Consider the following 143,255-nt stretch of genomic DNA (forward strand, 5'->3'; position numbering starts at 1 on the left):
AGTCTAACAAAAAACCCAGTTTTTTCTGTTAACCAAATACAAAATCACCAAAATCATATTAAAAATTGACCATAGAGGATACTATTATGATTTGAAAAAAACGACAAATTTCCACAACCCCAACCGAAAGTGACTGTACCACCCTTACGTATTCATTCCTCTTTGTATTTTGCGTATAATAACGACTAACTGTTTACAAAATAAATATCTACGCATGCGTTTTAACTTTGTTTTGAAAATGAAACAATTTTTAAACGAACCGATGGCTGCGATGGAGATGTACTATTTTACAATTATCAGAACTTTTAACGCAATCCCAAGGCTTGGGAGATCTAGCCATGCTACAAACAGGATCAGGAATTCCATCACCGTCGCAATCTAGATACATGAACTTTGATGAACTTGCTTGGTTGCAGAAATTTTTCGGTCGTGGACAGGCTAAACCCTTCTTCGTTTGACATTTTCCGTTTGGGGTCCGGATGGGTTTGCAACCATTTTTACTGGAAATGATGCTGAGTACGCCTTGATGATCGGTACAAATCGGGTCTGGGATACCATCACCATCACAATCAAACAAATCATAAGTGACACCCCAGTAACTACAAAAACCAGAGGGTCTCTTACAAGCATTCCCTTTGGCTGTTTTACACTTAGCCTGTGGCCAAGTATTCTTGCAGCCATTCGAGCTGCTAATGATCCCCATGCTTCCCCACTTGTCAGAACAGACCGGATCTGGAATTCCATCCCCATCACAATCTTGAAATAAAAACGTTGCTGAATTGTGCGTACACCAATAACTTGGCCTCTTGCATGACATCTTATTATTACCAAGATTACAGGAACTAAAATCTTTTTTCATGCATTCAAATGAAGTAAACCGAATAATCATTGAGAAACGACCCCAATTATCAAGACATACATTATCTTTGATCCCATCAGCATTACAATCCATGAAGAAATACGAGGCACCGTGATAGCTGCAGAAGCTTGGAGTTCGTGGACAATATGCAAATTGATTAAAGCTCCAAAATAGCCCATTTGATGTGTTGACCAAAGCCAAGAGAAGGAATATACATTGAAGGATCATTGCTAAAATGAAAATTTAGTAGGTTGTACAAGGTGTCGGACAAATTTTAATATAAAGAATCTAAAAGAATAAAAAAAATCCTCGAAACTCATCACCTAAACTGGGCCTTAGAATAATTGAAATAAGATTAAAATTCTCTGTTCAATCAATAGAAATTCGAATCCTAGAATGATTATTGAATAGTTTTTTGAGATTGAGATATTAAGTATACTAGTCTAGTCATTAAATTTCATTAAATTTCGCAGAAATTGAGGATTTTACTTTAGATAAATATTTGTCCACTTTATTGGGACACACTGTAAAAATGGGAGACGAACATAGTGAAACTCACGCATAAAAATATAACTCATAAACTTTCCCTTCGACAGAAATATAATCTGGGAGGATAGCCTAACAATATTTCGTCTAAAATAAATTTATTAATTAATCTAAAAATCTAACCTTTTAGAAAATCAGCGTAGCACTATGTGATCTCTCTTCAACAGTTCAATACCAAATGGCGTTCCTACCATCAAGGTACAGCATAAATCTGTATTTCCAACAATGTAGAATAATACCAAATTTGAAATATATTCAAATCTTTGTTACGAGAAAGCCTGAAAGAAAAGAACATTTTCAATAACTTCTATATCCTCTATTGTTGGATAATTCTAAAAAAAATAATTAACCATCACTGGTAGAATTTCCATCTTCATGTTTCGACTAATTATAGTCGAGACTACGGCAGTTCATTTGTAAATATTAAAAACATTTCGGTATTCGAATGGCTTGATAAAAACTGTTTGGTACACAAACTTGCCGTTTGATCAGTCCCGGTGGTCCTGACTATTGAAAATTGGAAAATTTACCATTTGAAATTTTATCTTTGCCAAATATTAAAAATATTAGGCCTTTTGAATTGGAATACCTTATCGGCCAAAACTTAGTCGGCCTTAATTATTAGTCGGCCCTTATTTTAGTCACCTCGTCAAAATTTAGTCACTTAGGGCCGATACTAAGTTTTGGCCGATAAGGTAGTTTAATTTTGTTCCAAAATACAAGACAGTGAAAATTTTTGATAGATATATTTTCAAATATCTTAGTTTAAAAAGATCTTGTTTCTCCACATTCAAGATGTTTCAGAGAGAATGCGAACGAATACTGCAACGACGGGTGCATGTAAAACTGGTAAACTTGATACGCGCATCATCGACATGTTTACGTGAGGGTGGGTAGGCGTAATGTAAAGCAGGCGTAAATTTGGTGTGTGCGCATCGAGATATTCACGAGAGGGCGGGATTGTGGTGTAAAACAGGTTTGAATTTAGTTCGTGCACCATTGAGCTGTTCACGAGAGGGCGGGAGAGTGGCTCACAATAGGTTTGAATTTGGTGCTTGTGCCATCGAGATGTTAATGAGAGGGTGGATTGTAGTATTAAACGGGTGTTCATTTGGTGCTTGGGCCATCGAAGTGTCCATGAGAGGGCGGGAGGGTGGTATTAAAAGGTGTGAATTTGATACGTGTGCCATCGAAATTTTTACAGTGCGAGCAAATACTACGATATGAGTGATATAAGACGGGTGGTTTGAATTGGGTTCACGAGAGAGCGTGAGTAGATACTGCGAAAATTGGTGAAAATTTAGTTTTGATTTGGTGCGTCCGCCTACTAGATGTTCACGAGAGGGTGGGAGGGTGTGAACTTGTTGGGTTCCATTGAGATGTTCACGAAAGGGTGGGAGAGGATACTGCAGATGTGAATTTTACTTCATATCATGCAGCGGCGTTTGGTCATGTGTTCAAATCTTCCAACAAAAACAGCATTATTACCCCCTGAAATATTTATGAATGCCAGTAATGACTACATAACCTCAATTACTTTAACGATTTCATTAAATTCCAACATTTTCTATGTTTTAATCGATTTTTTGAATATTTTAAAGCTTGTAATTTGTTAAAGAGGGTCATAGCAGGCCAAAAAATAAACAAAAATGTCTAATTTTACCCGTTTTTCTCAAGGCGAACCCCCTGAAATATGTTTTCGAATTTTTTTTTCTGAAAATTGTATTATTACTACTTATCCTAGTATATTTGCTAAGTTTCAAGACATTTCCTTGGCTAGATCCAAAGATATGGACTGACGTTACTGACATGAAAACGGCTTCTCGATAGTAATTCCTTACCCGAGCTCTTTAGGATCCCCTAGTTCAAAAGCCCCCTTGAATTGCCATTCATCTTGTCAATAAAGTAGAATCAATTGAAGATGCACTTATAATCCAGGAGGACATCGATCGACTACAGCAATGGTCAGATACGTGGCTTTTAAAATTTCATCACGACAAATGTCATGTACTAACGTTAGGTAAGCCGAATATAATTAAACATGTACATCAATACACACTCGGAGGAAATTTACTGAAACATGTACAATTCGAAAAGGATCTCGGAGTTATCTTTGACCAAAATCTCTCATTCGACCAACATATATCAAACCAAGTAAAAAAGGCAAACTCAATGGCTGGTCTAATTAGAAGAACCTTCACGTATCTCACTCCTGAATTATTCCGTAAACTTTACATAACATTTGTCAGGCCCCACCTAGAATATGCACAAGTCATTTGGTCACCAAAACTGAAAAGACACAAAAAAACTTATAGAAGGTGTTCAGCGGCGCGCTACAAAAACGGTTGAAACATGTGGACGACTATGTTATGAAAGCAGACTACAAAGAATTGGAATCCCAAGTCTAAAATATAGGCGTGCGGTAAGTGATATGGTTGAGATCTTTAAACATTTAAATCACTATGAAAAATCGTGTGTTCCTAAGAAATTTAACCAACGAATAAGACCAATGAGAACACATAATTCTGAACTGGTAAGAATTTTCGGGAACGATGGTGTCCGTGGACCCCAGAGCAACTCCCTTTACTATCGGGGCATTCAACAGTGGAATAGCCTACCTGAAAAAGTAGTTAAATCATCTACAATACAAGAGTTTAAAGAAAACCTCGGTCTAGCTTGGAAAGAGAAAATGTTTGAATGATTGAAATTGTCACTATTGTCGCATATCTGTTTGAAGTCAAACCAATGTATGAGTGATTTATAGAGGCCCATGTGCTTGCACGGTGGCCTGGAAATCTGTAAAACATTATTATTTATCTCTTATCATTCTATAAACTGTTGAGGAGCACGAAACTCGTATAGAAAATTACTAACCCTCTAGGTTGACGCTACCCGGCCGGCAGGAGCTGGTCTAAAAATACATGTATGTTGACCCAGGAGTATCATTGTAGAAAAGAAAAACCAAAATGAAAATAAGAATTACTTTTTTTATAATATATTCTTATATAGTTTGCTCTTATAAAAACGTGTACCATCATTAAATTATTAGAAAATACTTTTTCAGACACTCGAAAGTTCCTCAATAAAGGACACCCTGTGTCGCAGCCCCGATGGAACTTTTTCCCACAACCAAAGATAAAAAATTTCTACTGAAATTCCAATCGGGATGAAAATTCAATTGTGCCAAGGTTAAAAAATCCAGCGGGGTGTTTTTGGAGTGCAATATCTAAACAAGAGCGTGTAGGTTCGCTCTCGCACTATCAACTTAAAAAGTAAGCATAAAAAAACTGATGATATACACAGTAGGTTGAATCAGAACCTGCTAGTCTCGACTTTGATAATTATTTTTTCGGCTTTTCGGTTGACATGAGTTACAAAATAAAAATATCAGATTAAAAATGAAGTCACACCCAGAACCTGCTAGTCTCGACTTTAATAATTTTTGCATCAAAGGATTTTGTTCAAATAATTATTTTTTCGGCTTTTCGGTTGACATGAGTTACAAAATGAAAATATCAGATTAAAAATTAAGTCACACCCAGAACCTGCTAGTCTCGACTTTTAAACAATTTTTGCATCAAAGGATTTTGTTCAAATAATTATTTTATTGGCTTTTCGGTTGAAATGAGTTATAAAAGAAAACTATATTGAAAAGCATGTTAGTTAAGTAAACCTTTGCTGAGGGTGGAGTAAACTTACGAAATCGCTAAAATTTAGGTTGAGATTTTCAATATTTTCACTTTTTTCAAATTTTAACAAGATTGAAATGAATTGAAAAACACATCATTTTTTACACATTCTGACACAAAAAAGTTTTACCTAACTTCACTTAAAAATTATTTATGTTTAGTACATTCAACTCCAGAAATGTTAAAGATATTTCTTTGAAAAATCGAACAGTTGGAAAATCTTTCCTTACTCAACTGTGATTTTGATTGTCATTTTAAATAAATAAAGCAAAGGTTACTTCTCATAATAGGTCGGGAAAATTTTCACATCTAGAAGGTGTAGTTACGGGATTTCGCCAGACCGCGTCAAGGATTTCCCAGCGGTAGTCCTATGGATCCCAGCCCTCATTTTCGGGGATTGGCGAGTCCAACTGAATTTTTTTCAGCCTTACACGCGAGAGTAATTGAATCCGACTCGGGATGCGATTGGCCCCGCTCCCTTTTGAGTTTTAGCGTCTAATTCGGATTATCAGATAAATATCAGGATGGAAAACACCCCCTTGCGATAAAACGAAATCTAAAAAAGCCAAATGGTAAAAATGCTGAGCTAGGTTATTTTAAGGGCTACCTACTGGATCACTCAAAAAGTGAAAAATAAGGGAACTTTAAATAATTTATTCAGCACTCATTTTAATATTTTGAAAAGATTTTTGACTTCCTCTTGTGTAAAAAAAACAACATGAAAACCAATTCGGTCATAAAGATAAGAATCAGTTGATTTTAGGCATCAATCAACTTAAGCCGGCATGGTTCTGAGATGCAAGGTTTTCGTATTTTTGCAACGGTCGTAGCATTAATTCCAGCGCCATCTTGCAATCATGCGGTTTAATTTTATTGGGCATACTCAAATTTCACCAAACGGGCATGACACTAAAATTATACTTGATGTAGACATCGCCTACACATTATCACTAAAAAAGGGAATAATTCAGGAGGTGGGATTAATTTGAAAACGGAGTTTTAGTTTGGGGTGGAGTAAACCGTGGCGGAGGTGTTTACACATCGTTTGTTTCAAACTCTGCCACCACTTTGTTCCCGTAAATCGCCCTGACGCCCTGACTCTGTATATATATTTTCCCGCGTTTACCCTCTATCGTCTATACTTGATGATATATCGATTATGCTCAGCATTGGCGAAGCTATTATTAGACTATGCTATAGTCTAAGACGAGTTTCATCTAAGAGGAACAAACGTGAAGACGGGAATTTTTTACGGGAGTAGCTGTTGTCTTAAACACAGACTCTATCCGCCGCGAAACATATTACGTTTTATAATATACAAATTATGTTATATCATAATAATATATTATACGGACGATAGCATCGTCTAAGCTATTATAAGTGTTAAAAACGAGTTAAAAACCCGAGTCAAAAATCACGAGTTAACTTTTTGTGACGTCATAATCTAAGGATAAATCGGATTTTTATGGTGCACCTAAATTTTTCGAGTCAAAGTTAACTCGATTTTCTTAAGGTTACCTTACCTTAAACTGTCGAGTTTAACTGTTAATTAACTCGGATCTTGAAGGTAAGGTGCACCTAAAATTTTCGAGTTAATTAACTCGGATTTTTAAGGTGCACCTAAATTTTCTGAGTTAACTTAACTCGAATTTTTAAGGTACGCCTGAATTTTTCGAGCTAATTAACTCGACTTTTTAAGAGGTGCACCTAAATTTTTCGAGTTAACTTAACTCGAATTTTTAGGGTGAAAAAAAGAATCAGTCGGTTTCAGCTGAAAAACACTCTAACTCTAATATTATATGTGTAAAAAATGATAGTATCGACTTTATACTTATCCCCACAGTAAAAGTTGATGGTAAAATATAAATATGATTTTCAAGAAATCTATTGTACGTTCTAGATGGACCCGACATTCACCCTTGCTCCACAACACTCTTCAATCTCAGGTCACCGTCAAAAAAAAATTCAAAAGAAAAATTGAACTTGCGCTTGCTAGCGGGAGAGAGTTATATCGGATCACCCAAAGTTACCTTCATTTTTTTATTTTTCATTTTTTTATTTTTTTATCCACGGATCGCTGATAGTCACCTTTCCGGGGGTTTTGTTGTTTGGAATTGATTAACTAACAGTTAGGTAGGGTCAGGGTTGCTAGTAACGGCTTGTCACTGTGCCGGGTGCATACTCGGCGCCTTGGGCCCCGCAGGGTTGCTAGTAACGGCTCGAATTTCAGTCAGGTTTAAAAAAGGGGTACTTTTACCCATATTATAATAACATTACCCCCGTCTTTTGCTAGTTTGGTATAATAGGTTATGAATTGAGTGGGTTTGCTGTGCGTCGATGGCTCAGTGGATAGAGCGCTGGCTTCCGAATCTGAAGGTCTTTCTTTGGTGGTGGTTCGAATCCCACTCGGTGCGAAAATTAGGTTGGTCGAAATTGATGGATAAATGATTGACAGGTATGAAAACTCAGTCAGAAATGAGAAACTAAGTCTCAGAAACTCAGAAACTCAGACAGTCAGAAAAGAGAGAGACAGGATCAGAGATAAGAAAATAAAAAAAAAAACATGAGGGTACTTTGGGTGATCCGATGTAACTCTTTCCGGCAATTGCTAGCGCTTGCTTCTTGCTTGCTTGTAGAATATCTATCACATATCATTGATCATGCCATGCTAAAGCCACGCTGCACAAGTCTTTTTAGAACTCTCACTGCAAATTCAGCTCATTATCTAGTCGTAAGTAACTATAAATACTTCAGCTTTTATTTTTTTCTCTCTGCTAGCCATAGTAAGACATGCAAAGTTCTAAAACTAGTCATAGCTTTCACTAAATGCCCCCACAGAAAGGTCATGTCATGCACTTATAAAGCTTTTAATGCTTTAAAAATTAAAGCATAAAAAATAATCAGGAATAATTGATTGATTTAATTATTTATTGATTGATTGGAAAAAAAAATCATATTCCATTAACAAAATACTTGAAGAATTCATGCAGCTTGACAATTTAATAAAATTCAAGGAAAAACTGGAAAAGCTTCTCAAAAACATATTTCGAAAATCATGGTATCATTATCTTACTGACTTTCACATCTCCTTGTTTGTTTGTTTTTTCTTACAACAATATATGTCATGATCATTCACTAAATAGACCTTTTCCGATAATGCTGCAGACATCTTAGATTGTAGGCAAAATATATAGCGGTGAATAAATCAACAAGGTAACCATCAATCAGAAATAGCTTGTTTATTTTTCATTGGCTGCTATATATTTCAACAATAGACCTTTTTTCAAAGAGGCCACCCTGTTGAATAATTATGTAGTCCAGCAGAAAAACAATGATAAAACCATGCATAATTATTACAATATGCATGATACAGTAATTATGTATGGCTCTATCATTGTTTTTATGGCTGGACTACATAATTATTCAACAGGACGTCCTCTTTGAAAAAAGCTCTATTCTCTATTGCTACTTTACCTAATAAACAATAGTAAGATGATAAGGTGCCTTGGTATAGTGGTAGTCAACCTTGGCTTCTGTGCAGGAGGCCAGGGTTCGATTCCCACTCATGGCAGTTCACTTGGCAAGTGAACGTTCCTTCGCCCGGGTCAACCCATGCCATGTGAGGGGAATTGGGTAGTCAGTTCAAGGTGCTGACGGGACGCTCATTAGTAAGCGTCTATAGTTGCGAGAATAGGCCTCTAAACAGCTTGGTAAAACCCGTGTGTTTTCATCATGAGAAATATCTCGCAAGTCATCAATGACGTAAACAATTAACAAAAGAAAAAAAAGAAAGATCAAAGAGATTTTTTTTAACTAAGATTTAAGATACCTTCGCCAATCTTGGGAATCTCCATTTTTCGATATTTTATTAGCGCTTTTCGTGACGATTACTCTCATATAAATCTTATCACCACCAGGATTGGCGAAGTTTGTAAAGTTGAAGCACACGAAGAATTGACTTTTTCAATCATCTGCGGTGGATCTCAAGTTATCTGAAATTGGAATCGTCTAAAACACGATGTGTAATGAATTGTAACGAACGATGATTGTTGATTTTAAAGTCGTTAAAATGCGAAGTAATTATCTTGGGAATAAACGAACTGAAAATCAATTAAAACAATGTAACGTTACAGAATTATGTCAATTATGAACGACAGGTGAGACTTTTATTTATGGCTTTTATTCGCCAATACGATGACATGGTTTTTGGCTAATTTTACGAAAAGAAACACACCCCTGTCTCACATTTCCCGCATGTCTGTTAAAGAGTTTTTATGAATACGGGCGAAGAGTGGGGAAACGGTACATCATATTATCTCAGTGACGCTTATTACCACTGGGACAAGGGGTGAAACTTTCCACCTCTTAGCGAGTTTAGTTCGATTTTCCTTTGAGTTCAAGCTGCAAAAATATCTTGTTTCGATGTTTTTCCATTCGATGTAATTTTTACTTAAAAAGGACGTGAGAATTTCGGTACGGTTTTCCTTTTAACTCCCTTAAATTTCCATTTGATGAGATAGGGATATGAAGGCCAAGTAGAAATAAAGAGCATTGAGAAATGGGAACTTTCATCGGGTAAAATTTTGACAGGCTCGGAGATGCTTCGGTCGAGGTCTTGAAAAGGCTGATAGATGCTTATAACGATACTAACGGTGTATTTTACCTTTTTCATAGTCCACCTGGATTTCAAAACTTCACCGAGACAGGGGTGTATAAATCTTACATTTTACTTTAAGGAGACGGGGGTGTATAAATGTTAATTTTTATTTCCAGTTTTACAGATGTTTTTTTCTGTCTATAAACTTTCGCGAATGGCCCTTTTAAAAGAATTTTCAAAAAATGCTGTGGCAAAGGAATTTGTCCGCGCGGTCATACTTTCGATTTTTGGATGCGGAACATACGAAATTTAGAATACGGGCATTGTGAGATAACGATGTTTCAGAACCCTGATCTTGCCACTCCATGCTCATTACTAGGTCTCCAGTGGTCTACATTGGATGAATCACAACAATTTTTCTCTTGTGCTATTTTCTTTTTTTCTTTTTCATTTCAGTCATTTTCAATTTTTATGGGAACACAATTGCAATATCATTTATCCAGCTGACACGTGTATTTTCCACATTTCCACTGTCGTAATATCATAATGATACACATTCATTGGCGAAGGCAAGAATCTGGAAACCTTCCGGAGAATACCTGTGTCAGAGATCCGGTGGAGCCCTGCAAAACCATCCCCATTGTAAACTTCGAGCTGGAATATAGATTTTCTATCCCAATCGGGACAATACGATTAGATAGAAATTTTCATCCACACTGAATAAGCAAAAAGCTCCACCGGGGCGGCATTGAGACAGTGGTGCGTGTGGTGAGAGAATGAAAAGAACGCCCAGAGATAAAAGAAAGACCAACGAAGTTACAGTCTATATTCTATTATAACTTGATTGTAATGATCAGTGACCTCATTTTTAATTTTTTCGTTTAGTGAGAGCAGTCTGCAATGATTGTGATATTGACAAAACGTCTCGCTTCATTTGATCCGTTTTTCCTGAATAAAAAGAAAGTAAAAACATCATTTGAACTTGAACTTTCAAAGTATTGAAATCAACGGATCATCAGTCGCTTTTGTTAGCAGTGAAGTAAGTAAGTCTATAATCTTTAGGAAGAGAATACGGATATTAATTTGATGCAGGGGTGTATTTAGGATTGTTAGGCATCGCTGAATAGTATTCTATATGATATAAAAAAGATTGAATGGGTGGAAATTTTTTCAATGGGCACAATACCTTATTAAATTTAAAGAATGAATCTTGTAAAGAAAAAATGAAAGCCCCGTTCATCTTCATTTTCCCCCGTTTTCACTTTAAAGTTGAAATTAGCGTATTTGCCTGACGCGTTCTAGCTCATTTGCACAGGGTAGGGAAAAACCCAGGGGGTACTTAGGCAAATGGAAGTACTGTATGTGCCACCCTTAAGAGTACCTTTTTTGGATAAAGTCCCGGTAAGGGTCGGAAAATTCACAAAATTTTCCTTTATTTTCTCCTTTTTAGTCTCGTTAAGGGTCCGAGGGTCGAATGTCGGGCGGCACCCCCCTCGTCAGATCGCAACCCTAGGATCCTCCCCCCGGGGGAAAACCCGTTGCAAATGCACACCCCGTGCAAATGCCCAAGGATTTGTCTGACTGCCAAATAAAGTCCATCTAAAATCGATGCAAATTTATGCCAAATTCATTCCATAAATCATTTATGACATTAAGTTTTTCGAATATAGTCGCCTGGTATTCAACTTTTATAGCTTAAAAAGTCACTCACGCATTAAATGCAATGTGCCGTTTTTAATTCTCCTTTGGGAAAACGAAAGCTGTTATGCTAGTTACGATTGATTCGTTTTTTTATACTACTTAATTGACAAGGAATTTACGATGTTCTCTACCGTTTTGACTTTCTCGACGTCACAACTATGTGTAAGTACTTTCGTTTACATAATGAAAACACACGGGTTTTACCAAGCTGCTAAAGCCTCCTGCAACTGAACCAAATAGAAAAAAAAAAGATGATACTGCGTATAAAATTTATCAAAAAGTTCTGCGCCATCTGAAATAGACCAATCCTAGTTAAGGCCCGGGCTCCACTTGCGTATGCTGTGATTGCAGTCAAAAGAAAAATAAAGGAATGTCATTTTGGTCAATTCAGACGTACAGTCGAAAAGTTGAAATGTGCCTAAATTTTTTTCAAGTGCATAGTGCCTTCAGGAAACTAGACTTTTTGAGTTTTTAGCTATATACTCTCACTTTATGGTGTTCCTGTATGACTGTCTGTGTGCCTAGTCTAACCACCGTTAAATGCCTTAACTTGGAAAGCTAGAATTGGAGCTATTTCACCAAACCCCTGGAGCGTAAGTTTTTTAGGCTATCACAACTGCATGAAAAAGTTGAACGTGCGCATGCAAAGTTAAACGAATGTAAACAAACTTTTTTCAGGTTTTTAAAATAGATTTACCGCACTGAAAAAACAGTGAAAACACTCTAAGTGAGGTAAATCTCTTTTGAAGACCAAATAAAAAAACATTGAAATTCAATTAAACACATTCAACCACTTTTGGATTCAACTTTACATATGCATACATTCAACTTTTTTGTACTTTGCTGGTATCTTGTTTTACCAAGTTAAGGAGGACTTTCTCGAGTTACGACCATATGATGGTATTTAAAGCTCAAGAAGCTCTATAAACAATAAAGCTAGTTATTAATATAATGAAATAACAGACAAAGATAAATTACAGTTTGAACAAAAATATCAAATACATTTAAAAACTTGAGCAAACTTCTTTAAAGATTCCAGAAAAAGAATTGAAATCATTGCTGTAATGAACTTCTGACTAAGTTACAGTATTTAGTATTCTGTTTCTAAGACAAGAAACAAAATTTGACATACAAAACACTTTTTCCAGTCAATGAATCCGTTGTTACTAAAAGTGGTAACGGTAGGTAACGATAGGTAACGATAGGTAACGACAAGTAACGGTAGGTAACGACAGGTAACGATGAAGTAACGGTCGGTAACGATGAAGTAACGCAAGTAACGAGGGGTAACGAAAAAGTAACGAAGTAACGATGGGGAAAAAGCTGAAAATGGTGGCCCTGAGGTGTCGAACTATCAAAATTTGTAGATTTCTGCGGCAGAGCTAATGGTGAATGGTGATTTTGAGAGAACCTAACGACTTTGGTTAATCTATTCAAGAATTTTGGAAATCTAATGATTGTACAGCAGGATCCAATCGTTCTGGTGAATATGACTGTGGAGATGATAAATCCAATCGTTTTTATTGTAAATTAGTGTTTGTGAATAAACTGAAAGATTTGACGGCTTTGGTGAATCAATGGTGTTGATCAACGCAATGGTGAGATAAATGGTGCTGGTCAATGCAGTGATGGAATCAATGGTGTTGGTCAATGCAGTGATGGAATCAATGGTGTTGGTCAATACAATGCTGGAATCAATGGTGCTGGTCAATGCAATGATGGAATCAATGGTGTTGGTCAATGCAATGATGGAATCAATGGTGCTGGTCAATGCAATGATGGAATCAATGGTGCTGATCAATGCAATGATGAAATCATTGGTGCTGGTCAATGCAATGATGGAATCAAAGGTGCTGGTCAATACAATGATAGAATCAATGGTGTTAGTCAATGCAGTGATGGAATCAATGGTGTTGGTCAATACAATGCTAGAATCAATGGTGCTGGTCAATGAAATGATGGAATCAATGGTGCTGGTCAATACAATGATGGAATCAATGGTGTTGGTCAATGCAATGATGGAATCAATGGTGCTGGTCAATGCAATGATGGAAACAATGGTGCTGGTCAATGCAATGATTGAATCAATGGTGCTGGTAAATGAAATGATGGAATCAATGGTGCTGGCCAATGCAATGATGGAATCAATGGTGAAAGTCAATACAATGATGGAATCAAAGGTGCTGGTCAATACAACGATAGAATCGATGGTGTTGGTCAATGCAGTGATGGAATCAATGGTGTTGGTCAATACAATGCTAGAATCAATGGTGCTGGTCAATGCAATGATGGAATCAATGGTGCTGGTCAATACAATGATGGAATCAATGGTGTTGGTCAATGCAATGATGGAATCAATGGTGTTGGTCAATGCAATAATGGAATCAATGGTGCTGGTCAATGAAATGATAGAATCAATGGTGCTGGTCAATGCAATGATGGAATCAATGGTGCTGGTCAATGCAATGATGGAATCAATGGTGCTGGTCAATGCAATGATGGAATCAATGATTCTGGTGAATTCAATTGTGGAATCGATGGTGGTGTACTGGTGGATGCAACGCTGCACTGACCAATGGTACTGTTGTGCAGGTGAATGCAAGTTAGGGATTGTGCATTTTTTGTAAGCCTCTCATCTTTATAAGAAATCTATCGATAATTTTCGATTCAAGGGGTATTGACTTTCGGCGATGGGTTCTTTTAGAGCAAGTTGAGGATTGTGCAAAATGTGAGCAAATTTATTTTTCTTATAAGTATCATCTTTATAAGAATACAATCCATAACTTTTAATTTAAGGGGTATTGACTTTCGGCGATTGGTTCATTCAAAGCAAGATGTGAGCATATTTATTTTTCTTATAAGCATCATCTTTATAAGAATACAATCCATAACTTTTAATTTAAGGGGTATTGACTTTCGGCGATTGGTTCATTCAAAGCTAGTTGAGGATTGTGCAAAATGTGGGCATATTCATTTTTCTTATAAACATCATCTTTATAAGAATACAATTTTGTATCACATTCTACCTTTTTTTCTCAGTACGCTTTCATTCAAGCATTCATAAGACAAAAGACATCAACTTTCTCCTCCGTTTGACAAATTTTGCTTTATTTGGAGTGTATTTACAAACTTACACAAATCTCTTTCTTTGATACTCAATACGATGTAAAATAAAAAGATACAGCTGCTACCTCGTGTTAAAAGGTGTGAAAGTACGTTTCTTTGGGAAAACATTTTACATAAACATGAGATTTTCCTTTCTAAATAGGATTGTTTACAACTTGTAAGCATATTTTGTATCATACTGCACGTGGAGCTCTACAATCGTGTATATTACAATAGTCAAGAAAGTTACATAACACTAAGGGTAGACTTCTTCTTTTGACCTAGCCTATTATTATTACTGCATGCTTTTTCCCATGAATCATGATTTTCTCACGGGGGTCGCGAACACCAAAATACCGACGCATTTTTCTTGAATCATCATCACTTTTTTATATAAGAACCAGTAAATTTTCGTGATTTCGCCACATGATTTTCAGGCTCGAATGTTTTTAAATCTCAAAATGTCCTTAATTTGGTTAGTTTATTCACTTATTTTCTTAAAAGTTAAAAGAGCTGTTTTTGAAATCTGACATTTTTAATTAAAAAAACATTTTTTAACTCGAAGGAAAGGGCAAAAACTGGCATTTTTTGGTTGACTTTCAATGAATTTATGAACATTTTCGAGTCTAATTATGACTTGACCTCCTTTTCACAAAGTACTTTACATTTTAAAACGTATCTTATCCTCAATGTAATATTGTTTTGTTAACTTGATTTGCAGAATGGAATGCTGAAATTTTGCTACAATGTCAATTGCACCAGAATCAATTAAGAAACGAGCAATCAGTGAATGGCGATCGAATTGTTAAGAGCTTAGTCATATTTCAATTTGGAATAAAACGAAACCGAAAAAAATTAAAATTAAATGCTATTCTTATGTGAAATCGTTGACTTTCTTTGAATCAACCAATCACCAAAATTCAAAACCTTCAAAGGTTATGGATTGTAATCTTATGAAGATGATGCTTATAAGAAAAATAAATATACTCACATTTTGCACAATCCCTAACTTGCTTTGAATGAACCAATCGCCGAAAATCAATACCCCTTGAATTAAATGTTATGGATTGTATTCTTATAAAGATGATGCTTATGAGAAAAATACATATGCTCACATTTTGCACAATCCCTAACTTGCTTTGCATGAACCAATCGTCAAAGTCAATACCCCTTGAATCATAAGTTATTGATTGTATTCTCATAAAGATGATGCTTATAAGAAAAATAAATATGCTCACATTTTGCACAAACCCCAAGTTGCTTTAAATGAAGCAATCGCCGAAAGTCAATACCCCTTGAATCAAAAGTTATTGATTGTATTCTCATAAAGATGATGCTTATAAGAAAAATAAATATAGTCACATTTTGCACAAACCCCAAGTTGCTTTAAATGAACCAATCGCCGAAAGTCAATACCCCTTGAATCAAAAGTTATTGATTATATTCTTATAAAGATGATGCTTATAAGAAAAATAAATATGCTCTCATTTTGCACAAACCTTAAGTTGCTTTAAATGAACCAATCGCCGAAAGTCAATACCCCTTGAATCAAAAGTTATTGATTGTATTCTTATAAAGATGATGCTTATAAGAAAAATAAATATGCTCACATTTTGCGCAATCCCTAACTTGCTTTGAATGAACTAACGGCCGAAAGTCAATACCCCTTGAATTAAAAGTTACAGATTGTATTCTTATAAAGATGATGCTTATTAGAAAAATAAATATGCTCACATTTTGCACAAACCCCAAGTTGCTTTGAAAGAACCAATCGCCAAAAGTCAATACCCCTTGAATCAAAAGTTATTGATTGTATTCTTATAAAGATGATGCTTATAAGAAAAATAATATGCTCACATTTTGCACAAACCCCAAGTTGCTTTGAAAGAACCAATCGCCAAAAGTCAATACCCCTTGAATCAAAAGTTATTGATTGTATTCTTATAAAGATGATGCTTATAAGAAAAATAAATATGCTCACATTTTGCACAAACCCCAAGTTGCTTTGAATGAACTAACGGCCGAAAGTCAATACCCCTTGAATCAAAAGTTTTTAATTATATTCTTATAAAGATGATGCTTATAAGAAAAATAAATATGCTCACATTTTGCGCAATCCCTAAGTTGCTTTGAATGAACTAACGGCCGAAAGTCAATACCCCTTGAATTAAAAGTTACGGATTGTATTCTTATAAAGATGATGCTTATAAGAAAAATAAAAATGCTCACATTTTGCACAATCCCTAACTTGCTTTGAAAGAAGCCATCGTAGAAAGTCAATACCCCTTGAATCGAAAATTATCGATGGATTTCTTATAAAGATGAAGCTTACAAAAAATGCACAATCCCTAACTTGCATCCACCTGCACAACAGTACCATTGGTGAGTTATATTGACCAGCACCATTGATTCCATCATTGCATTGACCAGCACCATTGATTCCATCATTGCATTGACCAGCACCATTGATTCCATCATTATATTGACCAGCACCATTGATTCCATCATTGCATTGACCAGCACCATTGATTCCATCATTGTATTGACCAGCACCATTGATTCCATCATTGCATTGACCAGCGCCCTTTATTCCATATCATTGTATTGACCAGCACCATTGATTCTATTATTGGATTGACCAGCACCATTGATTCCATCATTGTATTGACCAGCATCATTGATTCGAGCATTGTGGTGACCAGCACCATTGATTCCATCATTGTATTTACCAGCACCATTGATTCCATCATTGTATTTACCAGCACCATTGATTCCATCATTGCATTGACCAACACCATTGATTCCATCATTGCATTGACCAGCACCATTGATTCCATCATTGTATCGACCAGCACCATTGATTCCATCATTGCATTGACCAGCACCGTTGATTCCATCATTCCATTGACCAGCACCATTGATTCCATCATTGCATTGACCAGCACCATTGATTCCATCATTGTATTGACCATTGATTCACCAAGCCGTCAAATCTTCCAGTTTATTCACAAATATCAATTTACAATAAAAACGATTGGATTTATTATCTCCACAGTCATATTCACCAGAACGATCAGATCCTGCTGTACAATCATCTTGAATAGATTAACCAAAGTCGTTATGTTCTCCCAAAATCACCGGGTTCGACACCTCAGGGCCACCATTTTCAGCTTTTTCCCCATCGTTACTTCGTTACTTTTTCGTTACCCCTCGTTACTTGCGTTACTTCATCGTTACCTGTCGTTACCTACCGTTACTTGTCGTTACCTATCGTTACCTATCGTTACCTACCGTTACCACTTTTAGTAACAACGAATGAATCAGCTCATCATCATAACTAGCCTGGGAATCCAAGCTCATAATCTTAGAAAAAACAAAAAATACCTCACCTCACAAAGTTCTAAAATTACACAGGAAAAAAATTTTGATTCCCTAGGCTATGGAATGCATATTTCCAGATCTGGAAATCTAGATTTTTCCCTAACCAATCCCTAACTAGGGAAGGTGCAACAGCTCCCTAGTTATGGAAATGAAATTTCCCGATCTTATGACTACCTAGGGATGTTAAATTTCCCTATTATTGAAAAGTGCTTTTCTTGAGCGAAACCCAATACAACCCCATAGGGTTACCCATATTCACGAATTAAATCCTGATTTATAGAAAGCTGGTAAAAATAATTAAATGTATTCGATCATTCTGTGAGCATTGGTTCGATAGCTCTCATTCGTTCTGACATGTACTTGCGCTACTTTGAGAATCCCGGCACTTTTGTCACAACAGTGGAGCTGCACTAGAGAGCCAACTTAATGACCTCAAACCCGTCTCACCGATCCACCGAGCCCTTGCGACGCAAGTCCATTGCGAACGAATGAGGCCGCCCTGGCGGGACGCCTCACCTTTAGCGTTGTGTTACACACTGATCGAATACACCCTTATAATGGTTTGCTTTACATACGACTCGAACACTTTTGAGTGAAAAATCACTTGTGGTTTTTTCTCACGCATGCGTAATACAAGTTAGGGAAATCAATTTTCCCTAACCTAAAAAAATATTTCCCGAACTTAGGCTCTAATTTGTGACAGTTTAAAATTTTTGATTGAATTGTCTTATTTGAAGGTTTGAAAAATAAGTTCTGATTTAATTAATTGTTTAAAGGATTCACTCAAATTAAAGAGTTTGGGAAATCGAATTTCTCAATCTGGGACATTTTATTTCCCTAATTCAAGAAATCACATTTCCCGATCCAGAGAAAGAATAGAATAAAGCAAGCAAGGTCACAATTCGTGATATTTCCTTTCCCTAGCTTGTAGAAAGTGATCATTTCCAAAACTCGTGATCTCTCTTTTCCCGACTCATCCATAATCAGTTTAGAAAAAAGAAAGTTAAAAATATTAGTTTTCCACATGTGGAAATCCGTTTTCACTAACACATTGGTAATACACTTCCAGCATGGGAAAATAGGTTTCCCTAGTTTCCTTACTTTCCCGAACTTAAAATTCTAGACTACTGTGATCCAATAAATAACCACATCTGAAAATGAACAATCCCTAGGCTAGGGAATCAATAATTTTTTCCTGTGTTATAGAGCTTGTTGCAGGTAGATTAGTCTGACACAGAATGTTATAAACAGTCTGTGTGTGAACCCTTGTTGACAGACTTGCTGAACATTGGAAACCCAGGCAAACACACATAATCAACTTACCATAAAAACAATTTCACAAGCTCTAAAGACTTTCAAAACTACTAAAAACCACATCAAAACATCAGCCACATGTATTTAGACTTCCAGTCAACAGCCATTTTGTTTCTAAATGAATCTATGTTTTCACTTTCATTTGTTTTCCTTTTTTCTGCAAAGTCAGCTTTTTCCATAAATTATGCGCGCGCATCGAAATTATCAAAATGCGCGCGAAAGTACTGCTAAGTAATACGCCGAAAGCTGGCCAATCAGGCCGAACCTGCATTGCAGGGAAAAATGTCCCTGCAGGCGAGTTACCTGCACCAAGCGTTAAACCAGCAGCAAAAATATCATAAACTAGACTGTGAAAAAAGTTTAACGCTTGGATTCCCAGGCTACATCATAACCAGTCTGCCATTTTGTTTGTTTTGATTTGCACAAGTAATATTGTAATTCGTGTTATGGTGTAATCACTATACTTTTTCTATAATTTGCATTTATAACACTCGCTTCAGCTTTTCAATGCTAAATCAAAACTAATAAAATGTAATACGCAATAATGGTAATAGCATATAACGTAATATGAAAATATGTATAACATTTACCGCTGTATAATTTACCGCCATATTTTTGCGGAACACTTAATTGGCCGGAAAGCCGATTACGACGCACAAACAATTCGCAAAAAATCGAGATTCCAGTCCAATATCTATGCGTGAAGCTATGAGTGTCTCCTCGTCGCTGCGCTCCTGCGGGGGTAATTATAGAGTCTGGTTTACCCTAGAACAGTCTGATACAGTTTGTTTGACATTTGATAATGTCCTTTTTACCTTGTTTATTGACAGATCAAAAGCTCTAAAATTTGATAATTCGCAAAAAGTTGCTTTGCCTGGTTCACACCTGGTTCTAGCAACTCTTCAAGTCATTGACTATAGCATGGTGCTGCTTTTACTGAGCTTGCTTAAGCTGGGAGCAAACCGTCAAACATTGTTCTTCAAACATCTTGACGTTTCATGTTTGAAATCGATGTTTGACGGTTTGCGGAGTCAAAAATCGTAACTTTTCAACAAAAAGATCCAAAAATATGTTTGAAGCAATGTTTGAACAAGTTCATAATTTTTTCAAACATTCAACTCGGGGTTTCCCTAGAAGGAAGACATTGCATTGCTAATCAAACATTGAATATGACTTCGAATGCGTGATTTGAAAAGTAAACAAAAGAAAGAAGCCGCTGTAATGCAACAAAATAAATGTTTGAAACAATGTTGGAAAATGCCGCGCAAACCATTCAACAAGAAAGTTCAAATGTTTGAAGAACCATGTTTGATGGTTTGCTCCCAGCTTTACAATAATTCGACTAACTGACCAAGAGGTAGTTTTTGAATTCTTTGTATTGCAGATCTACATGCACGCTTAGAAGTGATTAGGTTTCTTGCATGCTTAGCATATTTGCCCACTCGCTGGACATTTCATTTGTTCCCTCTTTAGTCTTTTACATTTGCTGCTGCCCCCATCTGCCATCGAGTGCATTCTTTAGAAGAGGGTATGCAAGATTTCAGCTTTTTGTTTTCCATCTTTAATCTCCTGACTTCTTCGGTTACTTTGTCTGTTGGACTGTGTTCTCCAGCAGCTTGTTCCAGGAGGGCTGCTCCTTTTTTGTAGGTTGTTCTTTGGAGATACCCAGTCAGGGTCACCTCTTTGGTCTTTTTTAAAACCAAACCTTCTGTCTTGCGTTTACTCTTTCCTTACCAACAACTTTCCTTTTCATTGGATAAATACCACTAAAATGACTAAAATATACAAGATAAGTAAACATAAATTTATCGCCCGCAAGCACGGCTTAGCTAAGCGCACCTCTCTTATTCATTATCTAAGAATTGAAGCGGGCAAATAGCGGACTGATAGCAGACAAAGGTTTTTTGAAGATATTTTCAGTTATAATCCAAGGTAGAACAAACTCAACATAGAAAGGGGGTATTTTTGAGTGCTCATACGATGATCTGTATTTTTTTTGAATTCTATGTTTAGATTTTTCTACCCAGCCCCGTTTAGACGGGAACCCGTCTGCGTATTTTTTTAAAATCTGATGAATACTTGACGGGTCAGAGCTGTGAGTCCGATTTTGGACTCAAAAGAATTACAGTGGGAAATTCGAATTTAGCGCTGTCCTCACTTACTAAAATAAAAACCAAATTTCAAAAGTTGCGCTTTCTTTAAGAAAGTGTGACCAGTGAAACAATAACAGGATTTGATTGGCTGTGTTTTCAACCGTTATTAGGATATGGGAAATTCAAACTGTCAGCCCATACCATGCTATATATTTCGCCATCAGTATATAGAATAAGAAATCATAGCATGGATCTCCAGGCTAAGCCCCGTTGCTATGTACGCGCGCCCTGTTGCTAAGACCTTTGCTTGAAATCGAAAGCGAAACCAAAATAATTTAGCGCACACTGCTGTTTGCGTAATATCGATAAAGTGAAATGAGGTCCTGACTTGAGATACCCAACTTCAGTATTTCATCTTTAATCTCCTAACTTCTTCGGTTACTTTGTCTGTAGATAGGGAGGTCAGTCGAAATTTCAAACTCATTTTCAAAATGCCAAACCAAGTTTAATGAAAAGCCCTTATCCTCAGAAAAAAATGAGGGGTCACTTATCTTTTAACCTTTAGTAGTTTTTCAGATTTTCCATTTTTTTGAAGAATTATGTTAAAAAACCTCTTGCCATCTTGTAACATTTCCATGGCACTGAAATCCAAAGTGTTTTACAAAAAAAATTTGCGCAGGAAGTTTGGGGCGAGAGTGTTTTTCCGTAGTACGAGCCATAGAGACGGGGGTCACTATACCATTTACTTTCCCTTACAATGGAGCAGATATAGATACACTAAAGATAATTGCACAGTATGAAAGAGGAAGGTCTAAGCTTTTTGCTGTTACCTTACACCACATAAAAAGTCAACAGATTACTTGAAAATTTTTGGATTTACTTCTTTGATTCAAATTTGCTCAAGGACAATGCGGGAACCCCCTATTCGCAAGATTTCATAAGAAAGGTTGATCTACCATCTTTCAAGCTGCAAAAACCGTTTGTTACGAGACCAATTTGCTGCATTTAATCTTAACAAAAGTAACCATGGTTTTTCAAAATTTGGGTGTCGTGATCTTGTTCACAACAATCAGGGCTACCCTAGCTCTGAAAATCGAAGATTGCAAATGAACAAAGATCGTTAAAAACTTCTGGTTTTTAGCAATGCAAAGGTGAATAAATTCTTTTCTACTAAGAAGAAAAAAACATGTAGATATGTTACTTTATCATTTAGATATTAAATTCTGAATTTTATTTTTATACATTTTTCCTTGCCACGTCTTTTGTACCACGGGAAAATATGCGACTTCCAACCGCCCTACTGTAGGGGCGCTGTGGTATAGTGGTATAGTGGACCTTGGTTGTTACACAGACGACTGAGGTTCGATTCCTACTCGCAGCGGTTCACTTGGCAAGTGAATGAACCTTAGCCCGGGTCCACCAATACAAGGAGAATTGGGTAGTCAGTCCAAGGTGCTGACGGGGCGCTCATTGAAAGCGTCTATAGTTGCGAAAATAGGCCACAAGTAATATAGCTCGTGCTGTTCAAATTCAAGATGGCCGTTGAAGCGGGAAGCTGTTTTCATCAAGCTTGAGTACTTGTTTTTGATTTTGGGTATAATAGTTTATTTACGGTGAAAGAAATTTTGTTTAAATACAATTACAAGTTTTAGAGTATATATATATGTGAAGAAATTCAAAGAATTTCTGTCCAACTATCTTCTTTCAGGAGATTTGGGTGGCAGTGCAGCATATGCATTTCGTCCTTATTAGGACTCGTCAGCACTGCATACTGCACTGCTACTGCAGTACTATATATATATAAATTTTACCAAAATACTATGACTAGTACTATAGGGGTGGGAAAGCATCGAGAAATCCAGATCAGCTGATCTGGATTGCAAGATACTTCCCACCGATCATCATATCAGCAAGAACAACTTGAAAAAATATATTAGAAAATCATTTTCTGAACATAGCACTGTTGCAGAGACCATCTGTTGTAAGGGAGTTTTGATAAGTTACTTGATCTAGCAGAGTTTTAAATGGTCTTCCACGTTTCATGTACTTATCATCGTTGAACATCAACAGTTTAATGGAACGCTTGTGGGTCATACGAATAACATGTTTAGCATATTCCAGCTGCTGTTTTCCAATGAAATTGGACAAATCTGATGTACCACATATCTCATGGAGTCTTTTGTTGGTTATCTGATAACGGAAATCGTTGTTAGACTCATTTACAAAACGAAAACCACCTCCAATCATTCGACGTAGGAATATGATATGTGACGTTTAGTCGCTCAAGTTGGCTTGAATATAAATTCCAATTTTGGCATGAGTAGATTAAGCGACTACGTACATAACTATTTAAGAAGATGATACGAGTTTTCAAATGGACATTGAAATTTTGAAGAAGGTTGGTCATTTCTGCGAATTCGTTAGTCGGCTGTTGAATACGGTAATTAATCTCAATGTCACCGGTATTCGGTTCCTCACAAAGTGAATGGAAGCTCCGAGATATTTGAACGTTTTGACGTTTTTGATATCAATGTTCCTCAATTTGATGATAGATTTTGGGTAATCCTGTTCGGTACAGTTAAGTATCATAGATTCGGTTTTCAAAGCGTTTATTGATAGTCCAAATCAAGTAAACGTTTGATCTAGAAAGTTGATAGAGCTTTGCAAATCTAATTGACTGATATATGATATGTATACTGTCAAGAAAGTAATTACCGTCTAGAACATTTTATTATCAAGCTTAAAATGTGGATTTTTGATTTGTTTTGGTTGAAATTTTGTTTGTTTATAGAATGTAGAAAAGATACAGTAACAGGCCTTATATATGGTTATTTCAGAAGCTCATGATAGAGAAAGATTGCTTTAGTAAGTATCTAATGTTATTTTGTGGCTTTACCTCTTTCCAGAGAGCCTTCTTCCCTTAAAGTTGTTTGAAAAAGTGCTTTCCAGAAAAAACGAAAAAACATTGGAGAATAAAAAAAATATTTGAAAAAAGCATGCCTGTGCCCTGTGGCAAAAATGGAATCCGTCTGACACTAGAATGTCTTCATTTTTTTTTTATCTTTAAAATCGCATTCAAGTTACCAAAACTTAGCAACTCGCCAAAAAGGAACAATCAGCCACCACTCAACATAGCTTTGCAGTCTTTGGCGTCCAGACTTTTGAAACTTTCAATTTCCATTAAATTATTCTTGTTGGTGGCCTTCCAGATTGGCTGCTGATTGTCACCAGTAATATTTGTTGGGTTAATTGATACAGATAATCCTCTTTAGCTCTAGAAAGATATAAAATGAAAGTAAGCAATTATCCAGCAAATAGAAAAATAATGTTGTATTTTACTTTTCTCTGTTTATTATGCCATCATTTGCCTCAAGCACCTGAACTTTAGTTGAATTATTGAATTTTGTTTTAGTTTTAGATTGAAAAATGCAGAAAATAAATGCAAGTAAGATAATCAATAAATGGTCAACACACAATTCAGGAAATGTAAACGCAATAGAATTTGAATCAGCACCAGCGCTAGATGAAATAGGAACAGAATTTTCAAGAATTAACAGAAGACGCAACATTGCTTCACACAGAGGACAAAAAAGAGACAAAAATGTTTGTTTTACATTTGTTTTTCTGATATGAAAATGTATGACTATGAAAAAAAAAATCACTTTTAAATGGGTTTCAAAGGACGTTATAAGATACAATTCTTTACGATTGAATATTATGAATGCACATTTTTATCCAAAGAAAATTAAAGGAAAAAAGATGAAAAATTGACAATCAAACTGAATATTTTTTTTGTTTTCAGGCATTATTGGTTGAAGAAGCTGTGCAAAAGTCAAAGAAGTTTTCCTTGGTGTTGCCAGTTTTGAAGAATCCATCAAAAGAGTATACTATTTATTCTTGCAAGAGTTGTTCGGTAAGAATAATCGTAGTTGTCCTTGTAGTTTTATGCATTCCACCTTCCTAAAGTTCTAAATAATAAATCTAAGTCTCTCTTTTAATTTGTATTCCACCTTCTAAATGGTTCTGTTCAACACTAATGAGTGCTTAATGATTTGAATTTGCTAAAAAGCCCAAAAACAGTTTGGAATAGCTTTCATACTTTCAAATGTTTGGATATGTTTCAATCCCGCCCTCATTTTTTAATTTGTGAAGTATCATCAACTGCATCCTTTTTTTCCTTTTTCGGCCAAAATTTTTTACTTTTACTCTTAACCTTGTACATTTTATTAATCCAATTTAGGCACCCATGAGTATCTTTCTAACTTGATTCAATTCAGATTTTTTGTAATATATGTTCTTACAGAATTTGCTGGAGTTTACAGATGCCCCTGTCACTCAGTCAAGCACCAAAACAATCAACTTGCTTGATCATATCACAAGAAAAACCAGGTATTAGGAAAACAAAACTTTGCAAAGAATATTTTGAATCAGATCAGTTCATTTTGTTGTACAAAAAATAATAAAATAACTTTTCATTGAATGGATCTGATGATTTTCATCAGGATTAAGCCAAATTGCAACACTTTTTCTTAGTGGACTAGTAACCTTACAAACTATTAAACTTGTGTTTTGATTCAACCTCTATGTTCTTATCTCAGGAAGTCTTATCTACATTGGATAGCACCCACTCTTGTCTTTATGTCAAAAGAAAAACAAAGATTCAATGGAAGAGGTGAAAAATATTTAACTATTCTTACAAATTATGATAATTTGGATTTATTTTTAATGTACAGTATTCTCATTATCTATTTTTATTTTAGATTATTTAGCTGTGAAAGTGTACATAACACTAATACCACTAATTTTTGTGTCAATCTCTTTACTGACTTTTAAAATCAACAAATGCCTTTGCAAAACCTTCAAAATCACTAATTTTCTACATGATAAAGTTCTGAAAGAAGACAAAAAATTTGTGAAACTGAGTTTATTGTACTTTTTGTTAGTCCAATAAATTTTTATTTGTTTTTAGATGAAGTCTCAAAACCATCTTTTATACATTGGTAAATTTGTTTGTTATTTTGTCTATCTTACTCAAATTATCTGGTTTGTCTGTGCCTACATGAAAGGAGGTTACACATAACAGGGGGGGGTTGTACTTTTACGGTGTGACGGGATTGACCCTTTTTTAGTACGGTATTACGAGATTTGACAAAAAAAGAGACGGGAAAACGGTATTTTAAAATCAGACGGTGACGGTATTTAGGTACATTTTTGCCCTGTACAAGCCGGTGTGACGGTGTCATTATTTTTCCAATTTTCAGGATTCCGGGATTCAGCAAAAATTTTGACGGGAAAACGGTATTTCGAACCCCTACCAACCCTCCCATAACATTGTTCGGTTTTTACTGTAAGGTATATATCTGATTAACATGACACTCCTACTTTAAACCTTGTTTTAGCTGACGTTACTGTATAAAAAACAACATTTTGTGTACTGTTCTATTAAGCTTCTTCACTTGGCATACCATGAAGAATTTGGCAAGTTATTTCAATGCAATATGCGTTCAACGATCAGATCAACTGTCATTGAGAGCAGCTAGAAAGGTACAATTAAGGGGTAGAGGTTACCTCTAAGAAATGTTCAACTAAAAAGAAAAGAACTGATTTTCACTAGAACTAATGATTTCCCTCACTTTGTTTCCGTTTCTAGGTGTCTACTACAGAACAAATAAGATCTGCAACATGCATTTTCAAACTTTTACTTTCCACTCTAATACTGCGAGGCTGGCATTTTTTTAATCGTAGATTTTAATTTAGAATTGATTTGAGGAGTTGTAACTCGAGTTATAAATCTTTGATTTTAGAAAGAGCATCCAGTTGTGTTTGTTCATTCAGAGGAAAGCTTTTTTGGGTCAGTTCTCCTGCATATCTACTTAGCATGTGTTGATACTCAGGTATGTTAATCCTCTCAGCTTGCTATATTGAATCGGTTTCTGTTGACTTCTTAAATGTTTATATCTTATAGTGCTTACATCTAATATTTCATTAGATTCTTCTAAAGTTGTTATCTAGTTTATTGCATTGTGATCAGGATTGCAGTCTAAATTTGTAGTTAAAAAATACAATTTTTTACATTAGCTTTTTATTTCGATCATTTTTAATTCAACTCATTCCTTTTCTTTACCAGATCCCAACAACAGTTTTGAAAGGTATCGATGTTTTATTTTTCACTATTAGTATAATGCTTTTTGATTGCATGGGCTTTTCTCTCAACTGCTATATAACCATTCTTAAAGGTCTTATTTTTACATAAGTGTTCCCGTTTCATACCAGACACATATTTCATATCAGCACAGTGTCTGTCTATTGTTATATTATGCTGATAAGCAATAAATGTTGTTTTTTCCTCTTTCTGATCAGTCTTGCTCCACATCTGTGTCAATCCAATGTGAAAAGCTTTAAATTAAAATTGATGAATAAGCAAACGATATCACTCTTATTTAAAATATTTTTTGCTTTCTAGGTGATTGTGTCAAGTCTTCTTTGGTAAGGTGTGTATACTTAATATTATGTTGTTGTTTTTTCCATTTGAAATTCCTTCGCACGCCTTAGGTAAGTTTTCTTTCAGTCTCTGCCTTCATTTGAATTTGATAATCGTTTACTCCATGATTGGATTTAAGTAAATTGCTCTTACTTGAATCTACAAAATTTCTGTTTCAGATACTTTATGCGAAAAATGGGTTTCCTCTTTATGGGAAATGAGAAAGAAAGTGAATCCAGCATAAAAGATGTTGTAGAGGTATGTGAGCAAAATGTTAATGAATTCTCAGATGTTACTACTACTACTAGTCAATGTGGGATTTCATGAATTCATTTTATTTTGTTTTGAAATTGCCACTACTTGAACATACAGCGAGATACAGTCATTTAAAGCACAAAATCCTGTTATTTAATGATTGATATCAATTTTTATCTTAAAAACTGCACTAGATCAGACATAATTTCGAGCTTTAAGTGGCTGTACCATCCCGCATGTTCAAGTAAGAGACTCTCTATAATACACTTTTCGCTTAAAATTTCTTTATTAGTTCATATTTTTACGCACTTTTTTCCCTTTTTTTGCTTGGAACGTCATTCTTTTGGTCAAAATTTTTTTTGATCCTAATTTGTTTACCCCTTTTAAAAAAGTCTCCAAATAGAAATCTTCTTTCAAATGAGCAAGAAAATCCAATCCTGAAAATGTTTTCACAGGTCCTAAGGAATAGCTCTTTACTTTTTGGCTTGTTTAACCCTTTGAGTGCCAAGGTCCTTTTTTCTAAGTTTTTTTTTAAAAATCGCTAGTTCAAACTTTAAGGGCTTATATCTCCTGATCTAGAAGGAATTAGAAGCTCGTATATAGCTCGTTGGATAGCTTAGAGTCTCTTCTTTCTTTTGGGCGCCTTCGGCGCCGCCCGATTTAGGAAGGGCGTGGTGGGCGGCGGCCAAGGGGGGGGGGTAGGTTAGGGAATTAAAGCAGTCAGGCCCGCTGCGCGGACCTGACTGAACTGATGAAAAGGTGCCCAGTGGTAAAATTTCAAATCAATTCACTAGAAGACAGAATAAAGTAAAACAGGGCCAAATTTGGAGGTTCTTGGATCACTCGTTGACCAAAAATAGTCAAAAAACGGTCAGAATCTCAAAAAAGTGAATTTTTGTCAATTTTTTGCATTTTTTTGACTTTTTTGCTTAAAATTTCGCTGGAAAGACTCACTTTTGAATTTTTTTTTGCTTGACCATAAAGGACAATCTAATTCCTACGAGTTCGACCAAAAATAACGATTTCTAACTCAAACTGGGCATTACCGGAGGGCTTCGCCCTCCTATATAGCCCATGTCGTATATATACGACATCGGCACTTAAAGGGTTAACAACAATCTCATGCTTTTAATCAAAAGATTCTCTTGGATGCATTGAAAAAGGGGCACAGTATCCTGATACCTACCCGGCCTTATCAATATGATACTGAACCACAACCAAACATCATGGATTATTGTCTCAAAGCTCAAAGAAATAATGGTATGCCTTTTAACTGTAGTTTAGACGGCCCACTTTTTGTCCAGCCTATTCTAATTATGAATTGTGAAGTGGGCAGAAAGTTGACAGTCTAAAGTCAATGCATTTTCCTCCTTTAAACGTTTCAATCTGTTCCAAGCAAAGGTTTTAACTGCAAAAATTTTGCCAACTTGTTGCCCACTTGTTGTCAACTTTTTTCCTACTCTAACAATTAGGAATAGACGTCGGCCGTCTAACATAGAGCTTTGACACTGAAGTCTTTTAGAATAAAGTTTGAAATTTTCATTTTCCCCTTGTAGCCATTCAAAGTTTAAAGCAAAAGAAATAACCGTTTAAAAGATCTGATCTAAAGATACTAAGCTTATAATATAAAAAGGTGCTTGTGATTAAAAGGATGGTAGAGGAAATGCTTTGATGGTATCTTTTTTCTCTTAATCAGATAGTCGTTTGGGCAGAGCTTTGGTGAGCTGTATCACTTTATCAAAAGAAAGAGTAAGATTCTTGATGAATTTGTTGAAGAACTGTAAGTCCCGAAGAAAGGTTGGACAAAAGAAGCGAACATTTCTAACAAAAAACTGACGCAAATTCCATTTTGTGCCAAGTTTTAAGTGATTATGTTTAGACCCAGGGGGGGGGGGTACTTTCGACCCTCAGACCTTTACCGGGACTAAAATGAAGAAAACAAAGGAAAATTTTGTGAATTTTACGACCCTTACCGGGACAAATTTGACCAAATTTCGATCTTTCCGGGGGTAAAAAGTTGAAATTTTCCTATTTTTCCAACCATTTGTGGGACTGAAATTTGATTTTCAGATTTTTCTGACCCTTAACGGAACTTTGGAAATCCAAAAAAGGTACCCTTAAGGGCGGCACATACCGTACCTTCCATTTGCCTAAGTACCCCCCCCCCGGGTGTTTAGAACAAACTTTGATAGAAATGTCTTCCAAGGAAGCTTCTCACTCATCAAGCAATACTTCTGACTCATACATTTGAAAGTTTCACATGTTTGAGGCTATTGTATGGCGTCATGAAACTATTTTATTTTCAGACACAATCAGCCTGATTATCTATTACTAGGTATTTTCATCTGAGGATGGATCTTTTACACTGAAGACTCTTATCTTTTCGTTGTGGAGAAGCGTTTCCAATTTTGGTCTACTGCATATAAACGTTTCAAGATGTGTCAAATTGAAGGTAAAATTTTTTCTATCTTTTTGTACAATCGGAATTTTTATAACCCAGGTATCAAAAAAACTGCGTACGTTTGATGGTCAAGATCAGGCCTTGCTTTGAGCCCAATGTTAATTTTATTATAAAGTTGTCAGTCTCACTTAAATTTTTCTGAATGATTTTTTTTTAAATTTGATCAAGTTGAGCTTTCAAGTCATACGCCTTTAATTTAAAATTCAAATTTCAGAATGTGTAAAAATGCACCAAAATAAGGGGTCTTATATTTCATTTTTTTTCGCTTGGTATGTTTTTTTTGGTTAAATCCAACTCGTAGTTGCAATTTAGACCATCCGATAAGAAAGCAAGGTGTAAAATATAGGATTAGGAAAATAGAAGAAAAGTTGATTGTTTCTTGCATAAAACTTTTTAAAAAGAAAATTTAAGTGGAGTATATCGTTTTCTTCTGGTTGATTTTTCAGTCGTTGGTAAGAGCTGCAAAAGATTTGAACCAACAAGAAGAAGTTCATGAAGAAAACAATCTCATCTCAAGACATCTCAACTTTGGTAAGCTTAAGAACTTTAAAAATCAGCCAAATTAAATTTTTCCTAAAATGTAGATTACTATAGGTTTGAGTTTATCGACCCAGTGATATTCATATTTGAAGTTTATCGTGGCTTGGATCATGAGATTTACGTTTGGCTATCGTAAAATCGTAAAAACGTAAATCTCGTCATCCAAGCTACGATAAACTTCAAATATGAAGATTACTATCGTTAGTTTGTTTAATGTTTTTTTTTCTGTTCCACCTTCAGACATGTTGGAAACACAAAACATCTTACCTGTACACATTGTATCATGTTTGTTGTGTACCAAGTACCGTCTCACAAAAGGGGTCTCGTTAGAAGATTTGTCGAAGGATGTTGAAGCATGGACGGAAAAACTGAAAGAAATGTCTAAGTATGTTCATACATCTATCCGCAGACACGTGTTTCGTCCTTCCCAGGACTCATTAGTGCGGCTCGTGTAAGTGAGCATAGACTGTTGTTTTCACCAGAGTGCTCAAAACACTAAGTGTTGAGCTTTGCATAATCGCTTGTTCGTCTGTTACCAACTTTTCTCAGGATTGAATCATAGGAATCTTTTGATTTTTGGTACAAAGGTGCAAAATGGTGGTGGCCAAAATGTGACGGAGCCCGATTTCCAAAAAAAAAATTTTTTGGGCAAATTTGGGCCAAAAAACGGCTAAAAAACGGGTTTTTTGGACTTTGTGAAAAATTGGATCATTAATTTTTTTTGATTTTTTGCATGAAAGTAGGGTACCATCATAGGTAAAAGATGGCTTAAGCAGAATTTTGCAAAAAAATTTTTTTGGCTCAAAAAACGCATGTTTATCTATAAGAATTACTATTAATAAGCATACATCAATGTTCTTAGTCAAATACTCAATTTTTATATGAGATAGATGTTTTTTTGCTCACGAGGGCTTACTTTTGAAGAATATGTGTGTTTTTAGTTGCTTGGCGTGCTCTTATAGAAAAACTGGCCAAATTCGATATTTTTTATAAGCACATTATCAATTACTTAGGTATTAGCTTTTCTTCTCGAGATTGGCTTTTTCATTCTTTATGATATTTTGCACAAAGATGCATAACTATAAACCTTCGAATGTGACGGAGTCTGATTTTGAAATAAAAATGTTATTGGGCAAATTTGGGCCAAAAAACGGCTAAAAAACGGGTTTTTGGGCTTCGTGAAAAATTGGATCATTGATTTTTTGCATGAAAGTAGGTAAAAGATGGCTCAGGCAGATTTTTGTAAAAAAAGAATTTTTCGGCTCAAAAAACACTCAAGAATCACTATTAATAAGCATACATCAATGTTCTTAGCCGAATTACTCAATTTTTTGATGAGATAGATGTTTTTTTTTGCTCACAAAGTCTTGAATATGAAAGAATATTTCAAGAGTATGACATTTTGGTTTCTAAACGTTTTTTTTATAAGAAACAAACGACTAATTTAAATAGATCGTCACTATTTGTGTTCTGAATGATTGTTTAATGGTCAGGTCACGTAGATATCAATTATAAATGTGTTAAATGCATAACCAGGTAGGTCCATAAAAGTATCACTTGTTTATTGTTAGAATTCTTTAGTAAGCCCCTTTTTTACGGTAAGAGTGTTTCAGGCACTACAATAGATCTTATCGGAGTTTTGATTTTTCCAAAAAAAACACGATGCATTGTGGGATTCTTTCGGGGGTATTACAATAGAAATCTCTTAGGAATTCCTTGAGGGAATTCTATTGTAATACCCCCGAAACAATCCCACAATGCATCGCTGTTTTAGAAAAATCAAAAACTCTGATAAGGTCTATTACTTTGAACATTGATCCGGGGTTTAGATCAGATCATTGGCCGTCGTATATCGAAAGGAATATCCAACCTGTCAAAAAAACTCTTTGCAGGGAAGAGAAACTTCCTTATCCGCCTCGCAAGGCTAGTAGATAAAAAGTTTTCTTACATAATTTCTTGTTTATGCTAACTGCGGTTCTCAAACTATCCTTACTTACTTTAAACTGTTTCTAGGAACATTGGTTTCTGCGGTGAACCTATCGACATAACATCGCACGCTATACAACTTCTTCACCAGCAAGATTTGATCACGGTTCATGAAGTCGACAATAAGATCAAACCAAAATTATCAACCATCAAGCAAGCATCCTTATTTTATCAACACTCTCTGAAAGTAAGGATTTCCTTGTTCGTTTAGAATGAAGCAAATCAACTTTTTTGAATGCCTGTATGGTTTACTCATGTTACGGTGATCGGAGTCATTAGATCAAATGAAATTCTTAACCCATTAAGTGCCATCACTCTATTGCTACGTACACACCCCGAGCGGGATCAAAAACAGGGCGGCATTGGTTGCGACGCTCCTAAGACCTACAGACCTTACGATTCGTAAATCTTTCGTCAGTCAATTTTCTTTAGTTCATGGTCATACGAAACCTCTTTTTGAAGACTTTTTTAATTTAGCTTCTCCTCTTTTCCTCTTCAGATGGTGCATACATTCATGACAAGGGCAGTTCTAGGTAAAGTTCTTTGCTTACGTATAAAATTTCTTTTCCTGAAGATTTATAGAACAAATTTCTTTACTAATGAGCCAAATTTTCATTACTCCTTCTGGCTCCTTCATTCTTCATATGTCTTAAGGTTTTAACGTTATAAATTTTTCTAGACTTTTGGTGCAATTTTTTTATTATATTCGGTTTATGTTTGCCTCGATATTCTTGTTATTGTAAGACTGAAAGGCATAGTGCTGTGACAAACGTCCTATTCTTTTTTTGCGACGTAATTATTTTTATACGTTGACTTTTTTTACAGCTTGTACGATCATTTCTGAATGTGGTGGTGAAAAAATCTTGAGATTTCCAAGTACACATCAAATAACCTTTATTGGAAGCAAGGTATAGAATGACTTGTAGCGAATGATTTTTTACAGCTTTTTCATGGTTAAGAGGCTGATATCATTTGAGTGTATTTCAGTTTGAGCGTTTTCACTGAGTGTTTATCGATTCGGCGAATTGGATCATTCTCAGGCTTTTTGACCCTGTATTTCATATAAAACCTTTTATTACTTTAGATACTGACTGATTGTTTCTGTTTTTGTCTTATTCAGATTTTGGAGAAAGCAGAATTTTTGAGTGAAATGGTTTCTTTCCTACTTGATTACCATTGTGTGAGTACATAAATCTATTTTGTTAATTTTCCAACGTCATATAAATTTTCGATTAGGTATTAAGTAACGTGTCACTATAAGAATGCTCTACGCTAAGTAAGAGAAGCGAGGACAAATTAGGACAATTTTTTCAACCTATAACGTTACGACTGTGGTGTTACAAAAATGTATTTTGTTCATCTGAAGACCAAGAATTTTTTTTGCCTCTGAAAGAGGCTATACAATCTACAAACTATATAATGATACTTTCATTAGCTCCTAAGCTAAGTTTTATTGGCTTAACTTCAGTTGAGTATCATCATAGTGGGCACCCCCCCCCCCAGGTTTCTGGGGGGGGGGTTGACGATTTTCAAATTTGGTGGGGGTTGAGTTGATGAAAAAATTCAGGTGGGGGTGGAAATTTTCAGGGGGGGGGGGGGGGTTGTGTAGTTTTGAGTGTATCTTTCAGTTGAACAAAAAAAGAAAAACTTTGAAAAAACCTAAAAGAAAAACATCCCAATTTGTAGTATAATGTATACAAATTTAATATAACACTGGTGAGGGTGTTTCAATCAAATCTATTAATAAAAACTTTTAAAATTTGAGAAACAGATGAAATTGGATTTTTCGGGTGGGGGTTGGAAGATTTTTTTAAATCAGGTGGGGGTTGCCCAAGAAGGTGGGGGTGACTTTTTTTAGGTGGGGGTTGGAGGGGTGTTGCCCACTATGATCATTTACTGAGTATTTGTTTTTGGACGGACAATATGCTATGAATTTCTCAAAAAGACTTTGCTTTTGTTTTCATTTGAGTACTCTTTATTTTTCATAAGCCATTCAATCAAATTTCGGACTCCTTGACGTCGACAATGGATCATTTTGTTGCTATGGGCTACATCAAAATGCAAGAGGTGAGTAAATACGAAATGTAATTCGACGGTATCGGGAACGCTGTTAGCCTTACTAGCTAGCATTAACTTGTTATTATCCCTTGCATCTTTCATTGAGCTTTTTATTCCACATTTAGGGGTTGCTATGAAAAATCTTTATTCATTCATGTTTTGAGAAAGTATATTTGATTGAAATCGATCGAAATAGAAGATTGTTTTCCATTTGAAAAAATTCATGGTACTTTCTTTTTATGTGAACGGTTCCACTCTTTCTTGTTCGATTCTGCACCATTTTAACCAGAGTGTATCCGAACTTGACGTTAAACTAATAGTCTTACTCGAGGCTTTCTGTAATTTGAATCCTCTAAAGAACTTTCTTGGTCCCTTCAAGATCGAACTAAAGAGTATCAACTTTACATTTTGTCTTCTAGACAGGTTTTATGGACAACTATCATCAACGGTTAGCTCGTTGTGCACAAATCAACAGTGCCCTTGGTGAAGAAGATTTTGATGGGCGGAACAATGAAATCATCTATGAGGTAAATGTGATGTTCTTTCTTTCGTGTTTGTATCGTTTTCATTTACGGTAAATTATTTTATGTCAAAGCTATTCCATCTTTTTGGACCTACCCCGGTGGAGGTCCTATAAATTAACCTTTGTCCGTTCGTCTGTTCGTTCGTTCGTTCGTTCGTTTGTTATTAGCTTTCCTCATGATTGGCTCTTTCATTCTTTACGATTTTTTGAACAAAGATGCATAACTATAAACCCTCGAATGTGACGGAGCCCGATTTTCAAAAAAGATTTTGGGCAAATTTGGGCCAAAAAGCGGCTAAAAAATGGGTTTTTTGGACTTTGTGAAAAATTGGATCATTAATTTTTTCAGATTTTTTGCAGGAATGTAAGGTATCATAGGTAAAATACGGTTCAAGCAGATTTTTGTAAAAAAATTGTAGTTGGCTCAAAAAACGCATGTTTATCTATAAGAATCACTATTAATAAGCATACATCAATGTTCTTAGTCAAATTACTCAATTTTTTTTATGAGATAGATGTTTTTTTTGCTCACGAGGGCTTACTTTTAAAGAATATTTGTGTTTAGACATGTTTTTATAGAAAAGCTGGCCAAATTCGATATTTTTTTATAAGCACACTATCAATTACTTAGGTATTAGCTTTTCTCGAGATTGGCTCTTTTATTCTTTATGATTTTTTTGCACAAAGATGCATAACTATAAACCCTCGAATGTGACGGAGCTCGATTCTTGGAAAAAAAATTTGGGGTAAATTTCAGCTAAAAAGAGATGTTTTTTTGCTCTCGAAGTCTTGAATATGAAAGAATATTTCAAGAGCATGAAATTTTGGTTTCTAAACGTGTTTTTTTATAAGAAACAAACGACTAATTTTAATAGATCGTCACTATTTGTGTTCTGAATGATTGTTTAATGGTCACGCTTATGTAGATATCAATTATATATGTGTTAAATGCATAACCAGGTAGGTCCATAAAAGTCACTTGTATCATAACCAATTTCATTGTTAAGGAGACAAAAATCCGCTTCAAAAGTATGATCGTGAGTTCGAGCATTCTTAGCTTCTATCACTCCAGAATGGTTATGTATTGTTTATTTACAACTGCAGTGGCTTCTACTTTGTGTTTAAACCTTTTCTAATCAATAACTATACAATCTCTGAATTTTTTCACCTTCTATAGTTGGTGATGCATGAAGATTTGCTGACGTATCATCAATTTCTTCAACCTTTCGTGCAATTATCTTTCACAGTGCTTGCCCTCATCAAAGAGCAATTTTCAGGTGAAAGTAGTCCACTTTAAAGATTCGTAATCTTCACACTTGATTCGAGCATTTTATATATTGCAATTCTCAAAGTTCTTTCATCTCAAAGGGATTTCTGTATCAAAATTCATCACGAAAAGAAGTGTCTTGGTGAGCTTTGCTGAGTAGAATCGACGTTGCGTCTAAAATGGAAATTCTACTTTTTCTACGTTGAGAAAATATTTGAAGCCGCTATCCGTTAAGGATGAACTATGAAACTATTCATGAAAAGGAGGGGAACTTCGGCGCTTACGACTTATAACACCCGGCATTGCAATTTGTCTGTATGCGTATTCTCGAAGTTTCGGATATCCATGTTAATCAAAGCTCCAAATTTCATTCCAGATGAATTGTTTCAAGTGAGTGGTATCTATACAAAAGTGGAAGAAAGATACAACACTGGTTTCTTTAAGTACGGTAAGACTGGTGTTTGTTTGTTTGTTTTCACCAGGAGCTTTACTTCATTGTGGTTTGTAATTAAGATCTGAAGAGTGAGGTTGGAATACGATTAGGTTATCTACGTATAGTTGGATAAAGAAGAATGATATACGAGTGATAAGGCATGTCATTGTCGATGCATTGATTGTGTAGACTCAATTTTGTTTAAGTTAGTCTTGGGTTAACAGGTATTTCAAACTCTCTCATCTTTTAAAAAGTTCACTCAATTTAAATTAAAACATTTCCGCTGGAAATAAAAATTTCCGAAAAGTTTGAGAGACGAAACAAACTGTCCGCTCAAAAAGGCCCTGTAAAAAATCGCTGATCATGCGCCAACTTGTTTTTGCTCTATTTCAAAAAGGCGGTACCTAAAAGCACTATCCAGACTCTAGTCGTTTTGGCGCGTTTGATCGTCAAGCAAACTATTGGAAAAATAGCTTTAAGTACTGAAATTTCACGGATATCGATAATCTGTAAAAAAAATCTTTTCCCGATCTTGTTTGCGTACAGGGGAAATGGTGCACATGGAGTTTGTGTCTCGTTTCTGTGATTACCTTTTCGAAATGGAGGTTGTAGACGATGAAAAAGATTGGTACAAATTGTCCCAGGATTATCGAACCAATGACGAACTTCTACTGTACTTGCAGAGAATCGCAAAATTTCGTGCTTAAAGACATGTTTTATTGTTGGCAGACTGTAAGTGAGAAATTGTTGTTTTTACACATATTTAACTCAAGTGTAGGTTTTTTATATTAAACTGATCAAAAACGAAAATTTAGCAAAATCTAAAGGGACCTATTCAAAAGTTGTTTTTATATGTGGAGATGTTTTTATAAATATTTTTTATGAGAAATATTATCTTTTTGAAAATTGAACTTTCATTTTGTGAGTTTTTCTTGACCTTTTTGTTCCGCCGGAAATTTCACAAGCTCCTCATCTACAATAGTTACAAAAATTCATTGCCCAGCTAAATTCAGCGATGAGAGATTGGTTTATAGGAAAATTTATTTAGATATCCTAAACATGACAGTAGATGGTCTAGTTTTAGTCATTTTCTTACCAGAATTTCTTAAACTTATCACTGTAAGATTAATCAAGAAAAGACAGAAGTGATTGGATTTTAGAACTCTTAGACACACCTGTCTCACAGCCCTTGGAAAAGGTCTCCCCCTGTTGGTGATGAAAATTTTTGAATTTTTGTTTGAAATTCTAATGGGGGTATATTCTTGTTGTTCCCAGCTAAAAAATCCAGTGGGGATGGTTTTGGAGTGCATGAAATCAAAGTCACTTTTTAAAACGGGGACTAAATTTTAGCCAAATCTTCCTGGGCGGGGGACCGATCAGGCCTGTGATACAGGGGTGTCCTTAGAGCCTGAGTTGTCTTTTGTTTAAAAAGCTATTGACCAGTCACAGTATAGAAACTTCAAAGTATGTTCTTGTTCCTTTTTGTAGTCTTTCTTTAGATTTTAGGTTTTTTACATTTTCCGTGTTTACATGGTACAACAGACCTCTGGTGAACAGGTGGGTTATTCCAGACTTTGAGATCTACACGTTTCACTTGGTTCTTAGGCAAGATGTTGACGATATCTTCTGATGGACTAGGATGAATAATCATGTCTAACGTGTCGATGATATCGGATATTTTCACGTCTTTTTTACGGCGTCGGTATTGAGGTAAAATGTCGGTCAAAATTGTATTCATTGATGCGTCAGTCATCGTCGGAACGACTTCGATTTTGTTTGCTTTCGACAGTGTGGGCTTGATATTCTCCTTTTTATTGGTTTCAGGTTTTGGTTTTTGAAGAGATTTTTTGTTGGAGTTTTCCACCTTTAGAATATCATCATCAGATTTGATAGGCGTGAGCAGTGCTTTACGCTCTTTCGTTACTGATGCTTTTTTGGCAATCACGGCTTTCTTTTTTGGCTCACGGCCCTTTTTGGCCGTATCTGAGGACAGAGGTCCAACTCCATGACGTGGTTTTGTCGGACTAACAGCAATCCTTCTGACGTTTGGTTGAAAGGAATCAGATTTGATGACTTGAACTGCCGAGGGTTGTTGGCGTATTGCGGCGTTCGGTGGGTCACACCGACAACTGTGAATGGGTAAAATTCTTCCACGTCTAGCAGTCAATTTACTACCTCTGAAAGCGTTCTGCATCAGACGTTCTTTGTGTGAAGCTAATGAGATGTGGAAAGGAGATGCTCCATCGATGACACCGTGTATCGGTACTGCAGCTATGTTCTCCAAGTTATGCTGAAGGTCGTGCGAACTGTTATTTGCACTGAAAGGATAAAATAGAAGTTACTTTAAAAACTAAACTCTAAAAAATAACAAATTCTCTAAAAATCGAACTTAAGAATAGTGAAGAATATACTCAAATGATAGTTCTATTTAATATGCACTTTTCGATATATATTAAGTTAAGGTTGATTATTTGCAATGGTTACTCCTCCAGACCCATCCCAAAAGCTGCTTTATTTATCCAGTGAAAACTTGTGCTTTTATTACGGATTTCTGGACTTAAAGAATACCTAAAGAACAAAATTTAGTTTGACATCATAAGATCATTATATTCCAATAGCAATTTTCGTACACGTTTTTTTATAAGAACAAACTATATAAAATGTTAAGAACATTTTTGGGCTTAAAAGTCAAAAAGTTAAGAGCATCCGAAGGATTCAATAAATGTTTTCTTATAAAAAACGTGTATGCCTCAACAATCACAAACAGAATGAGATGAATGTAGATTTAATACCTGGGCGAAGGTGTAGATCTGGGAGCTGAAGGATTTCGATTGGGTGGTTTGATTGGTTGTGGGAGGGAGGGGTGAACGAAGATGATTTTTAACTTTTGACCATATATAGACGAATCCATGGCACACCACAACAACAAGACATTATACCATCGATTAAAAAGTTCAAATAATTCTTTTTTTATTTTGAACAGTGAAATAATATTTAACGTCACTTTTTGGCGTCAAATTTTGACGTCAATTTTTCTATGACATTTTTTGTATGAATGAGTTGGCAGGGAGGGCATTACAGGTTAATGTTTACAACTTTAGACATAATCATATGGCTGATTACATTTAGCTTAGAAATAAAAGGGAGTACGGGGTGATTATACATAATAGCCCTGCTTTAATCACCCCGCGAAAAGGGAAAAAAGAAATCTTCGAAGAAAAGCCCTGCGACTTTTTTCAAAAACTAATCGATTTCATAGTTGTGCAATTCGAATATTTTGATTGGTTAGATGTCATTCAAACTTCTATTAGGTGACAAAAATAAAATTTGAAAAGGAACTTTTGACATTTCCATCAAGTTGTATGACTTTAAATGATTGTAAAGAATTCGCAAAGGTTCGGTAGCATTTCTTCGTAAGGAGGAGCACACAAAAGTTAGAAATTTTCTGTAAGACTTGTCACTTTTCACGGCAACATCTATTTTGTACTCGATAACAAAAATACTGATGGATCAAATTCTATTCGAAAGTTACGTGACAGGCTATTTCCTTTCCATATTATCAAGGAAGTGTAAAAAAGTTCACCTTTTTCTCGGTAAAGGTCTCGACTTTTCTGCAAACGTCAACTCGTTTTCTGTCAGTTTGTATAATTACTGTGGTCTGGCCACAGATCTCATAAACAACGCCTAGAACGGATATTCATTCAACCATTGTACACAAAAAGTTAATAGTACAGATTTCATGTACACACAAGATAGGTCAAATTTCTCCTCACCAGGCGAGTTTTAAGGAATTTTTAAGGAAAATGGACATAAATGCTCACAAAATGGTGAAAGTTAAGAAGGACATCCGAAGTTTTCAAAAATATTGGATGTTCTTATAAAAAATGTGTATGCTTCAAAAGGAAGAATTTACATCGGAATATTGAGTCAATAAGTTAGTTTGTTTGACAGGCATCCAAGCTATTGCAAACATGTGTGTTTTGTCCCAAAGCTTACGTAATGGCGCGGTATAGTGCACACGGCAATAGCAAACTCTATTATATATTTTCAGTTCAGTGGGCTGGAGTTGATGAGAAAAATGCAATATAATTGAAATTGCTTTATTCAACAAAATACTAATGACTTTTTTAATGAGCTTTTTCATTAATTAGATCGAATGACGGAAAGTAGGAAAGGAAAAAAAGTATTTCACATACTCATCAACACCATTCGTCTGTCAAACTCGTTTTTTGTACAAAGTGGGATGGTGTATTAAGATTGAGACAAAATTCTAAATCGAACATGTGGAATTTTGTAGTTTTATGTTTATTGGTGCAGCAAGTGGCTTCGTATCGATTATGCCCTCGCCAATGTCATTGCGATGACCTAGAAGAATTTGTCGATTGCAGTCATGCCAACCTGACCTCAGTTCCAAAAGACATTCCAAAAAGTGTTAAAGTATTGCATTTGGACGGTAACCAGATTAAGAAAATCTACCGAACAGATTTCGATCAATTTCAATTATTGGAAGATTTGTATCTTCACGATAATCCAATTGAAGTTTACGAAACGTACCCGTTCTCCTTAACGCGTAATCTGAGGCATTTATCCATCTATATCTCTACAGCTGTCAATCACCATACTTTCTGGGGCATGAATAACCTTGAATATCTAGAAATCTTTGGAAATAAGTCAGTCAAAGCCATTACTGAGGATCTACATTTAATCAAAGCACCTTTGCAATATTTCGCGATCCATGGCACAAGTATAAGCAGTCTGAAGCAACTCAACTTTAATAATTTTTCACAACTAAAGGAACTCAATTTAACCGGGAATGCGATTACGTCACTCGAGATGAAGGCATTTGCACGTACCAACCTACAATTACTTGACATCAGTCATAACCAATTCACAACCCTCGACCTAAGCCACCTTCCACGTTTAACTGAATTATATGCTACTGGAAATGAACTAACCAACATTACTTTTACCGATCTTCCAAGTTTATCAGAAGTCCATCTATCCCATAATAACCTTACAGAGTCACCAAATTTCATTGATAGTAACATTGAATATTTAGACCTAAGCCATAACCAATTGACAGAATTCATCGTTGACGATTGCCGAAAGCTAAAATCTCTTGATCTCAGTTTTAACCCTTTGACTAAATTCCAAGCTTCATCCGATTCCTCATGTCTTCTCAACTTTCTAACCCTTCGTAATACCAATCTCAAAGAACTAGATCTCACCACAATGGATGCTCGATCATTAGATCTTTCCCACAATTGTGATCTCAAAGTCATGAATTTCAGTGCACGTTTCGAAGAACTTGCCATGCGAGAAATCACTATGAGCCATAGCTGTTTGGTTAACGTTCCAGCCGCCTTCTTAAAAGGGAACCATATCGACTCCCTTATTCTGAATAACAACAAAATCTCAAGTACACTCAATATCAGCGTCACCGCTTCATATTTAGATTTATCCAACAACAATATTGCAGTCGTTAATTTTCTGATCCCTTCTTCAAATTATGATCATATCGACCTTAGCAACAACCAATTAAGTTCCTTGGTAACTACATATGCAATTACCATCCGAGAACTTAATCTATCCAGCAATCAACTACAAGAACAATCAAAGTTGCATTTCCAAAGAATTGATGTCACCAATCTTGACTTATCACATAATAAACTTTCAAAAGCCAATATTGAAGGTTTACTGGACTCTCATTTCTTGTTCGATATGCAAAGTTTGATTTTGAGTCACAACCAAATTGAGTCGTTGGAGAAAGTTAATCTAAAAAAATTGACCCATCTGTCAGTCGTGGATTTAAGTTATAACCAAATCAGCTCTATTGAACCCGATACTTTCAGATATTTAAACTCATTGTCGAAACTTCTCTTACACAATAACAAGCTAACGAAAATACCAATTCAAATGAGAGATTTTCGATATTTAGAACATGCAGATTTCTCGAATAACACCATCAACGAAATTTCACCTGATTTCTTTAAATATATGAACAAGCTGACCTACCCTACCATCGATTTCACCAATAACAATTTGACTTGTGATTGTGACTGGGTCATCCAATACCTAGAACAGTACAGTTTTCATCATTCTGTCCAAGTCCTTGGTAAATGCAACGCCGGTAATGAAACACATGAACTGCAACAGCTTCCTCACTATGATATCGAAGGATTGGTCACTCATCTTGGATGTACTAAATGCTCGCAACATCTCTGCAGTTTTCGTGGCGAGTGTCAAACTACCCAAAACTCAACGAATGAATTCAAATGTAAGTGTAAGCCGTCTTTCACTGGCACTTATTGTCAAGAAGCAATGCCATTTTGTTATGGAACAACAAACACTGGCAAATGTACCCTTTGTATTGATAACTATTGCCAAAATGGTGGTCAATGCTTCGAGACAGTTTTAGCAGGGTCACCAAAAGTACAAGCTTTTTGTCGTTGTCGACACGGTTTTGATGGGAAAAATTGCGAAGTGAAGCTCGGTCCAACCAACATCTGCAAAACGAATAATCCATGTTCAAATAATGCTACCTGCATTGATGGGTCCACGGAACACAATTACCACAATGATCTTATTCACGATGAGTACGCAACTGACGGTACCATTTTGAATCAGAATGGTTCCGTCATTGTTCATGATGCCATATGTCAATGCCAGCATGGTTACACAGGGGGACATTGTCAGCATGAAGAGTTAATGAGATGTAATGCTCAAGTCAAATGTAGCGACCATGGAACGTGCGTCCACAGCTTCGCCACTGATCAGGACACATGCTACTGTGACAAAGGCTGGGAAGGTAAAACGTGTTACAATATGGTTAGCTCATCCAAGGAATCGAAAAAGCTGTCAGCTTCCAGTATTGCTGTGATTGTCCTTGCTTTGCTTTTGGTTCTGGTAATTGCAATATTGGTGTTCATTATTCGCAAACATCGTATTTGTAAGAGCAAATTTCATGATGATGATGAGCTCAGATACGAACTGGGTAATGATTTCTGATGAACACGAGAATGTGTTGGAGTCGAAGAACTTTTCTTCACATCAATAAATATGAAATAAAAAAAGACAATTATGAACTTTTATTGTTTTTATAATGTTGATGACATTTTGTTACATTTTTTTAAGTTTTTAGATTTTAAGATTTTTTCTTTTTTCGGATTTATTTTGTATTTTCAAACTGTTCGTTCCTTACAAGGTGTTTTTTCCCTAACAATGTCTATGAATTCGTAGTAAACTTGTATACACCATCTTTTCTTTATGGTTCTTTTTTTATTTTTGCGTTTAAACGAGGTATAAAACTTTCATCGTCTCCAAATAACAGACTCTTCTTCATGTCAGAATATAAACAAATTGTAGTGTGACTTCTGATTTTATAAATAGAGGACCAGAAAATGATATGATCTGAAGGCTATCCAAGTTACTCCCCCCATATTTATGAAAGTAAAACCCTAAACGATGCTAGTAAGCCAATTTTTTCTAAACTTGTCCGACCTACATACAAATCAAACAAACTTGAGAACCCCTTGGGAACATATACGGAGGAAAATTTATTCACTTTTGGTGTTTGTAAAATAATAATAATGATTCTTTTTCTTGGAATTTATAAATTTTTCTGTTTTTCAATAACTTTTTTGTTTGTTTTTAATAAAAGTAAGTTTTAAATTTTTTCTTTAATACAGTTCACTTTATACTTTCTTTAAAATATCAACTTCTTTTTTTTTGCTAAAATAATTATTAAAGTATTTCTTTATGTTTGACCTACAATGATCCTGAGAAAAACTTCCCAAGTTTTCGATCTAATATAACCCAAGCTAAGACTTTAAACCTTTAGAATTCAATAAGTCAGTAATCATCCAGTCAATCTTAAAATCAACTTTCTATTGTTTTTTGAGCTTGAGCCAAAATTAAAAATTGTAAAATGAAATACAGTCGACTCTCTCTAGTTCGATCTTCAAGGGACCAAAAAATTTATTGGAATTAAAGAAAGATTCGAATTAAAGAGAGTAATTTAAGCCCCTCCGAGCTTTTGTAATTTCCCTCCGAGATTTTGTAATTTCCCTCCGAGATTTTGTAATTTCCCACAAAAATGAAATTTCCATCCTTTGGAAATTCATCACCTTTTTCGAATTTCTTACTAAAATGGAATACACGCTTTTTTTATAAGAATATCTTTTATAAGAATATCAAGGTGAAAATTGGCCAAATTGTAAGAATACCCTAAGAATACCCTCTAGGGTGAATTTCACAGAATTTCATAAGAATACAGTCATCATTTTGTATTTGGTTAACAGATTAAAACTCGATTCGTGTTTCTATGACTTTTTTTGAGACCTTTTTTAAAAGTTCCAGATTGATTTCCATTGCTAAATTGACGTCTTTCAGAATTATCAGAATTTCAATCCAAACCATGAGATTACTAGTACAAAGACTTCAGCAAAGGATATTCATAGTTCTTTGAGAATCAGAATTTCGCCGAATGACTCATATTGATTGAAATATTTAATTTTGGTGGATTGAAAATTTTGAGAATTGAGCGAATTGTCTGAATGTAATTTCTTCTCGTGATTCTTGTAGAAAAGAAATCAGCTATCATATTGTTCATCTCTACCAAACATTGTCACGTAGATCAACAATACAAAATGGAATAAGTATCCGATGACTCCAAAAAACGGCCAACCAATAGTCGCAAACGTCAGCCCGCCCAAAGTTGGCGTGACCGCGCGTACAATAGCATGTAAAGCGAAAATAAATCCAAGAGCTGTTCCACTATACTCAGGAGGTACAATTTTAGTCATGACTGCTAATAATACTATATGCGATACTGAACCTCCGATTGCCAGTGGTATTACAACTACAACAAGAATCAATATTTCTGTCGATACAATCAAGAACAGAAAACCAATAGTATTGACAAAAATCATCGTCTTGACAATAAAAGCATCTGTGAACCTTTTAGTAAATAAACCAACTATGACACCTTGAACAACGATAGTTAAGATGCCAATATAGCCTAGGATCAAGCCGTTAACGCGCGGACCAAGATGATAGTAATCCATTATCGCCATCGAGAACATCGAGTATAAGAGAGAAAATGGAAAAGCTATGATGATTTTTATGAGGAGTAAAAATTTCACGTTTTTGAATTGTAATACAGCAATCATTGCTTTGAATGTTGGTATACTTTCACTTTCGTTTTCATTGTTGTGTTCATTTCGATTGTTTTGGTTCATGGTCACTTGGTTCATTTGTTGTTCGTGGTCATCTGTGGTGACTTTAGTCGTTGATTGTATATCGGTTTCTGTACTGGCAACTTCACTTTCTTGGTGAAATTTTTTGTTATGTTCTGGTGACATTGCACTGCTACACTGAGCATTTTCAGATTCAATATTCTTACTGTTTTGATCACTTCCTCTTGATAGTGCCCTTTTTCGTTTTTGAGGTGATGTAGTGTTTTTAGTTGGTGTATTTCGTATTTCGGTTTTCTCAAAGGTTTCATCACATTTATTAACTGTAGGTTTTACCTCATGCCTCGGTGAGGCATCACATTCTTGTAGCTCGGTCACTAGTCTTCGAATATCTTTAGTATTTTGTGGAATGAAAATAATGACGATCAATACAGAAAGTAAATTCGATATTGCAGCAACAATGGCGGCTGTTTGTTCATCGAAGGCGTGGGTTATAAGACCGCCCGTTACTGATCCACAAATCATACCAAGGCCATGTAAAACGCCCAACTTACCAATCAGATCCGCCCGTCTTTTCTTGGTTGAGATATCAGTGAGAATCATATAAGAACATTGAACACTATGCATAAAAAGTGCCGGCACACGAGTCAGAAATAAAGCAGGAACACTATTCGCAAAAGCTAAAGAGCCGAACGTTATAGAACTACAAATCTCAGATAACATGTATAAAATCCGAATTCCAAATATATCACCAAGGCGACCATATATAGGTGACGTGATCATTTGATACAATGCATAACTCGATTCCATAAGTCCAAACAACTCTGCAGTCATTCCAACGCGACGTGTGAGGTATGGTAAAACACCGCTCTGGACCCAGTAAGCAAATGAAGCCAGAAAAGCCAGTGCGTATAACGTTAACATGATACAAAAGACACGTTTCTTTAAAGCCTTTTCTTTCTCATCATGCGGTGTTGCTTCTTCATTATCCTGAGCCCAGCTAACTCTTTTCTTTCCATGATTTACGCGTTCATGATCACCTCCTAACGGCTCGGATGAGAGAGAAGTTGAGTTCAGGTTAGGCTTTGTTAAATTTACAGGCTCATTTCCAATATCCTCTCCTTCGTTTAAGAAATTTGTTGTCATATTCTCTTTGTTTTGTTTTCCCCCTGTCATGTCGTTTTCAAATGGCTTCACTTCTTTCATCATTTTATCCATAAAATGAAACATCCAAAATCATTTACTAGAATTTTCGATCAAATACATCAAATCCTATTCCAACTGCCAATGTACATTTTAGGAATTCATTTAGAACAGTTTATTTTTATTTGAAGTTCACATGACCTTTCTTTTCAGATTTGTTTGTATTTTTTTTGCAAGAGCTGAAAGAAATTTTGCGACGAACTTTGAAAGCAATTATCGTTTACTCATCTTCAGTATAGCTTTGTTTGTTCTTCGTTTTCTCTTTTTCGAGATGATTGGTTGATAGCTGCTATCCTATAATTAAAACGGAATAATTTCAGCGTGATAATTTTTCGGATTTCGGCAAATTTCAAAAGCTCTCACGCGGCCGGCCGGAAAACTTTTTTTTTGCTATTTTTGATAACTTAAGATCATTGAAATATAACTTTAAAGATAACTTTTATGTACAAATAGTATGAAATAAGCCCTGAATATTAATGTATAAACTTTTCACAAAGTCTGCGGCCGGGTCAGAAATTTTTTTTTTCACCCGGCCGGTTTCTGGAAACAATACATATTTTTATTTTCGCCTTACTAGAATTATTTCTTCCATTAATACATATTTTATTCCATTCTATTAGGTGGTTAGCTTTGTCCGGAGGGGTACACTCAAGGCCCTTAAGGGTCCTTTTTCCAAGCTTCCCAAAGTGCACTGTAAGGGGCAAAGTAAAATTGTATTATAAGGATGTAAAAGTTTGGAAAATCTGACCATATTTTGCCTGAAAATGGTCAAAAATCTTCAAGAAAGTGCACTGTACTGTAAGGGTCCGATTTCAAAGGCCTAATTTTGGACCGCACGTACGGTCGTTTTTGAATCAAGTCCCCCCCCCCCCAACGTTGGTCCTCCTACTGTTTGTGTGTTGCACTTGTTTTTCTTTTTTCAGATGTAAAGAATGTAGTGAAATGAAAAATAGAAAATAAAAATATAAATCCAAAAATATCCTTCAAAATGAGCGGTGCCAAAGGTACATGTTTTTTATAAGAACTTTCAAAAACTTTGAAGCCTTCGGATGTTCTTAAACTGTTTAAGTTTTAAGCCTAAAAATGTTCTTAACTTTACCATTTTGTAGGTATTTTTATGCCATTCCCAAAGAAATTGGTTGTCTTAGAGTCTTTAAAGACTTAAGATGTTCTTAACTTATTCTTATTATTTTCGCCTTATGTTCTTATATATATAGTTCGTTCTACTTTAAATTCTGTATATGAAATCTTCTAAACCTCCGAGCTTCTACTTTTTCGCCTGAGAGTGTGGCTAACGAAAGCCACAGAAAGTTAATTTATAGCGAATCTAAATCCAACCTGAATTTTTCCCTCAGAGACCACCAAAAAAGAAAGAAAGAAAATTCAATTCACAGAAGATGTGTCATTATCACCACATGGAATTCAATGCAAACCCATTTCACCAAACGAAGCTTCCATTGATCTTGGCTTGCTATCCTCTCTTCACACCTATGAAGTGACATTCGATATGGTTCATGAACTTGGCAATGAAATTCAAATTCCTCCGTTACAGTCTCCGTTGATTGAAGTTACCAATATGCAACAGTTGAGTAAGTTTATTAGATTTGATTCCCGAGACCTTTCAGGCTGCTGACATCCACTAACGGATTCGTGCTGCTTATATCCTATACTACCAGCGGTTTGTTAGAGGTTTGCAATTCAGACAGGAAACCTTTATAAACCTTTGGAATAGAAAATACACGCAAAAAAAGAAGTCCGATGCCTTTTTTAATTACATTTGGTTACGGCGAATCGAAACTCCCGGCTGCCGAAAGAATCGTTCTCAGGATAAAGAATTTCTGCTACGAGAAAATGAAAGAGTTAAGGGCTCTGACCATAATAAATTTTTCATATACAAAATATAGATTTCTGTCTAACAAAACTATGACATGTTATACATTTTCGATTAGACCAACTATTCCTGAATATGAAAATATAAAAATCGCAATTAAAAAAAATTATCTTCAAATCCTTAAACAAATTTTCTGACCATGGTCAGAGCCCTTAATTAGTCTATTACTTTGTGATCCAATCCCAAACTTGATAAGAAGGTGATGTCAAAAAGCAGCCTTTTCCCTTTCTTTTACCTACCATAAGTTGGTCTTATGTTGACATCCCTCTTCTAATCTCGACATGCTTCTTTAGAGATGGGAATGATAGGAAGATCGGATTCACTGGGACTCCTCAACTGATTGCTAAGCAAAGAATATTAGTTTCAATCATTCGGACCTTCCTATTATTGCTATCTCTAAAGAAGGATGTCGAAATTAGAAGAGGGATGTCGACATTAGACCAACTTACGGTAGGAACTCGTTGAGAAATAAGACTCTTATACAAGTTTAAATCAATTCTTCTCTACCCCTTCCAGGTAATGGGACGAACGGTCACACCATAACATTGGAAATCAAATGTCCAGAATGTTCTTCGTTAAAAGAAACCATTTGTTTTGAAAATGTTTCTGAACAGACTTATGAACTGACATTGACGTCACGTATCATGCCACATCACATGGGAACACCAGCGTTGAAAGATGGTGTAAGGCTACTTCAAGGTTCACCTGGTTCAACGTCTGATGCTACCGATTGGAAAGGGTTTTGATGATTGTTGATAGTTAGCAGCTAATTTTAAAATACAATTTTTTGATGATGTTGCGATGATACAATAAAGTTTTATCAGACTTCACCATTCAGATTCAGATCTGAAATTTCTCTGGCAGTTTGTGAAATTTGGCAATTGTTTTCCATTTGGTATAACTCTACATGGAATAGTGATATTCAAAATTGGAATGTTTTTGTTGTTGAATATTTTTCAATAGGTACTAAACTTGAAAAGAATTTTTATTGATGATTATATTATGATATAAATAACAAACTTGATGTATCCAAATGGAGGGAAAAACATAAACCATTGGGTTTAAAGCCCAATGGGCTGACGAGAAGAATCTTTAACCTTTCACAAGCAAGAAAAGAAAAAATTTCCCGAACTTCAGAGCTTTAAACGGGTGTATGTATTTATGTGAAAACCACGCCGGGGTATGGTGCTAATTCGAAAGAGAAAATACATGTACAGTATGTGGCCCCCTAAACGTCGATCAAATTTAAAATTTCTCTCAAATCTAGAGGAAAAGAGGTTTTACAAAAATTTTTGCTGCATGAAAAACTTCAACATCTCTACCACAAGTTCTTTTTAAAGATAGGTAGCTTTTTTCTAATGGCCCCCAAAACGGAGGTTTGAAATTTTAGCGATTTCTCCAGATATCTTTAAGATACGAATACAAAATTTTGACCACAGTTTTGAAATGTGATTTAGAGGGTTTTAGGCATAAATTTGTTTGATAAAATTTTTACAGTATACCCCCTGGTTGTCAAAATTCAGGTTTGGGACCCCCAAAACGTAGGTGTAGTTAAAATCAAATTATTAAGCCCAGTGGTAATAGGAGGAGAAACTATGAACATATTTGGTGTTTTCCCTTAAATTTACGACCCGATGGATGTAAAATTTATGATTTTTATTTAATATTTCAAGATTTTCAATGATGCAAAGTCCAAACTGAAAATTTTAGAAATTTTCAAAATGATATTTTGATTTAACAACGTCTTAATCAAGATTTTGAAAACCGATTTCTTTTGAATATAGTTCCATTCATGTATGGAATATGCTGTGAAAATTTAGAAAATCAGCTTAACTGAAACTGAAGATATTAGGCTTTAAAGGTATTTTTCTCCTACATTTTGCAAAAAAATGACAGAATTTGCCGTTTTTGCTGATTCAGCGAAAAATTTTATATGTAATATTAATTTTTTGTTATAAACTATTATTTCAAGCTGATAGGAATGGAATTCCAAGATTTTTTGTTTCTCATATTTATCGGTTTTATTAATGCTGGTTCTAGGACCCCAAAATACTGGTTGAGCTTTAAGATCTTTTATATATTTTACCCATCCTCTAAAGTCACAGATCTATCTGCATTTTCGGAAAGGTAAGGTGTAGAAAGTTTCCTATACCCCATTTTCATAACTTATTTTCACTATCCAAGGAGCTAGAGTGAGTTTTATGCAATTTTTATCTAATTTTGGTGTTGAAATATTCCCTTCAGACGCAAAAATCTAGCGTGTGTTCATCTGTCCCCTTTTTCTGCAGTTTTGACCGTGGTACTTTAGCAAATTCGGAAACTGGGTATAGGGAAATTTTATCACCTCTGTAAACGTATCTAAACCGACGAAAACTTAAAATTCACCCAGATATCCACGTCTGGATATCTAAAGGTTTTGACCAAACTTTGAAGAAAACTCCCTGAATTTAGGTATGGCAATCTTATTTGAAGGTGATTCTAGTGATTCAAAGGGTTCCCTTTCAAAAAAACTAGAAAGGGATGATTTTCGAATAAATACCCGTCATCTCGTCTACCCATCCTCTAAAAACCAATTTACTTTTACTCTTTAATTCGAACCTCTCTAATTCGAATGTCTCCTCTTAACTAAGAAGTTTCTTGATGTTTTCTTGTCCCTCATGTTAACAATACCTTATAAACCTCACTCCTTAACTCGAAATTTCCTTTTAACTCGAATCGAACAAATTTGTGCTCCCGTGTTTGTACGAGTCATGGAGACTCAACTGTACTAACAATTAAGTTTGGAGCGGCATAAAAGGATGTGATAAATTTTTCCCTAAACCTCCGACTTTCAAATCACATTTCACAATAAATAACTAAAGTAAAGAAATCGAAAATTGACCCTTAGACTAGAGAGAGAAAAAATTAGAAATTTAGGCGTTTTTAGGACCTTTAGAGAGACTTCTCCCAAAATTTTTGTCCAATGTTTACTCGATTTTTGTCCAAATTTTTGAAAACCATGACCATTTGAGAGAGGTAATTTCGATTTTTGTGAATTTTGGACCCTTACAGAGACTCAAATTGCTTTTAAATGGCTTGGTACCCCTTTGAGAGTCTTTCGAGGGTGTGAAAAAGGTATGGCGTTATATACTGGACAAAATCAAATGGGTGAATTGGAAATGCAGAACGCCAGATTGAAATGCATTTTTCGTTTTGGAATAGCGCATTTCAAGCCGAATTCTGATATATCAACTTGAAGTATTTCAAATCGGTGTATTCCAACTTAACGCATTACAACTTGATGTATTCCGACTTGATGTTTTCCAGATCGATGCATTTCAATTTGAAACATTTCAAATCGATGTATCCCAGCTTGACGCATTACTATTTAAAACTTCCAACTTGACGGTCTGCAAAATAGATTCCCTCCGTTTTTATCTGGTCTGCGTTTTGTACGTCTTAAAAATTTAAAATTAAAGTTTGAAAGAACTCTCCATAGAAATATCAAAAGACGGTCTTCCAGCATTTCAGAAGCCTCCACCGGGGCAAAAAGGCGAAATAGCTTTTCCGATTTGCCAACCAGGAGAATATTACTAAAAAGTTTGATATATTTAAATTCTTCGGAACAGCTCCAAATTTCCAGCTGTAAAAGTAAATTTTTTCTAGAAAAAGTCCTACATTGCCAGGAACAGCTCTGCAAAAGAAATTTTTGCTTTGTTCCGATTAGCCAGGAGCAACTTTGTAATTCCACAGGAACAGCTCTCTATTTCCAGCTGGAGATAAAAAAGCAAAAAATTGAGCTGTTCCTGCTCGAGTAGGGCACTTTTCCAGGAGCGTCTTGTATTAAACTGGCTAAGGAGCAGCTCCGAAAAATCGACTCGGAACAGCTCTAAATTTCCAGCTGGCTAATTCAAGGAACAGCTCAATCTTTGTTCAGAAAAAAAAACTTAATTTCGACCGGAACAGCTCCAGATTTCCAGCTAGTTGGCTACAGGAACAGCTCCCAAGTTTATCAATTCTGAAAATTACATGGAATCAACCTGGAACACATGTGAATTTCAAGCTGGAGAGCTGATATAGAACTTTCAGGATTTTTCCAGGGAACAGCTATGTATTTCCAGGAGCAAATTCTTGAAAATTTCCCGGAGCACCTAGGCCATTTCCAGCTGAGGGGGGTCTCCGGAACAGCTTTTTCGTCTTTTGCCCTCAGTGGCTGCTTTCGGCATTTCCTGTCCTGGAAACGAAAACTGCCTAGTTGTACTGAAAGAGGAGGTATAAAAACTTTCTTCAGCGACTTTGCTGCATTTGAAAGATACTTGTAGGTTGTTTCAGTATTTAAATATCTCAAAGCAAGGCCTTGAGGTGCAAGTGGCAAAAATTGGATAAATTTGTAATACGTAGAGCGGGAAATAAGACGCACATGTCAAAAATACCCGTACGAAAAAAATATCCAGGCCTGAAAATCCGGTCCTGGTTTTTCTATTGTGGTCAAAGTTGGAATACATAAAGTTGGAATTCGTTTAGTCAGAATACGTCAAGTTGAACTGTCTCAGGTTGAAATGGAATACTTTAGTTTGATATATCAGAATTCGGCTTAAAATGCGCCTTTTCAAAACGAAAACTGCATTTCAAAGCTGGCGTTCTACATTTCCAATTCGCCCATTCGATTTTGTGCAGTATATGACGCCATCATAAAAAGGGGCCCTTGCCGAACCTCAGCGGCACACCCCTCCTCCGTCGGTCAGCAAGGGTACGCCCTCTCCCCGGGGTTTATATTACACACGTACACAGAATCATCATCGCAGAAGAAAAGAAAAAGGAACTTTTCGGTTTCATCAAAATGCGTCTTAGCGCCGGGGGCGCGTTCGAGAACGCCTCAAATCAAACACGCCCTTCATTTAGATTTTGTTGTTAGAAACCAAATCCACTTTCGATTTCTACGATCTGAACAAATATGGCGGCAAGAAATGGAAGAAATCACACGTGCAAACTGTGTTACGATTCATATTCAAAGAAGATCTTGGAAAGAATTCCCAGAAAGTTAGAATGCCTTCATACCTTCTGCACAGGTTATATATATATTCTATTTACTTGGGCGTTTTTTAGTCTACTTTGGTATTAACTTAATTGTGCTTGTTTTTATTTAAAAATAGCCCAGACCCGATCAATCGAACTTGTCAAACCAATCGAACAATCAAACAATCGAACTCCATCGAACGATTAAAGTTTGATTAAAAAAATTAAAAGTATACAGGCAGTGTAGACCTAAAGCTCTAAAACAGCATCTAATAACATGAAAACCAGAATATGATTCTTCAATGGGAATCAAAACTATAAAGTGCACTTACAAACATTAATTTGTCAGATCTAACAAAATTAATAACCGCACTGTCATCATTGACAATAAAACAAACGATTTTCTGTTAAGAGCCTTGTAAACATTCCAACAACTTCCATCGAAATGATCTATCACAGCTCAGTCTACCATTTTTAGTGCGGTCCGAGGATTGAGCCGAGAATGCTCCGCGAACTCCTGCGCGGGTGAAAACTTCAATCTGTCAATCATTTTCACAAGCGAATAGTTCGTGAAGCGATTCTAGCTTTACGATAGTGCCACGGGACATCAATGGATAGTATTCAATCATCATTATTCCTTTATTTTCATTCCTAGAACTTTTGCAAAAAAAAGGAAAACTAGAAAAGTTGTATTTTTTACTGCTCTATTCACAAACTGAATTTGAAAGATCTTCTATGTCACGTTTTTTTGCAAACTTCAAAAAAGTGATTTTTGGCTTAAGTGCTTGAGTGCAGCATAGGGTACAAAGTCCAAACATGCGTTTCCCGTAATTTTTGTATGAAGAGTAAAGTCTATACTGACAGGAAAAGTGTGTAATCCGTTATCGGAAGCAATTTCCTGATTTACATTCCGAATTTGGCTTTGAAAAGAAGCTAATAATATACCTGAATATACGGTGGCGGAGCAGCACAAACTTTGTCGAACAAAATTGGTTTATCGAACTGATCGAACCAAAACCCATTGATCGAACTCAATCGAACACTCACAATCTTTTAAAAAATCTTAGAGTTCGATTAATTTTTTTAATCGAACTTTAATCGTTCGATGAAGTTCGATTAGTTCAATTGTTCGCTTGGTTCGACAAGTTCGCTTGATGATCGGGTCTGGAATAGCTAAAAAAACTTTTTAAAATGACAGAATTTAAAATATTTACAAAAAGCTTGCAAATTCCTTACGACAACAATGAAAAAAATAAAATATGTATACAAACAAAGAAATCCATCCCAACTATATTTCTCTGTACCAGAGTGTATCTCACATTTATCACTTTGTACCGTCAACTGCTCTAACTTGGGACTATCTGACAAAACATGTGGGACGGCCATTCAGCCACCATTTCACCGAACCTCCAAAGTCATTTGATTTGAGTTAATGAATGGTGTATTAAAAAATACACGATTTCTCCTTTGCACCGAGCTAGTTTAGGTATAAACTTATTTCTTTTTTTATGATTTTTGTTGGCAAAAATGTTTGGAAGTTCCCACTTTTCTGCTTGCTACTGTAAGATTGGGTGACTTGCATCAGTGGAGGCTAACATGCATATACCCCAATTCACAGACTTGTCTGGTCATTGTTTTATCACCTTCAGTTAGGGAAACCATCCAGGATCCTGCCATTCTATCAGCCAGCAAAAACTGAATGACACTTGTAAACTTAAGTTTCTTACCATTTTCCATCGAAAACAATCAAAAACATTACTACTTCCCAAAGTCGGAGACCAAAGCAAATTGATCTTTCTTGATGAGGGCGCCCTTTTGGATCTATTGTTAACTCATTTAAAATGGTGGACAGAGTTGCGGAATGACGAAGGCGCCCACTGCTTCGAGGGTGGTAACTCCAAAACGCCCAATATGACCAGCCAACAGAAGGCGAGTTTGTTGCCGCGCGAGTTACGTCATGTACTCCACCGTAGGGAAAGGGCGAACGACATTTCACAATTATAAGAATATCTTATGTGCTTAATTCTATTTAACTTTGAGAGCTTCATGGAAGATGAAGAAGTAGAAAGATGAAAAATGCGCTGGTCAATTTTTTTTAAATAGGTGTGTTCTATCATTGTTGAAAGTTGAAGAAATTTCTACCGACGCATAATTTTTTTACAGCCAATTAAAGGCACAGTCTGCTTATACTTACTATGTTTGCTATATCATCTAGGCAAAAAACCGTAAAAAAAAGACACAAACACAATTTTTTTATGAGTGTGGTTATGATTTTTTTGATTGTGGCCGCGTACAGGATCGACAGGAACTCGCCAAATGTTCCTAACTGACCTTGTATATGAAAATGAAATCTTTCCTCTTTCTGACCAATCTTGCTCCACATCCATGTCAATCTAGAGTGTAAAACCTTGTGAATTAAAATTGATGAGTAAGCAAACGATACTCACCTTTTAAAACAGGTTTGATTGCTTAACAATTGCTCGATTGATTATTCATCGATTGACTCAAAAATCATTGACTGATCACAATCGACCAAATCAGTACCGTAGGATTGTCTAATATCGACATACGTCTTCTAATCTCGACATCGAAATAAAATATCAAACATAAACAAATACATACCAAAGTTATCAATCAATCACTAAATTGTACTCTCTTTCTCTCTCAAGTCACAGATTGTTAATATAATATGAGAAATGTGAACTGTTATTACTTATATTTGAAAAGAAAACTCTAACGATATAGTAATCACTAAAAACTAATTAGCATGCTTTCAACGAAGATATCCAAATAAATCAAAACAACATTTTGTACGCAAGGAATTTTTTAGTAGACCTTTTTACCGTGAACCAAAAATAATAAAAAGAACCCGGTTTCCTTTTGAATTTAATGTGACCGCCATACTGGCCATCACGGCGTGCGGCCTCTTAGCGCCTAGAGCGTGTGTTTTTTATAAATAAGGAAGGGGAAACCAGGCTAAGCGCGCAAATTATTTTATCACGTGACTTGAAGTGTAATAAAGTTGTAAAATTTTAATGATGGACACGAGAAAGTTACAAGGAAGTTTGCATGCGTTTCGTGTGTTGTGTAAAACTGCTTATAATTTGGCTGTTTTTTTAATTGAAAGGATTGCAATGTTTACTGAACTTCTAGTTTGGTGGATGAACTTGTTCGATAAGAATGATACCAAGAATTTCATTCAAGGTTTGTTTTGACTATTTTACAGATCCGGTGTAGAGAATAGAAGACGTATGTCGAGATTAGACCAACTTACGGTAGCCAAACAAACGATGAACAAACCAATCGATCATCGATCGGTACTTATGATTTTAGAAAAGGCTCCATTCCATTACCTATATTGATTATCGTCATCAATCGATATCCGATTAATTGATTATCGATTAGTCATGATCAATTGGAAACGGTTATTGATTGCATTGATTGGGCGAGTCTGGACTAAACAAATAAAAATGAAACATAAAAAGAGAGACTTTTAATCCCTGACCAGTTGGTGACCAAATTTTTTGATTCAGATTTTTCGCTTACATTAAAACTTTATAAAAAATTTTCAAAAAAATCTCAATCTGCAAAAATACAAAATTCTGTGGTAAGATGTATATGCAGAGATATGAGGGCCCAAGGTTGTCTATTATGGATTTTATAAATCTTAGCACAGGATAAAATAAAACACAAATAAATTAGTAATAAGTATCTTTATTCACATTTTAGGCTGTATTCAAAAGTTGACAAATCTACAAGGACACACTATCGAATGTCCACTATGCTTTGTGATGACAATCACACCTTTCAAGGGCGTTGACCATCTCCCATTGAATAATGATATCATCAGAGAACTCAGTACGAGAAAGCCATTCCAGAAATGCAACTTTTGTATCAAAACCACTTATCCGCCTCGGTCAGCCACGTTACATTGTATCAATTGTGAGAAGTTATACTGTGGATCGTGTAGTGATCAAATTCATGTCAAAGAAGAGAATTTAGATCATATTATAAGGCTTGCCAATTCAATGGACGATGTCCAATTGAGCAGACAATCTTCAGCGAAAAGTGGTGTTGTCAGATCACCACAGCTGGAAGAAAAACCAGCCAATAAAGTGTCTAGTCTTGGTATGGTACTTTATATTAAGACCTTTTAGTAAACTTGATTTCCATAAATAATTGGACCCTAATTTCTCACTAACCATATCAACGTTTATTAATTAAAGTAATCCCTTTGAGAGTGGAATCCACATAAAAGCAAAAAAAAAAAGCACGCTTAAGTTATAGTGAATAGATTTTAAATGATAACCTCACGAAGATTACCAGTCCAATTTGAATAATGCATTATATCGAATTTATTTTCTTTTTAGTATGCAGTGAACATCACCAGGTGCTGAGTTTGTACTGTCAAAAAGACAAAGTGCGCTGTTGTATACAATGTCGATTATCTCCACAGCATCAAGCACACGATTGTGATTTTTTGAAGAAGTCAGACGAACAAGATAAAAACACGTTGGTGGACTGGCATGTACAGGTATCCAGTAAAAGGGATCTGGGTTCGACTTAGTCAAACGCTGCAGTCCTATAGAGGTTTTTCATGTTTTATTATGTTCCGGTAATTTCCCGCCATTATGGAAGCTAAGGTTATGATTTGGTTTAGTAGATGTAGCGATCTCGATGTATTGACACCGCCCGCTATTGATTAGTGCTACCATTAGGGTACAGCTTTCAAAAAAAAACTCCGATCGAACATTTTGCTTGGCCGGGATCGAGAAACTTTGTCGAGGGATATATAAAGGCCAGTGGTGAAAAATTGCCTCTGCAGATTCGAACGTTCACTTTATGGCGGAAATTGTGTAACTTAACAAAACATGGAAAACCTTTATCAACAAATACGTTTTCTATTGTGCCCTTTAAAGTGGGGTTGTCTAGCATAATTTAAGTGAAAAAAATAAGATCCAGCTGAAACTTTCTCCTAACTCGAGATATTTCATGCGTAAGTTCCACTTTTTGCCACATTTTGGTCTAAAATTGACCATATATAGCATCTTCTGCGTGAATTATCTTGAGTTAGGTAATGTTAGGTAATGAAATCGGCTATACCCGTTTAAAAGTCTTCTATATAGTTTTTCGAGAGCTTTCGAATGGTATACTTGATAATGTCTGAAAATGAGTTTGAAATTTTCAAAAAATTTTTCCCTAAGGGTTTTGCCTTGGGAAAAAAGAAATGTCCCAAAAAAAGAATGTTCCACCAGTGGGATTTTAGGGGATTTTTTCCTGAGGCATAACCATCCTAAAGAGAAAGTCTGGAGAAAGTTTCAGCTAGATCTTATTTTTTTCCTACAAACAGCCTGTATTTTTGTAACACGACCACACTATTAAAAGAGGAAGAATGATTAATTCACAGATTTTGGACCGTGTAAACTCGAACCCATTCCTTTCTCTCGATATCAAGCGTAATAGGTACATCGTTGTCTTCATTTCTCCTCGATGATACAGAGGCTGCGTATCGTGTTTAAAATTCTCGTCCGAGGTTTATCCCCGTCATGTCGACATGACCCAACATGTCGAAACCCAACATGTCGAAAAAATAACGTCAGTTGATTTGAATGGGTGGCAAAGAGGATAATGATTGGATTATAAGAAATAATGGAGGGTTAGATATCAGTTCTTGTGAGAAGCTCTTTGCTAAAAAGGTCTTTGAACAACTAGGAATCTTTTGATAAAATTTTGCGTTTTTATGTCGTCATCAGGAGCCTGCCATAACAGACTTGTTGAGGCAAATCCTCTCTATTGACATATTTGGTCAATTAATTTATTGATCTGAATTGATATCAGTGGTGTATTTTTCTATTTTCCTTTTCCATTTTAGTTGGAAGATTTGATCGATAAACAAAGCAAGTTGCGTTTGTGTGTCCAGAAAACAATGGAAGAAGTGAAGAAGAACACGAAGACCACTCAAGAAAACATTCGAAAAACATTTTGGAGCTTGAAAACACTCTTAGATGACGTGGAGAGGGATGTCAACAAGGAAGTGGAGAATATATCACAAAATAAAATCAACCAATTACAAAACCAATGCAGGTATGGTCCTTAACTTTTCGAGTTTTAAGCCTAAAAATGTTCATATTTGTCCATTTTCCTAAGAAATTGGGTGTTTAAGAGTCTGCAAAGCCTTAAAATGTTCTTAACTTGTTCTTAGTTTTTTGGCCATCGAAATCGAAGCCTTATGTTCTTATATAGTTTGTTGGGTGGGTATATAATTTAACAATTAACGAGAGTGAAAATTGAAAGCACTACTTGAGCAAAAAACTTTCGATATTTGACTTACTTATTTTACAGAGATCATGTTAATTTGGTGGTTTGGGTGGATATCTAATTTGGCAGAGTTGGCTCAGAAATACAAAATCCACCAATTTCAATCCCTACCAAAATTAATACATTATTTTCGATCAAATTTTACTTTTTATAGTTCAATGATCGAAATCACGAGTAATGCAAAGACAGTCAGTCGTTTATGCGAACAATCTCTCGACCTCGATTACTTTGAAATGTTAGTAGAGAAAAAGAAACTGGAAGGAGCCGTCACCAAAGCATTCGAATATTTATCACGATACAGTACACCGTGCGAGGCGTCCGATTTATTTGTACAATTCCCAAGTCATGAGAGTATTTTATCGGACATTAAATCGTTACCGTATATTGTTAAAGGTAAGGATTTCGGGATTTTTTGCCGAATAAAGTTGTCTGATTTATACTATGTATTCTTCTCCCCTTGCGCAGGGTGTCTACGGGACCTTGAAAACCTTGAAAACCTTGAAAAGTACTTCTTCCTATTCATCATTTTTGTCATACAATTTTTCAATAGGGCAGTGGCTGAAGTAACTCTTACTTATAGGTTCAGATTAGTTTTGAGTTTGAATGCTCTTATCTTTGAGTGCTAGGTTTTTTTCATTCATTACCGTATACTATATTATGTTGGTTATTATCATGAAAATATAAAAGTACTGGACCTGTATTGCTTCGTTGCCCCTTAAAAACATAAAATTAACAATAAATTTTGATGATATACCTCTTGTGAATACCTTGCTAACGACATCAAAACTTGGACAAAAGTCTCTGTTGTTCTACTCTTCACAAGTCTTTTATCTATATCATCCGACTAATATTTCTAAATTTCGTCTCAAAAGTATGGAATAATTCCAACTTTGGCTTACTATTTTTCAAGTCATAAAAAAAGTGATTCAAAAGTATACACGCTGTTGAAATTCTGAATTTTAGCTTTGAAAATGTTTATAAGATATATAGCAAACTTATGAAAAAATTTCGTCAAATTTCACCGGCTCAATACTCTAAAAATAATAAATTCGCCGGTCTCGAAAATCTATCCAGACATTCAAAAAGTAAGAATAAGTAAGTACGTTCCTAAACTGTTTGTCATGAAGAAATTTCCAAAAACCGCCTGCGGCGCTAAACCTTTATAACATTTAGAGAATTCCATATTCACCTGTTTCTGTAGCGATTCTGTCGCAACGAATGCAACATATTCTTTTATCATTAGCTGAGTTTTTATCACTAATTTTCCGTTTGCATGAGCCCTAAGAAATCGACTGTTCTCCGATTTTCAAATCGCTTCAGGGCCGTTCATCAATCAATAATTTCCTTAAAACAACCTTTTGCCAATTGATTTTTGTAGAAAAAAAACAATCAAAAACAAGGCGTTTTTTAGCCATTTGAAAGAGTCAAAATCAAAATTTTCTCTCGTCAGCGCCTCATCGGTCACTGTAAAAACATTTGGTTTTTGCTTCTATTTCTTTATTTCTACAGTTGAAAGACTAGGGAGCTGGAGTCAAAAACTCTTTTTGTGGTATCATTCTCGAGAGGGAGATAGTAATTTAACTGTGTAAATAATTTCCTGCCCATCAAAAGCGAATAAATTTTATTGCCGTCCTCTATTTTTCTTTCGCCTGCCACTCTGAAAAAAACCAAAACCACTGTAGAGAGCCATGTCAACTGAGTATCAAAAAACCTTGAAAACCTTGAAAATCCCGAAAAAAAATCCGTAGATATCCTGTAGCGGGGGGGGGGGGTTGCAAGTGAAAGATACGGGTATGTGCAATCGAAGAAGGGTTGGAAAAATCAGAGAATTAAATCTCAGTCCCATTAAAGGTCGGAAATAAAGAAAAATTTCAATTTTTTCCTCTTAAAAACATCGAAATTTGGTCCCGATAAAGGTCCTAGAATTCGCAAAACTTTCTAATTTTACCTCACTTTTAGTCCCTCTAAGGGTCCGCCGGCCCCCGTCATTCTGTAAACCTAGTACCCTCGGATTTTCGCCATGGAAAGACAGTCATGTGATGAATTTTTCAACCAGTTAGACCACTTGTTTGGGCAAGCAATGACAATGCTTAACTTACTTAGTTTCAACAATTTAGGCCTAAGTTTGGTAATAAAAGACGAAGACCAATATTGGGAATCACTGTTTTATTTCTATAAGAACCATTAATCCATTATGTTTTTTTTGGTTTCGAAAGTTTTAGCGGGTATCTAATTTTGTTAGCATAAAAACGGTAAAACTCGCCAAATTTAATACACTTAAGGTATATTTTTTAATTAAGTCTTTTACCTTTTTTAAAGTTCAATGATTGAAATCACAAGAAATGCAGTCAGACGGTCAGTCGTTTATGCGAACAATCTCTCGACCTCGATTACTTACGTTATGTCTTTTTTGAAAATCTATATTTTTAGTACCGCCACCACCAGAGAAATTTGTATGTGAGTTGCAGGCTGATTCTTCAGAAGTCACTTTGTGCTGGTCGTCACCTAGCCGTATGACATTCGTCTACCCTATCAATTTATTTGCTGTGTATGCTTCTACTGGTAAGTTGGGTTTTAGCGAGTTTATGTACCGTATTAATTCGAATCAACGCCTCCTTCGAATAAACGCCCCCCTATAGAAGGGGGTTTTATTTGAAACAAGTCACTGTAAGGGAAAATCATGTGGAGGGAAACTTAGATATGTGTTAATAATTGTATTCTTTCATATTCAAACTAAATTTGACCCATTTTTACGTAACTAAAAAAACCATCATTTTTGACCCGAAAAATCAAGGACAGTAAAAGTGCTGATATACTGTAGTCCTCATCCCGTCACAATGTAGACAAATTAGAACCTTACCGTCGGCAGCTCAGCTGGTTAGCGATGCGAGATTCGAACTCTTTAATTGATCTGCCTTAATGGGGCTCGGACGCACAGCCTTCCGGTCTGGAAGTAAGGGCGCTAACACTCGACCACGCCCTCCATTTTGCAATGTGTTAGGTTATAAAAATGAGTTGTACTGGTCTATTAGCGAGTATGCAAAACCCAATTATTTTAGATTTTTGCAGTTAGTTTCACTTGAACGATTCGGGAAAAAAACTTTCCTGGCTTTATGGCCTAAAAAATATTTATGAAATGTTCTTATTTTCGGCATTTTGGTAAAGTTTTTAAGTGCGAATTCCTAAAAGTCTGCAAATCCTTAAAATGCTCTGACAATATCTTAATAGTTCATAATATTTATGTTCTTATATAGCTCATTCTTATAAAAAAAACTTGTACAATCTGTTTACCAAGGAGATATTCTACTTCCTCACAGATTTTGAAATAAATAAATATGGTGGAGATTTGTTGATGTTAGTGAATGCTTAAACAAACATATGTTGAGATTTACACATCATGTTTTGTTTGAACTTCAAGTTGTGACGTTTCGTTTCGTGATGCCATCTTTATTAATTCGTCTTTATTTTCATGGTTTCAAACCAACTCAAGCCACCAAAATAAAGATTACTGGGTTGTCAAGATATTATGAGCTTACTGTTAAAGATTTTTCTTTTGAATTTTATAGAGACAAGCATAACTAAATTTTGGTATATAAATCTTTAAAATCGGTTCGGTCAATCAAAAGTTATGTTAAATTTTTTTTATTAAATTACCTAAGATGAGAAAATTAAATAAGAATAAAATTTCATAGCATTACACAATTTTCCTATTAGCAGATTCATGTAAAGAAGTCATGAAAAAACGTCGAGTAAATAAGTCGATACTAAAATCTAGGACATCATGATGTTTAATGACGTGGTAGTATACCAAAAAAACTTAAAAATCCTTTTAGTAACATACCAAAAATGTGGTATCAAGACTAAAATTTGAGAATTTTTTTAGTAAGTCTGTACTGAAATTGGTGGTTTTCATTATTTTATGAATATTTTCGTGATTTTTTCAAGAAAAAAAAATTAAAGAAAATTTCCCAATTTCAATTATTTTTGCATTCAGTCAAATGTTTTTAATGTTTGCTCAAATCACAAAGAAGCATTGTTTAAAAGTATCAATTTTTGAGAAAAATGAATATTATGTTGCAAAAATCAGCACTATTGAGAAAAATTGTCCCGAGAAGACAGAATTTGTACCGAAGAGACTAAAATTTGGCGGTCTCTGTGTCAAAATGGCCCTTAAAATTTTATTACATGGGTACTAAATACCACATCTCTAAAATGGGGTGGTGGTATGCAAGAAATTCTCGAAAACACTTTTAGTACTCATATATGTCTGAGGTTTTAGTACTGACCCCCTGCTCTTTCAAGAACTTTCGATTTGTTTAAATTGTTGTTGGTTTTTTAATTTCGCCATTTTTCGTCAACATTTTAGGGTCTGGGAAACAAAGAAAAATGACCCTGTGACGTCATAATGTTGAGATTAATTTTGGCACTGCCTCGAATCAATCTATTTGAAGATCCCATAGTTCTTTTTTGCACAGACAACCATGGTCAAAATTTTAACAGGTTTCTTTATCAAGGCTACATTCTATTACAACATATGGAAAATTTGGTGATATTTATGACCAGAAGCCCATATTCAGACAGTGATGGATCGATCTTAAATTAGGGTCCAAAGTTCCGATAAGGTGTTTTCAAAGCAATCTTTATCCCAAATATTGTTGCAAGACTCAGTACACCGAAGCATCTTGATAATTGGGCATGTCTCTCGTACACGCGAATCAGAGAACATATTTGTATTAAAAGCTCTCTTCAAGCCATTTGATGGAGTCATATATCAGGACTTTCCCATTTGTCTACGCCCTAAGCCATCTCTCCGTTACTATCTTATCTAGACATAAAATGTTTTTCGAAGGGCTTTGAATGTGATAAAAATAGTAATCTTGATTTTTATGCTACACGCTTTTTTAAAATAATAATACACTTTATAAGAATGTCCATGATGAAAATGGCCAAAAAATTAAGATAGTGCTAAGAATATCACCATCATGGAATTTTGCTACCCATTTTTAAAGCATTTTCAATTATAAATTGTCAATTACCCCCCAAGTAAGGCTCACTCTTTTCACAAAAATGCCATTTTATGCTTGAGACTTAGTTGAAATTTAGTTTGAATTATGATCCTAACCTAGTAGTAAGAATATTTTAGGATGATTTTCCCAAAAAAGTTAAGAATATCCACGATGAAAATGGATTTACACTCGTATTCTTATAAAAAAAGCGTGTATGAATTTTATTGTTTTTGAAAAGTCTTTACAGGGTTGGGTCTTTATTACGTCAAGTTGAATTTCCAAAGTAACACTTTGCTTACTTAATTTAATTTTAAAGATGATTTACTGATATTAGCCTTAAATATCCATCTATCAATGAAATCGAATCTAGAAAATTCCCTTATCCTCTTACATAAGCTCCAAATAGCGAGAGACTTTTATCTAAATAATCCTTGGTCGTGGGAAGAGAGATAATTTCAAAAAAAAGTTTTCTTGAGTTTTATTTCGCCCACATTAGGCTTTTCCAGAAAAAAAATTGAATATGGGGGGGGGTGGAGGATATAGCATTTTTTAGAAATTTACTCCCCCCACCGGACATAATGAATTTTGACCCGTCGGACAGCAGGTCTGGGGTTGACCCTCGGGGCATTCAAAATTGCCCTCAAACGGAGCAAAATTACCCTAAAACAGAGCAAGTAGATTTACACTATATCCTCCACCCTCATGTACGAACATTTTCTGGAAGAGCCCATGCCAAATAAAATTTATGTAAATTTACCCTGTTATCCCGTAAAAGAGGATATTTTGGAGTATCACTTTTTTTATAAACATGAACCACGCTTCTGACCTCACTTCATTGCTCAGTAAGGCGCACAATAATAGCGAATTCATGATATTCATGACGTAATGTTTTATACGGAAGTATCCAAGAAGTTCGAGAATTTGCCACTAATTTTGAATTTAAACAATACAACTATGTAGTGTCAAACGCCCGGGTTATTTTTGGTGCCGTGCCTCTGTATAAATCATTACGTCATGAAAATCATGAATTCGCTATTACGCCATGCAATAGCTAATAGTCCTATTTCATGATAAGTATTGTCTAGATTTACGCATTCACGAATTTTTTGAATTTTGAAATTCCTGGATTTTTAAGAATTCCAGGGAACTTTTTGGAAAAATCAGGGAAACCTGCGACAATCGAGGAAATATGCATAACATAGAGGTAAAAGAGAAAATTCACGCGTGAACGCGGGAGAGATCTAGACATCGAAAGTTAACAAACCATACCATTTTTGGATACTACTAATTCAGGGCTATCCAGTTGTGGGAATGATTTTTTCTGAAAATGCTCATAGGAAAATGCCGACGCCATCGGAAAACGCCAAAAACGTCGATTTTTCGCCTTAAAAATGCCATTTTTCGGCACCAGGTGGACGAAACTTAACAAATAACCCCATCTTCTTTATTTACTTTTCACGCTGAATCCGTTGGTAGTCTCAGATATTTGATTTTCAGACTTCGAAAAAACCGTTAGTAAAGGGGGACCCTTGATAAGTTCTATCGATTAACTAAAAATCGATTCACTCGAAAACTGCAGAAGATTCGAAGGGCAAATTTTTTTTGTCAATTCTACACCCTATTAGGAGTATAATATCAAAAATTTGCCCTGATCTAAGGGGTGCCCTACGAAAACCATTTTAAAGGCCTTTTTTGAATCTCGGACGCTGGTCTATAAGTTTCTTTGCGTAATTCATAAAAAATTATGTAAAACTTTTAGAAGTTATCCTAAAAAATAAATAGTAAGAAGTTTGACTTAAAAATCTTTTGTCTTTTTAGCGTATTTACATTATGCAATAGAAAAAAATATGTGTTTGTTCAGTTACACGCTTTTTTTTTATAAGAATACACTTTATAAGAATGTCCATGATGAAAATGACCAAAAAATTAAGAATATGCTAAGAATATCACCATCATAGAATTTTGCTACTCAAGCTAAGAATGCCATTTTTAGACCATTTTAAACTATAAATCGTCAATTAGGATCCTAACCTAAGAATGCTGTAAGAATATTTTAGGATGATTTTCTCAAAAAAGTTAAGAATATCCATGATGAAATGGATTTACACCATTCTTATAAAAAAAAAAGCGTGTAAGTTATAAAAATAAATCTTTCACAAATAAATAGTAACAGCTAAGATATATACAGACTTTTAAAAAAATATTCAAGATAATTATGTGCAGCATGCTACTATAGACTATTTCCCGGAAAAAAATCACATTTATCTCATTTTCATAAAAAGATCTTCTTGTTCTTCAACATTTCTAGGAAAAGATGATTCATTGGAGTTAGTGAAGAAGATCAATAAAAAAACAATGAAACTCCCACTTTCTTGGAACAAGTTTCACGGTAAATACCTGATGCAATTCCACGTGACAGCTATTAATATCATTGGTGAGTCTGCTCCTTCGCTTCCGTCATCCATCAGATTGATCAAAAATCGACCATCAATCTTGAATGGTTTATAAGGTGAATTTTTTTTCGTATTATTCATTACACCCTCTACCAACAGAACCAGTGGGAGGAAAATTAGACTCCTTTTTTTGTTCCCGCTGAAAATAATCAAATAACCAAATCCCCATTACACCCCCTTCTCACAAACCCATTAAAGAACCCTTCTCTGTTTTTGTCCCCGCTGAGCTGAAAATAATCAAATAAATAAATCCTCATTGAAAACTATTGTGCCATTTTTCCATCCCACTGAATTTTCTGACTTGAAGACAATGGAATTCAAATCCCCTGCCATAAAACATGGGAATATCAATATCCATCGAGTTTCAGCCTGTTATTTTTATCCCCACTGGCTAAAAAAATCCTATCGGGTCTCTGAGAAGGGGGTGTTTCATTATAGAGAATTTATTTCTCAGTTTCGATGCTCTTGTGTGCTTGCTAAATTGTCTTTATAAAAGATTACCTAGTATAATCTCATTTTTTAAGTTTTATTTATTGCTTCAGGGGAGGAATAGGCTGGGGTGGGGTGATGTTTAAATCAAATTATATTTTATGACTGAATCATTTTTATAAGGTCTCTCGGTATGATTACATTTTCGTATTTTAATTTTTATCACTTTCGGATTGCAACTAATAATAATAATGCATAAATTAAGGTTTGTACATAATTGGAATGAAATTTAGTATATTTTTGTAGAACTTTTTGAATAATATTAGGTCTTTGATTGCTTATGCTACAATATTAAATGCCATTTTTTGATACCTATTTTTAAAATATAATTATATAATATATATTATATTATATCATTATATAACCCAACAATATTTTATAACATTAATAGAATCGTGAATGGTATTTTTCTTCAGTTTTAACCACATCCCTTAAATGTCAATCGGAACTGTCTACTCTTAGGTGCCAATAAAGGGGGGGGGGTTCGAATAAAAGGGGGGTTGGAAAAAATTTTCAAATTAAATAAACGGGGGGGACCTAATTACCGGGGGGGATTGGAAAATGGACCTTTAAAAACCCTAAAAAGGGTCAAAATAGACTAAATTTAGGCTTTTTAGAGTAAAACAAGGAATTTTCCTTTTCGTAGCTGGGAATTTTTTCAAAAATTGATAAACGGGGGGGTCTTAATAAGGTCCGGGGGGGTTGGAAAAAAATCGAAAAATTAACAAGCGGGGGGGGGGGCGTTTATTTGGCACCTAAGAGTACTGAGGGAAGAAAAGGGCTTTATTTTTTCGATTTCTCAGAAGTGGATTAGCACAAGATAAATCATAAAAGTAAGAATTGTCTTAAAGGTTTTGTTTTTAAATAAGAGTGATATCGTTTGCTTACTCGTCAATATTAATTCACAAGCTTTTTCACATTGGATTGTCACATATGTGGAGCAAGATTAGTCAGAAAGAGGAAAAGAAAAACCTTTTTTCGCTTATATTAGCACAATATAAGAATAGGCAGACAATGTCCTGATATGAAATATGTGTCTGATATGAAACGGGAACACTTATGCAAAAATAAAACCTTTAAGGGAATTGAGGGAAAGAAGGGGCTTTAATTTTCTCGATTTCTCAGACAAGTGGATTAGTACAAAATAAATCTAGAAAGAAAGAATTGTTTAAAAGAATTGAACTCCTTTTTTCCCTTTTGCCTTATTATCCACAGGCTGACGTTGCCATGCTAATGATTATATATTGTTCATTTGACTGAAAAGGGAACGCCAGCTAGAGATTTGATGATTGGCGATATTATGTTATCGTGTGGGTTAACGATAGCCTGTATCAAACTTTTTTTTCACGGGAAAGACACGCTGTTTCGTTTGCCACTATTCTGTGTTTGAGATCACCTCACTGGTATCTTGCGTTTCTAAAGAGAGCACTACGCACCTGTGTTTTGATGATTTACATATTTTTATAAGCATATCTAGGCTCAGATATAGCGAAAATTTAAGCTTGTGCTAAGCAATACACGTTTTTTTTTATTAGAACCCAGTGTTCTTAACATTGAGGCTGAAATTTGTCAAAAAATTAAGAACATCGTAAGAACATGCCCAGCAGTTTTAACCGAACTCAGGGATGGATTTTCTAAAATCGAGAGTCAAATATTGTCCAAATTTTACCAATTTTAAGTGCTCTTTATTTTGCATGATATTGTCGATTTAGAGTAGTCTGAAAAATTAAGAACGCATTTAAGAACATTATAGGCTGAAAACTGCCAAGAAAATAAGCACATCCAGGCTCATTCAAATTTTAGGTGTTCTAATAAAAAAAAACGTGTACCTTGAGCCTTCAGAAAATGTATTTTCCTGATTTTGGCTGGGATTTTATACGGATTTTCGGAATTTCCCTAAAATTTTGCTTGGGATATTTATAAGCATTTTTTGCCTTGTCAGTACTCGAGCTTTTCGAATTTTTGTATACGTAGTCGAGTTATGGAGACTCCTCTATATTTGATAATTTTTTCATAGTTGAAACTATTGAATTGTAGATTTTGCCACGCATTGCGTTGATCTTTTTAAATCGTTAAAATTAATATTTATTATTTTTTGTATGCTTTACGTAAGATTTTATGACCAATTAAAATTTTAGCTGTTCTTTTCACAAGTTTTTAAGATTCTGATTAATGGTCTGAAAAAAGATAAAATAAGTCTTGTTTTTCTATCTATAAAAGTGCCATATGAGTCAAATTTTTACCACTCCTCAAGGTGGAGTAGACATATAAAAGACTTTTATCAAGATTTTTTTTAATGATATATACATATGGCCTTTCCTTTGCTTTCTATTAACTTTATGTAAAATCTTAGATCTTGTGAGGGTTGAAGTTTTAACTCAACCTTTATGATATCAAATCAGTATCAACGTATTTTTTTATATAAATTATTTACGGATGATGCACGGATAATAATAAAAGATACTACATTAAAGAAAAGGAAAGCTGAACAAAAAACGACAATAAAAATGAAGAAATCTTTTGTTCTTCTATTTCATTGGTTTTTAAACCAAACAAAACATTTGAATAAAGAAGAAAATGTTGTTTTTAAAGAAAGAAAAATGCTTCTAAGGGAAAGATTTGAACCGGAAGAACTTGTTGGTCCATAAGAAGAGAAGATGATTAACCACAGTGACTTAATTCAAATCTGCTTCAATCGCATTATAACCGTTGATAAATCTTGAAGTCCAAACCCATAATGCATGTTGTTAGATGTCTTGTATTATGCTATCTATTTCAGGTAAGCTACTATAATAAATTTATTTTGTGTTTACAATTTGGATAGTCTGTGGTTACGAATTTGGTTTACTGAAGAGGAAATCGAAACCACTTTCACTCCTTTCTCTTGATTTCTTCGCTTTAGCCTTTTTTTCAGAATCGCTGAGATTGAAACACTAAGGATATCAAATGATCATTTCCAAGTCCTTCTTAATTCGCGGCTTTGGGTTGATCTCTTGTCTTTGCGCACCAGTAATTTTGCGGTTGATTGGATTGACTGATCTTGTAATCGTTTATTATATTTTGAAACCTTCGGATGGATGAGGCAGATACCATTTTCTCAGATACCAAATCCATTCATAGAACTTGAATTACTTATAATGTCTATGTATATAACCAGGTCAAGACTTTGAGCTGTTTTACTCCTACTGTATTTACATTTTGAAGTATATGTTTGTATGAACGTTCTTTTGAACTTGCCGATTGGTTTTCTTTTTACACGAAGAAAAATGATTCATAATACTATTTTTTTCATGTTGATGATAACCACAAATAAATTCACTACGGTAATTAGACCATTTTTTTGGAAACATTTTTCTGTAAATTGATACCTCTCTAGATTTTGAGACGAAGAAGCCATAAGAAAATATTCCAAAAGATTAGGACCTCGATGACACCATCTGAACCAAAAGATTTTTGAAGAATCTTTCGTTCTTCTTCTTCTTTTTTCATCAAGGCTTTCAAATTTTCAGTCCCAGGAATAGACGGCCTTACAGAAAATCCCCACATTTATGTCAAAATTCTGTTGGCTAGATTAGGAGAGATTTATATAGATATGCATCGCTATGGTAAGAGTCCGTTTTATTTGTGGTTCGAGGGTGGGCATACTTAGTTCGCTTATTGGCTTATAAAGAACTTAGATTTACCCTTATAACCTGAGAGTACGATGGGATTGTTTTCAATGTATTCTTAGGTGCTTGCCAAGATTGAGCCTCGTCTCCTTATTACTTTAATCGGATCAACTTTCGCGAGATTGAATTTTGTGATTTCGCGAATTTTTGCCATTTTTGCGAAATTTAAACTTGCGAAAACGCGTGTGTTTCCTGACTAGCGAAATTAAATCCAGCACAAAATTTTTTAAGCCGCATTTTTTGCGGAGAAAACATTCCAAAGTCTCCACTTGTGGCAAAAAGGCTATTTTTCAGCTGTTTTCAGGCCTTTTCGCAAAATTAAATCCACGCGAAATTTTTCAAAATTCTGACTCTCGAAATTAAATCTAGCAAATTTCGCGACTTTTTTCGCGAAATTTAATGTGATTAAAGTAAGTTGTTCTTTTAAAAACCTGCATGTTGTGACCTTTACATAATAAAAAATCTGAGACCACACGTCTTTTCATTTTGTTGAGAATAGACCTTCGTGAACCAGGAATCATAAAGATGTTTTATGCAAGGCCAATTTAATTTGTTGTTTTACGGGCCAAGCTACCCCAAAAAGAGGGTCAGTCGGTCGGCGTTACAATAAATATAAAAGTAGAATTTCACCTATAAAATCTCCTACAAAAAAGTAATAAAAACTACATCTTGACAAAAATGCGGAAAAGAAAATAAAAAGACACAAAAAGCTCGAATTCATGGAAAAAATGAATATTGAACATAAAATTCTCAAAATCTTGGAAAAACTACCAAACATTTGGCAGTTGTAAAGCAATGGAAGTAAAAATGTACTATGAAAATAAATTTTATTTCTATTTCGATTTTTGGAATTTTGTGGTCGGTCGGGCTCGTCAAACAACTAATCAAATTGGTCTCGCCTTATGTAAGCTTTACTTCATCAATCTGCTTCCTTACGTAACCTATAGCGAAATGTTTAGTATGTAGGTTTATTATTTGGAACCTTTTCAACAATGTCTCTACTTTTAAAGTTGGGGAACTAAATTTTGTGTGTCCAGGAAATAAATCAGTCTACACGTTTTTTTTAAATAAAAAATCCATAATTTTGGTAGACTTCGGATATTGTTAACTTTTTGAGTTTGAAGCTTAAAGATGTTTAACATGTTCTTATTTTCACCTATTTTCACCTTATTTTCACAAGTGTTTTTGTGCAATTTCCTAAAAAATTGGTTTTTACAGTATGCAAAGCCTTAAAATGTTCTTAACTTGTTATTAACATTTTGGACATCGAAACCTTATGCTCTTATATAGTTTGTTTTTATAAAAAACATGTATATTGTAGATAAATTCACATTCTAAGGTCTCAATTGAGAAGTGTGGAAACACTTATTTCAACTATGCTACCATCTTTAATATTTTAAACTCGATTATCAATTTTTCAATCATTAAACTGAGGTTAAGTATACCAGGATAATCACAAAATTGTAATAGGCTAGTCAAAATACGAAATTTGATTGGTTGAAACTCACTAGCCTGTTAAATATTTTCGTTCGTCGTCGTGATTATACCCATTTATTTAACCTCACTATTATGTTTGAACCAATCAAGTCAAATGAAAATTGGCACAAAGGCACCTCGTTATGAAAGGATGATTTTTTTTCTCAAAAAATGCATAGTCATGTTGATTTTATCAGCAAAAAGGTCATTGGAAATTACCACTTTGAGAGATAATTCCCCTCAGAACCCTTTCACCACGCTGTTGCTCCAGACAAGTTTCCTGGTTGTCGTCACTAAAATTAATGTTGTTGCAATCTTAAATCCAAATTTATCTTAAGTTACCATGGTTACATGGAGCCAAGAGTCAAAAATAAGAATATAACTATACACAACGGTTCATATTAGCTGTTTGCATTTTCAAACACATATCATTTTGTCTGAAGTTTTATTGTTTTATGTATACTTGTTCCTTCGTATAAAAACCTTGGTGAATCCTAAATTTTTATTCTATAATAATGTTAATTGTTTGAACTGAAGTCAGTATTACAAAACCATCAGACCGATTTATCTTTATTTTCTGATAACTTGATAAATTAGGGAACCCCTCAAGAAATCTTAAAACAAATTTAGAACTGGATAACTAGCTTCACCTCCTCCCCCAGTGGTAATAGCGAGTTCATGTATTTGCACTTATGAGGACGGCAGAGCGATTTGGAACAACCCACAGTTTTGACTCGCAAAAATTAGGACGATAAAAGTGTTGTTACTGTCACCCTTAATTGATCAGGATCTAGACAAATCAGAACCTAACCGTCTCCGTCACTGAAAAACATAGACACATAAAAAAACTTGAAATCGAAACTTGTCGAGCTAAACTTGAACTTATTCGTCAGCAAGCTCGAATAGATCCACGACTCAAAGCTTTATACAAAGAGAGGCTTACTGAGTATAAAAAGACACTGAAACAAACCAAAAATAACTTCTTCAAGAAATCTTTATCGTCTAAAGATCCTAAAGCTGTATGGAACACCATCCATCGAGTACTGAACAACCAAAAGTCAAGAATCAACCACCATCCCTCCGAGATGAATGAATATTATAGCAAACTTGCTTCAGAACTCACTGGTAAACCTAATGTAGAAGCAACGTTACCGCCCAACCTTGAGGCATTGAATGACCAAACCTCGTTCAAAATCCAACATACCACGTATGATCAAGTAAACCAAATTCTAAAGAATATAAAGAATGACTGCTCTTGTGGCTCTGATAACATATCTATCAAGTTTGTTAAACCAATATCAGAGTTCGTCACATCACCACTCGTTCACATTATTAATAACTGTATCGACAAAAAAATCTTTCCTCGCCAATGGAAAGTGGCTCGAGTATGTCCAATTCCAAAGATTGATTCACCTATAAAGATCAAAGATTACCGTCCTATATCCGTACTTCCTGTACTTTCTAAAGTATTCGAGAGAGTTATCTTAGTCCAACTTTGCAAATTCATCGAAGACAAAGCACTTTACCACCAAACACAGTCTGGATTTCGTAAAGGTCACTCCACCACAACCTTACTCGTAAAACTGAGGGATGATATCAAGAAAGCGATGGCGAAAAGTGAAGTTACCATATCCATCCTAATAGACTACTCAAAAGCCTTCGATACTATTGATCACACCAATTTGCTTCTGAAATTACGAGACATGAATTTTTCCATTGATTCTCTGCAGTTATTATCGAGCTATTTAAAAAACAGAAAGCAATATGTCCAAGTCGAAGATAAAACTTCATCAATTAAATCTATGTTTTTCGGAGTTCCACAGGGTAGTATACTAGGCCCTGTGTTATTCAATCTATATGTCGTTGAACTTTCCGACCAAATATTATCCAGTAGCATTCAGTATGCCGACGACACCACCCTCTATCGGCACTGCAAAGTTAGAGACTTATTGCAGACTATCAAGGAAATGGAGAAAGATGTCGAAAATCTTCGATCCTGGTCGAAGGATAGTAATCTACTTTTTAACAGTGATAAACTGCAACTTATCATCTTCCATTCAAATCGTATAAGGAATTACCCAAAGAATCAAAGTCTACTCTTTCGATGCTCTGGGAAATCCATCGAACACAAAGTCAATGTCAAACTACTTGGAGTTCAACTCGACGAAAATCTTACTTGGTCGACACACATAAACGGTATCATTAAATCATCTCAAGGCACCCTACGCTCTCTTCGAAAATTCAGTCGTTTCACACCCTTTAGTGTACGTAAAACACTTGCTGAAACATTGATACTATCAAAACTGAATTACAGTAATGTTGTCTTTGCACAGATTCCGAAATACCAACTTGATCGGCTACAAAAAATTCAGAACATAGCAGCTGGTTACGTTCTATCGCGATATGCTACCCTACACGATGTGATTGAATTAAAATGGTTACCTGTGAAAGAGTATTTTGAGCTCAACACATCAAAAATTGTTCACAAATCCCGTCGTGATGCTAACCACCCCCATTATCTGAAAGTTGAGTTTTGTGATCAAAGTAAGGGTCTTCGATCCACAGATAAAGAATCTTTGGTCAAAGTTGTAAATGATGGCACTTTCCAATGTCAGGCACGATGTTATGATGATTTGCCGGAAAATATTAAATCTTTAGAAACTCTAGATGAATTTAATTCAAAGGCAAAGAAATTTTATTTTGACAAATCATTAGCTCGCTCTTTGTCTCTATGATCATATTTTTTAGCTTAGAATTCTGTCCTTTTTCTAGGTTCAATTTTTTTCTGCCAATTTCTGTCACTATTACAACACTTCGACCTTTGATCCCCAATTCCATTCTTACATTACTATCCTATTCTAGCAATCTTATGCCTATGTCAGTGATTTGAGTTTTGTGTTCTCTTTTGCTATTTTAAGTTAATAATTTATCTTAATTTATCATTATTTTATTTTTCTTAGATCTTAGATTAACTAAATATATATATTTTTTTTATCACAAAAATTTTTGCTGCTTTAGGCAGATATACACATTTAGACCTTTTCAACCACTTTAGACTCTTTGCCATTTTACTCAATATACTCATTACTCAACTCCGGTAGTTTCACTACTCTCAAGTCTTCATTCTAGCCTCGTTTAGCCTCTGGGTCGTTATAATCCTTTTTAAACTTATATATTTAATAAAAATTTATAACTATTTATTCTATTTATTCTTTTGTATTTTCATTTTCATTTTTAAGTTTAGGCGGAAGAGCAATTTGTACAAATTGAAGCCAAATAAATGTGAAATAAATAAATAAAAAAAAAAAAAAAACTTTGACTGTGATTGATAAGGAGGGGTTTGTGCTATACGGTGTGACGGGATTGGCCTGTTTCTAGTACGGTATTACGGGATTTGACGACAAAAGAGACGGTAAAACGGTATTTTAAAATGAGACGGTGATTATTTTTGTCGGTATTCCGGTATTTTAAAAATCGGTGTTACGGTGTTATATTATTGGGATTCCAAAATTCAGCCAAAATTTTGATTGGAAAACGGTATTTTGAACTCCTACAACCCCCCTTTAAAACGCTAAAGTGTGATAATTTTATCTCCCTCATATAATTTGCATACATGCTTATCCTCGTTTTTCTTCTTTATTTTATAGGTATGTCTGCTGATTCCGTTATACACGTCTGAACACCACAATAACCATTATCTAACTCAAGACGAACTTTTAGAACTAGAAAATATGTTAGAAGAAATGTATTCTTATAAGAGAGGAATTCCACATAGTTATCAAGGAAGAAGTAGTAATAGCGGATGTAACCAACCTAAAATGAAATGTCATGGCCGGCATTATCCAGGCAAAGGTCGGAAGCGTGTGGTGTACGATATATTTGATCCTTGATTTACGAAAATGTTGAAAGTAATAGGATAATATTTGATATTTTTTGATGATTTTGCAATTATTGCATATTAGAACAATATCTTGTGGTATATTTTTACGACCAAATTTCATGTTGGAAAGATGGTCTCGAACTAAAATATGCATTCTGACCATTATTGATACTTTCGTCCAATTCAAGACATTTTATATCCATTGAGTTTAAAGCCCGAAGTGCTAGAGTAGAATCTCTAACCTTTCCCACGCAAGAAAAGGTGAAGCCACTTATTTCCCATCCAGAACGTGCCTAGAAGGTGCCACAGTCATGATGACGGATTGTATCTAGCGGTTCCTTTGTTTTTGAGGACTGCATTTTTTTAAATCTAGCGATAAATTTTACTATTTATGGCTTTATTTCCCATCCAACAGTCTCGAGTCTAGCCCTTCGGGCTTAAAAGTCAATGGTTATAACATGTAAGCTATCTTATTATAATCATTTGTTAGGCATTATTGTAACTAGTGTAATATCTTTGGAAATAATTTTTTATATTTTATGATAATGCGATATGCCATATTGATATTCAATGACAAAATTTCTTCTATGTTTTGTAAGCTTTTGTATAAGCTTTAAAATTTGTTATTAAGAGTTTTTCTTTATCAAGATTCTCCGCTCTTGAATATCTTTTCAACAAGCAAAAAAAAAAAAAGAAAAAAGATTCTATCATAAAGCTAGGGTTTTGGTTTAGGGTTTACTTGATTTTCAATGTCGGCTTTTACTTTTTCCTTGACTCGTTCATTTGTCCCGATAAAGGCAGGGGAAATTTGCATGATCCTAGAATTTTTTAGGGAAACTAAGCCTCATTTCCTAACAAAACGAAAGTCGAATTTCGTGTCGGTATATGAGTATTTTTTAAACCAAAGTCGTGAAATTTCCTTCGGTACGTGGTCCTTGAAATTAAAAAAAACTTGAAATATTTTACAAACATTTGGAGCATCAGGAACTGCTGTGAATATCATTTCACATCCCTCAAATTTAGTCACAAGACTTCGGTAGGGAACCATACACAGAACCTCCATTTTTATTTCTACCAATAGAATTGAAACCTCACTTTTGTCCCTGGGACAAAATCAGCGTGTCGTCTGGGTATTTCCCTCACTTTTTGTCCCATGAAACAAAACAAAAAAGAAACCATGGGGCACGCACTTTTCTCTTGTGTTATTGGGATAGAGCATGTTGCATTGCACCAACGCGAGAAAAACTTCTCGTGTCCCCAAGCCTTCAAAACTACTTATGTCATTGGAAAGCTCTTGAAAAACGATATAGATGACTTGAAGAGGACCATGGTCGATTTCTCAACATAACTCGAGAAAATGAGTGCCAAACATTTCGAAAACGTCCTTTTGACGCCGAGAAAATTCCACTCCGGAAATTGTTGTCACGGGTCCTAAAGAATGGTCCCATACTTCAGTGCTTCTTCCTTTGAAAAATCTGTGATTTCACTTATCAAAGAATCCAATATCAGGTTTTACAGCCGAAAATCATTAGTTTTAACTCTTGGACACCTAATCATCTTTGCACTGATCTTGTGACCATTGTGTTTTTGGAACAGCGTTATTATGGATTTATTTGGTTTAGTTATACCAAGTTTTCCTTCCCATTCTCAGGCCCGGCGGAACAACCGTAAAAGTGGGGAGGCTGAAGGCTCAAAATGAGATAAAATTCGCTAGAATTTTAAGAAAAAAAATCTCATTTGCTCAAAAGCGGGGAGACTGAAGTCTCCCCAGTCTCCCCGCTTCCGCCGGGCCTGATTCTCGCAACTGTGAACTTGATTAAGCGTCCCGTCAGCAACCTTAAACTAACTACAGTTCAGTCTATAGAACTCGAACCTCTAACCTTCGAATGACTCCTTAACTCGAACAAGTTTTCTCATCCCTTCACTAAAAGATGTCTTATAAACCGGTCTCCAAAAACCCCATAAATCCAAACTCGAAAATTCCATAACTCGAATTCAAGTTCCCTGTGCATTGAGTTGTATAGGCTCCACTGTTCGTGTCAGGGGAATCGGGTATTACTCGGGCGAAGAGTTTGTTTATTTGACAGGTGAACCGTCGTGAGTAGAACCTTGGTCGTACGGAAGATCGAGGAAATAGCCAGATTGAGTTTTCCCAGAAAAAAATACACACTCATTTCAAAGAAAGTCCACAACCTTTTATGACATATCACTAGAAATTCCAACTGAAATTACAATAACCCCCTGAAATTCTAGACATTAACAAACGTTTCTCCCATAGAATTCAGGTTACTTCTTTGTGGTTCGTTGTCCTCCATTTTTTCCTTTTGGAAAAGAACTCGTTTCTCTGGAGAAAACGAATGTAAGGGTAAAAAAATTTAAGATTGCCAGATGTCGAGGTTCCTTTGTGTCAATTACCTCCCGGGGGAGGCACTCAGGCGAAATTGGGAACGGGGACGTGTCGCTTGTCAGGGTTCCTTTTTTAGGCTCTGAAGATATCGGACAGTGTCCCAAATTTACTAATTTTCAACATTTGTACAGGGTGGTTTTTGGTTATTTTGGACAATTTTTCAAGGTGGAAATCAGAAAATTTTTCAATCTTTTGTTTACATTTTGTCATTTTTGCCACTTTTCAGGGTGAAAATGGGAAATCTTTTTCGATTTTTCTTTTCAAACTCCAGTGGCACATCCCCGTCGGCCGTCAAGGTCAGTGCCCCCCCCCCTCCCGGGCTGATTCCGTTCATAAATTTTATTTTAAGTTGATCATTTTATATCATATCATTATATTTGCAAACCATTTCTTATTTTACAGATATTTTTACAGAAACACTAAACAGAAAAAAAAATTTACATTCATGAGATTTGAAGACTATGAAGAAAGAAATTAATTTGTATCCATTCAAGGTTAATATTTTGGTCATTAAAGATTAGTAATGTTTTACCAAGGCTATCGAAAAGCATCGAATCAAACGTTTATTGCACAATCAGCAAATGACTTTCAAAATCATTTAATTTCCATATTATTCAAGCGCCATATATTGTTTATTTGGTATCACAAAGAAGCGCCACACCTCTCAAAATCCAATGATCTGGGTGTTGAACTGTTTTCAAGAACAAACAGAAAATATACGTCAAATCTGTCCGTCGTGGTTTCTTATAGACCGGACATTCAAACAGTCGAGCGTCCTTCGCAGTTTGCGTGTTAACAGCGTAGACATGGACAACTGGGAGTGGAGTGAACAAAACTTTAGGTTGCGCTTCTGTTAATCGGCAGTTACGACGATCCCAACCAGCTCCATCAAGGAACAATCCATGAACGTAAACTCCCTCTGCTGGTGCACTTGTAATGTCTTCTTTCGTGTATTTGGTTACATCATTTGCTAACACCACACTGTCTAAAGCCCATCCTTTGTGCATTCTAGTAATCTCTTGACGCATGGCTGTTAAGAAGCCCTACATAAAGAAACAAAACATAGAAAAGAGTGAGTATGAAATTAAAATCTGAATTCATGATATTCATGTCGTAATATTTTATACGGAAACACCTCGGTTTTTGCCAGTAGTGGCAGATTTTAAACAATTCCCTCTTAATTTGCCACTACTGGCAAAAAAACCTGGATGTTCCGCGTGGAAAGCAATACGTCATGTATATCACGAATTATCATGCCGCAAATATCCGATACCCCATGAACATCATTCCCACCAGACCATTCCCTGCTTTACAAAAAATCCCCAACTTGAGAAGTCATAACGCCAAATACCTCGCATTAAACGCTTCTTTGAGTGGAGATAGCAAACGCTTCTGAAAGTGATTTGATCTTGAAGGTGCTTCCGGATTTTGGAAGTAATATTTAAAATGGATAAAGAAAAGGTCTGGGAATCTTGAATTGCGTAAACCTAACTGGCACACGACGTTATTTTACCGTTCATATAACGTTACATGGACGTTTTGAACATTAGATAAACGTTGAAACGACGTTGTGTCCAAGCTGGGACAGTAAAACATGTCCAATAGACATTATCGGAGTTTTTGATTTTTCTAAGACAGTGATGCATTGTGGGATTGTTTCGGGGGTATTACAATAGAATTACCTCGAGGAATTCCTAAGAGATTTCTATTGTAATAAAAACTCCCGAAACAATCCCACAATACATTGCTTTTTTAGAACAATCAAAAACTCTGATAAAATCTATTGACTTTAAATTTTAGGATATTTTACCTGTGGATTGAAGAACCCAGTCATCCAGAAACAATTTGGTCGTCCTTGGAAAAGCCACGTGGAAAATTGTTGATTTCGTTCAATCAATTCTGTGAACCAAAAACCAAGTGATGTCGATTCCCATGAAATCTAGAAAAATCAGAAGATATGGTATGTGATTAATTTTTTTTAGTTCATGGAAGATTATCAAATTACATTGCTCTATGAAGAGCACTTTCCCCATCAATCGGCTCGACTGGATCGGCTTTTGAGTGGCCTGGTAATAGATTTTCAAGGGAATGACGTCAAAATTCTTTGTCTTTGAGAATGTAAATGCAATGACTTCAGTCACTTTGATTATTTTTTCTTGGTAAACTGAAATCCAGTCTTCCCATGATGCTACAAAGGTTGATAGGTGTATACAACAATACATTTGAAAGCTGAATGAACAACTCTTAATTTCATTCCATTTTCCCGATACTTTAGACAGATTGCTTATGTTTCAACGCTTACTTGCCCTTTGAGTATAAACCTTCGGTTGAGTTTCCCAGTGTCGAACCTAATCTCCTTTCGTGCAACTTTTGCCACAAAGAATGGTACCCAGAAAACGCACAACCCAGCTGGCACACAACGTTGACTTAACATATATCTAATGTTGACAACGCCCGAATAACGTTATATGAACGTTATATAACAACGTCGTGTGTCAGCTGGGAATCTTCATATGATGTCATGGATCATGGCCCTGTGTTCGAATTTGTTGCAACTGGTTGTGCCCAAAGATTTGTAACGTGTTAAACTCTTCGATCATCCTTGGGGGGGGGGTGCAAAGAGCTAGTAAAAAATAGATGCTCGATGAGTTAAAAATGCTTTAACCTAGACGTAAAAAAAGAGTAGGTCCAAGCTCCCTATTTACCTTTCTCCAGAATGAAGGAACTCTTGCATCGTAAATATTATCCAAAGCATCTCGCAAATTCTCAGACATGATGATTGTACCATCGATGGCCAGTAATAAATCACTCAACGTTTGACGCACTGTTGTGATGACTCTTTGCATTCGATCGATTTCTTGTCGTAAGAAAATATTGATTGGCATCAGTGCTCCCATCTTTTGAAGTCTTCCTTTGACCTTTGATGAAAATGAGAGGATTAGTCAAGTGTCAGATTCTCAGGTTTCTTCAACGGTGTCTAACGTATGCCTAACGTATGCCTAACGTATGCCTAACTTAACCCTAACCTACCCACCGCGCAACATTCTTTGAAAAAAATGAAAAATTTCCAACTTTTTTTTTGAAATCCAAAACTCCAAACTGACATAAAGGCTTATAACTTAAGAGTTAGCTATAGTTTAGACGGCCGACTTTCTGCCCTGCCTATTCTAATTGTTAGAGTAGGCAGAAAGAGGGCACAAAGTTGGTTGTTAAAATCTTTGCTTGGAAAGGTTTGAAAGAAGACATTGCATTGACGTCAAAAGAGGGCTATGCATCACTTTAGACAGTCCACTTTATGCCCTCTTTAATTCATAATTAGAATAGGCAGGGCAAAAAGTGGGCCGTCTAAACTAGAGCTTAGGCAATGGTTTTGGTGCCATTTGAAAGGTATTTTTATGCTATTTAAAAAAAGTATAAAGTGTTCAATTTGTCAGAAAGCAATCTATCGAAATTAACATATTACACGCCAAGGCATAGGGTTTAATAAGAAGTTAAGATTAAGAAATGATACTAAAAAAGAATCTTGGCATGAGAAACAATCGAAATGAAACTTTTAATTACCTCATGAGGAATATAATTAGCTGGTAATTTCTCCAGCATTTCAGAAGCTTGCCGGTAGACCACAGATTCTCTGGTTTCACCAGATGAGCCACCAGAATCCTTCGGTTGTACATTTAAAATGGTGTTCAAAGTGTCCACAGCTGTCTTGGTTTGATAAGTGATATCCGCATTGGAGTGCAAACCAAAGGCCTAAAATAGAAATTAAAGCAAACCATCCTTTTTTCGTCTGTAAGGTATTAAGCCATACCAGCATAATAGAAAATAAATGTGTTTTTAAAATTTATATATTTTGAGTTCTTCAAAAGGATTTGCATAGTTTTGCAGTTGATTCAGAAAACAGGTAATCTTAGAGATTATTTCTTCGAGTTAGATTACAGGGAGTAAAACCATGTTCGCACGTAATGATTCCGTTCGGCTCCGAAACGAAATGAAGCTGTTCTATTGGTTCTATTCAAATTTCACGTGACTTCTAACCAATAGAATGGCTTCATTCCGTTTCGGAGCGAAACGAAATCGCTACGTGCGAACATGGTATAAATACTTTACCACAAACCATACAGCTGAAGAGATCGATGTTTTAGTTCGAATTACAGAAAGAATCGAATTACAGAAGTTCAAATTAGAGAAAGACGACTGCACAGAAAATCTCAAAACTCGGAACAATCCGAGAACCTATTGGAGAGTGTTAGTAACATAGAGAATCAATTTCAAATTTTCCGCTCTTTGAGAGTTATTAAAGAAATTCATGTACTTTGAGCATTAACTTTGGTACTACCGAAAGTGACATTTCGCAATTCCACCCAGGTTGAATTAAAAAAAATTCAAATTTGGTACTGTATACGATTTTCTCGTACAATATGGAAATATTTCACTCGTTCCGGATTTTCTGTATATTTTCCTCGCTAAAGGCTCGGAAAATATTGCACAGAAATATCTCGGAACTCATAAAATATTTCTCATTGTGTACTCACAACTGTCTGATAACTATTACTTAATTTAAACGGGGTCTTAGAAAGATGCCAATGATCTTCAATTAATTCAAAAAACCTTACCTCAGGTGAGTCCACTGAAGGGAGATTCATGATATGTGCTTTGAAATCACTCAGCGCATTGCATTTTGGGATCGTATATCCTTGATAAAATTTGAACGAATCAAGAAACATATTTTCGTGGAACCAGACACGGCAAAATGTTTTCAATAACCGTTTATCAAAATCATCCGTGACACGCCCTCCATATTGGACTTCACTTAACATGTAACGAACTGTACTCCATGACACACCCTGTATAGAATAGAAAGATCAAAAGAATTGATTTGACGTTTCAAGTTGAGTGTCCAGTGGATTTATAACATTGAACTTTTCAAATCTGATAGTACAAGAAGAATGACTGGATAGAGTCTATATTTTACATTGATAGCCCAATAATCAGATATCTTATTTCATTTTACTGAACAGAACATAGTGAGTAACGGGGATTTTAACCGAACGCCTCAAATCACATGACCAACACACTAAATTACTTTTGACTTTAAGAAATATTAAATATATCTAATGCCTTATCGGCCCTTTTTACGCCGGCCCTAATTTAGCGCGGCCCCTTTTACACCGACCTTTATTACGCCACAGCCTGATTTTGGGCTTACGCCAATTAGGGTCGTAAATAACGCCAAAATTTGTTAGAATGGCTATTTATGCTTCAATTTACACTAAAGTATAATTTTTCAGTTAATCACTGATTTTTGCAAAGTTTTAGATATGGAGTAAAACAATGGATAATTTTTTATCTTCGAATCATTTGCTCAAAATCCTTTAAATATAGAAAAATGGTCAAAGATTAACGCCACTTTTAAGTAAAATTTGCAAAATTTTGGCCCTTTTTACATCGGTCCTTTTAACGCCGGCCCTTGTTACGCCAAGAGCCTAAAAATAACGCCAATAAGGGCCGGCGTAAAAAGGGCCGATAAGGTAGTCAATTCAAAAATTATACTTCTTTAAAAATTCAAAAACATTATACAATCTGTTTCACGACCATCGGATGGCTATATGTACATCAAATAGTTATCTCCTTAAGAACTTACCCTCTTAAAATCCATTTCGTCGAGATGATTCTGCAAGAATTGGACACTTGCTGTCAAATCGGACGAGTTGAATTCATAAGGAATATTCCAACCAAGAGGTCCGAATTTTCTTCTCTCTTGGACAACCGTATGGAGGAAAGCGGTGGCATATAGCATTGGTTTCCATTGTTGAAGATTGATAATGTCCAGTTGATCCTAGAAATGATGGTATAGTGGTTATGTTTTAGATATTTTACGTTGGTAGCCCAGTAATGATGGTATAGTCCTTATGTTTTAGATATTTTACGTTGATAGCCCAGTAATGACTCTATAACTAAGGCCAGCCGGTATGAGAATTATGGTATACTATATTGGTTATGTTTTAGAGAAATAGAAGCAATAGAACCATCCAATAGATAGCCGATATTTTATGTTGATAGCCAAGTATAATCTAGGACTTCATAGACAGTTTTCTCATTGTTTTTATGGGGTAAAGGGAAGCTGGCCTGGCTATCTAAGAGCTGCATGGTACATGAAAACGAGCGGAAGTTTCTCTGGTTTTGAGCGCTGACAGTCTAGTGGACCACTCGGTCATCGCTTCTAGCATTTAAAAGAGAAAGGAATATTGGAATTATCCGAGTGTGTATCATCCGACAAAAGTAGTTCCCATTCAGGTCTTTTGATTACCCTCTGGGTATTGGGATGAAGTTTAGAAGGTTTGTATTTCGCCCAACTACAGGAAGGCATTTGATCTTAATTCTGAACATTGGTCATTCGGATCGAAGTATAAGTCTGAAAAAATCTTAGTTTGTAAAAATTTGATTAACCCTTAAAGACTTAGTTGCTTTCTTTCCGCTTCTTCTTTCATTGGATAGGTTATAAAATAGTTTGGTCTTCTCAGGAAGATTTGTTATTTTAAAATGACACAGACAGCTTAAAATCACAAACCTGGGTGATACCAGCGTACGTTCTTTTGAGACCAGCTTTGACACCTTGAGGTGGTTCATTGGTGAATTTGATGCCAATTTGTAGAAGGTTGATGGGGAATTTGGGATGAACTTCAGTTGTAATCCATAAACGGAAATTTTCGTGTGGTGATTCTACTGTAGTGATCTAGTAACGAAAGAAAGACGTGATTTAGATTATTTGTACGGAAGATGACAACCGTCGAAAAGCTTATGCTTAATTTTTAGATAAAAGCTTCGTGTCGATTTCTTTACTGATTTTGAAAATCAAAGACGAGATGTTTATGGTCAATTCATTCGCCAGACTTTCCACATACTCTTTAAAGCGCTTGAATGAAGTTTGACTCATTCTTGATAAAAGAATGACAGTTAACTCTCTATAATTCGAATTTCTACTAATTGGTACCTTTCTATAATTTGAAATAAAATACCGTTCCCTTCAGTTGAAAAGTAGCAGTATAATTAGTCTCTCTAATTGGAATCTTTCTCTAATTCGAATTAGAGAGGGTCAACTGTATTTATTTGTAAAGGTAAGAAGATTTGTTACTTTTACATTGAAAACAACAAAAAGAAATGGGTCGGGGGGGGGTGGAGTTGAACCAACCAATCAAACTTACCATATCAAACAGTTCATCTAAGAAGTTCAACCCAAGATGACAATTCTGTAAAAGTACCCATCCACCTTCTGCTAGGAATTGTTGGAGCAGGCGCCGAGCATGAATTTCTTGACCTTGTCCCATTGACACGTTTCGACAGTCTAGAAATTGCGAAAGAAACAATTAATAGTTTTAGTTGTAGCCGTTGTAGTCAAGAAGTAAACTTACTTAAATTAAAGAGAAAAATGGGTATTGAAATGTCAAAGTTACGAAAATTAGACCCGTCAATGAAAATTTAGATGTCAAAAGCATCGATATATGGATAATGGCTTATTCCATAGATTTCGGTACGTTGCATCAAACTCGGGACCAAACTTGATTTTTCCTAGATGACCGCCGCTCCTCATGCGTCATTTGATAGACCCCCGGTTCCATCACTCGTAGATAAAAGGTACAGCTGGTATTTGACTAGAATTGCTAGAATTTAGTTAAAGGGCCAGGAGGCAACAGTTATGATCATGGTGTAAAGTCAAGAATGAATAAAATTAAATTTTTAGATTTCATTTCATCATTAAATACAGCAGCTAGAATTCAGATATAAACTTACTAAGGTTCTTTCGTTTTGCGAGGGCCTCGATGGAGGAGGTTGGATCAGAACCCATGGAGAGTAAACAAATCATTGGTACACGTGGTTCGCTCTCCTCCCACATGCCTTCCAAATTCAATATCACTCCTTCGGCGTACTAAAAAAAAGATGATTATGGTACTTGGACTATAGCTACATTACTCCCAAGTTAAATCAAAGATCAGTTAGATACTGTAGTGTCCAATAGCTAAATTCAAATAGGCTTTGATGAAACTTCGACACTGGAAAGGAGAATCTCTCTAATTGAAGTACTGTAAGGACCTCCTTTATAATTATTTTGATAATAATTAGAACTCGAAATTTAGTTCATTCAATATAATCGAATTATAGAAAGTATTTTAACGCGAGAGTTTTGCCTTGATCGAGACTGAGAATTAGTTTGAATATTTTGATAAGCCTAAATAAGATTACGTAAGTAAGAACCGGAGTTTGACTCATGTCACTGAAAATAGCAAAACAGGGTCAAAAACCGACTTTATGGAAGTTTTAGAGTTATGAATATCGAGAATTAGCGGGAGAGAATCTAAAGCAAGTTACCTGTTCACCAATAGAACTGGAGATGTATTTTCTTGCTTGATGCATTGTTCGATCAGGGCACCATGATCTAATCAGTAATAACTTTCGGAAAGTGTCCAAAGAATCATTGTATCCATCAGGGATGACATTATCTTCTGGTGCTTCACTATCGAACCATCCTTTCCAACTTTTATCGTTCCTTGACACCTAGCCAGATAATTAAATGCAAGAGTGATGAAATGAAGAAATTGAAAAATTGAAAAGATGTGAATTGGTAAAACAACCCTGTCTCAGTGACTCGGTAAAGTTTTGAAACCCCATTGGAGTGAATATCGGCCAATATCATCATTATCATACCGAGAAATTTCTCACCGGGTTGTCCACCAGGGCGGATCTCACCGGGTAAATGATTACAAGAGTGTAGTAAATAGATCGAATACTTAAGTCATATACAAATTTTATCTATAAACTGAATAAAATATCGGAAGAAGTGGCAATTCGAACTGGTTTTGGACACGCAACACAACTGAGATTGTGATTACCTGGTCAAGGATTTGTGAGAATTGAGGAAGTTTACTGAGTGCCACCAAATTCAACCATGTCATGTCTTGAATCCATTTCTTTGGTTTGGCTTCCACTGAATTTAAATCCAAAGCCGCTCCACCTATGAAATATTTAAAGAATTGTTGAAATATTAAAAAACAGTTAACTCTTTGAATATTTCTCCTATCCGTATATATCTGCTTATTCTTAACTTTTTGTTTGTGTGGTTTAACAAAGATTTCAAGCTTTATCAAACAAAGTTTGATTTTGAGAGCAAAATTTATTGGGTATATCTACGGTAGTCCTAAACGAATTCATGGATTTTGGAAGGAAGGAGGAATGGATGGAAGGAGAGTTTTATGAATGGTGTTTGGATAGATTTTTTATGATATAGATTGGAGGCGTACCACTATGCTGACAAAGCAGAATAAGCAAAAAGTATTTCTCATAATTTATGCTCCCTCAAAAATGCTCTGCAAGCAAATGGAAGGTGACACTGGGTGACACTGTTTTTTTTATGTTGTCTTTTTTATAATAGAATCTTAAACGAGTTTTCCTAATTTTTACAGTACATTTACCTCTCTATAACCCTATCTTCAAAATTTTACACTACTCTAAGCTGAGGAGACCAAGTTTTAGTTTGAAATATAGAAAGATTCGAATAATAGTTCCAATTAGGCAGAGCCCGCTGTAGTGATGAAAATTACCTTTGATGAAAACTTCGAATTCTTCTTGTTTGATTTTCCGTTCGCGTAAGTCAATCTTCAATGCCAACAGAATTGTAAACAAGAATTTATGTTCTTCATAAAAGCCACGCATGGAGTATGAAAACACTTCGAATGTCAAATACTCTATAATGCTTTGTATACGTTTAGCTTGAATAGGTGATTTTTGTGATTTCAACATAGATTTGTCGAACAGGCCAAGGAATTGACGTAGTGACGTTTGATACATGACGTTAACGTACGAAAGTTCGACGATCAAAAAGTATAAAATACTGCCACGTGTTGCAACTAGAAAGGAAAATTTTGAAATTTGATCACACAATTTTATAAGAGCAAACTTTATAAGAACATAAGACTAAGATGGCGAAAATATCAAGAACAAGTTTAGAACGTTTTAAGGCTTCAAAAACTCTGCAACAGCCATTTTTTTAGGGAATTATACAAAGATTCACAAATCAATGAAAATAAGAATAAATTGAAAGACTTGAGAACATCCGAAGGTGGCTTCAAAAATTGGATGTTCTTATAAAATGAGAATGGGATTTTTTCTTCTTGGAACAGAATCAGAATTCAGAACAAAATAACCTAACTCCCTCAAGATTTCGAATAATTTCAAACTCGGATAATCAGTGGTGGATTTGAGGGAGTCCAAAATTTATGACAGAGAGTCTTCATTTCTTTATAAGGAGTATAGTTACAATGAACACTTTTTGGTCATAAATTTTCACCCCCTTCCAAGATCCACCCCTGATGACAATACTATATTTTCTTGTCATTTTGACATTTCTGAATATAGGAAATATTTATCTGCATTTTTTCGGCTTTTGTTTATGAACATTTTACGCATTTTTAAAAGCTCATTGTTATTCTATTGCTACACCAACTCATGCAAAAAAAAATACCTGGTCTGTACTCTTCACGTGCTGAGTTGATTTTCAATTCTGTCTCCGCTGCAATGGACAGTTTCTCGCTCACTTCTTCCGAAGTCTGTTTGGTAGTACTGAGGACAGCAATCAAAGATTCATCTTCCACTAAAGAACCTTGTGTACTTGTCAAACGATACAAAAGGTTATCTTCGAGATCTTTCATCTTACGTTTATTTGCTGTTACTTCTTCCATCAAGCTCACTCGCTCAGCTTCAAGTTCCTATAATTCGTCAGTGAAAAGACGTGGCGGTTAACAAGAATTTAAACATACAGAATTGACTCACTTTTTCAAGAGAAAAATATGTTTCGTATCTTCGAAAGTTGATAGTTAGAGAAGCGCATTCTGGCAAAACTCATGAAAGTTAAATACTGACTGGTTTTAAGGTAATTTGTTCGTAAAAATTTATATTGACAGAGGAGAGGTCTAATGCAGTTGGTCAAATACAGATAACAAATATTTTACGTGGATGAACCCAGTAATCTACGACTTTTAGAGAGTCTTTTGATTGTTTTCATGGGGCCTTGTCTATCTATGAGCTGAGCGGAACATTCTAACCACTAAGACATTGCTCCTTAAACAAAACCTGGTAGACGAAACCAACCTTTACCTTGCAGCACTATGCATCGACCATCAAAATGATAAGCAATCAATACTTTACCTGTTTTTCTGTCAGGATGACTCGTCCCAATAATTGATCTTCCAGTCCTTTCATGGTGACAGTAAAATCAATGATAGAAGTTCGTGCCGAGATCTCTGGTGTGTAAGAAGGGTTGGGTAGTTTTGTGGTGATGTAGAATCGAAAACCTTGCATGACGTCAATCTCTTTATCACCAACTTTGACCTGTTATGTAAAGAACAATAATTATAAATTCATTTGACTCATGTATTCAGATACAGAATATGCCCCATCACTGCGAATCAAACATTGATTTCTTGCAATGGGTATTTAAAAAAATCATCATCAAGATTGCAAAAATTCAAATCAGACACCAGAAGCCTCTCTCAACACTTGAGCTGCCTTTTACAAAAGTCCTAAACGGGCCCCATAATGTATAAGTTTACCTTCAATGTCTTTCCAGATTTGATGAAATTCTTTTCCAAAACATTATCAAGAGCAGGATCTAACTCCTCTCGAACATCTTCTAATAACAATGGTCTACCAAGGGATAAAGAATCTTCTAAATGGTTTCGGAAGTATTTGTGATTGAGTGAAGTCACACAGAGTTCACTTTTCGCTTCTTTGTTACGAATCCAAGCCTTGCCTTGACCCTATAAAGTGAAAACATTTATCATACTTATACTTAAAAAGGACATTTTCAATATTTGATAAGTGTTCTCAGAGTTTAAAAGTTTATTTTTAGACTTTTTGAAATTGTCTGGTACTGCTGGTATATCAAATCCAGCAGTACCAGACAATTTCAAAAAGTCTAAAAATAAACTTTTAAACTCTGAGAACACTTATCAAATATTGAAAATGTCCTTTTTTCTATTATGTAGTAATTAGTAATTAGTAGTATTACACTTCACTCTCTGAAATTCGAACTTCTATTATCCGAATATTTCTATAATTCGAACTTAAACATTGGCTCCTCTTACTGGAAAGTCAGTCGTCTAAATACTCTCCGTAATCTGAACCTTTCTATAATTCGAAAAGAATCATTGGACCCTCCTTGAAGATCGAATTAGAGAGAATCAAAATGTAATGCCGTATGTAGTTCCGTTCTCATGCTTACCTGAGGGTCAATGAGGAGTGGATATCTTGCAGCTTTGGTTACAATGATACCATTTTGTAATGATAATTCATCGTTAGGTAATCCTTGGAGATTCCATTCACCTATTGTTGCATTGTCTGCTAACATACTGGTCAAATTCAAATCCTTTTAAAAGAAAAGGTTTAGGATATTAGTATTAATTGCAGTGAGCAGACATGGAGAATTGAAATATTTTCGAATTATGGAAGATTTGAGTTATAGAACCTTGTTCGAGTTATAGAGAGGCTGATTAATGGTAACTCTCTGCTGTGCTGTAATACTTACTTTTTATCGATTTTGGTACAACTGAATATCAAAATTTATTCCAGATAGCTCAGAAACCAAAATGGAGCTATTTGAACATCGGGTTAATATACGACGTTAACAAAGTTTTAACCCTTGGTAGAGTAAAGTGTAAACTTCAATAAAATTTCTCAAAAATCTAGCCAGAAAGCTCAAAAACAATATAGCACCTACCAAAGTGATTGGACCCAAATGCTGAATTCACACTTACCTCAGAGAAAGGAATTTTGTTTTTTCTCATCTCCTTCTTCCAACAGTTCAACAAGACATCACGAAATTCTTGGTTAAATGGTCCAGAATACGAAAGGAAAGCCGTAGCCAGCAAGACATCACCGACCAATCTACAATGAAGGAACATATTGTTCAGTTAATTCCTCGTTGCCTCTTAGTGAATTCAGCAAGTACAGTTGAGTCTCCATAACTCGAACACCACACGCACATAGATTTGTTCGAGTTATGGAATAAGGTTTATAAAGCATTGTTAACTGAAGGGACCATAGAACTTGTTCGAGTTAAGGAGATATTCGAGTTACAGAGGTTCGAGTTAAAGACTCTCCTTTATACCATAGTGAAAATTTGTTGATTGATACAGACCGTATTTGTGATCATTGCAATGTTTCAGATGAATCATGTCTTGGCCTAACAATCATGTTAATTTTATGTCTTATGTGTTCAAAATATTTGGAGAAAAATCCCTGGAGCGAAAAATCTTAAAACAGTTAGTTGTTCAGGATTAGTATTTTGAACCTTGAAATAGTTTTACCTGTTGATTTGCTGCTCAAATAATTTGCTTTGTTCTGTCCATCTCAGTTTTTCTCCGCCCAAACCATCAATAAGGGCGGTGGCGTTGGTCATCTTGCGTCGACATGCCTCTGCATCATCGATTAAAGCTTGCTTCTCTCGCATTGCATCTTCGAACCTATAAAAGAAGAGTATGTATTCAATACCAGACTTTCACTTTGATCTGATTTGACTGATTTTGTTGAAAAATAAAATAAATTATCAATCATGAATTTTGATGTAACGAAAGATGACTGGAGATGTTGACGAAGCGGTCCGAAATCATATGTGGATGGAATACGGTTTGCGTGTGTTTTTTATATACAGTGTGTCCCAAAAAAAGCGGACAAATTTTTTACGATAAGTAAAAGCTTCATAATTTATGCCAAACTTAACTTTATAACTTGTTTACTTAATATTTCAAAATCGATAACTTTTTCAATCATCTTTGGAATCGAATATCTATTGAACTTGAACAAAGAATTTTAATCTTACTTCAATTATTCTAAGCCAAGTTTAGATAATGAGTTTTGAGGAAAATTATATATGAAAATAGAGAGTGTGGAATGTGTCTGTTTTACAAGAAATAGAAGTCTTTATATTACCTTGCTTGAACAAGGTCCAATTCTTTTTGTTTTTCATCCAGCTCCGCTTGTGCTGCGTTCAATTCAGCTTGTGCCACTTGTAGTCTAGCTTCTTGGATCACCAAGTTCGCTTTTAATGGAAGTACCTTAGAAGAAAGAAAACATTTGATATAAAAAGTGGGTTGAATAAGCATGTATGAAATAATCTTAAAAATCTAGAAGAATCAACTGAGCTTGCGCCATCTCGCTATCGCTAAATTTGCTGTTAAATAAAAAGAGTGGTATATGAAGAAAAATAAAGAATAGTCGAACACGCGCACCACACTGGGCCCAACTTCAGTATTTTTCCTATCATATCACTAACTATCATAGGCCCGATCGTAGATGCTCAAATATTCACCCAATGAACAAGTGTGCCGGATTTCAGCCAAATCCGACCATTTTTGAGGTCTCCAGGCTGCCCCAAAATTTTAGCCTTGATTTTGCGAAAAACTCGTCAACAGGCCCCGAAAGCTCGTCAACAGGCCCCGAAAGTCAAAATTTTCAAAAAATGAAAAAGCCACTCCCCAGATATTCACCCAAGGAACAAGTGTGCAAAGTTTCAGCCAAATCTGACCATTTTCAAGTCTCTAGGCTGCTCTAAATCTTTTGTGACACACAGACAGAAACACATTGTCAGATTCTAGCCAACTGAGAAAAGAAAATTCCATTTAAGAAATTTAGTTTAGGTTAAGCATTTTACCCAAGGTCTGTGTAGAGTCATGGCTTTGGATTAAACCCTCAGACGCCAGGTGTCCATAGATATTCATTGTAGCTTCCAAATTTATCAAATGCACCTTTCTGTTCGGTAAAATACGTACCTCTTTATTAATACTGAAGAAGTAGGACATAGCTTTGGTCCATGACAACAAACCAGCTACATCACCACTAGCTTTTTTGGCGGTCTCCAGGTTGTAGTCGTCTGCTGAGAAATAAGGCTCTAACAGCTCACACATCTCCTCGTTGATCGTGTCCTGGTTAAATATATGGAAAAGACGTTTTTTATAAGAGCAAACTATATAAGATCATAAGGCTTCGATGGCCAAAATATTAAGAACAAGTTTAAAACATTTTAAGGCTTTGCAGACTCAAAACGCCCGATTTCTTAGGAAAATCGCACAAAAATACTCACAAAATGGGGAAATTAAGGACATGCTGAAAATTAAAAGAGTTAAGAACATCTGAAGCCTTCAAAAGTTTTGGATGGTCTTATAAAAAAACGTGTCAAAGTCTCGTCATCTCGGACAATTTGGTAATGATTCTAAAGTATTGTTATCTCAAGCTTTTCAACCAAAGCACGAATGGAAAGTTATTTGAAGGAGGTTAACTTTTAACTTTCGACTTTATCTTTTTTCTTGTAAGGATAGTCAGTAGAATCTAACACAATATTCCAGACTGTTCTAGATTATTTCATTTTTCGTGCGTGTTGCAAACTTCCAGAAAATAACAGGTAAAAAGTCTTGAAAATTTCCGATATTTATCCGACTATTGAAAATTTTGAGTGTAAATCACCTTCGGGAAAGTCATAAGACTCTGTAAGAAACCACCCTGACTCATCAATCTTAAAGATTCACTCCAAGACGGTTTGATACAATTCTTTTCTGGATCAATGGTTATTGTATCCAAACGTTTACGGAATAAAATCAATGCACAGTCCATAATCCTCATGATTAGATGTGGAGGTTTTTGTAATTTTCGTACAGAAGCAACATGGGCCGGTTTAATGGTTTGTAAGGCTGCTTCTGCTTCTGCTAAAGCTGGTTTAGCTACTTTTAATTTCTTTTCTGCACTTTGTTTGTCAACCTAGAGAAAAATGAAGATAAAGTTTTATACTCTCTACAATCAGCACCGAACTATATTGGCAATTTTAGGTATTTTAAAGTTTTTCGGAATTTGCAGTTTCAGTATTTCCACTTTGCTTCATCGGATTTTTCGATTTAGGAGGGGTTAAGTGGCTTCCAGGCTATATTCTCTGCCTTATTGGAACATTTCTGAGCTTTTAGATCATGAGATCCTAAGGTCCTAAGTATTAAGTCTAATGTTAAAACTCAGTGTTAAAACTCTACTTCCGAACTGTACTTCAAAGCACTTAAAAATCATTTCCGGTTTTAAAGTTTTGCCAAATATTTCGGCGCCGATTGTAGTTAACTCTCTAGTTTGATCTTCAATGGACCAATGATGCTTTTAGAATTATAAAACTGAATTTTTCCTGGTTACTAAAAGGTTGGAAAGATTTATAGCAGTTCAAATTAGCGGGAAGTCAAATTTACATTAAGAAAACTTACCGAGATGCTGTCAACAATTGTTTGTGCTTTATCTTTGACTTTCATCACTTCCGCTTTGACTTTTTCCGCTGCTTGCGCAGAAATTGTCACTTCCTGTGGGTGGAGTAAAATTTTTTGTTTAGAGGGTAGAGCAGATCATAGAAAACATTATTTGATTATTTTGAGTTAAGTATCGTCAGTGGTTTCAAAGTCTTTAAGTGAATAGGTGGTTTACTAATACTATTTCTTACGGAATTACCGCGGTTACTTCAGAAAGTTACCCTAAAGAATCTTTCCCGATGTACAATTCCATTGTAAACCATTCTAGATTTAAAATCTGTCAATCTCAAATTTTTCATGGGATTTAAAATGACCATGATACACCAATAAGATTTAACTCTGTTAACAATCCTTACCTTCAAGACTACGTCAGCTTTTTTGGAAGCCACTGCCAACTCTTTTTCTTTCACAGCCAACTCTTGTGACAATTGATTCACAGATTTCGTCGCCTCTACAAGTTTTGCAAGACCTGTGTTCATACGCTCGGCTAAGACACCAATTTCTTCGTGCTTGAGTTTGTAGATTTCTTTGTAGCCGTTGATAAAGGAGAGATATGACTTGGGCGTGACGTGTGTTTGCCGTCTGAACCTCTCGAAATATTTGACGCAACTTTCCGATACAGAGAACTAAAGAAAAATAGACATGATGGTCGTTATACACCATTCAACCAACTCTTAACGGCGCGGTCAATATTTGAGGGGCCTGGTAATGAAATTACAAGGAAACTACTTTTTTTAGGGTGTTTCGAATTCAGACATTTTTACGGCATTCCCTCCTGGTTGAACTCAAACCCAGTCATCTCATTGATAGGTAAGATCAACGTTCATCTAACGTTATCTGGACGTTGTGCATGGTGTTTTGTATTATGCTCTTGACAAGCATCAAAATAATCTACTGGACAATACCAATCCACCACTGCAGTTTCTTGCAGAATTTTTTCAATACCCAAGAACAATATTACTTCCATCCCGTTACGAAAGATTTATGGAAACCAGTTTTCATAATGACGTAATATCTTACATGGAAAGTCCCCATAGTATCCACCATCGATTCTTTGACAACCGGTGTGCACACCACATTGAAAGAGGAAAGAAAATGTCTTGATACGGCCACCAAGGCGTCTTTTGGCCATCGGCTGAACCAGTCCATTGTACAGCCACTGATTAAACCAGGGAATTTCAATGAACGGTTTCGGAATTTTTCACCAACCTAAAAAAATAACAAGTGGGGAAGAAATGAATTGAGGAGGGAAGAATAGTCTCGAAAATAAAAGCTTGTAAAAACAATGTCTGTAAACCAGTCCAGTATTTTGATATCTAGTTTTAAACATTCGAAAGTAAGTATTTCGTTTAAGGATAAGGAGTTGATTCAATTTATTAGGGGTCTGCCTATCAAAAAAGAAAGAACCTCTGACATCACCAAAGAATGTACGATACCAAATTTTTTTGAGTTTAAAAAGATATTTACCTACCAAGTTTCAGAACAATTTGACCATTTTTTCAAAGAATTTTATCACCCCCACCCCCACACCGGACTATTACTTCTCAAAATAGGGGGTTTTTAAAGAGGGGTTTTTAAAACGCTTTTATCACTATTTCTGAAATCTAAAGCTAAAAGGTAGATCTTCGTGTCAGACCAGAGATGTATATAAAATTGTTTAAAATCATTTAATTGATTAAGACTCCGAGAAAAAAAGAACGTAAAACTTACCGGCGAGAAACAAAGAACAACGTGTAAATTGTTCTTGACACGTGTGATAAAGTAATCATAAAGATTTTCATTGGTCGGTGGACGTCTTGGATATTCTTTTTTCATGACAGAAATTAAATCTTGCGTTATTTCATCAATCTCATCCCTTTGGAATAGGTTGGATACCTGAAAAATGTAAAGAAAGTCAGAGTAGTGCACGATTTTTTTATTTATAAGTATAACGTATATAAGCATAAACAGGCTAATATTTTGGCTTGAAAACAATATCTCGATTGTTATTAAGCAATAGAAATTTAAGCATGTACCCGGCCTCGGCTCAAATGAACCATAAGCTTGAGAAAAAAAATCCTTTCATCGGAACACCCCTGTCTCATGTTCCTAATGTTAGGGCTAGGCGAAACCGGTACATGGTATGGTGCGAGCGATAAGGGTCCCTATTTCATACCTCAAACGCCTCTCAAAAGGATATAAAAACACAAAAAAGGATCAAAGTTCTGCTAAGTGTCATAAGCTCGTTAAAAAAATTCGATCAAAACTCAAAAAAATAGTCTTTTGGATTACAAATGCGTCAACAGTTCGAAAAACACCGAAATGTAGGCTCTGTAACGGTAAATTTCCAAACCTTAGTGAGGAGTGAAAAAGAAGAAATTTCTATATAGTTTATCAGGTTAACAAGCTGGACATTGGGATATAACTTATAGTTTAATGATATATGCTAACCCTTGGGATCCGTAGTACCTTTCGTGGGACGCAACCGTATATGATTGGTTCGAAAGGAATTTTAAACTCTTTTGAGCCCGCGAATTAGGCCTGGCAAAAGTTTTTAATGGCTAGAAGAGCAACTCGGGGTTAGCCCCTAAAAAACAACATACCTCTCCTGATGCCAACACGTTGTTCATGTATTCCAAGAAACCTTCATCTTTAATTTCGTTGTCAGTGAAAATGAAAGTGATGCCTTGGCCTTGATGACCAGCTGTTCGGTAAAGTACTTTCAAGTCATCCATTAAGTTCGAAACGTTGTAGGATCTACAGAATATGGAAATATATGTATACTTTAACTGTGGATTATTCTAACTTGGGTGGAAATTTAATTTTACGGCATTTAGAGCAGCGAGCGAAAGAAGTTAAAATCTTTAGAAAATACAATGATCTTGTTTTCTCAACGTCTTCTACCTAAAAAGTTTCCAAATGACTTTAAATAACCGAGAGGCGATAGGATAGTTGGTTTAACATGCTAGACGACTATTTCAGACGAAGTAGAAAATAAGCAAAATTGATGGAAAGACAAATATTGATTATACAAAGTGTTATCTCGTATTATCTCGTTACGATTATTATATCATCATATAACACCCATATTACTGTGTTACACACTCCAGTCTATAGGAGAGAGCGCTACAAAATTTTGTATGCCTAAACTCGTCTTAGATCCAGCATTTATGTTGAGAAGTTTTCGATAATGAAATAGATTACTTTGTTTTAAAACCCTGAAAGTGCATTTCCCGTCTTACCTTGTAAGTGTAATTTGGAAAGTCTTGAAGCCAGCAATAAAGGAAGCCAATTTTGTTAAACTTTGTTTACCAGAGCCTCCAACACCAACTAGGAGAGCATTTCCTCTAGGTGTGCTGATGATACGTGAAATCTTCACCAAATGCACCATAGCATCCTAAAAAAGTGAAAATGTGGAAATCATCATTTTTGAAACGTTTGAATGATCTGTTTCAAAGGTATTTGAGTTCCTGAGTTTCACATGGATCCGTAGCTCAATGGTAGAGCAAATGTCCGCGAATGATGGTTGCGAGTTCGAATGATGGTTGCGAGTTCGAGTCTCGCCGGATCCGTTGGTTATCCAACGGCTCTGTTGGCTGGTCAGAAGACAACATGAGAGCGACTGTATTCACTTCATTGTAATAAAAACCTCAAAATTCATGACTATTGCAACTTTTTAAGAGGGCTGGAAACAAGGATTTCCGATATGAATGTGTGTATAGCCAAGTCAAAACTTCAGATTAACACAAGAACAGCTTTTTGAATTCGTATGTCATTTTTCTGACCTTGAAAAAGACGAGATCAATATTTCCCCCTCTTGTTGCTTCATTGTATTGCTGGAGAAACATTTGCAAACGATCTTTCAATGAATCTAAACTCGATATCGGTTCATATATCTTTGGCGTGTCTACCTCCAGGTCGTCTGGTTCGTCTCCTACAAGAAAGATATAGAATCCCAAATTATTTCATGACATACCATGTCAAAATTTGATACTAGTACTAAACGCAATTAAAACGTTTGCTTTAAAAAACAAAGCTAGACTTTTTGGGGTTAGTTCTTGCAGATTTTGATTTTACATTTAATATATAGCAGTGGTATTTTATGGCTAAATGAAGGTCTGATATGAACAAAGTCAATGAATTCTTGTTCTAAGTGAGAAGTTACTATCCGAAACGGTAATAATAATGCATTATACCAATATTCATAGTAGAAATCTGGAAGTAATTTAAATTGTGCTAAATTCTGATGAAGCGGTAACTCTGATCATGATATCACGTAATTTTTTGTCTTCAGTCACGATCACGAAAGTCACACATCCCTTACAAAAAGCCCAAATCACACATCACGGCTCAAAGATTTGTCTAATCACGATCACGTTTTGACGTCTCGTTACGCAATCAATCACGAAAAAGAATCTCCAAATCCACGTCATCACGCAAACTGCTTGAGGCCTTATAAAGGGACATTAAAACGTAAATAGGAGATTTAAATCGAATCTCCTGAGTTTAGAATACAAACCTGTCAGTTCTGGTGCATCTCTTAAGAAGTCCACAAAGTAAGGTTCATCCTGCATGGCTGATGTTTGTTCTTGACCAAAATCTTCTTCAACGGTACTCTTCAAACATTTCAAAAACCATGCAGTATCTTGTTCGTTTACGCATCGATCGGAAATCACTCTACAACATTCGTGTTTCCATAAATCGAATAAAACATCTTTACTTGTGATCACTTCACTGATGACATTCAGCATACCCTGAAAAAGCAAAATATATCACATAATGGAAGGACATTTGACTTAAAACAAGAATGAATCACATCACTCCTGCCTCAATGTCCAATTAAAGGTTTTTCACACAGTGGGGATGAAAATCTACAGTATATCAAAATCTCAATGGGGACATAAATTCTATTATTCTTAAGTCGAAAAGTCCAGTTGGGATGGTTTTGGAACGCAATTTTTTCCATTGAATTCCAAATGGGGATTACATGCTGGGGGTTAACTACTTTGGATGAGGTTCAAGTATTCTTAAGAGGGTAGTATTCTTTATGTATTCTTTTCTTTTTCGACTTTACTTTTATAAACATGAGAAATAATCAATTTGAGAGTTCGAGACTTTTGAGTGCACATTAGGAGCTAAAATTATATTTCTACCTCAAAGTTTCAATTTAAGCGGTTTTTTCTATTAACCAAATACAAAATGACTGCATTCTTATCAAATTCAGTGAAACTCATCCTAGAGGGTATTCTTAGGATATTCTTAGGATATGCTTACGATTCGGCCGATTTTCACCTTCATCTTATAGAAGATAGTCTTATAAAAAAGCCCGTAGATCAAAGTCAATTTCCCAGCGAGACTGAAATTGAGGAATAATTTCCCCAAAATTTTTGTAAACAGGAAAGGTAATTTTAACAAGAAAAACCTACCTGCCAAATTCTTGACAAATCTCTCAAATTGAAAATATAATGAAATTTAGCTGGCGTTGGTAACATTTTCACTTTAGTGCGTTGCCATAGTTTTCTGGTGCACAACACCAATCTTTTAACAAGGTCTGTGATCTCAGATGAAAAACCACGTTCTTGGCAAAAATGTCCACAACCAATTGTCTGGAAGATTTTATCGATTGATGTATTTGAAGGTAGAGTGCAATTTAGGATGGTGAATTGTCGTTTCAGTCTCTGTGGGATGTCATTACGACCTCCTCCTGGATGGATCATGGCAGCAATAAATTGAATGTCAGCAATTGTGGTGAAATCACCAGGTTTCTCAAGGCTGTAGAATCCTTTCAATTCCATGACTTGACGAACAATCTCGTTCGTAATCTGTTGAAAGAGAAATTTTAGTCTTTATAAAATATACCCGTCATGGACATTGGCAAGATTTTCTTATCATCGTGAAAACTTTCAAGAATAAAAAACCATGTTATGAATGTCGGATTCGATTGTATGGAGCTTCTCAAAAATTTCTATAAATTCATTGTCTTAAAATTTGAAACATTTTGACCATCGTATAATTTTCTGGACGGATGTATCCTACTTGCATTCTTCATGACCAGCAAAACGTTATTGGTTCCAATGTTCTAAATATTCTTCCTAATGGCTACTGCTTTACTATTGTGTAAATGGTTATAAGAAAATATGGTGATAATACTCACCTGGTCTCCCCATTCATTGATAACAGGCATATTAATATCATCAATGAAAACAGTCATTTTTCGTCCAGCCGGTGGCCCATAAGTGCTTCCCATGCGTTTGTCTACATAACTTTCAATTGTTCTCTGCAAGAAAGTTAAAAACAATTGTAGATTGTATTTATTGTTGAATTCGTTTCTCCTGTCTACTATCGAGAAATATGTTTGTTGATCCCCTAAATTTCAACCTCATAACCTAGGTGTATTCAACAACATCTGTGTCTAGCTGCTAGATACATAATAAAGGGAGATTTAAAATCTTTTTGACACGTTCACTGCCAACTATTAGTATACTCGTATTAGAGGGTTAAATGCCGGCAGTACTTCAAAGACCCATAACTTACGATATAGTAATTTCCAATCGTTTTTTATTGCATTTTAAATTTACATGAAATTTTGCGTCGATTGGTATACAATTTGAAGGTATTTGAAAAACTCAGGCCACAGAAGCCTCTGAAAGTCCAACTTTTAAGAGGTCGAAATTTTGACTTCTAAAAAAGGCTCGGCAGTGAACGTGTTAAAAAACCCAGAAATTGTTTGAGCTGGGGTTTTCAAATTTTGAATTTTGTCCACAGAAAAGTTTAGTGCTTTTTACAAAGAAAATCTTTTAAAATCGACCAAACCATACCTGGAACATGTTTGGAACCGTTGCAGATGAGAAGTTCATATTTTTGAAGAGATGTTGTTCAGGATTGTATTGTTTACAATAATTTTTGACCATCACTGTTTTGGCTGTTCCCTGTTCACCGATCAGAAGAACGGCCTGAAAACAAAGAGAAGGAAGTACAGTGGAGGTTCTCTAATTCGATCTTCAAGGGGAATTGAATTTTCATCGAATAAGGGAGCTTATCAAATAAGTTTATGAGAGTTTCTTGTTGACGGGGACTTTAAATTTCATCGAATAAGGGAGCGTATCGAATAATAGAACGTCGAATTAGAGAGCGTCAACTGTATTACGTAAGGTTCGTATCTCTGGAGATTGTTAGAGCTATTGGTATGTAGAATTTTCAAGTATATCTTTTATACTCTTCTAAGTTCGATTTTGGGATATTCTGCAGTTCGACCCGCAAAATCAAGGGCTGTAAAACGCTAATTTTTTGTCTTTCTCAGTCATTCAGGTTCTAGACAAAATTAAAAACTAACCGTCTACGATGCAAAAAAACACAGCCTTTATAAACCTGACATTCTTAGCTGATTAGATAAAAACATTTGTTTAATTCAAAATCGTTTTCATTCCAAAGAGCATAGCAAGAACTGGCCTGTAGAAGATTAAAGGTTTTTGCTAGAAATGCAGCTATGTTGCCATGACTATCAATCATGGTCACAAACTTCTGTAAAGCCCGAAGGGCAAAATTTCGTGCTTTAAGCTTTTACGAACAAAAAAAAGTAAATCCAAAAAATATTGTTGCCATTTGTTTTCCAAAACCCGTAAAGCTTCTGATTGGTCAAGTGCTGAAATTCTATTGTAATATCACGTGACCTTGATTGAATTTTCTACTGAACCAGGGCACATTTTTCAGCGAAAGCGCTCTATCTAGTCGGGTTTGATCATTACCTTATTCTGTTTAGCAATGGTGTTGACGAGAAAGACAGTTCTTGTGTTATCGACATTCGGTACAAGGATGGATGAATATTCTGGTGTACTGTCGGTTGGATAAGTGTACTCAATCACCTTTAAAAGAAAGACAGAAAATAAACCCTTCAAACCCGAGTGACGTGTATACACGTTCTAAATTTGCCAATATACCAAGTCCTATACTTAAGGCTATAACTACTGACCACTTGATTTCAAAGGGCATAAACAAAATGCTTTTAGAAAGAGTATAAAAATACCTTGCTAATGGTACAAAAACCATTGTCTAACTCTCAAGTTACAAGCTTTTATGCCAATTTGAAGTTTTGAATTTCGAAAAAAAGGCTGGAAATTTTCAAATTTTTAAATTTTAATAATGTTGCGCACTAGGTTAAGTTGATACACTTGTGCATTGTGATTTCAAAAAATTTCAGTACTGTAGTCTTTATTCGTGCCGTAAAGTAAAGAAAAAAACCTCATGGAAAATCTATTTGGTGCTTGAAAATGTGACGTATAATACAAAGAAACAAACAGTCTGATTTCATTTAAGTAGCGCTTAATATTCTCAACCAGGAGATTGGGAAAGTATTTTATGATCGTAATCTGCTCTTTGATCGCGTAGATGCATTTGGCAAGATTTTGCGAGAATGCATGAAATTCTTTAGCCTTTATACTAAATGTCAAAGCTTTTTTAAGTGAAGTGATCACTAAAAATTTTCCCCTTTCCCCAATTTTCTAAAACAATTGAAAATTGGGGAGTGAGAAATTTAGTTCATGTCAACCTTGTGATCCCAATGTTGCCATTCTCCATCATCAGTGACGTAATATTCAAAGATGGTACTCTCGTCACGACATTGTGGTAAATCTAACTGGTCTTTGAAAGTCGATCGCATGTATTCTTCCATCTAAAATGGAAGAGAACATTTTTATATTGACATTGACTTGGGAATTGGATAGGTTATGTATTTAAGAAACAAATACTGTAATTCAAACTTCAAAGTGTCATTCACAATTTCAGATTCGATCTTCATTTTTTTTGTCGGAAAAAGTGAATTTGGACTAAGATGGGTGACAAATTCATTTCAGTCTGAAGGAAAAAAATTTGTTTATCAATCGTTGGACTACATTAGTTTAGGTATAAACTTATTTCTTTTTTTATGATTTTTGTTGGCGAAAAAACAACAAAAATCATAAAAAGAGAAATAAGTTTATACCTAAACTAGGACTACATGATCGCCTTGTGAAATACACCTATCAAATCTTCCGCTAAAAGATTCACAAGAGATCGGTATCGGGATCACTGACCTTTATATAACCCTGGACCAAACAATATCTGCCATCTTTGATTGGAGTTTTTTTAGAATTGGTACCCAAGGAGAAGCCATTGCAATGTTAAAAATTAACGTCTAACGCCGCTACATCATCAAAAGAATTTGAGGAAAAGTAGACCTAGCGCTCTCGATGCATTTACACCGCTATCGAGTAGTGCCGACATTAGGGTACCAATTTTCAAAAAACTCCGATCAAATATTTTGCTTGGCTGGGATTGAGAAGCTTTGTCCAGGGTATATAAAGGTCAGTGATCGGGATCAACATTTCATGTCTAACGTCGAGATTATCCAATCGGAAAACACTCATTGACATTTTTACGTTATTTGAAGCTGATAAAATCGAACTCAAACCCCTTTGTGATGTAAGAGGTGATAGGTGTATACCCCTTTCCATAAATTACGTCACAAACATCACTTGCCTCGTATTCAAACAATTAGTACTAGTAATCGTATGGTTTGGAGTGCAATTAACGATTAATCACGAGTAACAAAGGAGAAAATAGTAATTTGCACGAGTCCGAAGGACGAGTGCAAATTACGGTATTTTCTCCTTTGTTACGAGGTAATCGTCAGTAAACATTCGAAAACCTCCTTTTTTTCTTTTGTTTAAAAAGAAAACATTGCAGTGTAATTTTTCTTTGTTTTCAATTAAAAGAAGCTATTGTAACGTAAAATTTCTTTGTTCTTTTTTATATTGAAGAAAAAAAATGTCTTTGTTTTTTATTATATAGTAAAAAAAAGTCTCTGACACAGGACTTGGGAGAGAAAAGAATAAGGGGACAAAAGTGTCCCCCCGTCGAAGAGTGCAAAAAGTGGTAATAGTGCAATTAACGATTAATCGCACTCCTCTAAACCAATCAGATTCGAATAATTTTGCACGGCTGACGATTACCATGGTAATTATGTCCCTTGAGACATTAAATGGTTTTTTTATGAAGAAAGTAGTTTTGATAAAATCCGCTGAGAGTTAATCACCATGGCAATAATTTCAAAACGAGGCAAGTGATGTTTGTAACGTGATCCATGAAACAGTCTATTGGATAGGGTATTTAATGTATGTATTTAAAAAAAAAATAATTAAAACTTCGCAATTTCAACCCCTTGTAACGTGAGAGTTAATATGTGTCTTTTTTTAACCTTTTTTCTATCATCGAGTTCAAGAACAGCTCCTAAACTCCACATGATCGCAAACAAGAAGAGTTTCCTCAGATGATTATGGTTCAACGTTTTTCCTTCATCCATTGGTATTAAGCCTTGTAACAAATTGATGGCCTGCATTATTTGATTGCATTCTAAGACCTATTGAAAATAACGAGATAAAATTACACTTTCTTCCAAAAATGACGAGTCCATCATATTTTCCTAAGTCATTGGAACTACACTGTCCTACTTGATACCAAATGAAATTTAAATTGGTTCTATTGTTTGAAATATTGTACGATAGAGTCGATCAAATACAATAGATAATATCTGCTACAGTCGTCTTAGCCTGTAAGAAACTCTTCTTCGCTGACTGAAAAAGATAACGTTCAAAATATAAAAAAACGTTCGTAGGCGGGTTGGTACAGGCTACAGCCGTCTAAATTTCAATCACTTGGTGAAATGAAGATCCACCTATTATATTTTTTACAATGTTTTCAACAGCGTACGAAAGGAAATCAGGAGATTTTTTGTGATTGGATTATAATTATTAGCATACTGGAAAGTTTCAGAGTCTAAGTTTTTCTTACTTCCAATTTAATAACCAAGTTTTGATCGACAAACAATCGAAGATCATCAAAAACTGATTCGAAGAGTGGGAACAGAGTTTCTCCTTCCACTGGGTTCCGTACTTTCAACCAGCCCTATAATATTGAGATAGACACGTATGTTTTTAAAGGACTACGAACTTCGATTGATTAATTTTCGCTATATTTAAGGCCACTCCCAGGATGAAAACACGGTGCACTGTTTAATTTTCCAGAAGTAGTTTGTCAACTTGTGATCTCGAGATATAATTCATGGTATCGAGTGGAATCTTTGGTATATTATGAAGCTGTTTCACTGTTTATCTATTTGAAGAATACATTCTTACGTTCAATATAGGTTTCCAATCCAATCCAGAAGAACTCATATAAACCATACCATTCCTAAAAAGGAAAACTCGTAGTCAATTAACGAGTTATTGTGGCCCTAAATAACCAATGTGTTTGAAAAAAACTTTAAAAAACGTAAAAAAACGTGACCTTATAAGCGAGAGAGCTACTTCCAAAGACTTAGCGATTGAGAGGGGCTAGAACCGGCTGGGCACTGTAGTTTTGCCAGGAAACAGATTCCATACAAGGCTGAGCAGGTTCTCAATGGTCCTAAACCTCGTTGGACACTCCCTTGCAAAGGATTAATGACCACATTAACCAGGCTCCTTGATAAATTCTAGCTGAAGTGTTGATTAAGAAATATCACTTAGTGCTCTGAACACATGATAGTTGATAGAGTTTTTGTCCCTGGTAAAGTAGTAGATCTTTACCACCTTCAGTGGCTAACGTGTCCCTTCTTCCAATAAGTTACCTTGAAACTGTAGCAGGAGACGCATTATCGATATTATGTGGCTCAAACAGGATTTTACAGCATGGTGCCATGGGAATCCGATCACCGTTGGCTAACGTCAATGTCTTGTTGTCATCCAATACGGAGTTGAGATTCTCGATCCAGATTGCGTCAACTGGTCCATCCAACACTATCCAAACGTGTTCACCCTGTTGATATGAAGGCACATACACGTTTTTTATAAGCACAATCTATATAAGAACATGAGGCTTCGATGGCCAAAATATTAAGAATAAGTTATAAGAACGTTTTATATGGACTCTAAAATTCCCAATTTCTGCTAAGGCTTCAAACTGAAAGAGTAAACATCCGAAGGCTTTAAGAATCCTGGATGTTCTTATAAAAAACATGCAATAAAAATTTTCTCGGTCACTTCGAGCACCTATCATATACACAAACTTTTAGGAGATTTGTTGAGCTTTCATTTTCACATCCTAACTAATCGAACTTAAAGTGATTAGAGAGCAAAGCACGACATATAAATCTATGATACAGGCTACTCACCTTTTTCATTTTCAGTGTTTTTCTCCATAAAGCTGAGAAAATACCATCCGTCCAGTCATTGGTGGCGACATCCAGTCTACCAAACATCTGAGGTGCTGTGATGGCTTTAGGATTCATTCTCATCTCTTTATGAGGAGCGACGCATATACTCATTGCTTTCATAAGGGTCTGTATACACGTGGTCTTTCCAGCACCACTCGGGCCCAGTGCCATCATTCCATGTCGCACACGTTGTGTCTCGTAAAGCTGTATGGCGTGAATACGCGGGAATATCATATTTGTAAGAAATACTATCGTTCAAAAGGAATACTTTCACATGGTGCGAATCTGGCTACGCAAAACCCACTTTTTGAAGACTTTAACGGAGATCTGACATTCGAAAATGAGATAAATACATGAAGATGCAATTCTGACGCCAATGAAAATTGTGCAGAGGGCAACTGCCTCCTCCCCAGCGGACGATTTATTTGAGGCGCCGAACAACAAAATTATCTCTGGTTAATTATTTAGGCGCCCCTTTACTTTTCTACACCTTATTAACAGTTGTCAGTCAAGAAGAGAAAAATACCTAAAAATTCTAGACTTTGGTCGACCCACCACGCTACTAAACTGAGATATTTTAGATCACTCTGAAATTCAACATTGTCTTAAATTACTATTTGCCAGTCAAATGTATGAGCATCTCGAGTAAAGGAATTTTACCTGGATAAGTTTCAACACCCATGGTGGATGGAAGATCAAATTAGCTTCTTCTACACATTGTTGTATGGCAGCCTCGATGTCAGGGTATCCAGCCTTATCCAGGGTGACACCCGGGAACAAATCATCAATCAAACTCATGAAGAGCGGCTCATCTTCGTCTACAAGTTTGCTGAGGTTCATATCACGCAAAACACGCATCACGATTTTCTCTTCACTGTCCTGTCATTGTGATAAAAAGCAAACAATTTTAAGGCTTCTGCTCATCCTCTAGCGAAAAGTGTGTATATAGGAGGAATATCTATAGAGATCTGCGATCCAGACTAAGAGATCTTGTTAGAAATCGTTTGATCCATATAATTTGATTTCTGGTGTCACAGGAAAAATTTTGGCTGGCCTAAAATGACAGTCTTGCATCTTCCAGAAACAAAGGTTTTTTTTTATTTTCCGTAAACTTAGGCTATTAGCGAAATCAAAATGTACCAGTTATGTCGAGGAGGTCGGATTTTCCGTCCAAGGGTACCTCTAAAAACTCTCTAGAATAACAAGGGCTCTATGATGTCATGTTAAAAATACAGCTAAACAATCATGATTTCTCTGAAACCTTGTCGGAAATTCAAAAGGGTAAGTACCCCAAAATTTGACCGAAAAACAAGGCGGTCTCTTGTAAATAGGGGGAAGTTCTTACCTGCGGGTTTGCACGTTTGGCTGCTCCAAGCGTTCTCAATACTGATAAAATATTCCTCAAACCAAAATCATAATGAACTTGTTTCGACAATTGTTCTTCACATAATTTATACAACGTGAAAAACTTTCTTGCAAGCATTATATTCTGTATGAAACCACAAGCGGCGAGCTTGACTCTCATGATGATTTGGCGGTCGGGTACCATCATGGCTACCGTACGGAACTGAATTTTCAAATTCTCTGGAAGTTCTTGTCGGCCGGCGTACCCAGGGTTCTAAGTGAGATAAAAGAAATCTTTTTAAAAAGAATTTGAAATTCCTTATAGGATTTAAATACAGAAAAACGACCATTTTATAGGATTTGCAATACTGGTTGTGTATCGTGTATTATGTTCCCATTATGTTTTGAAAAAATTATATAACACTAAGTCGGTGAAAGAGTATCTTTCTATGCCTGCCTTTTGTTAGAGCTTAGAATGATGTAACCGAAAAAGCCGACTGTATACCACCGTATTTGAGTTTAGAAACGATTCTTGGATGAAGAGGGTAAAGTAAATACCCAGGTTAATTATCCGAGAGCAAAGAGCGATTATCCATTGGGAAGAGAGCTATAGTATCGGATAATGTTGCTTAAAGAAATTGCCCTGTTGCAATTAATATCCACTTACCATAGTTAAGAAGAGGCCGAATTCGGGATCCAGTGAGACCACGTCACCATCAGTGAAAATGAATTCTTTCTTTCGTTCTTTCTTAGCCATCAATACAATGTAGATTTGTTGAGCAGCCACAGATAACACTGGTAATTCGATTCGATTGAACTCATCAAAACATCCCCAACTTCCTGATTGTGCCAAACCTGAAAGGTAAGAGGAAAAAAATCGTGTGTGAAAGTCATTTTCTACAGTACAGTAGATTATAAAAACAGAAACTTTTGATTTGTTTTTCATCAGGTGATTGTCGGCAGAGGTAACCGACTCGGCTACCCAGTGGTATTGTAGTAGGGAAAAATCTTAGGATCTGGGGTGAATTTGTTATGCCTCTAGTCATCTAGAAATCTAGAAAATGAGAAAATTGCAGAAAAGGTCGACTATTTCATTGACTATAGGGAGAGGTTAGTGTGGCAAGCAGCTTCCCAAGGTCTCGAAAATTTAAAGATAGTCATGTGGCCTATATTCATCAAGTAATTCGATTTTTCAACGAGTTGGGAAAAAAAGATTCTCAGGTTTTTGTCACTTTGAATTTTATTTCTCAGCTTTTTGTTACTTTAAATCAAGTTATATGCCAAAAGTCGGTATGTACCTCTAATCGTCTTTCGAAACCAAGAAGGAACCAACACGAAATTATTGAATGCATACCTTTATAAATTCTTCCCAGACCTCGATAATCCATTTGATCTGAGCAATTAAACACGACCACATACTTGCCAAGTGCCTTCCCCATATCCTAAACAAAAAGTGTGTAATTGTAAAAATCATAAACATCGGTTTTGATTGTCTAGATTGACGCAACTCTTTGCACTTTAAGATTTTCTTGATCATTCCCGTAGCGAGTCTTCAATTAAAATGGATGAATTTCTAATCTCCTAAATCGGCGAAATCTAATGGTGTCACGATTCTTCATTGGTAGAAAATCAAACCAAAGATTATGAAATTAATCGTATGCCAGGGCTAATAATACTATGGGCTGTTGACCCTTGAGAGGGTGTTCAGCAAAATAGATTCTGGGTATAAACGGGTCAGTTTTTATCATACGTCTCTCTAGGGAAAACAAAAACATAACATATATGGACTGGAAAGGGTCAGAACTGTCCCCCGATATGACTGACAGCTCAGTGGCATTGAGAATCTTCAATGAATGAAAAATGAAATACCTTCGTAGTTTCAGTCTTGCCGGTACCTGCAGGACCAGCTGGTGCACCTCCCATTGACATGTGCAATGCTTGTGCTAACGTGATGTAACATCTGAAAGAGGAAAAATGGCGGGAAAAACTCTCAAATAAACTATAAAGAGCTCTGTTTATTTTGATGTTTATGGTTTAAGGTCAAGATCACCTAGGCTGCTGGCATCCACAAGCGGATTCGTGCTTCTTAAACTACCAATGTTTTTGTAGGGGTCTACGATTCAGACTAAAGATTACCTAGTTACCTAGATATCCAAAATTCAAGAGATGCTACGTATGCGAACTTTGCAAATTCATAGATTGAGTGCAGCTAAGAATGCCAAAAACGCCAGCGCAATTTGAACCAAATATTGACTGGCATTTTTCACAAAAACTTTAGATTTATTTAGCACACCGACCTGTCAGTGAGAGGGGTGATCACCAATCGATCCGTGCATCCAAGAAATTCGTTTTGATATTCAAAATCAACATCAGTGATGGAGACAATGCAATGATCGTTCTCATCCATGAAGTAAAATCGTGATTGTTTCAACCATTCAAAATCACTCGGTGATTTCAGATGCATTTTCACCTATGAAGTCGAGAAAGCAAGTTAGTGTAATTCTATCGTTTAATATTCAAACGGGTGGGATATGTCATCATTAGACGATGAAATGTGTCTTTTACTTACTGGGATAAACACGCAAAATATTTTGGGTTTACAGTCGATGATGCCAGTGGTCGCTAAAAAGCCTGTAACGCCATCTTTGCCAGGCCTACTGTCAAAGAAATCTCAAAAATCTTCTCTACTTTTGAACTAACCACATATGTTGCATCCAACGAAAGTTTCTAGGGCTCCTAAGGGTTGCTTCCCCCTAATAGATTGTTTGGCTATTTGTTTAATATGTAAATGACCCCACAAGAAAATCAAGCACTACTTACCAAATCGTCAAAGATGTCTCTCTGATGGACATGAATCGTGACCAAAGTTTCAAATTTCACTCGTTCAAATTTGGTCAAATCTTTTGTGGTGACATCAATCAGTTCGTTTAGAATGTCCAAGAAAAATTGATTTGTTTGACTCATAATCTAAAAATGGACAGGTAGAATACAGTTAAAATCTATATTTCGACAACGGAATATTGGCAAGAAATCTTATTTATCTTGGAAAATTAATAATTTTTTAAATAATTTTTCAATATAAATATCTTGCCTTTTAAAAGTCCGGCGTTACATACCTGTCCTGCTGCAAATCTAGTAGCCCCCAGGCTTATCTAAACAATGAGTGACTTGAAGTTTAGAATGGGTGTGGTGCTTATCCTCGAGAATCTAATTTCTGGTCCAATACAAACAGGCAGCGATTTTTTAGAATGATTCTTGTCAACTACTTGTAGGTGCCTAATAAACGGACCCGACCCACCTGTTGACTTTTCAATTTTTTTCCGACCCCGTTTTATTAATACTTGGGCATATTTCCAGAAGTCAAAAGAAAAGGCCCTTATTTTGCTCTAAATAGCCCCTGGAGCCCTCTGCCCCGTTTATCTGGCACCTGAGAGTAATATAATGAAACACCCTGAGACATGCTTTTAGTACCTTTTTCTCAGCTTTAGCACGTGATAATGCAACTTCTGCTTCTCTTGTCCACAACATTTGTAATCCCAGCAATCCAACCTAAAAATTGGATAGTAAAAATTCTTCAAAATCAGTTCAAACAGATAGCTATTGCATTTATATGTGGAGACTCCATAACTCGAACACCCACGGGGAACACAAGTTTGTTCGAGTTATGGAGACTGGATTATAAGGCTTTGTTTGAAAGGCCCAGCAAACTTGTTCGAGTTAAGGAGACATTAGAGTTATAGAGATTCGAGTTGAAGAGACTCCATTGTATTCATATTCGCCTTCAAGTTTTGTGCAAGTTGGATTTATCAAGAATCAGCTCAAACAGAAAGCTATGGTTGTATTTAGTTATCATGAGTTTCCGTGGTCTCGGGAAGACAGTCAATAAGAAGTCAATTTTATACCATAGTTGCTCTGCTACTATCGGAAACAATGAAAAATAGTCTGTTTAAGTTTTTAATTGCATTACCTGAGCTGGATAATTATTCAAGAATTCGATCAAATTGAAATTTTCGTCAGCAATGGTGATAGCAGATTGTCGGATGACTGCATGCAATGAATTTTTTGATTCTTGCAACAATTGACCAAGCCATTGTTCGACGTTACCCTGAAACACACACAAAGGGTGATAGTTAACAGAACGTCATAACAACATCCATTTGACGTGCCTAACGTTCTTATGACGTTCAAACAACGTTGTTCAACAACCTGAGGACCGTAATAACTGAGCTCGATTTAAAACATTGGAAACAATTTATCAGCGAGCCAATATCTTTGATTTAAGTTTCAGGAAATTTGATAATCAACTTTCCTTTCTGTGCACCTCTCTATGTGGTACCCACCTTTATAGGGGTTCTGTTAAACACATATTGTATTTGATGATGCCTTTGTCCAGAATTTTTAAAAATCGGTTCTTACAAGGTTCTTATGTTTACGTCCTTTTGCTTTCTTACCAAAAGTCAGAAACTTGTAACTTGAATATTTTGATATGAAAAAAGTTAGGCAAAAATATTTTGAGGTTTTGCCAAGGACAATAAAATTAATCCATTTGTCAAACCATCTGATTTTACCTTAAAGTATCAAGTATAAGTAATAACCCAGTATCGTTTTCATGCATCAAACAGGGATTTTCAAGAAGATAAACAGCCAATCCCGTTACGGTGATATTAAAAGAAGGTTCACTATACTGATGACTCTTGCTAATTCGAACTCATAGGGGTAATCTTATTTGTTCGAATTACAGAAAGAATCGTATTATAGAGAGTATTTTAAGAAGGTTTTCTCCTTACGGGAAGTTGATAATGGGCTATTCCAGAAATAGATCCAAAATCCACGGTCGTCAGTAAAATCGGGTGGTCCAAAAGAATGGGAGAAAAAATCCAAGACGGTTCGGAAAAATTGGAAAAAAAATCCAGGGGGGTCACCTTTTAAAAAAAATACCTCCTCAACATAGGGGGTACAAATAGCCTAATCTGGAATAGCCCGATAAGTTCGAATTATAGAAGTGCGAGAGTTAGCTGTATTAATCAAACGCTCTCAATATCGTAAGATTAACCAATCTGAATTTCTCAACTTTGCTCAAACATATATCTGTTGATTAAAAAAGAAGAATAGTAATTTTACCTGTGCCATGACGTGTTTTTGTAGAACAATTTGTTCTTGTTCCCGAGAATTGATTGCAGTAATCATATCATATTGTTTTTCATCAAACGTCACTGTTTTCACATTGTCAAAGACGCCAAGCAAATGTGCTTGGATAGTATGTGAATCTGATGCTTGGCCAAGAATTTCCAGTAAAGCAGGATCACTGACGAAAAAGAAGCGTGGAAACACCAGTCTCTTTTTCTCCAAGTAGCTTTAATAAAAGATAAATTTATAGCATTAGAGATGTTTATCAAACTATCAGCATCAATTCTGGTCAATTAATTCCCTAATCTTAATTGACCCACAGTTTATCAGACACTCTAGTGTGTGTTTTTGTATCTTAAAGGGGTTCAATAATCATGTCAGCGATTCTATTGACTTTCAAGATATTAAAGAGTCAGTAGTAACTTTTCCTTCAGTACTATTCAACGTTGAAAGATTCTTCTTTGTAATGTTGTTTTAGAATTAACTTTGATATAGCGTTCTCTCCGTGGTTGTGATAAATGCAGAAATCCCTATTATGATAACATGGTCATTATTATGGTCATAATAGACTAAACTAACCCTAGATATTCATATTTGGCCCTGGAAAAACACGATGTTTCAACGTTAATAACATAAACACAAAGTTGTTTTTTGGTTCTGTGCAAGTTTCATTTTAAGCGTTTTGATAATGTTGTCAAAATTAGCGTGTATAGTGATGGTTTGCTCTTATTGAGCATTTAATGAGACTTTTTAAATAATATCTTACCCGCTTAAGGATTTCTGACAAATTTCTAATTGTTCCAGGAGATGTGGTAAAAGTTGTGCCAGTGTTTCATCTCCGACACAACACGTGATCACATTCGTTTGCTCATGCGCACGCGTCATGATCTTCACCCATGATTTGTCAATCTGACTGAAACGTTTCGCTTCCTGCAAGAAATTAAAAAACACGGAATGTGGGATAATTTCTTTTTTAAGCGCCACGTAGATAGATTGTCGAGCAAGGTGGCTAAGTTTTTAGTGAAGGTAGAGAAAATATCACCATTCTTCCTTAACACCCTACTTTGAAGTGACTGCGACTTCGAACACAGTCCATTATGTTCAAAGTCTGTGATCGAAACCTTCACACTACCAATCGACAGAACTTTAGTGAAACTCAGTGAGAGCCGCAATGACCAAATATTAAGAACAAGTCATTTTAAGGCTTTATGGCGAGACCAATTTTATTTGTTGTTCTACGGGCAGATTGTTAGCGAAATATGGGTCGCTCGGTCGGTAAAATAAGAATAAATTTTTCATTTATCAGGGTTGGTAAAGTACCGAAAATGTTTTCCAAAAAAAATATCTGGTTCAAAAATTCACTTTTTTCATAATAAAATGTTAGTGTATTTTTCAATTTCTTGTCAAGAATTAATTTTCAGCTTAATTCAAATTTGATTCTCACAAATAACTATTAGGTAAAATATATTGTGGTTGAAATTCAATATTATTATTTTTTTGATTTTAGCAAAAATATGGTCGGTCGGGCCCGTAGAAAAACTAATTAAATTGGCCTTTCCTTATGGACTTTATTTCTTAGGAAATTGCTCAAAAAAACACTTACAAAATAGTGAAAGAATATCTTTATAATAAGGAAGAAATTGCCGAATGCAAATTTTGGATTGTCTAATAAAAGAATGTGTATTTATACATATAATTTTGAAGAGAAAAAATCTTTACCTGTGGCAATTGTTTGGCAATGTCGCCCCCAACAAAGACAGCTTCTAAATAAACCCAAAGGTTTTGTACTGATAACCAATTCTCGATGATTTCTGTGGTGCCTGATAAATTGGCTATCCATTTCTGAATGTTCGCTTTGAATGGTGCGTTGTACCTGCAAAAAGAAAGATGTTGTTTGTTATGGCTCGATGGAAACTAACAAAATTTGATATGGCGCAAAAGGTTTTAGGTACTTTTCTTAGGTTCTTAGCTATTAGACGGATTTTATCGTATTTTGAAGAAGTCTTGACCGAAAGCCAACGTACTCTCGGGTACCTAATAGCCGTCCCCACCGCTAATCAATTTTTCGAAAATTTTCCACCCAGGACATTCTTATTCCAACTCCCCCCCCCCCCCGCTTATTAATTTTTGGGAAATTTTTTTTGAAAGTTCCCTCTTTTGTCCGAATTCTGCTGTATTAGCCTACTTTTCAAAAATTTTCCACCCAAGACATTTTTATTCCAACCTCCCCCCCCGCGCTTATTCCAATCCCTCCGACTATCAGGTACCCGGGAGTACCTGCCATACATCCTTCATTTCTGTATTTAAGAGTCAGGGTTAATTTAAACAAAAGAATATAAATCATAATTCTTGGTGACAAATATTGGATTGGAACTCACGTGGTAAAAGCTGACGCGTCAATTCATTGCTCAAGAAAATTGGGTTTTATGAACGTAGAATTTATTCACTCGATGCAGATGAGTTTTAATTTTGAGGGTAACAGTAACGGCAATAAAAATTATTTCAACACGAAAGGTACTTTTTGCGTCACACTCCAGCCGCACGGGGAGGCTCAAAGAAATTTTTCAAAGATGATAACGTCAGTTGAATAAATTTTGAAAAAAATGTTTTTGAACATATTTATTATGAATATATTATCTTTTAATTATCAGCTATGTTGATATTAAGTCAAATTTGGTTCATAAAAATGCTAATTTTTGAGGCAAGTGTAATGATTACGCCGTGGTGCCATTTCCTAAAGCGAGTAAAAAGAGGTAGAATTCATCTAGTGACAAATTAAAGAAAAATTTTGAAAATACGTCGTGTTTCAGTCGTGTTGGAACATGAAAAGAAAATCAATTCTAAATGTTACCGATTACTCAAAAGTGAACCAAGTACCATCAAACTGTCTTCCATCAAGGAGACAACCTCTGACGTATCGACACCTTTCAGTAAGAGTTCTCCGCGTGATTTGAAAGTTGAAAAGGCTAGTTCATGTGTATTCCAATCTGCAATCACTTGTTTCAACTTGGCTTCGATATCTCGTTCCTTGACAGCTGAGATGCAAATATCCTAAGGAAAAGAAAATCGATACTGTAGAAGAACTGGTTATATTTCTGGATGTTTAAAGTGTAGTACTATTTACAAACCCAAGCTGACACACAATGTTATTTCAACGTTCTACAGACATTGCGAACATTAGATAAACGTGAAAACAACGTTTTGTGTCAGCTGCTGAGGTGGTCTAGTTTAGTGACATCTTGCTTAAATATTGCTCCTTGTAAGATCTTTATGAGACACTGGCTGTTAAAAATTTTCTTCCTAAATTCATGTTGAGAAAACTATTAGCTTGAATACTTATTCATGACTTATGTAAACCTATAACATACAGTATGACACACCGTGTGTCACAGACTCGATGGGAACCTTTCTGGAAAATTCGGCCAAAATTTTGTCCCCATTGGAAAATAAACTTTTCGATTTCGATAGAAATTTTAATCCTCGCTGTGAGAAGAATCTTCACCGGCAAAAAGTTACAAACGTCAACAATAGAACTATTTGCATTTTCTCCTTCACATGTTTCCGTATAAAAGGTTACGTCATAAATATCAGGACATTATCGTACCTCAATATCTTCTTTGCATTCGAGCAATGGAGCTTGCATCAACACTTTCAAGGTGAATGTATCCACAGCTTGAATATCCAATGGATGCTTTGTGACGTCACTGATTCGTTGCCAATGGCGATCTTTCATGGCTTTGTGTGACATCATCTCCAAAAGTGGACAACTTTCGTTGAAATCATCAATAGTTTTCTTCAGATCGATAAATGCTTGCCAATCTTTGAGCGCTTTCGGTAGTTTGCGAATCCTAAATGAAAATTGGGATTTCAATATCAGTGTTAGAAGTTCTTCCTTCTCAGACGAATTGCAGTCTCAGTGAAGTATAGAAAGAAGGTTTTTTCCGTCTCAAAAATCACCACCCAGCTGACACACAACGTTCTTTCAACGTTTATATAATGTTCACAACGTCCATATAACGTCAAATGAACGTTGGAGCAACGTTATGTGCCAGATAGGCAAAGTTCACCAAAATTTCATAATTATTGATAGTAATCAAAAATATAAGTAATTCAAAACCAAAAAATTTAAAAATCCACTGGATTTTTAAATTTTTTGGTTTTGAAATATATTTTTGATTAAAGAAGCTCTACTCCTGGTTGGTTTTATCGAGCACTCTTTGAATATGATTTCACCTTATTTGATTGATAATTATTGATAGTATTGATTTGTTGTGTAAAATCCACTTCCCGCCTAAGATGGAAAGATCTGATCTTTCGATATAAGATTATGGGCTCTATACAAAATGAATAAAATACAGACCAGAGCTATCTTTATATCATATCACAGGACTGATTCATTTTATCCCGTTTATTTCCATTTTGAAAGATTCCAATCTTACCTATTTTGGAATTCCTGCAATTCTCCACTAATCTTATCGATGTCAATATCTGACCATAGAATATCGAAATAACCATTCACTGTTTCAATAACAGCATTGTACAAACTGTACAGTTTCTGCAGTAATCCAAGTTCACGCTTGATTTGTTGGAGTTCTGGATATTCGATCACGGCTAGTCCGAATAATTGTTCACCACCTTGTGAAAATTGAATGCAAAGAAAATATCAGAAAATTGAAATTGATTCGAGTTACGATATCTTTTGTAGATTATACTTTAGTGTAAAATATTTTGAAAAGAACGAAACTATCTTCAAAGATTAGGAGCTGTCCAACTAACGTTTTCAGACCAGAAAGAACGACAAATAGCTATTAAAAACGACAAAAACAAGGACAAATGATAAAAAGAACGACAAAAAATGACATATTTTGCCATCCAAACCCCTATTATCTTATAACACCCATATCGCATTCATTATAAACGACTCCAGTCTTCTCTTGGATAGAATCGCTGTTTTATTTCTCAGAAAGGAAACACTCGATAATTGAGTAATTGAAAGAGTTGGTAAGTTATGAACTAGATCCAAGTCTTTTAAATTAAATGATCAATACTTGAATATGTGATATATTTGCGCCAGAGTTCATCAAATTTAGCTTGAACGATTGAGAGACGCTCGCTAGCTTCTGATGGAGCAAGTCCAGGAACCATTGGACCTCTAAAAATGTTGAAAATACCATTCATAAATCGAATAGGAAAAAATAAACTTAACCTTCCACCTTAATGGTTACCTTATCGGCCCTTTTTTACACCGGCTCTAATATAGCGTCGGCCCCTTTCACATTGACTCTTATTACGCCGAAGTTCGCAATTTCTCCCCATTTTAGCCCGGCCCTAATGCGATATTACGCCATTGACGAAAAATAACGCCATTAAGGTATTTGAAGTTTCGGATATTCTTCCAGCTCATGAAAAATGCATTGAGATATGAATACAACCAGACCTCATAAACTCCTGAAAACTCTTGATAGACATGAAAGTGACATTATAAATTAAGTTTGAAACTTACCTTTCACGATAATCAGTAACAAAATCTTCCAAATCATCTTTGAAAACGGTCACTCCGTTCAAAAGGTTACTCTTAAACTTCGGTTGAATTTCCAAAAGATGTTCTTGGACTGACGATGCCTACAATTATCGGGAGGATTGTGTTAATAAATATCAAATTAGATATTTGCCTTATTGTTTCATTTTTATTGTATTAGGCTAATCAAGGAAGATTTGAAAGAGAATTTGCAGCTAGACTGTCAAAAGAAAGTAGTGGTAGCTGAGAGGTTAAAGGTTGCGACGCTAAAAATTCCTATCCTTCCTGAGTTCTGATTAAACATGAAGCCTAACGGGCTGACTGTCGTTGACTCCGTGAAAATAATCAAACGACTGCCTAAAGGAACCGAGCTACCAACATAGAAAAATAACGAGTACATTGGTTTATAGAATAGACCTTTTCATAAATTACGTCACGAGCAACGTCTACCTCGCTTTCAAAATATTGCTATGGTAATTCCCAGAAGAATTCATTAGAAGCTGACTCATTTTATTAAAAAAGACTTGAAGACTCGATGGATTCAATCACCTTGGTAATGGTTTCAAAAGGAGGCAGTCGTTGTACTCAAAATAATTCATGAAAGGGCCTATTGTATGATTGAAGATGCTAAAATGCTAAAAAATACCTGATCCAATAGTTTTTTCCATGCATATGTCAAGCCATCGACACGTTCAGAATCAGCACTAGAATAAACCAATCCATATCGATTCAACAGAGCAAACGATTCTTCGATTGGACCGATTGTCATTTCAATGCGAATTTCAGCTTCCCGTATTTCGGACAATGCTGCCATGCTTCCTCGGACATCATCAAGGTCATTAATTCCGCGTGATAGTCGTTTAGTTAAGTTATCAATAAATTGGAATATTTCCTCCATATCGGAGCTGGCCTGTAAGTAAAACCATTGTTATTTAGTGGTGAGCATAGGTACAGGATGAAGTAGAATTACAGTTTTCTCTCTCTAATTCGATCTTCAACGGACTAAGACTTTCCTTTGAATTAGAGAAAGATTCGAATACTGTACTATGGAGAATTGATCAGAGTTCTTGTGGTTTTTCGTATGTTGAAAACCCGCTTTAAATCTGTTTTGGTCTCAACATACAAAATATCCTTATTTTTTTCCTTACGGATTTCAGTGTGTCTTGCCTAGTATCTCGACTAGCATACGCTATGTCTATATTTTTTTCATAGAAAATAAAAGTTACGTACCCTATCAGCTAGTGCTTTTCCATAGGTTTGTTTCCAGGCTTGTGCTTCAGTGATAATAGCCTCTTTCAAGGGAGCTGTTTGATACAACACTGCACCAATGGTGTAACTCTCTGGAAGACTTTCTACTAAGCTATGTAATCGATTGTAATGTGAAATTGACGAATCAAATTCGGATAATGATGGTTTGTCTTCTAAGAAGGCGTTCACTGTCACTTCAGGGTCCTGTTGCAAATTGTAAGAAATAAGGATAAAGTTGAGTCTCCATGACTCGAACATTCACGAGGAACGCAGATTTGTTCGAGTTATGGAAAGCTCAAGTTATAAAGGCGTGTTTATAAGACTTTTTTGTCTGAAGGTACCTGGAATCATGCTTAAGCAAAGGAGCCATTCGAGGTATAGAGGTTCGAGGTATAGAGAAACTCTATTGTAAATTCTTAATAAGCTGATTGGACAAAACAAAAAAGTGGTATCAATGCGAAATCAAATATGACTGCATTGTTTGTTTTGAGCGAAATATATGAATTTTGAAATTCTAACTTCTCACCAAAAGGGTGTTTTTTTCTGCAGCGCTGAGAATGGAACTTATCAACCCTTTTCGCATTTAATGTAGCCTGTTAGACGAAAACCGTTTTTTTATCGCGTTTTAAGGGGCCGTCCCCATAGTACGTACGCACTAAAATGTCGAAAATCGAGTACTCCCTCCCCCCTGTATGCAAGCGTACGCAAATGGCTAGACCTCCCTCTGACAAGTTCGTACTTTTTCATTCACCCCCCCCCCTCGGTTGAAGAAAATTTCGAATTCAAATCGTTTGATTCGGACCTTTATTTCATAAATGAAACTCAATGTTTATCAAGAAACTTTTTCTTTTCCTTGATACGTATAACAAGCGTAAAAGTCGACAAAAAACAAGCGAAAAAGGGCTATGAAAAAATTTTCTCTGCGTACGTACATTTTCCTTTGACCCCTCCCCTCCCCTGTATGCAAGCATACGCTTTGAGAAGACCCCCCCCCCCTTAGTGCGTATGTACTATGTGGACGGCCCCTAACAAAAAGAAACAAAGAAAAATTTGGTTTGTGGGAAGGTACTGGCTGCATTTAATAGGGTTGGTAATGAATTTACAAGAAAATGACGTCATCAAATTTGTTGTTTTTAAGATATTTTTAAGGCTTCAGATATGCTGACGTCATTCCTTCCTTGCGAACTCGAATCCAGTCTCCTTACGATTTACAGGTTGATATGTTTATTCATAGAAACAAATTATTGTGACAATTTACCTCTTCCCATAACTTTTTGAATTCGTTGAAAACATCTAGAACTTTTGATGCTTCAATCTTTGAAGAGCTGATAATGGTGCTTAACATGGAAACCATCTTTAAAACATCTTTGTGTTCAGACACAGTCTTGTACAATGATTTGAATGCGGTGTTGACTGAAATAGGTAAGAATACAGAATAAAGCAAATAAGTTGACGCTCACTAATTAGACGTCTCTTATTCTATACTTTTCATTATTCGATAATATTGAAATTCGCCGTCAACAAGCCGTCAACTCTCGCCGTCAACTCTCGTAAAACGACGCTCTACTATTTGGAGATACGCTCCCTTTTCCATGGAAAATTCCCCTTGGAAATCGAATTAGAGAGAGAGAGTCTATTGTAGCTTTATTCCATCGGACAGTGATTTTGCATGTTATGGTAAACATAAGACAAGGTTAAGAATTTCGAAGTAAGAATACACAACTACAATCTCGGAGAATCAAACTACATCTAACCTCGTTGTTTATCACATGTGTATCTTACCCTGTATGGATCCCTGTTCTGAGCCTTAGCAGCGGTTTTTTTCTTTAAAAAGAAGAAATGTATGAAAGTTGTAAGCACCTTTGTTTGAGTCTTCAGAAACAGGGTTTGGTAATTGATGCAACAATTTATGATTCTCCCATTCATAAACATTCTGTGTCATTTTCAAAATGATGGCTGCACATTTATTCAACGTTTGTTGGATATCATCAATACTTGGTTTCATGCTGATCTGTGGAATCTCTAACAAGATGTTGGCAATAAAGAATGGCCCTCTTGAATTCGAATCTGATTCTGTCGAGTACCGGCTGACAGGTTGCATTCGTTTTCTCAGGTAATCGAACGTGACTCGAGTGCATTTGACCAAAGCATCAATGGTCTTTTGGTTGAAATGTGAGATGAGATTCCAATAGGAACATGGCATGCATTCCCAACATCTGTTCCCTTTGTTTCCTTTAGCGCGTGTTGAGTCTGGGATGAGACATGGGTATGTATTTCCATCCCCTAGTTCATCCAACTCTTTCGTTTTTAAATGCTTCTTGATGGTGTCGATCAGGGAGAACGTGTGCGTTTCAGCCAATTCACAAAACCTAAATGTTTTCAAAAAATACAGATTTTTTATCAGAATCCTGTTTGATGCAAGAAAACAGTTTCATATTTCCTCAAAGTAAGCACCACGGATTTCGGGTGTGACGCTCTTTCGATAATCGAATAGTGTACTATAACTTCTTTTTTTCATAAGCAAACAGGCATTAAGTCCAAAGTGTGTCTCGTTTAAAGCTGTTTATGTTTTTGTCATACACGTTCAAATTAACTTACACTAAAACTAACACCCTGTTCGAAATACCGTTTTCCCGTCAAAGTTTTTGCTGAATCCCGGAATCCCGAAAATTGAAAAAAATAAATAAATAACACCGTCACACCGGTTTGTACAGGTTCAAATACCGGCATAATGACAAAAAATAAGGCCAAATACCGTCACCGTCTGATTTTAAAATACCGTTTTCCCGTCTTTTTTTCGTCAAATCCCGTAATACCGTACTAAAAAAGGGCCAATCCCGTCTCACCGTAAAAGTACAAACCCCCCCTAACAACCCTTTAACGTTTAATACAGTAGAGTAACGAAATTTGTCGGAGTTAAGGAGACATTCGATTTACAGGGGTTCGAGTCAAAGAGACTCCACTTTATGAATTTTGATTTGGGTTTAGAAATGCTAAATTCAATGTTGGATTTGAGAGTGTAAAAATGATATTGACAACTTACAAATTCAATGCTTTGATTCTAGCTTTAATAATGGTTTCTGTTGATTGGACGAAATCCTGTGGTTTGATTGGTTGAGGGAATGTGTCGCATAGCAACAGGTTACCGATGTTGTCAACGGTGGCTTCAACGCCACATTCCAAAGTATCATTGAGTTCTTTGATCAAAAGCTCCAATTTTCTCAATGACTTTCTGATATTTTCGATATCTAAAAGAAGAAGGAAATTTTAAAATAACTATGGGTATACAACTGGAAATCTTAAAATCTGGCTTTCTCGGCCTTTCTCTCTTTGTTGATGTCGAAGGAATCTCGTTGCCACGCACCTGTCATGTAATGGAAGCAAGTTTATGTATGTGTGTTTTTCTCCGATGGAGACGGTAAGTTTCTAATTTGTCTACATCATGACTGACTGAAGACGACGGTGGTAAATCAGCACTTTTACTGTCCACGATTTTGTGGCTCAGAACTACAGGTTTTTCCAAATCGTTTAAGTTACTTTAGCGTCCTTAAAAGTGCAAATTCTTAAAATCGCTAAAAATCTACGTACGAAATAAAATGAAGTTTTACAAACGATTGAAAAGATCAATACTCCTATGTGTACTTCAGAAAATAAGATAACTTGATAAAAACAAACGTCGAAACGTCGTATTACACAATTGTGTTTTTACTGTTCAATTAGAAAATAAGGAGATAATTTTCTCAGGGGGGGGGGGCATGGAAACTACTGTACGTGCGGCCCAAAATTAGGTCTTTAAAATCGGATCCTTACTAACAGTGCAAGGAAAATTTAGTGCCTTACGGTGCTTTTTCATTTTACTTCACTTGTGCACTTTCGTCTCATTTCGACCCTTATGGTGCACATTGTATGAGGCCTGAAAACATATCATTGAGGGGCTGCACCTACGATAGGTCGCTTATCTTGACCACCCGCAGGATTCTTATAATCGAAAGTAAAGTATAGCGCCAGTCTTTTCTTACATGCATTAGTATTGAGAGATAACCATGTCAACATAGCAACTCCAGGTTGAAAAGCATCGTTTACACGATTAAAGATGGGAGCCAACAATGGTAAAAAGATTTCAGGTGTTGAATTCTTTATGTCTTGGTATTCGGACAGGCAATCGGACAATGAGGTGTATAATGTTTTGATTTGGTCTTCACGTAGACATAATATTTTGGTCGGCTCGGGTATCTAAAAATTTATGAGATAAATCAGTAACGATAACCTTAACCCTATTCGGCCTAGGGGGGGGGGGGCTCTTTCTGTTCGGAGGTCAAACTATTGGTAATAGTTCCTAAAATAATAGAGCTTTTGCCCAGAAATTTTCTGTAAATTCCTAACTTTTATTTAGCTTCAAAATAAAAAAAAATTTGACACTTAAATATTTTCACACCTTGAGCATGATGACATTTCTGACAGTAAGGTGTCACAAAAATTGACACTTTTCTAATACAAATTTATTTTTGATGTCAAATATATCATTTAAACCGTAATTTATTGAATATTTAGGATAAAATAAGCATTTTAAACTCAGGCAACTTTTTCCTAAAGCCTTTGTTAGAATACAATAGCTATTTATAAGAACAAAGGAAATTTTCGGTTTTTGCTCACTTTGGACATGATGAGTGACGTCATCAAAAAAATTTTTTGTCAAAATTTACCTTACGTGACAAGGATCTTGTGTGCCAAATTTCATCCAAAAAGACCCACTAGATCAAAAGTTAAGGGGTGGTACAGGAAAAGCCCCCCCCCCCCCCTAGTTCTGAACCACCCCTAAAAGCCTAGGTTGAATAGGGTTAATCCCAACACTCAATTTTTTTCTCATGGTCTCGAGAAAAAAGCCTTGGTCATCTGATACAGACAACAGTAACGGTGGAGTAACGCCCTTTTTTCAACAAGTATTGATTGCTGACGGAAATCCGCCCATTTGAGATACTAGTACATCAGTTCTGTCTTGCCAGTACGAAGGTTTTTGGGTTCAAATGACCATCTAATCTTAAGATTTCCGTCCATATTCTTAAAAGTTAAAAGTACAGGTGTTTTACTTACATCGAGAGATAATTTTTGGATAGATTTAGCTTCGTAAACCACTTGCAATATTTGGCTGTCAAAATTGATGATGAACTCCTGCAAACAAAGAAAGATTTTAAAAGTCGTTATAAAACTGTCAAACTGGCAAAAACACGAAAAATCGGCGTTAAAAAATGTGGATTAGAATTGAATTTATTAATCCCAGAAGTGCTAAAGTGACATTCTTTTACAGAGCTCTTTCAGACAAGCTGTAATAGGCTACTTTTTCGTTCATTACCCCTTAATGAAGAGCTATGTTGGGACTTCTTAGTAGCCACAAGGCCTCTGGTCTGTACCGCCACCGGGGCTCGACCTTATTATAAAAGTCTCCCATCTAACTACTATGATTCACAGCTAAAAGTTTTTGTTAAAGTGGAGTTTCCACAGCTCGAACCCACACAGGGAACACAAATTTGTTCGAGATATTGAGCCAGGTTTATATGACACTTACTGAAGGGACCATAAAACCATGTTCGAGTTGGGAAGACATTCGAGTTGTAGAGGTTTGATTTAAAGAAACTACTGTAGAATTAAACATTTTTCATACCGGTTTATGAGGATGACGGACAAGTAAGGAAGCATTCAAGCCAGTTTTTACGGAATCAATTGCATTGAACCAGCTGTGATGGTAAAGTACTTCAAACTCCATCAAAACGTGTGCTACCTTATTGTAGTTCTTAACAATCTTCTTCGCTTCACTTGTCTAAGAATCAAGAATAGTATGTAAAGTTAAACTTAATTTGAATTTTTTAGACAATCTAAAACTTGAGGCTTGAGTACTTAACAACCTCAAATGACATTCTTCAATCTTCTTCGCTTTGCTTGTCTGTGAATCAAGATCGGCAAATCTCATTCACTTTTAATTGATATTTATAAACATGAGCTTTACATAGAAATCTTCCTGCAAATTAGGCTTAAAAAACTAGGGTGCTGGTATCTACCAAGGGATTCCTTAAAGAGCATCCTCATTCTATCCACGGTCTCGTAAGACGTAATTAGGTTAGGCTTTTTGCAATATCTTTCCATTTCGTCGGACATATTTTGGAAATCAATCGAAAAAGATTTCAACTTACTTTTAGTAATCCTTCGCATTGACTCAGAATTTTCATTGGTTCGCTGATCTTTCTGAACAGTTGACGTGACCAAGCAATCTTACCAGCAATCTATGAAATACAATAATGAATTTTCAAGTTCAAGCTACAGAGTTGTTTTGTATTTTTTTCTTATTATTCAGAAGCAGCCGGTTAAGCAATTTCTTAAGAAAAAAATCATAAAAAAGACAGCCTCATCGACTGCTTCAAATCATTAACGAGTTTATATATTTATATATGTATTTGCGGCTTTTGAGGACGCTAAAGTGACTGAAACGACTTGGAATAACCTGCAGTTTTGACCCGCGAAACCGAGGACGGTAAAAGTGCTGATTTACCGTCGTCTTCAGTCAGTCAGGATATAGTCAAATTGAAACCTTACTTTCTCCGCTGCAGAAAAACACATACATAAACTCGGTATTAAATATCTATTGGGCTATTACAGAGAAAAGTTGCTTTAGGGGGGTGTTGACGAGGTTATGTTATGGAAATTACATGAATTTTTAACAAAGAAGGTTTTACTCCAATGTTTATTCACTGGTTCACACCACTTTAATTTCACGTACTCAGAAAATAAGGTGTACGATATATTCCGAGATATTTTGATAGTCCCTTAACATTTCAAGCTATAATTGGTGACGATTAAAGTCTTGAAAATTGAAAGCAAGTCAGTTGAAGAAGATTAAATTATCTTGTTACATAATACAGAGAATCGACTATACATACCGGAGGCATATTTCTGTTGACGGGTGGATTATCCTTCTGTTTTTGGTACAACCTCTTTATACCTTCAATGTCTCTATAAACGAAAAAAAGAACAAAATATTTCGAGTAAAAGTGCGCTTACCTCCTGACCGGAATTTTATGGGTTATTACTGGTTATTATAAACAAACAGCGCAAACATTTTTTTTTTCACTTTCATTCTTGCCTTATCCACTTGTCCTGGAGAGTACTTAGGCAAAATAGCTGTCGGGTATGTCCAAGTCATAAGGGTCCCCTTTTTGCACTATCGAAAGTCTCTCACAGGGGTACAAACATCACGTCAAAAAAAAGAAAATATTTTCAAAATTTAGTCCCTCACAGTGTCAATTTCCGAACTTTGGCTCGGACATACCCGTTACCTCGCAAACCTAGCACCACTTACCCCAGATCATTTGTGCACCAATAAATCGCTTTTAAAGAAGAAGTAAATCTAAGTACTGAAAGTGATACATAACTTACTTTGCAAAACTTGCCAACACTTTTTGATATTTCTCATGAAGATAAAGATCAACACCAGAAATTCCCTCAAATTTTTTCAACAAAGTGATGGATTGCATAGTCTAAAAAAACAATCGAAAGTTGGGAATAACTTCATTTTTAATTCAAATTTAAATTCAGGGGTCTTATTTAGGCCCGGCGAACGGTGAATTACGCCGATCCAAGATACGAAAAAATATTAAATTTTCGGTTCGCCGCTTCAAGTCATATTTACACTAATCAATACACCGGTCTTGCTAAGAATTTACTGGCATAGAATCTAAAGTTTAATGTCCAGTTCCAAGGGCTTGATGTTGTGGAGATTTCGTTCATTTCAGTTTTTCTCGTAGTGTTTGTCAAAATGTTAAGAGTGAATAAGAAAAATCGAAGTTTTTGAGCCAGAAGTTTACCTGCTTTGATATAATTAGCGCCGAGAAAAGTCAGGTTATTCATCGGCGGCAAGGGCTGAATGTTAATCAGCAGCCTCTCACCAACTTTTGCTCCTCCTCCTACGTAGCTCCTATTTTAGCAAACGCCCGCCACCTTTATGTTCCCGCCCTCTGACATGATTTATTAACAGACTAGTTTGCTAGTCTACAATTTGAAAGAAATTTTCACGGGGCTGATGAGAGAGGTTATAAAATTATTTCATATGAAGAACTTACAGAAAGAGATTTTTCAAACCAAGAATCCAGAAAGCTTTGTAATTGACCTTTCAATGATTCGATACCCAATTTAAAATCTTCATAGTCACCATCAAACTGGAAAGAAAAATCAAATTGAAAACTTCGAGTCTTTCAACCTCGTTCCCTGCGTATTATCGGCTTCTTTATAGCCTACTGATCGCACCAGTTACACGGGAAGAGGGGAGAAGGGGACGGTTGTTGGCCAATAACAGATCACCCATTTAGCTTACACAACGCCATGCTCTATAAAAGGTTGCGGCAAAAATCATGGTCCAGAAACATGTCTGTTTGTAAACCTTTATTCCGTCCACACCCTCCTCAAAAGTGTAAATACAAAAACTCGTTATTTTCGAGAGGATTTTAAAATCTGATTTGAGATATATTCAAGTAAAAAATATTTCATTTTCACCTCACTCTTACGATGATCCAGAATATCGTAATTCTTCTTCTTCATGTTCGCCACAATAGATGTGTACCTTACTGCGATCGGGTCGATTCCCTATTAAACAAAAACGATATCATTTCCGAGCTGTACTCTGTAGAGTAACTTAAATTGACATTATTCGGGAGAGATGAAATGTTAAAAAGTTTGAAATAAATATTCGATTGACGCTCCTTAATTTGATTTTCAAGGGGAATTGGATTTTCATCGAATAAGGGAGGTTTTGAATGGTGTCGCTTATGAGTTTCTTGTTCTCAACTTCAGTTGAGCTATAATCTGACAATGTCTGTATGTATGTCTGTATGTCTGTATGTCCGTCCGAAAACTTTGGGGCAGCCTGGAGACTTCAAAAAAGGTCGGATTTGGCTGAAATTTGGCACACTTGTTCCTTGGGTGAATATCTGGGGGTGTTTTTTTCATTTTTTGAAAATTTTGATTTTTGGGGCCTGGGGACGAGTTTTTCGCCAAAACGAGGCTAAAACTTTGGGGCAGCCTGGACACTTCAAAAAAGGTCGGATTTGGCTGAAATTTGGCACACTTGTTCCTTGGGTGAATATCTGGGGATGTTTTTTTCATTTTTTGAAAATTTTGATTTTTGGGGCCTGGGGACGAGTTTTTCGCCAAAACGAGGCTAAAACTTTGGGGCAGCCTAGACACTTCAAAAAAGGTCGGATTTGACTGAAATTTGGCACACTTGTTCCTTGGGTGAATATCTGGGGGAGTTTTTTTCATTTTTTGAAAATTTTGATTTTTGGGGCCTGGGGACGAGTTTTTCACCAAAACGAGGCTGGCAGCCTGGACACTTTAAAAACGGTCCGATTTGGCTGAAATTTGGCACACTTGTTCCTTGGGTGAATATCTGGGGGAGTTTTTTTCATTTTTTGAAAATTTTGATTTTCGGGGCCTGGGGACGAGTTTTTCGCCAAAACGAGGCTAAGACTTTGGGGCAGCCTGGAGACTGCAAAAATGGCTGAAATTTGACTGTAAAGCTATGATGGTAGACTTTAAGAATAGGGATATATGTAAACATTTGTGAACCCAAGAAAACTTTAATATCTTGATAAATTTTAAAATCAATTTTCGTATATGATAAATCGTGGGAAATTAATTTTTCAGAGCAACGTGTGAACAAAAGCCACAAAAGGTTTGAGGAACTTTCTCCTAAGTTATTTATTTTGAAAGGCTCTTAGGACGAGGACACTATTCTAACGCACATAAAAAAATGAAAAAATTAAGATAAAAACACCCCCAGGTATTCACCCAAGGAACAAGTGTACCAAATTTCAGCCAAAACGGACAAAGTATATTTGCTACCTAATACTAAATATTTGAAATGTTACAATTGGGCCTTCTAATAACGGGAAAATCTGAAGTTGAGCCCAGTGCGGTGCGCACGTTCGACTATTGACATTGGCTTTCAATATCATCGATTAATGGCGCGTATCTAAAATGCGAAACTTTGGTGTTGCGCCGTAAATGAGTATAGAGCGCAAAAGAGACTTGTGTATTTTATATCCGATTATTTTACCTCAATTCGAACATTTGGTAATTTCGATAATTTGTGGATCGTTTCCAACATATCTTCAAACTTTTCAATCCTCTTGCAAAAGGCATCGAATTTACCAAAGATGTAGTTTTCACTGAAAAGAAGATTAGAAATTCCCATTGAGCTACACGTGGTAGTGCTGTAGGATCAATACTCAGGTAAATTAATGCGTGTCCAAATTTTCCGTAATTTTTTGCACCCATTATCACCCCTCGTATTATGATGAATAATAGATCAAAATAAGCGTATTCCGATGTAGAAAATGAAAATCGCTAATACTTAAATTTGATTATTACCTTTTTCGAGGAAGACGGTTACCGACACGGACGTCGTCTACACCTTGAAAGGACAAGGACGTACCCACTACGGATCCGGAGGCTAATGCTTGGACTTAGACTCAACAGAACAATGTTATACCCCTTATTATCATGGAATGCATTTATGTGGGAAAGATTTACCGCATTATGACGCCATACCTGAATTCGAATTGTCGTTCTTGCGGGTTTTCTTTCAACTTGTTTTTTGTTTTGTGAAAGCATTTCTGATATTCTTGATTCAGTGTGATGCAAGCTGCAAGTCGTTTTGATATCACCTCTCTGAAAAAGTTGATGGTTTTAGCAGATAAAATCTAAAACAATGTGTTCAAAGTAGTTCATAATGTTTGACAGTATACTTGGTAAGTACATTAACCACTCTCGTTATATTAACGTACTCTGTTAGATTTATAGAGGGTAAAAGTAGTCGGGCTTCATCTTAACTGAAGAAATCTTTGTTCAGTTAAAAAAATAGTCACTTTAAACGACATATGCACATTCAATAGTTTTCCAAAAAAGACCGTCTTCAATTTTGATACAAAAGCGCAAACGTGCTTGCAAACACTAATAATATCTAATGAATACACCCCCTTCTCACAGACCCGGTAGGATTTTTCAGTCTAGTGGGGGTAAAAATATCGGATTGAAACTTGATGGGGATTGATATTCCCATATTTTTTATGGCTGGGAACTTAAATTATTTTGTTTTCAAGTCAGAAAATTCAGTGGGGATGGATAATATTTTGCAGTGAGGATTGGTTTATTTGATTATTTTAATGGGAACAAAAATTGAGAGATAATTTTACACCGGAGACGATATTTTGATCAATTTTTCCAGTAGGAATGGGTACCAGTGGATCTGTGAGAATAGTGTTGAAGTATCTTGACAACATTACACTGATAACAAAACAGCCCCTCTCGCTTACCTTGATAGCTCCCACACTTTGCTTACATCCTTCTTGATGTACTCTTTACACGTGGTAATCATTTGGTTGGTGATTTTAACGAACAATGCAGTCATTCGTTCAGATGTATTGTAATATAAAGAAACGCTATGAATCATTCGAATTCCGTTCATTAAGCTGGCAATGTGTTCCACCATCTCAAGCTGAATTTGAATTAGAAGAAAAATCCTAAATAAGTAAAGTAAGTCTGCGACCGCAGTTGGAGGCGACCAGAAGGCTCCTCTTTCGATAGCTATCTACCCGAAGGTAGGATTGCTTCAGTTAGTCTTGATCCTTCTCTCGATTGCTGTGCATCAAGCAAAGAGGCATCAAATACCATTTTTGCACTAAGTACGAAGTCTTTGGTACAACCCAGTCAGGGATCGAACGCATCGTAGCTGGATACTCTACCTTTGCACTGAGGTAGCTCCTAAATAAACTGCAACCTCTCTTATAGCAACGAATACAGTATTTTATTTGACCCGGGATTTTCAATCGAAAGTCATTCACAAGGATCAATCGTAGACTGTAGTCCAACATCAGACCTAAATACTAGATAATTCGTGATATTCATTACGTATTGCTTGGGGTGGGTGGGGTGTATCCGTTGAAAACATTACGTCATGAATATCATGATTTATGTAATACTTACCGGTTCGCATTTGATGAGTGGTGTAAATAATCTTTCAAGCGTGTACAAATACTTCACGTTGTCTTTTGCTTCATTCGCCGCATCCGTTATACGCCCGTCCAAATCGCGCCAATATTTAATGCGACTGGAACGTGCACAATGTAAAACACCGATGGCGGAACGACAATGCTGACTTTTCACTTGGTCAAGTAAACTAAAGAGAAATGTTTATGTTTATATTTCTTTAAAATTAGTTTAAATAGCACAAAATGTACTTTGCTCGAGGCTAATCAATATCAACTACATTACATTACTATCTATAAAGCTGGATTGTATATCAACAGAATTGCCAAGTCCGGTTGATAATGTCGCTCTTTTATTAATTATGAAGGCTGTTACAAAGTTATATTCGAGGTAATAGTATCGGTGTATTTGTTAAAGGTATAAAGCATTACCTGTTGAATTTAGCCATTCTTTTTCTCCAATGATCCAATTCAGCGCTAGGCCCAATATCGTCTGCTTCTTTTCGCATCTAGACAAGTAACAAAACAAGAAATTATTGGTTTGAATTAACCGTCGCTAATTTGACCTCGAATGGAGAGTCCAAATTATTTGAATTATAGAGAGAATTTTTACGAGGTTTCACTTTGATGTGAACCTAGTGAGCTGGGAATAAGTTTGTCTTTACACAGATCCAGTATCTACGGCTAATTTTAAGATTCATTGCCGCAGAGGCGATAAACGTGATATACACTCTAGTACAGAGTAGGAATAAAAGAAGTTCGAATTAAAGTTAACTGTAGATTGATATACAACAATGGAAAGTTTAAGTACAGAAACTGGGGCTTCCGAATGTCGGATATTCCGATACCGGCCTCTTTTCTACCAGTATTTCCGAATTTCACAGTCTTCAAGCCTTTTTTCCAATAATATAGCTCTTTAATATTTAAAAGGATGAATTAGATGGTTTGAAGATATTTGGCATGCGGATTCCCCTGTTATTGTCCTGAGGAAAACTTCAAAATATTTTTACCTAAATGTTTCCCAAAGTCAATATATTCAAGTTACAAGTTCAGTAAGAAAAAAATATAATTTCAACGTAAGAATCGTGTAAGAACCTATTTTTGGAATAAATTTCCAATTGCGATATCTCGACTTTGGAAAATAGTTTATAGACATAGATACTTGGAGATTTCGGAGCCACAGAAGGTTTCTGCAAGCCAAATATCTCAAACAACCTGATTATCCCTTTAACGACAATAATAGTAATCTCTACCTGTTCACTCTGCGCGAGTACTTGTTCGATAAGCTTGATCCATGATAATACTAAGTTGTCAACACTTTCAAGAAAGTCACTGTTCCCAGCTACAAACAAAAGAAAATATCAAAATATATAAACAAAGTACAGTAGATTCCCAGTCTCCATAATTCGAACACGTAAGGGGCATGTATAAATTCTTTTGAATCGCAAAGCCCAAATTTGACAACATTTTTGACGAGTTAGGGCATGTATAAATTCTTTTGAATCGCAAAGCCCAAATTTGACAACATCATGCATTCTCAGAAATTTACACATTGACTTGCCTCAAGTCAACCGAGGGAGTTAGATTTGTTCGAGTTATGGAAAATTCGAGTTAAAGAGACTTGTTTTAGGGGTTTCTTATCTGTAACGACCAGAAAAATTGTTCGTCTTAAGGAAAAGTTTAAAGGTTAGAGCAATAGAGATTCTACTGTATTTGGACAAAACCATCTTTTTGATCCGCGTTTGGTAACTCGCGAGCGACCCTCGAGCCCAGGAGATAAATCCTTTATTTTTGAATCTGGATCGATGCATTGAAGGGAGATTCGTCATATTTAAGGCACTAGCCTCTTTACGTCGCAGAATCGCATAATTGTTTAACGGCCCTGGCTGACAAGGTTGGACCCAAGCTTAACCGAAGTCAAAACTCTTTACGACATGGATTTTCTATTTACACCACAATAACATACGGTTCAGCATCGTGACAGGACAGAGTCTAAGAAAATCATGCAATCACAAAGAGTTTGAAAATGTCTCACCTGCTTCAGTAAAATCTGAGGGAGATTTCATTTCTTCTAATTGCGATTTCAACTCTCCCGATTCAAGTAAAACCCTTAAAAAAGAAGAAGAAAACATATCAGTAACTAAATTTCAGAGGGAGAGGAGAGTGAAAACAACAAATTCAATCAAGTATTATCCTAACCACCAACAAAAACGCAAGCTAGCTCTTATTACCTCACAGAGTAAAATTTTCTCCGTTGAAAAAAAACTGTACACAGCTCCTATAGTTTTTTTTTAGAAAATAAGCGAGGCTTCCGGGGTACAAAATACCAAAGTATCAGTGATTCGACGAATACTGGAATGCCAAAAATTCGGCCTTTTAATACCGAAATACCGGTCATATTTCCGTCGAGTACTGTATGGTAATACCGATCAAGATCAGATTTGGAAGTCCTTTCCAAAATAGGCAACACATGCTCAAACACCTTTAAGTTACATCGAAATCCTTAGTTTTAGATACGTATTAGCTTGCTAAAATATCAATCTCGTACCCAGAGCAACTTGCACCACTAAGGGACTTGGAACAAGTTTTATATAACTTACTTTTCTTCCATGTTATTTTTAGCTGTGGATAAAATGTTGGCAAATTTGTTCAAATCTGTGATGAACTCAGTAGACGCGTCTCCTTTTGCCGTTTCCAGTTTTCCCCAAGTCTAAATAAAGGAGGTAAGAGATTTTTTTTCTCTCAACTGACAATTTAGTTAGTAAGTTACAAAGCGTGCGCGAAAATAAAGTCTTTTATGCCCTGTTTAACTACATACTTTTTATATCAAAAACACTAAAGAGGTATCCCAGAAATTACAAGATGCGCGAAAATTAAACGGTGCGTGAAAATTTTATGAAGGTAGACTCAGCTTGACATCTAACTTCTTTAGAGTCTTTACAATGTCCACGACAACTTAATAACACCTTTGACGAGGTGTCCAGAGTGTTTCCGGGCATCTTGTAAAACCATTGGATACACCTTTGAAAAATAAGTAGATAGACTACCTTTTGTGCTTGAAGTGATGGTATGAAGACATTTCGTAAAAGTGTTTCCAATCCATTCAATAAGCCATTATTGTTACAGTCAAGGACCATGAAATTCACCTCCTATAACGAATTAAGATTGATAATTATCATATCAAATTCATAGGAAAATTATCAAAATTATTTTACCTATTAGTGCTTGTTAAAGGTCAGGGCAAACCAAAAAATCAAATATTAAATCCAACATTCCAGAAGTGGATCAAATGTTGGACAGTTTGCCCTGGCCTTAAAACATCACAAGAATTCCTGATAGCGTGTTTTGAAATTAAGATATTGATTTAAGTTGATTGTAACATTTAGGTGGTTGCTATTTAGTTAAGCAAATAGCTTTAAAGTCGACCTCATAAAAGTGTGCTGGATGCGATAACTTTGTGAAGAGAATAAAGCATATCAAATCCTACCATCAGAGCCGAGTTCATGGCACGTGGTAAAATTTTTGCATAAAATGACGCGGCTATAGACATGATGTTCATTTCGATGTCTAACAAAATTCAAATGAAGCTATACAATATTACCTGTGCAACGTTGGATGTTGAAATTGCTTTTTCTGGATTTCTGGTTAAAATCAGACATAATCCTGTCACTTCCTAAAAAAAGAAATGAAAGGAGAATGCTTTTAATTGAGATTTTTAAAACCGCTGGGGGGAGGTGTTTCTTTAAACATAGAGCTTCAAAGTCTGCATTTTATAAGTTATGATTTCACTTTTGGACAATTGCTCTTGCTCTAATTTCAGACCGGTGTTCAAATAATATGTGCATGTAAAACGCGTATATTAAATAAAGCCCATTTGTCTTGTCAAGACATTGTTGTAAGTTTTTAGAGGTCACTTTAAATAATGATGCATATTTACATGTGTAGCACTGTCAGCAAAGAAGAGTTTGTTGGGTAATGATTGAAGTGTTGGTGATAAATCTGCACGATATGCCTGAAATGAAAACACATGATATGTAAAACAAGGGATTTAATTGTGTTTTTATACTAAATCCATCCCCGATGGATGTGGAAAAAGTTTCGAAATATAATCGAAAAAATTTCCACCTAAAAAACTACCCCAACTACATTTTTTTACCTTCTCTACCATTGGGGTTTAGATAGAAATTTTTACCCCGCTGTGGATGAAAATTTAACCGGGGCTGTGAGAAAGGGGTGTTTTAAATTCAATCAAGTCACAAAAATAATCGAAAGATTTCTTGATCTTATTCGTCGATTGTGATTCAAAGTTTCTCTTCAATTGATTAAAATACATATATTTCACCAAAGATGGTTTAGACCAATCTCGTCCCCATTTTATTGACAGCTTCTTTAAGCTTACTGGTAGCGCTCGATTTTCTGGCTTATTGACACCACTAACGTAAAAATAGCCTGTGATACACGGGGACGAGGTTGGGTAATCAGAAAACCGGGGGGGGCACTCGATTCAAAAATGACCGTATGGTGGCCTAAAATTAGGCCTTTAAAATCGGACCCTTACAGTGCAGAGAAAATTTAGTGCATTCAGGCTGCATTGTCTTGAAAAATTTTGACAATTTTAAGGCAAAATATGGTCGGTCAGATTTTCCAAATTTTACACCCTTAGAGTGCATTTAGAGTGCACTTTTTCATATCTTTTCTCATTTTGACTCTCGCTCACAGTGCATTTATTTGGGAAGCTTGGAAAAAAGACGCAATGTAGGTAATTTACCTTGAGTGCCCCTCCCCCTGGGTCAAAAATAAATTCATGATATATCGAAACTGCGTACATTGGAAGGTTGGTAGAAAAACAAGAGTGTTTTTGATCCATTCAAAGCAAAGAAGTTGTCAAACAGATTGAATTTCTCGTCTCCAAGGACGAACTCCTCAACTACTGATTGCTCTAATCGAGTGGCTTCTGATAGTTTCATGAAAAGATACTCATGTCGAACATCAACCTAGTGTATGAAGAAGCAAAAAATGTTTTTAAAAACATAACTTAATGTATCTACTATCATTTGCTTACACAGCACCTTTGATCAGAAGAAAGAACAACCTCCCTCCCCTTTCGGCATCATTCAAACACAAATTTTGCTTTGTCAGCAAAGATAAGCGCCTCTTTTCTAGGTATATATTGTAAAAAGAAATATTCGAGCGGCAAGAAACAATGCGGGGGTACGCCAAAAATTCATATTTTTTTAATCAAATATTGATAAAAATACTCGAGGCTTAACCATTGAGTTTCAAGCCCCGAATAAGGGGCGAACTAAAGATGAATCTATTTTAAATGAAAAGGGAAAATGAAGCCACTTATTTCCCATCTAAAACGCTTGAGCTGCTTGGTTTTCACACAAACGCCGGATTGAAAATAAAATCCATCGCCATGTATCGAAAAATATGCCATGTAAAAACAAAGGTATTGCACTAGATTCATTCCGTTACACGTTTTTTTATATGAGCATCTATAGAATTTTTGATGTTCTTAACATATTCTTATTTTAACGATTTTGTGAGTATTTTTGCCAATTTTCCTAAGAAATTGGGTTCTTTAGGGTCTGCAAAGCCTTAAAATGTTCTTAACTTGTTGCCTCGTGTTCTTACATAGTTTGTTCTTATATAAAAAATGTGTATTCTAAAAGCAGCTTTCTAGTCCTTTTGAGCTTACTTAGCTCTTTTTCCATTTCCAAATTTCTCCATCTATTCGCTATTGATGAAATTTTATGTTTAGTGTTTACTCACCAATGACCGATTGTGTTCTTTTCTGATTTTGGCCATCCTTTGCGCTTCTTTGGTGTCTTTTGTATCGCCAAAGGTTGTCATCTTGCGCTAAACATAAGAACATTGAATATTTCTTTACGCTGGAAGATTATCAATTAAAAAAATAACTCAACTTTTTTTATTAATCATCACTTCTCACCGAGTCAGAGACAGGGGTGTTAGAAAAATGATATTTGGACTTGACGTTTAATGCTCAAATGAGACACCCCCTTCTCACAGACCCGCTGGAACCCCTTCCCACTGGAAAAATTGACCAAAATATCGTTCCCGATGGAAAGTTATACTCTAATTTTTGTCCTCACTGAAAATAATCAGATAAGCCAATCCTCACTGCAAATTATTGAGCTATTTTTCTATCCCCGATGAATTTTCTTGCTGGAAAATAATAGAATTCAAACCCCCAGTCATGAACAACATAGGAATATCAATCCCCATCGAGTTTTGGTCTGTTAATTTTACTCCCATTGGCTGAAAAAATCCCACCGGGTCTGTAACAACATAGATCTCAAAGAGTCAAACTTGTTGAAAGCTATGCACGCTTTTTTATAAGAATGGTGTTTTATATGGTGTGAAATATTAATTCTTATGGTATTCTTAGGTTTGGATTCAAACCCTGGCAAAATCTAGCATGTAATACATTTGGCACTTTTGTGGAACCTTTTAGCATTGCTGGGGAATAATCGGCAATTTAATTGTAAAATGGGCATTCTTAAGGCTCTATTGCGAAATTCCATGCTGGTGGTATTCTTACCATATTCTTAAATTTTTGGCCAAGTTCTTCATAAATATTCTTATAAAGTATATTCTTATAAAAAAAGCGTGTATTGTTGTACTTACCCCGGAGTGTGGGCCTGCTTGTGTACTCATCTTGTTTCAAGTTGAGTTTTCAGCTTTAATATCTTCTTTCTCAATTCTTCATTTCTCACTTTTTAAAGAATATTAACAAGTCTTTAATTTTTAAAAGATTAATAGATTATTAAATCGTTACAGCTTGAAAACGGCTTTCTTCAGCCTGTCAAAAGTTTGCAGATTACCCCCTCCCGAATCTTAAAAAAATCACGGGTCTACTACCATAAAGAATTTTGTAAGTGTTTTAAAATGCAGCGTGCAAAGCTCACCACTCTATAAACCACTCGTTTTTTGTCTGAAACATTTCTGTAAAACACAAAACCAAAACGAAACACACAACCACAACTCTCAAGAAATAATAACAAACTTTGCTCAAGACTTTTTGCACCACATAAAACTTCTCAAAAAACGTTCAAAAACTTAACTTCGCGCTCCACTCAAAAATTCCAAAAGTAGCGATTTTCATTAGCGCTCACGCTCAAGATTGAAAAAATATGAAAAGACCAATAGCGAAAACAATTATTTGATAACTAAACTTTAATGAGAGCATAATAAAGTTGTAGAAAATACAAAATATAATTATTACCAATACGATTAAAAATGTCTAGTGAGATTTACATTACTATGACAACTAAGAAAACATTATAAATTTAATACGTGAAAAAAACAAAACAGTGTACTTTTTTATTATTTGTCAGATCGATTACATTTTTATGATGAGTTTCTTTTCAACAAAAATCTTTTCTTGAGAGGGTAGTCCTTACCGCTACATCATTAAAATTCTTTCACTGCATTTTAACTGCGTTTTATCGCTTAATTCAGTCTGCTCCCAAAGATATTTGACCCCTTTCCCCCTTCCCTCTGTCTGTCATATTTTGTAAAAAAATTTTAAGATAAAATTACATATTACGGTCGTTACGGTATATTTTGGAAAAAGACAAAACCGAAAAACAGTATACACGTTTTTTAAGAACATCCAAAGTTGTTGAGGCCTATGTACCTTTTTGAGATTTTAAGGCTTAAAAATGATCTTAATATGTTCTTATTTTCAACATTTCCTAAATATTTTTTTTCCATTTTCCCAAGAAATCGGGAGACGGCAAAGCCTTTAAATGTTCTTAAGTTGTTCTTAATACTTTGCCCATCAAAGCCTTGTGTTCTTATATAATTGGCTCTTATAAAAACCTTGTGTAGTTTATTTCAAGCGTTACAGTTTTTATATAAAATCTTTTACAATAAAACACATCAAATAGAAATAAAAACTTCTTTCTAAAACGCCATATACATAGGCTACATAGCTTGAAATAACAAATTCTTCCTTGTCTTTTTATTCAAAATTTTTTTTATTTCTACGGTGCGATCATTTCTAAAAACCACAAACCAGCCCTTATTCGGGGTTATTCTCTATGGTGATTTTTCATGGAAATAAAATATAATCTCATCTTTGGTGTCTGTCTCTGTACAGGGTGTCCCATGAAATTTCTTCTCAAGGCATAATAAAGATTTTAAAACATTATACTTATTCTTGCAGATTTAATAGGAGTTTTTCAACCAAAGGGCGGGTTGATATATATGGCTGGGGATTTGAATTCCATTGTTTTCAAATCAGAAAAATCAAGATATTTTGGCCGATTTTTTCAGTGGGGGGGGGGGGGGGGGGGGTCTCAGCGGGTCTGTGAGAAGGAGGAGCCCAAAAGATATTGGAATATCAATCTCCATCGAATTTCAGTCCTACATTTACCCGCCACTTGGCTTCATTAACTTCCAAGCCTGAAGGGCTAGACACGAGACTCCTGGATGGGAAATGAAGCCACTTATTTCTCATCCTAAACGCGTGACCCGCGTGGTTTTCACACAAACGCTAAATTGAAGTAAAACATATCGCCAGATTCAGAAAAAATCATAATTATTCCGTGCCTTTTTAGGGTTTTTTACCGCCGAGGGAGGGGGCTGCCAAAGCTTGTCCTTTTTAGTAAACATTTTTAAGAGTGGTTTTTGACATGTTTTTGGAGGTTTTTTTTAACGGTGACAAACCAGTCAGGAACTATTGCAAATTAGGCTACGATGGACTTCTCGTGATGGCCAATTTAGGGTCGCGGTTCTTCTGCAATCCAAAATATGACATGATTTTTCTTCTTCATATCGAAATTAGACTATAAATTCTACTCTGACGTCACGCTATTCGAGACCTTAGAGTAGCCTAAATTGGATGTCATATTATACTATGGTCATATCATAGTCATAAGTAAGTAAGTCTGCGACCACAGTCGGAGGCGACCCGAAGGCTCCTCTTTCGATAGCTATCTACCCGAAGGTAGGGGAGGGCGCCACTCTTTCTCCCTGGATTTCTCCACTTACCCTTGATCCTTCCCTTAGTTGCTGAGCATCAAGCAGAGAGGCATCAATCAAGTACCATTTTGGAAATCTTTGGTATGACCCGGCTGGGGGTTGAACCCACAACCTTGCGAACCGTAGCCGGATGCTCTACCACTGTACTACGGTCGCTCTAAATCATAGTCATATCCAATGCTAA

The 143,255-nt window shown here is 35.6% G+C and overlaps 7 protein-coding genes and 1 long non-coding RNA gene across 9 annotated transcripts; 4 read left to right on the top strand and 4 right to left on the bottom strand.

Annotated features, from left to right (window-relative positions):
* Window positions 1-277: 277 nt before the first annotated feature.
* Window positions 278-1,733, bottom strand: LOC136812526 (uncharacterized). Its single transcript, XR_010847363.1, has 2 exons — window positions 1,529-1,733; window positions 278-1,089 (listed from the first exon to the last, which is right to left on the bottom strand). It is a non-coding gene; the product is annotated as an uncharacterized lncRNA (long non-coding RNA).
* A 22,963-nt stretch (window positions 1,734-24,696) lies between these two features.
* Window positions 24,697-38,200, top strand: LOC136812592 (glycerol-3-phosphate acyltransferase 1, mitochondrial-like). 2 transcript variants are annotated; one of them, XM_067069120.1, is made up of 24 exons: window positions 24,697-24,888; window positions 25,088-25,198; window positions 25,589-25,674; window positions 25,884-25,957; window positions 26,255-26,285; window positions 26,733-26,829; window positions 27,090-27,179; window positions 27,413-27,434; window positions 27,749-27,776; window positions 27,946-28,024; window positions 29,161-29,281; window positions 29,718-29,770; window positions 30,357-30,473; window positions 30,929-31,013; window positions 31,263-31,407; window positions 33,036-33,195; window positions 33,508-33,541; window positions 33,834-33,916; window positions 34,129-34,188; window positions 34,998-35,075; window positions 35,486-35,593; window positions 36,767-36,866; window positions 37,233-37,304; window positions 37,836-38,200. In XM_067069120.1, exons 1-24 carry the CDS (start codon window positions 24,712-24,714, stop codon window positions 37,994-37,996), a joined length of 2,172 nt encoding a protein of 723 aa, XP_066925221.1. In that variant the 5' UTR covers window positions 24,697-24,711; the 3' UTR covers window positions 37,997-38,200. The 2 variants fall into 2 exon arrangements, with proteins under 2 accessions (XP_066925221.1, XP_066925222.1); XM_067069121.1 differs by lacking the exons at window positions 29,161-29,281; window positions 29,718-29,770.
* A 558-nt stretch (window positions 38,201-38,758) lies between these two features.
* LOC136812594 (uncharacterized) lies at window positions 38,759-40,288 on the bottom strand. Its single transcript, XM_067069123.1, has 2 exons — window positions 40,082-40,288; window positions 38,759-39,607 (listed from the first exon to the last, which is right to left on the bottom strand). Exons 1-2 carry the CDS (start codon window positions 40,198-40,200, stop codon window positions 38,785-38,787), a joined length of 942 nt encoding a protein of 313 aa, XP_066925224.1. The 5' UTR covers window positions 40,201-40,288; the 3' UTR covers window positions 38,759-38,784.
* A 1,177-nt stretch (window positions 40,289-41,465) lies between these two features.
* On the top strand, window positions 41,466-44,956 carry LOC136812591 (slit homolog 1 protein-like). The gene has a single exon (XM_067069119.1). It carries the CDS (start codon window positions 41,571-41,573, stop codon window positions 44,295-44,297), a length of 2,727 nt encoding a protein of 908 aa, XP_066925220.1. The 5' UTR covers window positions 41,466-41,570; the 3' UTR covers window positions 44,298-44,956.
* Window positions 44,957-45,880: 924 nt separating this feature from the next.
* On the bottom strand, window positions 45,881-47,743 carry LOC136812540 (solute carrier family 22 member 18-like). Its single transcript, XM_067069068.1, has one exon. The coding sequence runs from the start codon at window positions 47,711-47,713 to the stop codon at window positions 45,881-45,883; it is 1,833 nt and encodes a 610-aa protein (XP_066925169.1). The 5' UTR covers window positions 47,714-47,743.
* Window positions 47,744-48,607: 864 nt separating this feature from the next.
* LOC136812593 (adipose-secreted signaling protein-like) lies at window positions 48,608-50,414 on the top strand. Its single transcript, XM_067069122.1, has 3 exons — window positions 48,608-48,690; window positions 49,042-49,275; window positions 50,094-50,414. Exons 1-3 carry the CDS (start codon window positions 48,675-48,677, stop codon window positions 50,321-50,323), a joined length of 480 nt encoding a protein of 159 aa, XP_066925223.1. The 5' UTR covers window positions 48,608-48,674; the 3' UTR covers window positions 50,324-50,414.
* A 4,059-nt stretch (window positions 50,415-54,473) lies between these two features.
* LOC136812600 (transcription intermediary factor 1-beta-like) lies at window positions 54,474-69,279 on the top strand. The gene is made up of 7 exons (XM_067069127.1): window positions 54,474-54,625; window positions 58,302-58,700; window positions 58,943-59,106; window positions 60,445-60,656; window positions 61,045-61,283; window positions 63,321-63,452; window positions 68,205-69,279. The coding sequence occupies exons 1-7, from the start codon at window positions 54,511-54,513 to the stop codon at window positions 68,402-68,404; spliced, it is 1,461 nt and encodes a 486-aa protein (XP_066925228.1). The 5' UTR covers window positions 54,474-54,510; the 3' UTR covers window positions 68,405-69,279.
* An 11,343-nt stretch (window positions 69,280-80,622) lies between these two features.
* Window positions 80,623-140,818, bottom strand: LOC136812598 (dynein axonemal heavy chain 5-like). Its single transcript, XM_067069125.1, has 83 exons — window positions 140,711-140,818; window positions 139,835-139,921; window positions 138,886-139,053; window positions 137,997-138,071; window positions 137,661-137,732; window positions 137,107-137,208; window positions 136,660-136,769; window positions 136,095-136,168; window positions 135,313-135,401; window positions 134,492-134,568; window positions 134,058-134,250; window positions 133,388-133,569; window positions 132,624-132,743; window positions 132,130-132,241; window positions 130,569-130,658; window positions 130,139-130,234; window positions 129,456-129,556; window positions 128,960-129,032; window positions 128,216-128,305; window positions 127,690-127,845; window positions 127,122-127,199; window positions 126,050-126,263; window positions 125,074-125,278; window positions 123,891-124,399; window positions 123,289-123,443; window positions 122,013-122,234; window positions 121,429-121,692; window positions 120,768-120,886; window positions 120,313-120,416; window positions 119,704-119,899; window positions 118,869-119,112; window positions 118,116-118,315; window positions 116,984-117,137; window positions 116,031-116,194; window positions 115,259-115,490; window positions 114,105-114,242; window positions 113,609-113,686; window positions 112,958-113,104; window positions 112,435-112,607; window positions 112,007-112,097; window positions 111,492-111,579; window positions 110,805-110,992; window positions 110,139-110,411; window positions 109,454-109,672; window positions 108,752-108,997; window positions 108,209-108,396; window positions 107,736-107,790; window positions 107,392-107,505; window positions 106,799-106,960; window positions 105,113-105,235; window positions 104,313-104,429; window positions 103,386-103,520; window positions 102,722-102,844; window positions 101,994-102,389; window positions 101,087-101,321; window positions 100,353-100,501; window positions 99,810-99,964; window positions 99,171-99,324; window positions 98,299-98,463; window positions 97,609-97,797; window positions 96,945-97,214; window positions 96,550-96,642; window positions 95,777-96,067; window positions 95,086-95,238; window positions 94,247-94,371; window positions 93,625-93,780; window positions 93,073-93,202; window positions 92,541-92,684; window positions 91,870-92,076; window positions 91,466-91,648; window positions 90,783-91,026; window positions 89,863-90,168; window positions 89,155-89,276; window positions 88,634-88,819; window positions 88,058-88,193; window positions 87,472-87,611; window positions 86,838-87,002; window positions 85,911-86,105; window positions 84,883-85,113; window positions 83,831-84,019; window positions 82,975-83,187; window positions 82,080-82,208; window positions 80,623-81,312 (listed from the first exon to the last, which is right to left on the bottom strand). Exons 1-83 carry the CDS (start codon window positions 140,738-140,740, stop codon window positions 80,902-80,904), a joined length of 13,677 nt encoding a protein of 4,558 aa, XP_066925226.1. The 5' UTR covers window positions 140,741-140,818; the 3' UTR covers window positions 80,623-80,901.
* Window positions 140,819-143,255: the final 2,437 nt, after the last annotated feature.

This window comes from Clytia hemisphaerica, unplaced genomic scaffold (genome assembly GCF_902728285.1).
Source record: "Clytia hemisphaerica strain Z4C2 unplaced genomic scaffold, Clytia hemisphaerica genome assembly, whole genome shotgun sequence".
Taxonomy (NCBI): Eukaryota; Metazoa; Cnidaria; class Hydrozoa; order Leptothecata; family Clytiidae; genus Clytia; species Clytia hemisphaerica.

Excerpts from the sequence above, each read along its gene's own strand:
- LOC136812592 (XM_067069120.1), top strand. The coding sequence starts at position 24,712 with ATGCAGAAAATAAATGCAAGTAAGATAATCAATAAATGGTCAACACAC. Across the intron at positions 28,025-29,160 it reads GCATAAAAGATGTTGTAGAG|ATTCTCTTGGATGCATTGAA; the intron begins GTATGTGAGCAA and ends TTTAATCAAAAG. Across the intron at positions 29,282-29,717 it reads CAAAGCTCAAAGAAATAATG|ATAGTCGTTTGGGCAGAGCT; the intron begins GTATGCCTTTTA and ends TCTCTTAATCAG.
- LOC136812594 (XM_067069123.1), bottom strand. The coding sequence starts at position 40,200 with ATGGATTCGTCTATATATGGTCAAAAGTTAAAAATCATCTTCGTTCAC. Across the intron at positions 39,608-40,081 it reads AGATCTACACCTTCGCCCAG|TGCAAATAACAGTTCGCACG; the intron begins GTATTAAATCTA and ends TTATCCTTTCAG.
- LOC136812591 (XM_067069119.1), top strand. The coding sequence starts at position 41,571 with ATGTGGAATTTTGTAGTTTTATGTTTATTGGTGCAGCAAGTGGCTTCG.
- LOC136812540 (XM_067069068.1), bottom strand. The coding sequence starts at position 47,713 with ATGTTTCATTTTATGGATAAAATGATGAAAGAAGTGAAGCCATTTGAA.
- LOC136812593 (XM_067069122.1), top strand. Across the intron at positions 49,276-50,093 it reads TACCAATATGCAACAGTTGA|GTAATGGGACGAACGGTCAC; the intron begins GTAAGTTTATTA and ends TACCCCTTCCAG.
- LOC136812600 (XM_067069127.1), top strand. The coding sequence starts at position 54,511 with ATGGCGGCAAGAAATGGAAGAAATCACACGTGCAAACTGTGTTACGAT. Across the intron at positions 59,107-60,444 it reads TGGTGGACTGGCATGTACAG|TTGGAAGATTTGATCGATAA; the intron begins GTATCCAGTAAA and ends TTTCCATTTTAG. Across the intron at positions 61,284-63,320 it reads GTTACCGTATATTGTTAAAG|TACCGCCACCACCAGAGAAA; the intron begins GTAAGGATTTCG and ends CTATATTTTTAG.
- LOC136812598 (XM_067069125.1), bottom strand. The coding sequence starts at position 140,740 with ATGAGTACACAAGCAGGCCCACACTCCGGG. Across the intron at positions 129,557-130,138 it reads GGTTTGAAAAATCTCTTTCT|ACTATGCAATCCATCACTTT; the intron begins GTAAGTTCTTCA and ends TTGTTTTTTTAG. Across the intron at positions 106,961-107,391 it reads ACTTGGTTATTAAATTGGAA|GTCTTAGAATGCAATCAAAT; the intron begins GTAAGAAAAACT and ends TATTTTCAATAG.